General features: G+C 51.7%; 1 protein-coding gene and 1 long non-coding RNA gene across 3 annotated transcripts; both read right to left on the reverse strand.

Annotated features, from left to right (window-relative positions):
* Positions 1–27,264: 27,264 nt before the first annotated feature.
* Positions 27,265–27,827, reverse strand: LOC309545678. The gene is made up of 2 exons (XR_014224901.1): positions 27,730–27,827; positions 27,265–27,560 (listed from the first exon to the last, which is right to left on the reverse strand). It is a non-coding gene; the product is annotated as an uncharacterized lncRNA (long non-coding RNA).
* An 886-nt stretch (positions 27,828–28,713) lies between these two features.
* On the reverse strand, positions 28,714–89,803 carry PKNOX1 (PBX/knotted 1 homeobox 1). Of its 2 annotated transcripts, XM_082244952.1 has the most exons (10): positions 89,721–89,803; positions 89,330–89,448; positions 63,393–63,564; positions 63,147–63,311; positions 58,507–58,597; positions 58,319–58,416; positions 58,105–58,233; positions 45,869–45,945; positions 44,211–44,380; positions 28,714–29,183 (listed from the first exon to the last, which is right to left on the reverse strand). In XM_082244952.1, the coding sequence occupies exons 1-10, from the start codon at positions 89,772–89,774 to the stop codon at positions 28,972–28,974; spliced, it is 1,287 nt and encodes a 428-aa protein (XP_082101078.1). In that variant the 5' UTR covers positions 89,775–89,803; the 3' UTR covers positions 28,714–28,971. The 2 variants fall into 2 exon arrangements, with proteins under 2 accessions (XP_082101078.1, XP_082101077.1); XM_082244951.1 differs by having other exon boundaries at positions 58,319–58,597.
* Between the last annotated feature and the right edge of the window lie 13,327 nt (positions 89,804–103,130).

A 103,130-nucleotide genomic window follows, 5' to 3' on the forward strand; every position in this document is an offset into this window, starting at 1 on the left:
CAGGAAACACAAAAGGAGACCAGACTTTGGGAGTTGTGCCAGATTTATTAATTGCTGGTAATTCTACAGCGCCGTCAATTTACGCAACACTTTACGTGTGTGTGTGTGTGTATATACAGTGGGTACGGAAAGTATTCAGACCCCCTTACATTTTTCACTCTTTGTTATATTGCAGCCATTTGCTAAAATCATTTAAGTTCATTCTTCTTCCTCATGAATGTACACATAGCACCCAATACTGACAGAAAAACACAGAATTGTTGACATTGTTGCAGATTTATTAAAGAAAAACTGAAATATCACATGGTCCTAAGTATTCAGACCCTTTGCTGTGACACTCATATATTTAACTCAGGTGCTTTCCATTTCTTCTGATCATCCTTGAGATGGTTCTACACCTTCATTTGAGTCCAGCTGTGTTTGATTATACTGATTGGACTTGATTAGGAAAGCCACACACCTGTCTATATAAGACCTTCCAGATCACAATGCATGTCAGAGCAAATGAGAATCATGAGGTCAAAGGAACTGCCTGAAGAGCTCAGAGACAGAATTGTGGCAAGGCACAGATCCACCAAGTGATTTGGGCCAGTGTAGGGGAGTGAGAACAGCACTAACTAACCCCCCCCCCCCTTCGGGTGCCTGCACTTCCGTTTATGCGCTTCGAGTTTGTGGCCATCTTGGAAGAGTGCGAGGTGGTCACTGGCGCTGACATCACTTCAGGGCAGCCTGGGAAGCCACGGCGCGGTTCTCAAACAGGAAAATTGCACTTGGGAACTGGTGGAATGTATGGGGTCCCCTTTCTTCATATGGGAAAGCTGACCGTAGGCATCAGGATGGGTCAATACAGGTATGTCCACCAACCTGTATGGGGGTGGGGCCTGAGCTGGGCAGGAAGCAGTTAAAGGACTCTATGTTGTGGTTTCCTTTCTGATGCCCCGTACACGCGTCGATAGTTGGCCGTGAATTTTCGGCCAACGTCCGATTGGCCGTTTTTCGGCTTGTTAGTATGATGCTTCCGACAACCGACTCCGACTTTTCGGCCGAAAAAAATCTGGTGTGCAGGCTATAAAATTTTTGTTGGCCCTCAACACAACGGCCGATTTTCCGTCAGTCAGTACAGATTTCAGCAGACAAAAATCTGATGAGCAAGACTGGGCATGCTCAGAGAAGAAAAAACACACGGAAAGTAAACCAACACATGAAATCACTTCTGAAGTAGTTTTTTGTTGGCCGAGAAAATTTGTGTGCAGTCTAGAGCACATTTCAACCAACACAACAACACTGGACAAAAGTCGGCCGATCGGTCGGCCAATAATCGTTGCGTGTGTGCGGGGCTTGAGGCTGACCATGTCAGACGCCTCTCCATCCTGCCCTGCAAATCCTGCTGGACAGGACAGCTCCAAGGTAAGCCAGAGCACTCTGGAGTTCCCTCTGTATTTACGTCACCAACAAACAGCTTTTTCTTTGTTGTGTATGGTAACTGCCTGGCTCACTGGGTCCTTTGTACTTACAGACAAAGACCCCAGAGGAGAAGAAGGCAAGGCATGCACCTCTTGTGGTCACAAGTTCCCTCCAGAATGGAGAAAACCCCTATGCCAGAAATGCATCGATAAAATGGTGGCCAAAGAATCACAGGGGTTCCTCGAAGATATGGTTACTTCTTTTTAAGAGGAGATTAAAAGCACAATGGGTCCCTTTTGTACAGCCATAGAAAACCTGGAGCCTCCTGCCGGGCCAGCATGCCATCTGCCAGCACGTCACCCATCCCCTCATGCAGCAGAGATGAGGTGGACCAGGTGGAGGAAGGATCGGATGCATACAGCTGGGAATCAGAATCCGATGGAGGCCTTTGCTGGGACTCAGATAATGAGGACCCAGCATCAGGGGGTAAACATGGATAATTTACTGAGAGCCATTACAGATACACGGTATCAGAGAGCAAAAGATGGTAGAGCTTTCTCCACATGATAAAATGTACAAAGGTTTACAACGGAAAAAACCGAGAACATTTCCGGTACATAAGTACCTAAAAAACTTGGTCAAAAAAGAATGGATAGAACCGGAAAAGAAGCTCTTTACCTCAGCTGCAATTAAACGCAGGTATCCGTTCACAGAGGAGGATACTAAACCCTGGGCTTAATGCCCCAAGGTAGGTGCCTTGCTCCCCAGAATCGCTAATAAACTTGACTTAGCTTCTGACAACTCCGGAACTCTCAGGGATCCGATGGATAAAAAGATGGAGGCACTTCTAAGAAGAGTCTGGGCAGCTGCAAATATTAATCCAGCCATAGCTTCCATCTGCATGGCCAGGACCTTATTAGTCTGGCTGACACAGCTGCTAGAACTGCTAGGGGGGGACACCCCAAGAGAGGAACTGGTAAAAACCATTCCCACTCTAACCAGAGTGGCAGCTTTCCTGGTGGATGCATCAGCAGAGTCCGTAAGGATATCAGCCAGAACCACTGGCCTAATTAATTCAGCTAGGAGAGGCCTGTGGCTGAAGTCGTGGGAAGGAGACATCACCTCCAAACATAGATTATGTGGCACCCCCTTCACAGGCGATTTACTGTTCGGACCTGACCTGGAAACGGTATTGGACAGACCCGCAGCCAAAAGCAAGGAATTTCCTCAAATTAAAAGAGTAAGTGGAAAACACCCTTTCACCAATCAAGAGGGTTCGTTAAGACGTTTATCCTCAAGCTGTCCGTCCCTAAGAACAAAAAACAATGAAGGTCTCCAAGCGGGGAGAGGGGGGAGCTCCTTGACTGCCAGGGGAGGAAATCAGGGAAAACGCAGTTTTTCCCTGGCCCTGTACCAGTAGGCTACTCGATGGGGCTTTCCTGTCAATCCTGACCAAGTACCTAAGTATCCTAGACACAATGGATCAGTAGGAGGTGCATCCACATGTACTGATAGGAAAAAGCTATCCCAAGATGCCGAAGGTTTGTGATGCTAAGGCCGGTTTCCCCTCCACATCTTCCATACATAGCTCTGCTGGTTGGCACCTCGTCAGTACCCAGGATCTGCTCACAGCTAAGGTTGAAAACCTGATGATGCCTAATACAGCTAGTCATAGGCCCAGGTCCAAATTAGCTGCTATTCTGTGAATCAGCAGGTGAACAAAATGCCAGTCTACAAAAAAGTGTAGCTTGCTTGGAGGGGCAGAACGTGGACAGAGTAAAGCCGCTGCTATCTCTGAGATCCCATGAAGAAGCGTGCCAGAGGGGATCTTGCTTCAGTCCCTTAGGGAACCTCCGCATACAGCCTCATCTAATACTTGATAAAAGAAAAGAAATTGGCAGCACTCCAGGTTGAGTCAAAATCCAGATTTATTGACTGGACATCCAAATATGACAATCGTGACAAGGTAGACGCGTTTCACACACTGACTGTGTGCTTAATCATCTGGTAATGGCTGGCTGAAGACACACTCATAAAAAGATTCCTGCTCTCATTAAAGATGTTGTAACTTGTATCTATAGGTGCGCCTTAAATAAGGCTTACCTATAGGTACTGTAAATATCTCCTAAACTTGCACCGTTTAGGAGATACTTACTTTTAACGCAGCCAATGATGTCATCAGCGCATGCGCTCTGAAAGAAAGGCCACTCGTGGTGTTCCTTCAGAGCCCTGTGCCATGAACGGTAGACCCCGCCTCTGGCCAATCAGATGACCAGAGGATGTGAAGCAGGACAGCCGAACAGGTCGGCCGTGTCCCTGTTGAGCTGGTGGCACTGCGGGGGCTTCGTTCTAAGGTAAGTATTTCATAATGAGCTAGTATGCGATCCATACTAGCTCATTATTCCTTTGTCTTACAGGTTTTTTTTTCATTTTTTGGGGGGGTTTACAACCTCTTTAAGGAAAGCCACACCCATGAGTTGCAGCAGAACTCCAACATGGGACCTTGCCACGGTACTCATTGGATTCCTCCTGGTACCCTTCAAACCATTGGAGGATAGTTCAGATAAATACCTTACACTAAAAACAGTACTCCTGGTGGCACTGGTATCAGCAAGAAGAGTCAGCGAAATTCAGGCTCTAGCCATGAAATTCTGGCAGATAAAATTATTCTCACACCTGACCCTTCTTTCCTGCCGAAAGTCTCTTCAACTTTCTGCAGAGCTCAGGAGGTGGTCATTCCCTCCCTTCCAAATTCTATGGATGTAGGAAAAGAGTCACTTATAACAAGCTGGATGTAAGAAAGATCCTGATAGCTTACCTTGAGAGAACTAAAGTGTGGCGTAAAACAACCACGTTATTCATCCTCCATGCAGGAGTGAACAAAGGGAAGTCGGCTTCTTAAGTATGATAGCCAGATGGATAAAGCTTGCTATTCAAAAAGCACTAAACCTCGCCCCGCCAAGCGGAGTCACAGCCCACTCAACTAGGGCTAGAGGATCATCAATTTGGGGCATCACCGGAGCAGATCGGCAGGGCAGCGACATGGTCAAGTTACAAAACCTTTACAAGACATTACCGTATTGACCACCTGTCCAGCCAAGACCAGATATTTGGTTGCAAGGTGCTCCAGTCTTTTTATCTCCCTAGTAGGTATTGCTTGAGACATCCTCTCAGGTGCTACCCTGGAAGACGATTAGAGAAAACACAGTTAGGTATCTGGTAACTCTTTTCCTAAGAAGTCTTCCAGGGCAGCATCTGTTCCCACCCTAAACAACTTTAGAAAAGGGGTTTTGAGGTTTCAAAGAGCTTACTGAGGGGTCCTTCAGTACTTTGAAATTACTAAGGCTGAAGGTATGACTGACTTTTTTATAATGGCGGACTAATGTGTTTCCTGTTTCAGGTGAGGGAAGCCTATCTCTCAGGTGCTGCCCTGGAAGACTTCTTAGAAAAAGAGTTACCAGGTACCCAACTCTGTTATTTGGTTCAGATGGTGTCAAGCATGTGTGGCGGCCTGTGTTGTGTTGTTCAGGTCATTCTGTAAGATGATGCACAAGAAAGCCTGCAGTTTGCTGAAGACAAGCAGACTAAGGACATGGATTACTGAACCATCTCCTGTGCTCTGATGAGACCAAGATAAACTTATTTGGTGTCAGATGGTGTCAAGCGTGTGTGGGGGAACCCAGGTGAGGAGTACAAAGACAAGTGTGTCTTCCTACAGTCAGGCATGGTGGCAGTGGCGGAGCCAGAGGGTTAGCTGGGGTGTCAATTGACACCCCAGAAAAAGTCCCTGCCACCCCTGTTGCCACCCCGATCCTGGCTGGCAGCAGAGGAATCACAGGCAGTGGTGGGATCAGCCGGTTCGCAGAACCGGCTGATCCCTCTAAGCTGGCGGCCAGGGTCAGGGAGCAGCAGAGCAGTGCGTCCCGAAGCCGAGCCCGCCCATTCTGTGACAATAGCGAATGAAAATTCGCTATTGTCACATGGATCCTCCTCCAGCCAATCAGGGAGCGGGTCCTCCCGCTTCCTGATTGGCCGAATGGCAAACGCCGTGCCATTGGTCGAGGAGGCGCCGGCCGGAGGACTAAGAAGATGCAGGGAGCCGCGGACCGATAAGAAGCTGCTGTGATGACCGTCCGTCCATGAGGTAAGTAAGCCGGTCTCACGGGGGGGGGGGGGGGGGGGACGCTGGCACTCTGCAATGATTGCGGGCAAATGCTGTGGCTGTGGCACTCTGCAATAATCATTGGGGGCATTACTGTCTCACTGCAATAATAATCGGGGGCAAGGCTGTCTCACTGCAATAATCATTGGGGGCAAGGCTGTCTCACTGCAATAATCATTGGGGGCATTGCTGTCTCACTCTGCAATAATCATTGGGGGCAAGGCTGTCTCACTCTGCAATAATCATTGGGGGCATTGCTGTCTCACTGCAATTATCATTGGGGGCATTGCTGTCTCACTGCAATAATCATGGGGGGCAAGGCTGTCTCACTCTGCAATAATCATTGGGGGCATTGCTGTCTCACTCTGCAATAATCATTGGGGGCATTGCTGTCTCACTGCAATAATCATGGGGGGCAAGGCTGTCTCACTCTGCAATAATCATTGGGGGCATTGCTGTCTCACTCTGCAATAATCATTGGGGGCATTGCTGTCTCACTCTGCAATAATCATTGGGGGCAAGGCTGTCTCACTGCAATAATCATTGGGGGCATTGCTGTCTCACTCTGCAATAATCATTGGGGGCATTGCTGTCGCACTCTGCAATAATCATTGGGGGCATTGCTGTCGCACTCTGCAATAATCATTGGGGGGAAGGCTGTCTCACTCTGCAATAATCATTGGGGGCATTGCTGTCGCACTCTGCAATAATCATTGGGGCATTGCTGTCTCACTCTGCAATAATCATTGGGGGCAAGGCTGTCTCACTCTGCAATAATCATTGGGGGCAAGGCTGTCACACTCTGCAATAATCATTGGGGGCAAGGCTGTCTCACTCTGCAATAATCATTGGGGGCATTGCTGTCTCACTGCAATAATCATTGTGGGCAAGGCTGTCTCACTCTGCAATAATCATTGGGGGCATTGCTGTCTCACTCTGCAATAATCATTGGGGCATTGCTGTCTCACTCTGCAATAATCATTGGGGGCATTGCTGTCGCACTCTGCAATAATCATTGGGGGCATTGCTGTCTCACTCTGCAATAATCATTGGGGGCATTGCTGTCGCACTCTGCAATAATCATTGGGGGCAAGGCTGTCTCACTCTGCAATAATCATTGGGGGCATTGCTGTCTCACTGCAATAATCATTGGGGGCATTGCTGTCTCACTGCAATAATCATTGGGGGCATTGCTGTCTCACTCTGCAATAATCATTGGGGGCATTGCTGTCTCACTCTGCAATAATCATTGGGGGCATTGCTGTCTCACTCTGCAATAATCATTGGGGCATTGCTGTCTCACTCTGCAATAATCATTGGGGGCATTGCTGTCGCACTCTGCAATAATCATTGGGGGCAAGGCTGTCTCACTCTGCAATAATCATTGGGGGCATTGCTGTCTCACTGCAATAATCATTGGGGGCATTGCTGTCTCACTGCAATAATCATTGGGGGCATTGCTGTCTCTCTGCAATATTCATTGGGGGCATTGCTGTCTCACTGCAATAATCATTGGGGGCATTGCTGTCGCACTCTGCAATAATCATTGGGGGCATTGCTGTCGCACTCTGCAATAATCATTGGGGGCATTGCTGTCGCACTCTGCAATAATCATTGGGGGCAAGGCTGTCTCACTCTGCAATAATCATTGGGGGCATTGCTGTGGCACGCTGCAATAATCATTGGGGGCAAACCTGTATCCTGTCTGTATCCTCTGATCACCACCACCTGTATCCTGTCTTTACTAGTAATGGCAGCGATCATTAGAGGGACTGCGACATTGCGGTGGACGAATCTGACACTAAATTACACTTTGTATATTGACCCCCCAAAATAATACCTAGCCACCCCTTTGCCACCCCTGTTTTAAAAGTCTAGCTCCGCCACTGCATGGTGGTGGGAGTGTCATGGTCTGGGGCTGCATGGTTGCTGCCGGCACTGGGGAGCTACAGTTCATTGAGGGAACCATGAATGCCAACATGTACTGTGACATACTGAAGCAGAGCATGATCCCCTCCCTTCAGAGACTGGGCCGCAGGGCAGTATTCCAACATAACGACCCCAAACACCTCCAAGATTACCACTGCCTTGCTAAAAGAAGCTGAGGGTAAAGGTGATGGACTGGCCAAGCATGTCTCCAGACCTAAACCCTATTGGGCATCTGTGGGGCATTCTCAAACAGAAGGTGGAGGAGCGCAAGGTCTCTAACATCCACCAGCTCTGTGATGTCATCATGGAGGAGGGGAAGAGGACTCCAGTGGCAACCTGTGAAGCTCTGGTGAACTCTATGCCCAAGAGGGTTAAGGCAGTGCTGGAAAATAATGGCGGTCACACAAAATATTGACACTTTGGGCCCAATTTGGAGATTGTCACTTAGGGGTGTACTGACTTTTGTTGCCAGCGGTTTAGACATTAATGGCTGTGTGTTGAGTTATTTTGAGGGGACAGTAAATTTACACTGTTGTACAAGCTGTACACTCACTACTTTACATTGTAGCAAAGTCTCATTTCTTCAGTGTTGTCACATGAAAAGGTAGAATGTGAGGGGTGTACTTACTTTTGTCAGATACTTTAGCAGAATGTAAAAAATATTGTTTTGTTTTTTTTTTCAGAATTCTCGCTCTTTTTTTGTTTCTAACGAAAAAATAAAAAATTCACAGGTGATGAAATGCCAGCAAAAGAAAGCTCAATTTCTGGGGAAAAAAGGACATCCATTTTATTTGGGTACAGCGTCGCAAGACCGCGCAATTGTCAGTTAAAGTAACGCAGTGCCGAATTGCAAAAAATGGCCTGGTCATTGTGGGGGTAAATATTTCCGGTCCAGAAGTGGTTAAAGGTGATTGTCAATCCGGATGTGAGGCAGCATCCCATCAGCCTATCCACAGAGTGTAGCGATTACACCCCCATTCCCCACCCCCCCAGCGACGTACACGAGAGCAGCAGCTCTCACTACTGTCATTGGGCAGATTGATATCAATCAAGTGCTGTGACGAGGGAGTGGGGGGGTGCCTAGTTGCCCGATCTGTGTCAATAGATGCAGACAGGGCAGCTCGGGAGTGAGCCCGCATGAGTGCCCCACCCCCCTGGGGGGCGTCTGAGAATAAGCCAGGTCTCCCCTGACAGAATGTCTGCCACAGACAAAGTTCCACGCCTGCGGGATGTCTATCTGTGGATTTTATTCCCACACCTACCTTACTCACAATGTCCCCGGAGATGTCTGCCCCCCCCCCCCCAACTTCCACATGACACCCTTCAGGGAGGGAGGCAAAAAGATCCTTCTCCAGATCACAACTCCCAAACCAAAGCCCTCCAGCAGATCCCTTCATCAATCTTCTCCAGACTCTCAGCCCAACACCAGCTGAGGTCCAAACTTCTCATCCTACAAGAGCTGCCAACCAGGGGCAGCAGCCCCAGGAGAGGAGGAACCCTCCTAGCTGAGGAAGAGCACTCTGTCCAGACCTCTCATTTATCACCTCCCCCAGCCACCTTCTGATTGCCTCCTCCCAGGGATTGGCTGAGGTCTGATAAATATCCCCTCCTCCCAGGGATTGGCTGAGGTCTGATATATATCCCCTCCTCCCAGGGATTAGCTTAGATATGATAAATATCACCCCCTCCCAGGGATTGGCTGAGGTCTGATAAATATTACCCCCTCCCAGGGATTGGCTGAGGTCTGATAAATATCACCCCCTCCCAGTGATTGGCTGAGGTCTGATAAATATCCCCTCCTCCCAGGGATTGGCTGAGGTCTGATAAATATCCCCTCCTCCCAGGGATTGGCTGAGCTCTGATAAATATCACCTCCTCCCAGGGATTGGCTGAGGTCTCATAAATATCACCCCCTCCCAGGGATTGGCTGAGGTCTGATAAATATTACCTCCTCCCAGGGATTGGCTGAGGTCTGAAGCCCCATTCACATTTTGTAGCCTAAAGCTGGAAGCTCCAAAATGCTGGAGGAGAAAATAGATCAATGATTCTCTATGGAGACGGGTCACATCCCACTACAAGCCGCCTGAGGCTCAGAAAAGTTCCGGAGGTTTTCTGTAGATGGAATCGGGAAGATTTCAGGCTTTTTGGCACGTTTTATTCCCATAGAAATGAATAGAAACGCGTCAATCGCTATTTTTCTCCTCCAAACCTGGTAATTGAATGAATGCCAAGGAGCCTAATTTTGGTCTCATCTGACCACAGCACGTTCTCCCAATCCTTCTCTGAATCATTTAGATGCTCATTGGGAAGCCTCAGATGTTCTGTACACGTGTCTCCCCAAGGAGGGGGACTCGCCATGTTTGGAGGTGTGCTGTTCTCCTTAGTTATTTGTACATTGCATTATTTATCTTTGTTTCTCCATGTTGTTCCTATGCATTGCTGTACTGCTGCCATCTGCTGGCCAGAATTTGCATGCCGCACGCCTTGTTCTTGTCAGTAAAGTTTATTGTATAATGGGCGTGATTTTTTCACACTGTGTGTCTCACCACACGCAGCAGCCATCTTCAGTTCATTAAGTGTGACTGGAAAACTCTTCTCATTTTTGGACTTGTGTAGGCATCAGTTTTTGACCAGCAGTTAGCCTCAGGATAGACACCAACAGGACAGTATTGATACCACTACTACAGGACAGTATTGTATCACCGTCTATTACTGTATCTGGATTGAATAAACCCCACGTTTGATTTCATCCTCATGCTTGAGTCTGGATTCATCTAACCTGAGCATCTGCCGGTCCAGTCTGCCCCACTGCTTGGATACGAAGGTAGGAAGTCACACAGCTTTTATCAGTTATACCTTCAATCGCCTTCATGTGGGGACAGAACAGTCAAAAACTGCCTTAATGTCCACACCCCGGCCACAGATTCCCTCAGAGTCCAGTACCACACTCAGGAATCTCCCTTGCAACAGGCCCACATGCAGCCAATCTGCCCGGCTACAGTGAATGTTCCACAAATCTTTGCTCGCATAGCAGAAGAATTGTTAACGCACGCGGGGTCCCTCTCCAACCAAACCCCGCAAATCACTCAAAACACCTGAGGAATCTTGCCAGAGTGCCCCAGCGCAGCCGCACTGCAATTTTCAGCCCCCAATTCAAAAGTTTATTTTCTTAAAGAGACAGCGCACCTTAAATAAAATGGCAGAAAAGGACCTCGCACAGTTCCCCAGTGATGAAACTAAGTTAATGCAGCCTGATACTGATCTTTATGAAGAACAGGAAGCAGAACCCACACTTCCAGCAGACCAAGTCGTGCAACCAAGACACTCCCTCAAACCGACACTAAAGGTCAGGGAAAACTATCAAACCACAAAAGACGAGCTATGTGATAACCTGGAAGAGCTATGGGAACGAGTTTCCTCCCTCATGTCAGGACTTAAATCCTTTGGCGATGTCACAAGCTTACAAGTCGCCATCAGCCACCTGAACACAGCTTATGAAAGATACAAGAGACTGTCCGCAAGGTATATAACCTTTCTTAAAGATGCTAATAATAATGAAGCCCTTTCAGAACTGAGCAAGGCAGAATCAACAGACAGACAAAGAGACGCCATGGTGCTGCGTGCTAAAGATAAAGCGGAACTCCGTATCTTCCATTTGCAAGAAACTAGATCACACAGATCAAATTCATCTAAACATTCCTCTGGGTCACACAGATCATCATGCTCAAGAAGTTTAGCCCTAAGTGACAGATTACTAGAGGCCCGCATAAATGCAGAGCAATCCAAAGCAAGACGTTCCTTCACTGAAAAAGAAGCTCTTGCAAGAGCAGAAGCGGAGGCCAAGAGGGCAGATGCCAAGAGGGTAGAAGCAGAGGCGGAGGCCAAGAGAGCAGAAGCCAAGAGGGTAGAAGCAGAGGCGGAGGCCAAGAGGGCAGAAGCAGAGGCTCGAATAAAGATTCTTGAATCAGAGATGGAAGAGGAAATTGCATTAGCTAAAGTAAGACTACTTGAGCAAGCATTGAGCCAAGGTCTTGATCCAGTCTGCTCGCCACCACAGGAGACAGAAAATCCAGCTGATCGCACCAGCGACTATGTACTGGAACAGTTATCTGCACCACCCCCAGTATGCAGTACCGTCCAAACAGACAACACCGAAACCTCCCAGTCAACTCCATCTACAGCGCCAGTGCCACTCACAGCGCCCAAGCAACCCGATGGCATTCACCCAGATGCGCCTTCTCAAGGACAGTTATTACAGCAAAAAGGCTATCAGGCGTTTCCTGGCCTAACCCCACAGCTCAAGCAGCAGTCATCACAATCTACAGAGGCTAGATCACAGCTCAACCCTGCAGCAACATCATTCTACCCGGAAGCATCTCACCCTTTCACGCCACGCAGCCTACATGCCCCGGCGGCATCACAAGTTGTCGTGGCAACAAACAGTGAGAAATCAGATATGTCTGAGTTTGCCAGGTTTATGGTGAGCAGGGAGCTAATTAATACAAGTCTCTCAAAATTTGATGACCGTGCAGAGAGCTATAGAGCTTGGAAGGCAACCTTCAAGGCCGCCATTGCCAACCTTAACTTAACAGCAGAGCAGGAGCTCGACCTTTTGATCAAATGGCTGGGCCCAGGCTCCACAAATCGTATCAAGAGCCTCAGAACTGTCTATGTAAGACAAGCAGATGCAGGTCTCGCTGCAGCCTGGCAGAGACTCGAAGGTACCTTCGGCAGTGCAGAAGCAATAGAGAAAGCCCTATTCAGGAGACTGCAGAACGTCCCAAAGATCAATCTTAAGGATGTCCATAAGCTTCAGGATTTGAGTGACCTACTCATGGAACTAGAGCTTGCCAAAAGAGACCCTCGTCTGACCGGGCTGTGCTACCTGGATACAGCCCATGGAGTGAACCCAATTGTCGTGAAACTACCATACAGTCTGCAAGAAAAGTGGGCAGCATCAGTCTCAAGGTACAAAAGGGTGCATGACGTCACTTTTCCCCCATTTACAGTATCCATTTCTGCAGATTCATTGATGAACAGTCCCAGATGAGGAATGACCCCAGCCTCGATTTCCTGGAGTTCAACACTACAGCTTCAGCGACACCATCATCAAGGTATGAAAGTGTCATGCATAAACACAGAGACTTTAAGAGCAGCGTGAGTGTTAGAAAGACTAACCTACCATCTTCTGCAGCACCCAAGGGTAAACAGTACAATACCTCATCAGGAGACAAGTCCTTCAATCGTGAATGTCCCATTCATAAAAAACCACACTCACTGAACAAATGCAGAGGGTTTCGATCCAAAACCATACAGGAGCGCAAGAAAGTCCTCAGCGAGCTTGGGGTTTCAGATGAAATTTCAGATGCTGCGCTTCATTGGAGCACATGGCTAAGGACTGTAAATCCATCATCAAGTGTGAGGAGTGTCATAGTGAAAGACATGCCTCAGCTATGCACCCAGTTCCTCTCCCCAGAGACTCACCAGCTGCCATCACCACCAGTCCTGCTCCAAGTCATGGCAGGGAGCCCCAGAACCACGCTAACACAGCCGCCGCTGTTTCCTGCTCATGTTTGGAAGTATGTGGTGAGGGCCGGAGTGAAAAATGTTGTGCCCGCATATGCCTAATCAAGGTCTATCCAGAGGGACTACCAGAAAAGGCAATAAAAATGTATACCATCATCGACGACCAAAGCAACCGGTCCCCAGCGGGACCTAAATTCTTTGAAGCCTTTGGGATAAAGGGACCATCAGAACCCTACATCTTAAACACCTGCTCAGGCCGCATAGAGACTAGCGGCAGGAGGGCGCAAGGATTCATTGCTTCTCCCATCAGTGGGAATACAGAAATACCCCTACCAACGCTGATTGAATGCGATCAAATACCCAACCATAGGGATGAGATTCCTACCCCAGAAGCTGCATTTCACCAACCCCACCTAAGGCACCTAGCCAATGTTATCCCACCTATGGACAACAATGCCGAGATTCTACTCCTGCTTGGCAGAGACAATCTAAGGGTGCACAAGGTGCGTCAACAATGTAATGGTCCTGCAAAAAATTTTGGGGGAGCATACCCATGTATTTCTAAAGCTGCTGCAGCTATGAACCAAAAGACATGTATATTTAAAAAAGAATAGCGTGCAAATGCAAAAGAAATTGCTACCAAATCTGAAGACAATCCATAAATAAAAATGGGGGTTTGGTCCCACCATATGGCCATCGTGCTCAAGCCCACTACTGCGTCAAAGTACCCCATTATCAGTGGGTCCTACACTATCCATGAAAAAGAGATGAATCCAGCCTTTCTAACCCTTGGAGATAATACTCCTTGCTGGGAAAGATGTGCAAATGCACTACAGGGGACTCCTCCTATATCCACTTGATGGTGGACACCCCCATTTTTATTTATGGATTGTCTCCAGATTTGGTAGCAATTTCTTTTGCATTTGCGCGCTATTCTTTTTTAAATTTACATGTCTTTTGGTTCATAGCTGCAGCAGCTTTAGAAATACATGGGTATGCTCCCCCAAAATTTTTTGCCTGTTTATTATGTATTCGGTCTGACCAGACTATCGGGGTTGAGCAACCCTCCCCACCCCCCCACACACACCTGTACTCAATCAGTGTCCACCATCAAGTGGATATAGGAGGAGTCCCCTGTAGTGCATTTGCACATCTTTCCCAGCAAGGAGTATTATCTCCAAGGGTTAGAAAGGCTGGATTCATCTCTTTTTCATGGATAGTGTAGGACCCACTGATAATGGGGTACTCTGACGCAGTAGTGGGCTTGAGCACGATATGGCCATACGGTGGGACCAAACCCCCATTTTTATTTATGGATTGTCTTCAGATTTGGTAGCAATTTCTTTTGTATTTGCGCGCTATTCTTTTTTAAATATAAATGTAATGGTCCTGACTACACGCCATATGCTCAGAGGCTGGACTTGGGATGGGTAGTCATAGGAAATGCATGCTTGGATCAACCAAGAATTGACTCCTTTAAAACGTACGTGCGTGCAGATGGACGCACAACTTGCATTAAGCCCTGTCCTCATCACTATGAAGTGAAGGAGAAGTCTCCAGACCTCATACAACCACCTGACATCATTTCTCCCCTCTTTGCTGACAACTTGGGCAGATCAGTCTTTCACACAACCAAGGATGACGATAAAGTAGCCTTATCAGTAGAGGACAGAGTGTTTATCAAGATAATGGACAGTGAATTCTTTAAAGACGAAACCGATCACTGGGTTTCTCCATTACCCTTCTGGACCACCAGGGTAAGGCTCCCAGACAATTGGGAGCAAGCACTATCCAGATTTAAATCTCTTCAGCGTACCATGAACAGCAAGCCTGAGACGAGAGAACACATTGTCGCCTTTATGGATAAAATATTCCGTAACAACCACGCAGAACCAGCTCCATCCCTAAGAGAGAACAAAGAGTGCTGGTACCTGCCTTCATTTGGAGTGTATAATCCACAGAAACCTAATCAAATTAGGGTTGTTTTCGATTCAAGCGCCAAACATCAAGGTGTATCCCTTAATGATGTCCTTCTTACAGGTCCCAATCTGACGAATAACCTAGTGGGAGTGCTGATGAGGTTCAGGAAAGAGCTTGTCACCATCACCGCTGACATCGAACAGATGTTCCACTGTTTCGTAGTCAGAGAGGACCACCGGGATTTCCTCAGGTTTCTGTGGTACAAGAACAACGACACCAACGCAGAGGTGGTGGAGTACCGAATGAGGGTACACGTATTTGGAAATAGCCCTTCACCTGCCGTAGCGACGTACGGCCTTCGGAGAACTGCATTAGAGGGAGAATCAGAGTACGGTACAGACGCCAGAGACTTTGTAGAAAAGGACTTTTACGTGGACGATGGACTCAAATCTCTACCAACTGAGGAAGCGGCTATCGATCTGCTCAAAAGAACTCAAAGCATGCTGTACCAAGCTAAACTTAGACTACACAAAATTGCTTCAAACAGCCTGGCCGTAATGAGGGCCTTCGAGTCAGGTGATCATGCACCTGGATTCAAGGACATCAACCTGGGACTAGACAGTCCACCTGTCCAAAGGAGCTTAGGCCTCAGATGGGATCTCTCAGCTGACTCCTTTGGGTTTCAAATAAGCTGTGCAGACAAGCCGTTCACGAAACGTGGCGTACTATCAGTGGTGAACAGCCTATTCAATCCGCTGGGATTTGTAGCACCCATCACTATACAGGGTAAATCCTTACTGAGACAGCTTTCCGAAACCATCAAGGATTGAGATACCCCTCTTCCTTCTGATAAAGAGCAAAAATGGGAAGCCTGGAAGCAATCTTTGTGCGCTTTAGATGAGATCCGCATCCCAAGATGCTATATTAAAACCTCACTTACCTCTAGCGTAAAGAAGGAACTCCACGTATTCTCGGACGCCTCCACGGAGGCCATAGCAGCGGTTGCCTATCTGAAGGTGACAGACGCCAACATTCAAAGTCACATTGGATTCGTTTTTGGTAAGGCTAAGTTAGCCCCCATATAAAGTGGTTAGTAGAAGTATAGTTTTAATAGGTCTATGTGCGTGCCCTTCTTGCCTATGTGTGCTAGGCTGGCTTAACCAAAAACAGCATATAAACAAAATATTCTGTATAGACCACAGAAAAAAGTATGGTTATTAGTCAGCAATAATATGGCGGGCTCAATATATAGTGAACATAGACATTTATTAATAAAAAATTCTAAGGTTATGATTACAACCATGCAAGGTGAAATGTTGGTAAACACAATCAGTGTTCACACTGAGGGCAAGTTAAGGTCTGCAGGTCTTTGGATTATAGGTATGAAGAGACGTGTAGCCCAACTACTGCATGACTGTGTGCACTGTCGTAAAGCAAGAGGAAAACAGCTTCACTAACAAATGGCCGACTTGCCTGCGGATAGACTATGTACAGAACCGCCCTTCACCTACACTGGTCTGGACGTCTTTGGACCATGGATGGTGTCCGCACGTAGAACTCGTGGCGGTCATGCAAACAGTAAACGTTGGGCTGTGCTATTTACTTGCATGAGTGTGAGAGCCGTTCACATAGAGGTGATAGAATCTATGGACACATCCAGCCTCATTAATGCCTTAAGACTGTTCTTCGCAATCAGAGGACCAGTAAAACAGTTGAGGTCAGACCAAGGAAGTAACTTCATTGGAGCCTGTAGAGAAATGAATATCGACACTAAGCCTATTCAAGACCAGTTGGCGGAGAAAGGTTGCACCTGGATTTTTAATCCTCCTCATAGTTCCCATATGGGGAGAGAATGATCGGGATCTCACGCAACATCTTAAATTCTATGTTGATGGATGTAAACTCTTCAAGACTTACACACGAGACTCTTGTCACTCTTCTTGCTGAAGTTTCCGCTATCATCAATTCAAGACCCCTTGTGCTAGTGTCTATGGATCCTGAAACACCAGCCATACTGTCTCCAGCTATTCTACTTACCCAAAAAAACAGACGATATGATAATGCCTAGTGGGGAATTTACTCATGGGAATATCTACCAAAAACACTGGAAACGTGTACAACACCTGGCAGATTACTTCTGGAACAGATGGCGAAAAGAGTATCTCAATATTCTTCAAGGAAGGAGAAAATGGCAACATCAAAAACCAAACTTGAAAGAAGGATGACCGTATTGATGAAGGAGCAACAAACCGAAAGGATTGCCTGGCCTATGGGACTAATTACAAAGGTTTTTCCTAGCAAGGATGGCAAGGTCCGAAAGGTGGCGTTGAAGATCTTCAGGAAGGGTGAGCTTAAAAGGTTTGCAAGGCCAATTAACAAACTCATTTTAGTATTACCCATCGAGAACGTTCCTGAAGGATGAAAAGGACTGAACTTGAACTTCATGATTTACTCTACTACGAGTCAGGGAACCCGACTGTTATGTTTATTTCATTTTAACAGGTTGTATCATATTTTGTGGACATTCGTCATTGTGAAATCTCCAAAGGAAATTTCAGACGGGGAGTGTGCTGTTCTCCTTAGTTATTTGTACATTGCATTATTTATCTTTGTTTCTCCATGTTGTTCCTATGCATTGTTGTACTGCTGCCATCTGCTGGCCAGAATTTGCATGCCGCACGCCTTGTTCTTGTCAGTAAAGTTTATTGTATAATGGGCTTGGTTTTTTCACACTGTGTGTCTCACCGCACGCAGCAGCCATCTTCAGTTCATTAAGTGTGACTGGAAATTCTCCTCATTTTTGGACTTGTGAAAAGGCATCAGTTTTTGACCAGCAGTTAGCCTCAGGATAGACACCAACAGGACAGTATTGATACCACTACTACAGGACAGTATTGTATCACCGTCTATTGCTGTATCTGGATTGAATAAACCCACGTTTGATTTCATCCTCATGCCTAAGTCTGGATTCATCTAACCTGAGCATCTGCCGGTCCGGTCTGCCCCACTGCTTGGATACGAAGGTAGGAAGTCACACAGCTATTATCAGTTATACCTTCAATCGCCTTCATGTGGGGACAGAACAGGAGGAAGAAAAATGCTGACTTTGACCCTAAGAACACCAGGGACATGAAGGAGGATGATGGAGGAGGAACATGGCGGAGAGTGATGGAGGAGAATCATGGCGGAGGGTGATGGAGGAGGAACATCGCGGAGGGTGATGGAGGAGAAACATGGTGGAGGGTGATGGAGGAGCAACATGGCAGAGGGTGATGGAGGAAGACATCCTCATGGCTGGAAGAGACATTTCTTCTGAGAAATATTGTAGAGCGCTGGTCTCCAAACTGTGGCCATGGTGCCAAAAGTTTACTCCCATTGTTCCTGGCGCATTTTCTACCCCCACTGGCCAAATCCTGGACCTCTCAAAGTCTAAAGGACAGTGAACTGGCCCTTTGTTACATAGTTAGTGAGGTTGAAAAAAGACATCAGTCCATCCAGTTAAACCTATGATGTGTGTGTGTGTGTGTTTGCTGTTACCGTACATTGTATACCCCTGTATGTTGTACATTGTATACCCCTGTATGTTGTACATTGTATACCCCCTGTATGTTGTACATTGTATACCCCCTGTATGTTGTACATTGTATACCCCTGTATGTTGTACATTGTATACCCCCTGTATGTTGTACATTGTATACCCCCTGTATGTTGTACATTGTATACCCCTGTATGTTGTACATTGTATACCCCCTGTATGTTGTACATTGTATACCTCTGTATGTTGTACATTGTATACCCCTGTGTGTTGTGGTCTATAACCACTTAAGCCCCGGAAGATTTTACCCCCGTCCTGACCAGGGGGTATTTTGCGATTGCGTGACTTTAACGGACAATTGCGCGGTCATGCGACGCTGTACCTAAACAAATCTTTCTTTTGGTGGTATTTGATCACCTGTGCGATTTTTTGATCATGCGCTATAAACAAAAAAAGAGCGTCAATTTTGCAAAAATAGCAATATTTTTCACATTTTTTATATGAAATTCCCCCCCAAAAAAATGTAAAAATCTAATTTTTTTAACATTTTCGACCAATTTGTTTTATGCTACATATGTTTGGTAAAAAAAAAATTTTTGTTGTTTTTTTTTTAACTCGTAATGGCGGCGATCTGCGATTTTTTTGCGGTACTGCGACATTGCGGTGGACAGATCGGACCCTTGACTGACATTTTGACACTTTTGGGGGTACCAGTGACATTACTGCAGTAATCAGTGCTATAAATATGCACTGTCACTGTAAAAATGACACTGGCAGGGAAGGGGTTAACTTTATTGGAGAAGGAGGGGTTAAATGTATCCCTAGGGGCGTGCATCTTACTGTTATGGGATGTGGCTTGTTGTGTAACTACAGAGAAATACGATCCTACATAGCAGGATCGTATGATCTCTGCACTTACACAGGGGAGAATGACAGACGCCTTTGTTTACATTAGCCGCCTGCCTTTCTCCCTCTCCACCGGGAGATCGCGAGTGACCGGGCGGACATCGGGTCCGCCGGTCACACGCGCGGGGATCACAGTGAGCGAGCGGGGGCAGGAGCGCGCCTCCGGCAGCGCGCGCTCGCTTCCTATTGGCTCGCAGGTGAGTGACGTACCCATAAGTCACTTTGCTTGCAGGGGGCTGACCGCCGCAGTATATTTACTTGCGACGGTCAGCAAGCGGTTAAGGTGCCCATCTAATAGTTTTTGAAACTATCAATGCTCCCTGCTGATACCACTGCTTGTGGAAGAGAATTCCACATCCTTACCGCTCTGACAGTGAAGAACCCCTTACGTATTTTAGTGTTAAACCGCCTTTCCTCTAGTTTTAGTGAGTGGCCACGTGTCTTATTGTATTCCCTTTCTCTGAATAGTTTGTTCCTTATGCTATGGTCGCCAGTACAGTATTTGTACATTGATATCATATCCCCCCTCAATCGTCTCTTCTCCAGAGAGAATAAGTTCAGTGCTTGTAGTCTTTCCTCATAGCTGATGTCCTCCATTCCCCTAATTATTTTTGTTGCCCTTCTCTGGACTCTCTGCAGTTCCAGCACATCCTTCCTGAGGACCGGTGCCCAGAACTGGACAGTATACTCCAGATGTGGCCGGACCAGAGTCTTGTAGAGCGGGAGAATAATCTCTTTATTTCTGGAGTGAATCCCCTTTTTTATACATCCCAGTATTCTGTTGGCTTTGCTTGCGGCGGCTTGGCATTGCATGCCACTGCCAAGCCTGTTGTCTACCAGTACCCCCAGCTCCTTTTCCATTCTAGACTCACCCAGAGGTTCCCCCCCTAGTGAGTAGCTTGCTTTCTGGTTTCTGGCCCCCAAGTGCATTACTTTACATTTTTCAACATTAAACCTCATCTGCCATGCAGTTGCCCCCCTCCCCCCACCCCATCATTTTGTACAGGTCCGCTTGTAAGGTTTCCACATCCTGCATAGAAGATATTGGCAAGCTTAGTTTAGTATCATCCGCAAATACTGAGATTGTACTAGATATCCCCTCCTCTAGATCATTTATGAATAAATTAAACAGGATTGGCCTCAGGAGGGAACCCTGGGGGACCCCACTTTCCACACCCGCCCAATCTGAGTACTACCCATTAATCACCACCCTCTGGACTCTCCCCTGGAGCCAGTTCTCTATCCAGGTACTCACCCTATGGTCCATACCTACCTTCCTTAGTTTGTACAGTAAGCATTTGTGGGGAACGGTGTCAAAGGCCTTTGCAAAGTCCAGATACACCACATCCACAGACCTTCCTTTATCCAGATACACCACATCCACAGGCCTTCCTTTATCCAGATACACCCCATCCACAGGCCTTCCTTTATCCAGATACACCACATCCACAGGCCTTCCTTTATCCAGATACACCACATCCACAGGTCTTCCTTTATCCAGATACACCACATCCACAGACCTTCCTTTATCCAGATACACCACATCCACAGACCTTCCTTTATCTAGATACACCACATCCACATGCTTAACTTTATCCAGATACACCACATCCACATGCTTACCTTTATCCAGATACACCACATCCACAGGCCTTCCTTTATCCAGATACACCACATCCACAGACCTTCCTTTATCCAGATACACCACATCCACAGATCTTCCTTTATCCAGATACACCACATCCACAGGCTTTCCTTTATCCAGATACACCACATCCACAGACCTTCCTTTATCCAGATACACCACATCCACAGATCTTCCTTTATCCAGATACACCACATCCACAGGCCTTCCTTTATCCAGATACACCCCATCCACAGGCCTTCCTTTATCCAGATACACCACATCCACAGACCTTCCTTTATCCAGATACACCACATCCACAGACCTTCCTTTATCCAGATACACCACATCCACAGACCTTCCTTTATCCAGATACACCACATCCACAGGCCTTCCTTTATCCAGATACACCACATCCACAGGCCTTCCTTTATCTAGGTGGCAGCTCACTTCATCGTAGAAGGTTAATAGATTGGTTTGGCAAGAACGATTTTTCATGAATCCATGCTGATTACTATTAATAGCGTTTTTATTACTAAAGTCTTGTATGTGGTCCCTTAACATCCCCTCCAAAATCTTGCAGACTACTGATGTTAGGCTGACCGGCCTATAGTTACCCGGGATATATCTCTGCCCATTTTTAAATATTGGTACCGCGTTGGCTTTTTTCCAATCAGCTGGCACCATACCCGTCTGTAAACTATCCTTAAAGATAAAGAATAATGGTCTGGCAATCACCTGGCTGAGCTCTTTAAGAACCCTTGGGTGCAAGCCATCCGGTCCCGGTGATTTATTTATGTTAAGTGTGTTGTTTAGTTCGGCCTTACAAGCTGGGTTCATGTAGCCCCCCCCCCCGATTCTTTTGTGAAGACTGAAGAGAAGAAATTATTTAACACTTCCGCCTTTTCTCTGTCCTCAGTGGCCATTTTCCTTTGTCATCTTTTATGGGGCCAATGTGTTCTGGCCTCGCTTTCTTACTGTTTATATACTTAAAGAACTTCTTGGGGTTCTTTTTACTCTCTTCTGCTATATGTCTCTCGTGTTCTATTTTAGCCGCCCTGATTTCATCTTTACATTTCTTATTACACTCTTTGTAATGCTTGAATGCTGCCAATGACCCCTCAGCCTTGTATTTTTTGAAGGCCTTTTCTTTAGCACTAATATACATTTTTATGTTGGAGTTTAGCCACCCAGAGTTCAGTTTTGCTCTTTTCAATGTATTTCCCTTTGGAATGCACTGGCCGATCCCCTTGTTTAGTATGCTCTTGAAGCACTCCCATTTTTCCTCCGTGTTCTTTGTTCCCAGGGTTCTATCCTATTTGATATTTTCTAGCAGCGAGCGCAGTTTTGGGAAATTGGCTCTTTTGAAATTCAGCGTCCTTATATTGCCCTTGTGTTTCCTATTACTATGATTAATACTGAAACTAATTGACCTATGGTCACTGTTTCCTAAGTTGCCCCGTATTTCTATATCCGTGAGCAGGTCTGTATTGTTGGTAATCAGTAGGTCAAGAACCGCATTGTTTCTTGTCGGTGCATTCACCATCTGACCCATGAAATTATCCTGCAAAACATTTAGGAACTGCCGAGCCTTGGCTGAGTGTGCGGTTCCTTCTGCCCAGTCTATATCTGGATAATTAAAGTCCCCCATTATAATGACATTTCCCATCCTTGCTGCCAATCCTATCTGTAAAATGAGGTCCGCCTCCCCCTCCTCCCTCTGGTTGGGGGGCCTATAGCATACGCCCAATATTACCTTCCCCACCGTGCTTTCCCTTTGAAGTTCTACCCATAGGGATTCTGCCTCGTCCATAGCTCCATTATTAATATTATTCACTCATATTTACCTGTATACTGTTCTTAATATACAGACATACCCCTCCCCCTTTTTTACCTTCTCTATCCCTGTGATAAAGGGAATACCCCTGAATGGTCGCCATCCAGTCATGAGAGCTGTCAAATCAAGTCTCTGTTATCCCCACAAAATCTAAGTCCTCCTCAAACATCAGCAGCTCCAGCTCTCCCATCTTGTTGGCCAGGCTTCTGGCATTGGTATACAAACCTTGTAATTTTGATCGGTTACATATATCCTCGTTTGATGTTTTTAGGCTGCTCTCTTGATTTTTCCCCATACCCACCCTGGGTATAGGAGCTCCGAACACCCTACCACTAATGCCCCCATTTCTGCCCTCTGAAACTTGCTTTCCACTGGCTAATTCTACATCTGTACCCTCCCCCCGTCACCTAGTTTAAAAAGTTTGGCGCCCCCTGGTGTAGAGGATCAGATGGACATTAGATGTCTACATGGCTGAAATATGATGTTGAATAGTAGACATTGAATAAAATGGTTCTTGGGTGAGGAGACCTCGAGGACCCACTACACTAGAGAAGGAGAGCAGCCAGGCCGGACAGACAAGGAAGCCCCTCTATACTCCAGACTTCTTGTAGTGTTTGGGTGGGGGGGGGGGGCAGCGGAGTTCAGGAACAGAGGTCTATGGGATGAAAGCCACAATGGCAGTCCATTCAGTAGATGCCAAACCTTGGGAACTGATAGATTACAGGAATACCATAAGAGGAAGCTCCTTAGATATCTTCTACTATGAAAGAAACGAGGCTGAACACAGAAGAACAAAAAGAACCTTTATTGCCAAAACAGAAAACCAAAAATATTCTTCTAAACTGAACAGGAGCCGCTTCCTTCATGGAATAAACATTGTTTGGTGATTGTAGAAAAGCTGAGACTAATGACTACTGGCTATACCAGCTCAAACGTCTGCCAGCAGTGCATGTTTTCCCAACACCAGGTAAGGGCACAGCTACAGGAAACAGCAGTTCATCTCCCCAGGAAGTCTGTAAATTGGAAAAAACACCACTGTTGGCACCCATGAGGAGCTGTGAGGGGGTGGGCACCACCCATGAGTAGCTGAGTGCCACCTACAGCATCTCACAAAAGTAAGTACACCCCTCCCATTTCTGTAAATAGTTTATTCTATCTTTTCATGTGACAACACTGAAGAAATTACACTTTGCTACAATGTAAAGTAGTGAGTGTACAGCTTGTATAACAGTGTAAATTTACTGTCCCCTCAAAATAACTCAACATACAGCCATTAACCACTTGCCGACCGCCGCGCGACTATTTACTGCGGCGGTCAGCCCCTTACAGGCAAACCGACATAGGGCTACGTCGCTCGCCTACGAGCCTCTAGAGGGGGGAGCACGCGCCGCCGGAGGCGCGCTCCCGCCCCCGCTCGTTCACTAACATCCCCGCGCAAGTGACCGGCGGCTCCGATGTCCGCTGGTCACTCGCGATGCCGCCGGCCACTCGCGATCTTCCGCTGGAGAGGGAGAAAGGCAGGCGGCTGATATAAACAAAGCCGTCTGTCATTCTCCCTGGTGTAACTGCAGAGATCATGCGATCCTGCTATGTAGGATCGTATGTCTCTGTGGTTACATCACAAGCCACGCCCCCCCCCACAGTTATAAGCACGCCCCTAGGGATACATTGAACCCCTGCATCACCAATAAAGTTAACCCCTTCCCTGCCAGTGTCATTTTTACAGAAACAGTGCATATGTATAGCACTGATTACTGCAGTAATGTCACTGGTACCCCCAAAAGTGTCAAAAATGTCAGTCAGGGGTCCGATCTGTCCGCCGCAATGTCGCAGTCCCGCAAATAAAATTGCAGATCGCCGCCATTACTAGTAAAAAAAATAAAAAAAAACAATAAAAATGACATAAATCTTTCCCCTAGTTAGTAAACTTAATAACTTTTGGGCAAACCAATCAAAATACGCTTATTGCGATTTTTTTACCAAACATATGTAGCAGAAAACAAATTGGCCTAAAATGTTAAAAAATTTTGATTTTTACTTTTTTTTTGGAAATTTCATATAAAAAAATGGGAAAATTTTGTTATTTTTTCAAAATTGTCGCTCTTTTTTTGTTTATAGCGCAAAAAATAAAAATCGCATCAAATACCGCCAAAAGAAATCTCTATTTGTGGGGAAGAAAGGACATCAATTTAATTTAGGTACAGCGTCGCACGACCGCGCAATTGTCTGTTAAAGTCACGCAGTGCCGAATCGCAAAATAGGTCAGGAAGGGGGTAAAATCTTCCGGGGCTGAAGTGGTTAATGTCTAAACCGCTGGCAACAAAAGTGAGTACACCCCTAAGTGACAATGTCCAAATTGGGCCCAAAGTGTCAATATTTTGTGTGGCCACCATTATTTTCCAGCACTGCCTTAAATTAACCCTCTTGGGCATGGAGTTCACCAGAGCTTCACAGGTTGTCACTGGAATCCTCTTCCCCTCCTCCATGATGACATCACAGAGCTGGTGGATGTTAGAGACCTTGCTCTCCTCCACCTTCCGTTTGAAGATAGAATAGAATATTTACAAAAATGTGAGGGGTGTATTTACTTTTGTGAGATACTGTATGAGGAGCTGAGCACTGCCTGTGAGGAAGTGAGCACCAAAAAAGAGCTGAGCTCCACCCATGAGTAGCTGAGTGCCACCCATAAGGAGATGATCAGCACCTGTGAGAAGGTGAGCACCACTGACAAATGGCTGAGGAGCTGAGCACCACCCATGAGTAGCTGGGTGCCATTCATAAGGAGCTGATCACCACCGGTTAGTAGCCGAGTGCCACCCACAAGAAGCTGATTACCACCTGTGAGAAGGTGTGCACCATACATGAGTAGCTTAGTGCCAACCATAAGGAGCTGATCACCCTCTGTGAGGAGGTGAGCACAACTTATGAATGGCTGAGTGCAACCCATAAGGAGCTGATCACCTTCTGTGAGGAAGTGAGCACTACCCATAAGGAGCTAATCACCACCTATGAGGAGGTGAGCACCACTTACGAATGGCTGAGTGCCACCCAAAAGGAGCTGAGCTTCAGCCATGAGTAGCTTAGTGCCACCCATAAGGAGCTGAGCTCCACCCATGAGTAGCTGAGTGGCACCCATAAGAAGCTGAGCACCATCCACAAGTAGTTGAGTACCACCCATGAGGAGGTGAGCATCACTACGAATGGCTGAGTGCAACTCATAAGGAGCTGGGCATCGTCCATGAGTAGCTGAGTACCACCCATGAGTAGCTGAGTACCACCCATAAGGATCTGGGCTCCGCCTATTTAGAGCTTCATATATGACCTATCACTTCAGAACCGTCCTGTGCGCCATGATGGGAGAACTTCTCCAAGCAATAAAAAATATAATCATACATGAAAGTAGTGATGAAATATTAGCATGATATTGTGGTACTTGGTGTAGTCTGGGAATATGAGGAACGGACACATTATTTATCATCACTAGGAAGAGATGCTGTGCTCACTAAGACCGCCTCGGATTGGCCATGCCAGGAGACTGTGCTTCTTCTCAGGGCTGGTGAAGAGCAGTGAAGGGAAATCTCCTCACTATACCGCTCATGCTTCCAGCTGATTATAGAGCATCAGCTCTTACTTAGTAGTCAGACCTCTGCAGAGAGACCTCTGCTTCCACACAGAGAGCAAGGCTCCTTCTCTGCAGCATGCTGGCAGGAGACAGACCTTTCTACTCAGGCTGTGGCTGCTTTCTAAAGAAAACAAACTATAAGACTTTGCACACCTTTCTCGATGCCTCTGGATTTAATTTATTTGATTTAATCCGAAGGTTCAATTGGGCTTTTGGGCAGATTTTTATATCATTTTATTTATTATCTGTATAAAACATTTTACACTATAAAAAGGGTTACAAAACATCCATAACACTGAACGTGCAGCGAGCGCTTCTGCAGATTGACTAATTCAGGCCATCACATCCCTGGGGGTTGTCCCTCTTTCAGGACCTTCAGCTAGGTGGGTGTGGTCTGATCTCTCCTGCTATTCACAGCATAGCAGTAGATCAAGCTGGAGATGTAGCCTGAAGCTGCAATAAGTGGTGGCCATGAAAGAAAGCTCACTGATTTTTATCTCAGATCATAATAAATAATGAAAAATAAAATATACAGAAGAGCTCCGCCCTCCTTTTTACTGAACTCCGCCTCACTCCAGGCCCAGAGTCAGGGAAGAGATCCCCATCTTGGAAATATGGAGGTGAAATGTGTGCTTAGACCCCGTTCTTCAATCCTGGCAAGCCTGAAGAGCGACCGGTCTCCTTTCGGAGGTAAGTCTACCTCTCGCTTCGAATGCTGCCCTACAGAATCAGAGCGCCCCCACATGGGCAGTCCTACACAGGGCCAATCAGGATGCTGAAGCATCTCACGAGATCCACATCAATATTTAGAGAGTTTTCGGTTTTATTTTCACAACTCTACAAAAATACAGTTCTATCTGAGGAGTAAAATCGACATTTTGTTTTATTTCCCGATGCAGGGAACATATGTAGGAGGAAGCCAAAGTCCATACAAACCTTACACGTGGAGTGTCCATGTTGTGCGAAATGTAAGTACCCGAGTGTTCTATGGAGAGGCCTCTTCACATTACACTCAACACACGGAGGCCTGCGCACACCGGCGCTACAAGTTCATTAACAGAGTTCAGGAGTGAGCTGTCCCCTTCCCCCAATAGACTCTTCTACTGGTCAGGTGACCATCCAGCGGACTGGATACCAGGTAGTGACTCGAATCAGAGATCAGGAGTGGGCTTTCCCCCCCCCCATGGACCATCCAGCAGGCTCAAATCCATGTAGTGACTGGAATCAGAGATCAGGAGTGAGCCGTCCCCTTCCCCCCATGGACTCTTCTACTGGTCAGGTGATCATCCAGCGGGTTGCAATCCAGGTGGTGACTGGAATCAGAGATTAGGAGTGAGCCCTCCCCTTCCCCCCAATGGACTCTTCTACTCTTCTTGTTGGGTGATCATCCAGCGGGCTGGAATCCAGGTGGTGAGAGTTCAGGAGAGAATAATCCCCATCCCTTGATGGACACTTCTACTGGGATCCAGGTGTCGGGTGGGGTCTTACTGGTCTGGTGACAATCCAGCGAGCCGGGATCCAGGTGATGAGTGGGGTCAGAGTTCAGGAGAGAACAATCCCCGATCCCTTGATCCCTTCTACTGGGATCCAGGTGTCGGGTGGGGTCTTACTGGTCTGGTGACCATCCAGCGGGCTGGGATCCAGGTGATGAGTGGGGTCAGAGTTCAGGAGAGAACAATCCCCTATCCCTCGATCACTTCTACTGGGATCCAGGTGTCGGATGGGGTCTTACTGATCAGGTGACCATCAGGCAGGCCAAGATCTAGATGGTAAGTGGGGTCAGAGTTCAGGAGAAAACAATGCTCATCCCTCTATGGTCTCTTCTACTGGGATCCAGATGGTGGGTGGGGTCAGGTGACCCTCCAGCAGGCCAGGATTCAGATGCTGGGTGGGTTCTTACTGGTCAGATGACCATCCAGCGGGCCAAGATCCAGGTGGTTAGTGGGGTCAGAGTTCAGAAGAGAACAATCCCCATGTCTTGTAGGACTCTTCGACTGGGATTCAGATGGTGGGTGGGGTCTTATTGGTTAGGTGACCCTCCAGTTGGCTGGGATCCAGATGGTGAGTGGGGTCTTATTGGTCAGATGACCCTCCAGCGGGCCAGGATCCAGGTGGTTAATGGGGTCATAGTTCAGAAGAGAACAATCCCCATGCCTAGTAGGACTATTTAACTTGGATCCAGATGGTGAGTGGGGTCTTCCTGATCAGATGACCCTCCAGCGGGCCGGGATCCAGGTGGTGAAGTGGGGTCTTACTGATCAGATGACCCTCCAGCGGGCCAGGATCCAGGTGGTGAAGTGGGGGTCTTTTGGCACTGGGGGGACGAGGCTCACTCGGCAGTGAAATTCTTGGAAGCGACAGTCAGTTTTTTTTAAGGTGCAAATATTACGTCGCTGATTAAAGTAAAACGACTGGGCGGCACGTGGCCAGTGCGTCATTGTCAACACAATGTGTGTTTGGCACTGACAATACAAAGTGTGTGAGACGAGGTGCAGGTCCGTCCCCCTCATTGCAGCCCTCCTCCACTCAGCACCAGACCCCTAAGTTCCCCCGCACTGAGTCCCGTGTCCGTATCTTCCTGGTCTGTGTCTAGAGACTCGTCATCGCTCTGACCTCCCAACATCACCTGCTGGACCGCTAACGTGGCCCCATCCGAGGTCAGCGACTGCAGACTGTCTGTGCCCAGAGCGCCGGGAGAGGACAGCGTCACCTCTGTACCTGTAAGAGAAGAAATCCCAGAATGAGAGCAGAGAACAGAAATCACAAAACTTACCCTAATCCATTCCATGGAGTTCACTGAGGGACGCTGGAATTCAGAGACGTTTGGGTTATGCTGCCACCTTCTGGACGATTTGGACACACAAAGTGGCCAGCCCAGTGTAACCACTTCAACCCCGGGCCAATCCCGACACCTCTCACATTCATGTAAAAATATACATTTTTTTGCTAGAAAATTACTTAGAACTCATAAATATTATATACAGTGCCTGGAAAAAGTATTCACACCCCCTGAAATTTCCCACATTTTGTCATGTGACAACCAAAACCGTAAATGTATTTTATTGGGATTTTCTATGATAGACCGACACAAAGTGGCCATAATTGTGAAGTGGAAGGAAAATTATAAATGATACAAATAAATCTGTGAAAAGTGTGGCTGCATTTGTGTTCACCCCCCGGAGTCAATACTTTGTAGCTCCGCCTTTCCCTGCAATTACAGCTGCAAGTCTTTTTGGGGATGTCTCTACCAGCTTTGTACATCTAGAGAGGACATTTCTGCCCATTCTTCTTTGCAGAATATCTCATCTCTGTCAGATTGGATGGAGAGCGTCTGTGAACAGCAATTTTCAAGTCTTGCCACAGATTCTCAATGTGATTTAGGTCTGGACTGTGACTGGGCCATTCTAACACATGAAACCATTCCATTGTAGCTCTGGCTGGATGTTTCGGGTCGTTGTCCTGCTGGAAGGTGAACCTCCGCCCCAGTCTCAAGTCTTTTCTTCTAAGATTGTCCTGTATTTGGCTCCATCCATCTTCCCATCAACTCTGACCAGCTTCCCTGTCCCTGCTGAAGAAAACCATCCCCACAACATGATGCTGCCACCACCATGTTTCACAGTGGGGATGGTGTGTTCAGGGTGATGTGCAGTGTTAGTTTTCCCCCACACATAGCGTTTTGGTTGAATTTTGGTCTCCTCTGAGCAGAGCTCCTCCCCCACATGTTTGCTCCTCCCCCACACATTTGCTCCTCCCCCACATGGCTTCTCCCAAACTGCAAACAGGACTTCTTATGTCTTTCTTCCACCAATGGCTTTCTTCTTCTCACTCTTCCATAAAGGGCAGATTTGTGGAGCGCACGACTAATAGTTGTCCTGTGGACAGATTCTCCCCCCTGAGCTGTGGATCTCTGCAGCTCCTCCAGAGTTCCCATGAGCCTCTTGGCTGCTTCTCTGATGAATGTTCTCCTTACCCGGCCGGTCAGTTTAGGTGGACGGCCATGTCTTGGTAGGGGCCCGGCCGGTCAGTTTAGGTGGACGGCCATGTCTTGGTAGGGTTGCCCGGCCGGTCAGTTTAGGTGGACGGCCATGTCTTGGTAGAGACCCGGCCGGTCAGTTTAGGTGGACGGCCATGTCTTGGTAGGGGCCCAGCCAGTCAGTTTAGGTGGACGGCCATGTCTTGGTAGGGTTGCCCGGCCGGTCAGTTTAGGGGGACGGCCATGTCTTGGTAGAGACCCGGCCGGTCAGTTTAGGTGGACGGACATGTCTTGGTAGGGGCCCAGCCAGTCAGTTTGGGTGGATGGCCATGTCTTGGTAGGGGCCTGGCCGGTCAGTTTAGGTGGATGGCCATGTCTTGGTAGAGACCCGGCCGGTCAGTTTAGGTGGACGGCCATGTCTTGGTAGGGGCCTGGCCAGTCAGTTTGGGTGGATGGCCATGTCTTGGTAGGGGCCCGGCCGGTCAGTTTAGGTGGACGGCCATGTCTTGGTAGGGGCCTGGCCGGTCAGTTTAGGTGGACGGCCATGTCTTGGTAGGGGCCTGGCCGGTCAGTTTAGGTGGACGGCCATGTCTTGGTAGGGGCCTTGCCGGTCAGTTTAGGTGGACGGTCATGTCTTGGTAGGGGCCCGGCAGGTCAGTTTAGGTGGACAGCCATGTCTTGGTAGGGGCCCGGCCGGTCAGTTTAGGTGGATGGCTATGTCTTGGTAGGGGTCCGGCCGGTCAGTTTAGGTGGATGGCCATGTCTTGGTAGGGGCCTTGCCGGTCAGTTTAGGTGGACAGTCATGTCTTGGTAGGGGCCCGGCAGGTCAGTTTAGGTGGACGGCCATGTCTTGGTAGGGGCCCGGCCGATCAGTTTAGGTGGATGGCCATGTCTTGGTAGGGGTCCGGCCGGTCAGTTTAGGTGGATGGCCATGTCTTGGTAGGTTTGCCTAGCCGGTCAGTTTAGGTGGACGGCCATGTCTTGGTAGGGGCCCGGCCGGTCAGTTTAGGTGGACGGCCATGTCTTGGTAGGGTTGCAGTTGGGCCATACTCTTTCCATTTTCCCATGATGGATTGATCAGCGCTCCGTGAGATGGTCAAAGCTTGGGAGATTTTTTTATAACCTAACCCTGCTTTACACTTCTCCACAGCTTTATCCCTGACCTGTCTGGGGGGTTCCTTGGCCTTCATGATGCTGTTTGTTCACTAAGATTCTCTAACAAACCTCTGAGGGCTTCACAGAACAGCTGTATTTATACTGAGATTACATTACACACAGGGGGACTCTATTTACTAATTAGGTGACTTCTGATGGCAATTGGACCCACTAGATTTTAGTTAGGGGTATCGGAGTAAAGGGGGGTGAATACAAATGCAGCCACACTTTTCACAGATTTATTTGTACCATTTATCATTTTCCTTCCTCTTCACAATTATGGCCGCTTTGTGTCGGTCTATCACATAAAATCCCAATACAATTTATTTACATTTTTGGTTGTAACATGAGAAAATGTGGGAAATTTCAGGGGGTGTGAATACTTTTTTTAGCAGAGGCCCTGGAGAATTAAATGGTGGGAGCTGCAATTTATGTCACATGATAAATGTGCAGTGGTTTTTCAGATGAAATAAAAAAAAAATATATATATATATAGTTTAATGAATTGTATTGTGCAGCCAGTATTTTGTATAATATAAAAGATGATGTCACAGCGAGTAATGAGATACCAAACATGTCACACTTCCAATGGAACTTCCACTTTATGTATTCTAACCCCCTGACATGCCACATTTGGCATGTCATTTTTTGGGGGGGGGAGTGGGTACCTAGTTTTGACAGGTACCCGCTCCCACTTCCGCTCGGATCGCCGCGGCGCCCTGAACGGAAGTTCTCCTCTCCCCCTCCCTCCCTGCAATCTTCTGGGACATGTCAGAGGTCCCAGAAGATTGCCGGCCAATCATGACGCGCAGCGCGACTCGCGCATGCGCAGTGGGTACCCGGCTGTGAAGCCGCAAACTGTCACAGCCGGGTGCCCACAGCAGTGATGCCGGCGCCGAGGGAGAGGATCGAGGCTTCGGGCGGGCCGCATCGCTGGACCATTGGACAGGTGAGTGAAATGGCTGGAACTCCGCTTTAATATTGAACACCCGTGGATTGGTGGCAAACTACGATCAGGAGGTCCGGTGATAGAATCATTGCTCCCACCGCACATATGTGGTGTGATCACAGGTAACATATGCATGCGGGACTTGGGTATGTGTTCGCATTAACACGGGGGGAGGGGAGCGTTTTACTTTTTTTTTTTTTTTTTTTTTTATTAAAACCTTTTTTTTAATCAACATTATTGCTATCACAAGGGATTAACAACATTCTTTTTAATAGCATGGGCTGTGACAGGTCCTCTTTACAGAGAGATCTGGGGTCTATTGGACCCCAGATCTCTCCTCTGAACTCCAATGCAGCTGATCAGACACAGAGCAGTCTTAGCGGCTGCTTTCCTGGTCGCGGACAGGCGGATAAACAAAGACCCGAAACCGGAAGTGACAAAATCCTCATCCCTTTCAGGTTCAGGGTCAGAGAGTTCCTCTCTATCTCTGTTCAGTGCTGCAGATGCCACCAGCTGGATCGGTCTCGGGCTCCCAGATTGTACGGGAGAGATTGGGGACCCCATTCCACCCCCTGTAGGTCCGCAGTTCAAAGCCTGGGGGACCTAACACCCAAAGCTGGCATCACCTGGTAGGACTTTGAGAACATCTGAACAGCCCAGGAAAGGGTGGAACCTGAGACCATAAACCTTGATGATGATTTGTCTGTGCAACCAAGGAATGGTGGGAAGAGAAGCAGATTCCCATCACATGAACCATTGAGAATGACCAAGAGGGAGTCACAGTCTTTCAATGGAAGCACAAGCTGTGAGGTAGACACACAACAGAAACCATATCCAACCAATGGTGGAAGATCTCCTTCTGAGGAACTGAAGCAGGACAAAGTCATGGAAGAATGTTCTTCTGGTTGAGGCACAAGGCCTAAGTCTACTTTAGAAAGTTCTGGGCCTCAACACCACCCTGTCTTAGTGTAAGGCCAAAAAACAGAATTTTTGTAAAATCTCACCGTAAAATTCCTTTCTCTGAGTCCTCCGACAGTCGCCGCCGCTTCATAATCTTCACTAATGGGGTATTGACCTTTGCTCCGTAGGAGTAGCTAGGCAGATTTGTTAATATAAAAGCTTTTAGCATATCACACCCCTAGGGGGCGGTCCCCTCAGTCAATACCTCCCTGCTTCCTGCATTCTCAACTCAGTTTCAGCATAGCAATAGAGTACATAAACAAACCCCAAAAGAGGGGCGGGGGCGGCGACTGTCGGAGGACTCAGAGAAAGGAATTTTACGGTAAGATTTTACAAAAATTCAGTTTTCTCTTACGTCCTTCGACAGTCGCCGCCGCTTCATAATCTTCACTAATGGGGACGTCCCAGAGCAGTGTAGACATGAGGGGTGGGAAAAACGCAGCCGCGCCTAAAGCAACGCAATACCCACATCAGAGAAAGGAACCTTACCAAAGTAAGAGAACCAAACTGGGCAACAGGGAAACGTGCTCAACAGGAGCAACAACCCAGGAAAGAACAAGTAACCTAGGGGTAAAAAACACCCCAACAGCCAAGGACCCAAACAAGGGACCCTAAGGCACTGCCGCACTATGAACTTTACGGCCAAAGGAAGCATCTGCCGATGCCTGAACATCCACTTTGTAAAATTTGGAGAAGGTGTGAACGGACGACCAAGTCGCCGCCTTACACACCTGGGCCACAGAAGCCTGATGACGATAGGCCCAAGACGTACTCAGAGACCTGGTAGAGTGCGCCTTCACAGGGAAAGGAGGAACCTTCCCCTTCAAAGCATAGGCTTGCACAATGGTCTGTCTGATCCATTTGGCGATGGTCGCAGCCGACCCTGCCATGCCCTTCCGAGGACCCTCTGGAAGAACAAAGAGAGAATCCGACTTGCGAAAGGATTTCGTCGATGACAGGTAAACCCTGATCGCCCGAACAACATCCAAGGAATGCAAAGCCACCTCCTTTGGATGCTTAGGCTTTGCGCAAAGCGAAGGCAAGACAATGTCCTCATTGAGGTGAAATTCCGAGATTCTCTTCGGAAGAAAAGAAGGGTTAGGTCGTAAGACCACCTTATCCAAGTGAATCACCAAGTAGGGAGAGCTGCAGGACAAGGCCGCCAGCTCCGACACCCTGCGAGCCGAAGTGATCGCTACCAGAAAAGCAACCTTCTTGGACAACAGAGACAACGAGATCTCCCTGATCTGCTCAAAGGGAGCATGTTGTAACACGGACAGAACAAGGTTCAAGTCCCCTGGAGGTAAAGGATCCCTCCGAGAAGGGGCCAAGTGTCGCACCCCTTGAACAAAGGTGCTAACCAAAGAATTAGACGCCACAGGGCGTTGAAAAAGAACGGCCAGCGCAGAAATCTGACCCTTAAATCGTGGCCAGCGCCAAACGCTGGTCCACGCCCCTTTGAAGGAAAGCCAACACTCTTGATACCGAGTATGAACGAGGGGAATACCCCCTGGACTCACACCAGGCAAAATACGCCTTCCAAGTACAGTAGTAAATCTTCCCCGAAGAAGCCTTCCTAGCCTTGATCAAAGTGGGAATGACCTCAGGGGAGAGAGCCAGCGACTGTAAAGCAGGATGGAATATCGGTCCTTGAGACAGGAGATCTTCTCGAAGAGGTAGACGCCACGGAGCGTCGACCGCCAGATTCACGAGGTCTGCGTGCCAAGACCGGCGAGGCCAGTCTGGTGCCACCAGAATCACCGTGTGCGGTTCCGAGGCCAACCTGCGAAGGAGCCTGGACAGCAGCTGAATCGGTGGAAAGGCATACATCAGACGATACTGAGGCCAGGGCGCCACCAACGCGTCTGAGGCGTCTCCTCGAAAGCCGAGACCATCAATCCCAGACACCTCATGCATGTCCGGATGGACGAGCACTGATTGTTCCTGAGGGACCTGACTTCGTCCTGAAGTGTCCGAAGCTTGTCTTCCGGCAGGAAGACCTTCGCCTGAACAGAGTCCAGGATCATCCCCAAGTAGGGAAGACGAACCGACGGACACAGTGTTGACTTTGGAAAATTTATCGTCCAACCGAACTCCTGTAGAGTCCGCATCGTAACGGACAGGTCGTTCACCAGGCCCTGACTGGTCGCAGACCGAATCAGGATATCGTCCAGATACCCCAAGACAGAGATGCCCTGGGCTCTCAACAAGGCCAGGACCGGCGCAAGCACCTTGGTGAAAACCCGCGGAGCCGAAGCGAGACCGAAGGGTAACGCCACGAATTGGTAGTGATCCTCCGCAATGGCGAATCGAAGGTACCTCTGGTGACCCTCGAAAATGGGGATGTGAAGGTACGCATCCTTCAAGTCGATGGAGGCCATGAATTCCCCCGGAACCAGGGCAGCCACCACCGAGCGCAGGGATTCCATTCGAAACTTGCAAACCCGCACAAAGCGGTTCAGAGCTTTCAAGTCCAGGATTGGACGCACCTTGCCCTCCTTTCTGGGCACAGTGAACAGATTGGAATAGAACCCCCAAAATCTGTCCCGATGAGGCACCGGAACCACCACTCCCTGGGCCCGCAGGTCCCGCACCGCCATGTCAGACAGCTGAAGATTTGAGGGAAAAAATCTGCTCGCCGGCCGAGAGAGAAACTCGATCTTGTATCCAGATCGAACGATTTCCTGAACCCACCTGTCCCGAACGCGGGCCAGCCAGGGTTGAAGAAAACTGAGCAAACGTCCCCCCACCCCAGAGCCGGGTGAGGGCGCCCCTTCAGGCCGAATTGGCATGGGAAGCGGACCCGGACTGGCCGGACTTCTGCTTACCTGCCCACGGCTTCTTCTGGGAGCCTTGGCCCATGAAGGGCTTGCCCTTGTATTGCGACCGAAAGGCACGAAAGGACCCCTGAGAGGGCCTAAACGAGGTATTCTTCTTACCGCGAACAAACTTATTCTTGTGAGATTGGGGTAAGAGAGAGCTCTTACCCCCGGAGATTCCCTTTATCAGCGTATCCAAAGACTCGCCAAAAAGGCGAGATCCCGGATAGGGCAAATTAGCTAAAGTCTTGCGAGATGATTGGTCAACCGACCAGCATTTCAGCCAGATCAGGCGACGGTTTAATACCACCACACTAGAAAGGCGTGCAGCCAAAGGGACTAAATCCAAGTCTGCATCACACAAATACATGACACCCTGATGAATTTGATCCACCATAGCCAATGTTGTCGGCGGAGCAGAGTCAGCCACCAGGGTGCGCCTGAGCACCTGCGTCCAATCCGCAATAGCCTGGGCTGCCAAAATGGAAGCAAAAATAGGCTTCAGCATAGAACCGGCAACCGTATAAGCATGACGGGCAAGAGACTCCAATCTCCTGTCCGCAGGGTCCCCGAACACCGGGGTATCCTCAGCAGGGATCGCAGTAGATTTATTCAAAATCGCCACCGCGTGATCCACCTGAGGCGGCACACACCAACGCTCATCAGTAGCCGGTGTAAATGGATAACGCAGCTTGAACCTACTCGGCACAGCAAAAGGCTTCTTTAAATTGCGCCATTGCTCATCAAAAGCGCGCTGAAATTCCGCAGGGCAGGGAAAAACCTGCGCTGCTTTGCGCTTCCTTTGTGTCCCATAAGAGGACAGCAAAGCAGGAGGACATGGTTCATCCTGCAAATGCAGTGTTTCTTTGATAGAAGTAACCAACTCATCCATGAGTGCAAGCTCTTCAGGCGAGCCAGGGGGAGAATTATCAACCCCTTCTACCTCAGCCTCCCCCTCAGACCCCCCAAGGTCCAGAGATGAACGAGACCCTGAGAAGGGCACTCCAGCCATAGCAGCCCCATCGCCCTCTGAATCAGAGGAAATAGACAATCTGGGCCGTTTTGCGGATCGATCAGCCATTAGCATCTGCACCTGAGAAGCCAAGTTCGCCACAATAGCAGCCAGATCAGCCCCCTCGGGGGATGCAGCAGCCCCTTGGCCCCCCACCAAGGTGGGAGGAAACTTGCAATCCTGAGAATCCATGCCCCAGCAAGAAATGGAAAAAGGAGTACTGTCCCTTTAAGACCGCGGCGAGCGTAGCCCACCGCACACTACTGTATGTACTGACCCCCACAGGGATAAGGACACTGAGCAGGGAAATACAGGATAAGGAGAAGTAAAAACCTGGAGAGGCCACACAGGCTGCTGCCACCGATTGCTGTCCCAGAGCAAAAGGAAGTGATGCAATGACTGACCGCCTTATAAAGCCTATGTAGGCTACACAAACATGGCCGCTCGGCTGAGGCATTTTTGGGCAATGACAAAATGGCGCCGACATGTGGCTGTACATCGATCGCCATCAAAAATGGCGGCGTTTGGCGCCAAAACACCGCGCCCTACTCACCCAGGGCCGGACACCACAAAATGGCGGACCGCAATAGCGGCCGCCGCACAGCATGTCTAACCCCAGTCTGCCCACACAGCACACATAGCAGAGCGGGAGAACCCCCCCCCCCCCCGTAGCCCACAGAAAAGGCAGCTATTCCACACAGGAATATGACAGGGAGCTCAGCACATATACAGACATGCAGGGTCACACAGTCACAGACTGACACCCAAACAGACAGGTCCCCACATAGAAATTTACTTACCCGTCCGGATGGCGTGGGGAGCCTTCTCCAGCGACCAAACTGCTGTACTGAGGACAGGGAGTGTCGCAGCCAGGACGCAGTGGAATTGCGGTGCGAAACCACAAATGGCGTCCGGTGAGGTAGCCACCTCACAGGCAGCATCCCTGCAGCGAACAGGGATGGGTCGTTCAATATGCCAGGGAAACCTGAGCTGAACGCTCGATGGCAGGCTAGGGAACCCCTGGTCCTGAGCCCTGGGATCCAGGGTGGCCAGTCCGAGACCCAGCTCCGCATGATCATCTTCATCCGAAGAAACTAAACTAATGCTGAGAAAAAGAACAGCTAAGTAAAAGAAAGAGAAAAATACTCAAAATAAGATCAAAAAAGAGGATAGAAAGCTGAGACTGAGAGCCCCAGCACAGGATCAGCCAGCTACTCCTAAGCTAGGCATTAGAAACTGAGTTGAGAATGCAGGAAGCAGGGAGGTATTGACTGAGGGGACCGCCCCCTAGGGGTGTGATATGCTAAAAGCTTTTATATTAACAAATCTTGTTGCCTAGCTACTCCTACGGAGCAAAGGTCAATACCCCAATAGTGAAGATTATGAAGCGGCGGCGACTGTCGGAGGACGTAAGAGAAAAGGGTTCCTTACAGAATAAGCCATCAGTTCAGACACTTTCCTCGCTGAGGTGATGGCAAAAAGGGAACCTCATGAATGAGAGTGGAAAGGAGAATATTCCTGATTGGTTCCAAGGGTGAAAGTGCCAAGAGAACAGAATTCAAGTCCAATCGAGTCACTGGGGATCGCACAGCAGGAGCCATATGAGACACACCAGGTACAAAGGTCTTTGGAACAAGAATGTAGGTGCCACGATCTGACCCTGGATGGTACTCTGGGCCAACTGCCGCTCCCGGCCCATCTGTTGAAAGGCTATGATTTTGGCCCATGATTTTGCCTTGTACCTGACCAGGTATGATGGTAAACTGTGTGAGAAGTAGACTTCCTAGCCTTTAGCATTATGGAAATCACTGATTCACCAATGGCCCTGTCCCTCAGGACCTGTTCAAGCCAACAACCATGAAGCAGGGATGTAAACAGTCCCTGGGCCAAATATCTGGATACTCTGGAAGAGCTCAGAGCGCCTGCCGTAAGGTGGCTGGGGTTGGTGTAATACCTCCACCTGACCCAATCAAGAGCTATAGGAATCACTGGAATGTCCCCCATCCCAATATAGTGGTGCAGATAAGACTTTCAAGGGAGGAAAGCCGGAGATCAGGCTATATTGAACCAACAGCGCCCCCAGGGCATACAATGCTTCTATAAAAGGAATCCTGTACCTGGCGATAAACCTGTCCAGATTGTTGTTGAACCTGGAGGCCAGAAGGTCCACATCCAGCAAAGGTTCTGGAACACCTTTGGGTGTAGGGACTATGCTCCCTGGATCTAAGCTCTGCCAGCTGAGGTAGTCTTCCTACCAATTGCCCATGCCTTACATAGTTACATAGTTAGTGAGGTTGAAAAAAGACATCAGTCCATCCAGTTCAACCTATGATGTGTGTGTGTGTTTGCTGTTAACCGTACATTGTATACCCCCTGTATGTTGTACATTGTATACCCCCTGTATGTTGTACATTGTATACCCCCTGTATGTTGTCCATTGTATACCCCCTGTATGTTGTACATTGTATACCCCCTGTATGTTGTACATTGTATACCCCCTGTATGTTGTACATTGTATACCCCCTGTATGTTGTACATTGTATACCCCCTGTATGTTGTACATTGTATACCCCTGTATGTTGTACATTGTATAACCCCCTGTATGTTGTACATTGTATAACCCCTGTATGTTGTACATTGTATACCCCCTGTATGTTGTACATTGTATACCCCCTGTATGTTGTACATTGTATACCCCCTGTATGTTGTACATTGTATACCCCTGTATGTTGTACATTGTATACCCCTGTATGTTGTACATTGTATACCCCTGTATGTTGTACATTGTATACCCCCTGTATGTTGTACATTGTATACCCCCTGTATGTTGTACATTGTATACCCCCTGTATGTTGTACATTGTATACCCCTGTATGTTGTACATTGTATACCCCCTGTATGTTGTACATTGTATACCCCTGTATGTTGTCCATTGTATACCCCCTGTATGTTGTACATTGTATACCCCTGTATGTTGTACATTGTATACCCCTGTATGTTGTACATTGTATACCCCTGTATGTTGTGCATTGCATACCCCTGTATGTTGTACATTGCATACCCCTGTATGTTGTACATTGCATACCCCTGTATGTTGTACATTGTATACCCCTGTATGTTGTACATTGTATACCTCTGTATGTTGTACATTGTATACCCCTGTATGTTGTACATTGTATACCCCCTGTATGTTGTACATTGTATACCCCTGTTGTGGTCTCTAAGGTGCCCATATAATAGTTTTTTGAAACTATCAATGCTCCCTGCTGATACGACTGCTTGTGGAAGAGAATTCCACATCCTTACCGCTCTTACAGTGAAGAACCCCTTACGTACTTTAAGGTTAAACCGCCTTTCCTCTAGTTTTTGTGAGTGGCCACGTGTCTTATTGTATTCCCTTTCTCTGAATAGTTTGTTCCTTATGCTAGGGTCACCAGTACAGTATTTGTACATTGATATCATATCCCCCCTCAGTCGTCTCTTCTCCAGAGAGAATAGGTTCAGTGCTTGTAGTCTTTCCTCATAGCTGATGTCCTCCATTCCCCTAAATATTTTTGTTGCCCTTCTCTGGACTCTCTCCAGTTCCAGCACATCCTTCCTGAGGACCGGTGCCCAGAACTGGACAGCATACTCCAGATGTGTCCGGACCAGAGTCTTATGCCTAAGATGTAAACATAAGACAGGGATGAAACGTGGAATATTTTCTACCTCTCTTTTCATTGCAAGACTTAATGTTACCTTCCTGAAGGTTGATGTACACCACTGCTGTGGTGTTGGCTGACTAGATCCTGACCCTCCAACCAATCCTGACCCTCCAACTAAATCACCTGAAGTTCCAGAATGTTGGAGAAAAGATTCCACTGATGTCCGACAGGGTGGCCAGGTCTCCCCCGTAGCCTGACAGGCTGGCATCCATCATTGGTTGAACTAGGTGGACTTGTGTCATTTTCCAACCTGACTAACTATGTAACTATGAGGATCTTCCTGAAATATCAGAAGGAAGCATTTCTCTGGCTCCAGTGCAAGAGTTCTAAGCCACTAGGTCAGAGACAACCTGATTCTTAGTGCCAGATTGGACCACAGGATGTTCTAGGAGTCTGAGGTGAAAGTGGACAAATGGGATCAACTGAAAAGTGGCTTCCATCAGCCCCAGAAATCTCATGCAGAAACAAAGAGTTGGGTGACTCCTGGATTAAAGTGTCCAATTCTGGGAAAAGGGAGTTTGAAGTTTCTCCTGGGGAAGAAAAATTCTGGCTTGAGTTGTGTTCTAGGATTAGATTCAGGTATTTCAAGCAATTAGTCAGTTCCAGGAGGAGTTCTGGAGGTTGAAGGCCCAGCTGAACCTTGGTAAGGTCTGGACTGTTGGAGCTGCACTGTCAGCCAACTGCTCCCTCAGGAAAGAGGTCCCCCAGATATCACACAATGGGAGCACAGCAAGAGGTCCCCCAGATATCACACAATGGGAGCACAGCAAGAGGTCACCCAGATATCACACAATGGGAGCACAGCAAGAGACCACCCAGATATCACACAATGGGAGCACAGCAAGAGATCACCCAGATATCACACAATGGGAGCACAGCAAGAGGTCCCCCAGATATCACACAATGGGAGCACAGCAAGAGGTCACCCAGATATCACACAATGGGAGCACAGCAAGAGATCACCCAGATATCACACAATGGGAGCACAGCAAGAGGTCACCCAGATATCACACAATGGGAGCACAGCAAGAGGTCACCCAGATATCACACAATGGGAGCACAGCAAGAGGTCACCCAGATATCACACAATGGGAGCACAGCAAGAGATCACCCAGATATCACACAATGGGAGCACAGCAAGAGGTCACCCAGATATCACACAATGGGAGCACAGCAAGAGATCACCCAGATATCACACAATGGGAGCACAGCAAGAGGTCACCCAGATATCACACAATGGGAGCACAGCAAGAGGTCACCCAGATATCACACAATGGGAGCACAGCAAGAGATCACCCAGATATCACACAATGGGAGCACAGCAAGAGGTCACCCAGATATCACACAATGGGAGCACAGCAAGAGGTCACCCAGATATCACACAATGGGAGCACAGCAAGAGGTCCCCCAGATATCACACAATGGGAGCACAGCAAGAGGTCACCCAGATATCACACAATGGGAGCACAGCAAGAGGTCACCCAGATATCACACAATGGGAGCACAGCAAGCCCAGTACAGCGCCCAGTGCCTTGGTGTACAGAAGATGAGCTGAATGGCAGGGAAAACTGGAAGTGCTGAGAACCCACAGCGAAGTGAAGGGATCCCTGATGTGCTGGAAAAATGGGGACATGCAGGTTGGTGTCCGTGTCCTTAAAGTCCACAGAAGCCAAAAGTTCTCTTTGATGAGGAAAAGCTGACAGACCTGCTGGGTTTAATGCAGAATTTCTAGGACTGAATGAAGAGATTTAAGGCCTTGAGATCCAAGATGGAGCCGATGTCCCCTTTTGAATTGGGGACTTTAAAGAGGTTACAGTAGAACTTTTGGATCATTCTGCCACAGGTAATGGACTGGTGACCCCGTGCTCCGGAATATCTGCATGGAAATCCAGTAATCTGTGTGGTGATGTAGGCAGGTAGAAAGACATGAACGGAGGAGGGGCTGAGAGTGCAAGGCTAAAAGAAACCCGGCCGGAAAGAAGGGGAGATTTTCCTCACTGACCAATAAAAACACTCTATTTGTAGATCAGTGTCCCTCCCGACCAATATAAACCCTCTATTTGTGGGTCAGTGTCCCTCCCGACCAATAAAAACCCTCTATTTGTAGATCAGTGTCCCTCCCGACCAATAAAAACAATCTATTTGTAGGTCAGTGTCCCTCCCGACCAATAAAAACCCTCTATTTGTGGGTCAGTGTCCCTCCCGACCAATAAAAACCCTCTATTTGTAGATCAGTGTCCCTCCCGACCAATAAAAACAATCTATTTGTAGGTCAGTGTCCCTCCCGACCAATAAAAACCCTCTATTTGTGGGTCAGTGTCCCTCCCGACCAATAAAAACCCTCTATTTGTAGATCAGTGTCCCTCCCGACCAATAAAAACAATCTATTTGTAGGTCAGTGTCCCTCCCGACCAATAAAAACCCTCTATTTGTGGGTCAGTGTCCCTCCCGACCAATAAAAACACTCTATTTGTGGGTCAGTGTCCCTCCCAACCAATAAAAACAATCTATTTGTAGGTCAGTGTCCCTCCCGACCAATAAAAACCCTCTATTTGTAGGTCAGTGTCCCTCCAGACCAATAAAAACCCTCTATTTGTGGGTCAGTGTCCCTCCCGACCAATAAAAACAATCTATTTGTGGGTCAGTGTCCCTCCCAACCAATAAAAACAATCTATTTGTAGGTCAGTGTCCCTCCCGACCAATAAAAACCCTCTATTTGTAGGTCAGTGTCCCTCCAGACCAATAAAAACCCTCTATTTGTGGGTCAGTGTCCCTCCCGACCAATAAAAACACTCTATTTGTAGGTCAGTGTCCCTCCCGACCAATAAAAACCCTCTATTTGTGGGTCAGTGTCCCTCCCGACCAATAAAAACACTCTATTTGTAGGTCAGTGTCCCTCCCAACCAATAAAAACAATCTATTTGTAGGTCAGTGTCCCTCCCGACCAATAAAAACCCTCTATTTGTAGGTCAGTGTCCCTCCAGACCAATAAAAACCCTCTATTTGTGGGTCAGTGTCCCTCCCGACCAATAAAAACACTCTATTTGTAGGTCAGTGTCCCTCCCGACCAATAAAAACCCTCTATTTGTGGGTCAGTGTCCCTCCCGACCAATAAAAACACTCTATTTGTAGGTCAGTTTCCCTCGTCCTCCATGACAGCGCTCATATCTTACCGTCGTCAGAGGCGCCCAGGTCTCCATGCTGTGACATGCCGCCTGCTATGGAGTCCGGCCAGAATCTCTGCACGGGGCGGCTCTGGGCGCTCTTCTTCTTTGTCTTCGGAGTGTCAGTGGCGCTGGAGTCCAGCATGGGTTGGAGGATTCTGCGTCTGGCATTTATAAACCTGGAATGGAGGGACATCAATGAGCAGAGGCCATACACTACCCCACCCACTGCCAGCGCTGAGCTCTACCCCCACCCCACTACCAACGCTGAGCTCTACCCCCACCCCACTACCAACGCTGAGCTCCACCCCCACCCCACTACCAACGCTGAGCTCCACCCCCACCCCACTACCAACGCTGAGCTCCACCCCCACCCCACTACCAACGCTGAGCTCTACCCCCACCCCACTACCAACATTGAGCTCGACCCTACCCCACTGCCAGCGCTGAGCTCTACCCCCACCCCACTACCAACGCTGAGCTCTACCCCCACCCCACTACCAACATTGAGCTCTACCCCCACCCCACTGCCAGCGCTGAGCTCTACCCCACCCCACTGCCAGCGCTGAGCTCTACCCCCACTCCACTACCAACATTGAGCTCGACCCCACCCCACTGCCAGCGCTGAGCTCTACCCCCACCCCACTACCAACGCTGAGCTCTACCCCCACCCCACTACCAACATTGAGCTCTACCCCCACCCCACTGCCAGCGCTGAGCTCTACCCCACCCCACTGCCAGCGCTGAGCTCTACCCCCACTCCACTACCAACGCTGAGCTCCACCCCCACCCCACTACCAACATTGAGCTCGACCCCATCCCACTGCTAGCACTGAGCTCTACCCCCACCCCACTGCCAGCGCTGAGCTCTACCCCCACCACACTACCAACGCTGAGCTCTACCCCCACCCCACTGCCAGCGCTGAGCTCTACCCCCACTCCACTACCAACGCTGAGCTCCACCCCCACCCCACTACCAACATTGAGCTCGACCCCACCCCACTGCCAGCGCTGAGCTCTACCCCCACCCCACTACCAACACTGAGCTCTACCCCCACCCCACTACCAACGCTGAGCTCTACCCCCACCACACTACCAACGCTGAGCTCTACCCCCACCCCACTGCCAGCGCTGAGCTCTACCCCCACTCCACTACCAACGCTGAGCTCCACCCCCACCCCACTACCAACATTGAGCTCGACCCCACCCCACTGCCAGCGCTGAGCTCTACCCCCACCCCACTACCAACACTGAGCTCTACCCCCACCACACTACCAACACTGAGCTCTACCCCCACCCCACTGCCAGCGCTGAGCTCTACCCCCACCACACTACCAACGCTGAGCTCTACCCCCACCACACTACCAACGCTGAGCTCTACCCCCACCCCACTACCAACGCTGAGCTCTACCCCACCCCACTACCAGCGCTGAGCTCTACCCCCACCCCACTGCCAGCGCTGAGCTCTACCCCCACCCCACTGCCAGCGCTGAGCTCTACCCCCACCCCACTACCAACACTGAGCTCTACCCTCACCCCACTGCCAGCGCTGAGCTCTACCCCCACCCCACTAAAAACACTGAGCTCTACCCTCACCCCACTGCCAGCGCTGAGTTCCGCCCCCCCCTTTAATGTTTCGGATAACAGGCAGGAAGGGAGTCGCTCACCAGTTGTTGACTTGTAGTAACGTCAGATTTGTCTGGGCCGCGATCTGCTTCTTCTCATCCTCTGTGGGGTACGGGTGCTGCAGGGAGGGAGGATGACAGGTAAGTACAAGGTACAGGCTTCCTCTAAAGGGTATATAATATGTAGGCAGCTGCAGGATTATAGGCAGAACTCTCTTGTGACAGGAGTGTCTTTGGTTGGGGGGTCTGTGGAACACAGCTTACCTTAGAGAGGTTGGGAAATTCCTCTCTCATCCCCCTAGGCCCCTCCTATGTGTAAGTCCCCCTGTGTCTATTAGGGGCACAGGGTGACCAAGGAAATGATGGACTTCATGGATACAGAATATGGTTTGGATTACTCAAATGGGACAGTAATAATTATCATCAATATATCTCAGAGAATATATGAAGACTCCGGGACTCTGGGCCTAGCTGCCTATTGCCAATAAGGCTTCACACAGTCAGACTCCTAGCAGATGTTCCCATCAGATCACCCACCGGTCTTCCACACATCGGAATTATGCTGATTTACTCTGTGTTTATACTTATAATAAATGTGTAATTTTGTATTCTGTTTTAGCCTTGTTGCCGGCAGCCTGGTCTTCCAGTCTGGTTTAAGTGCGCTGAGTTAATTAGCATGTTAATGAATACTTTTGCAAGGCACTGTAGATGAGATTAGCTATGAGTCAGCTGTACCTCGTTATCTCACCATTGTGTGATGTTTTGGGTAAATATTCGGCTCATTGTTCATGTAGTGACTGACATACTTCTCAAGTGTATAAAAGTCTGTTTTTACCCCTTCATGAAGTCTCGACCCATGTTTGGGGGAATCTGCTACAAGGGATTGCTATGCTCTTCATACTCCCTTGAATAATCACTAAGCTCTTGTAAGAGCTTGTTCTTGTTCCTGCTGCACTCGCTGGAGAAAGAGAGGATCACCCACTGGAACCTGGAGCCTTGTCATAGGTCCAGGGTGGGTAGGGGGACGGCAAGACTCCAATCAAGCTGCGGCGATTCGTGGTGTCTGAAGTGGTTATGGTGTCTGGTGGAGTGCTTGGAGCCCTCGAGAAGCGCTAGGAGCATCCATCAACGGAGGTATCCAGTCGGGGTGCCGGTTGAGTCTGGAGGAGATCCGTCTCAGCCTCCTCCAGACTCACACTGCACCGTACACGGCACATCTCACTGTACATGGCACATCTCACCGTACATGGCACATCTCACTGTACACGGCACATCTCACCCTACATGGGACATCGCAAGGCACATCTCACCGTACATGGCACATCTTACTGTGCACGGAACATCGCACAGTACACGGCACATCGTAAGGCACATCTCACCGTACACTGCACATCCAACCCTACACGGCACATCGCACTGTACACAGCACATCCAACCCTACACTGCACATCGCACTGTACACGGCACATCGCACCGTACGCGGCACATCTTACCATACATGGCACATCGCACATCACACGGTACATCTCACTGTACACGGCCATCTCATCCTACACGGCACATCGCACCTCTGCACATCTTCAATCCAGATTAATGACTTGTAATTTAGTCTGGCCAGTCCTGTGATACACACCGCTGCCAATCGGTTTATTGGTCAGCTCTCTGCTCATTGGAGAAGGAGCAGAGTCACTGTCCAATGAGGAGGCAAGGAGGTGAGACAGGAAGCAAAATTAGGGAATCAGGTAATCCATGTGTCATCCGTCTGGCTGTGTGTAAATCAGAAGACTGGACGGACAGACATACAAACACTTTGGCAGCTGACACAGTAAATATTCATATATACACATATTGTATGCTCCAATCCCGACCATGTTCTCTCGTGATGAAATGTGTTGGGTGGGGCTTAATAGGTGACGTCATCACGACTGCCAACTGTTGGAAGCATAGGGATTTGTGTTAATCTCTGTTCCGACATTGTAAGTACCTGTCTGTTGCCTAATGAAGGTGACCTATATTGCGGTTTTACACGATGTGGGCTCCTGCTCCTCTTTAATGTCTTGGAGGAACATTTGAGCTGGTGGTTCTCTGTGTGTGTGGATCGACCACCTGGTGAATATGATGGGCTGAGGTGGGCTGAGGAGGGCTGAGGTGGGCTGCCCTCCCAGTGACCTACCACACAAGCCCTCCATGATCTCTGTTACAATCATGGAGATTTGGTAAGAGGCTGAATTGTTTGTGGTGGAGAGGATGAGAACACTTACTTGTGTAACATACTGTTGGGCTACACTACCGTCTACAGGAGGTTTGGACTCCGGAGGTCATATACTGTTGGGCTTTACTGCCACCTACAGGAGGGTTGGACACTGGAGGTCATATACTGTAGGGCTATACTGCCGCCTACAAGAGGGTTAAGAGACCGTATGAGACCAAACACCCCACCAGATAGGGGAGCTGCACGAGGAGATTAAGCACCCCACCAGATAGGGGAGCTGCACAAGGAGATTAAGCACCCCACCAGATAGGGGAGCTGCACGAGGAGATTAAACACCCCACCAGATAGGGGAGCTGCATGAGACGACCAAACACCCCACCAGATAGGGGAACTTCATGAATAGGTCAAACACCCCACCAGATAGGGAAGCTGCATAAGGAGACCAAAGACTCCACCAGATAGGGGAGCTTCATGAGGAGACCAAACACCCCACCAGATAGGGGAGCTGCATAAGGAGACCAAAGACTCCACCAGATAGGGGAGCTTCATGAATAGACCAAAGACTCCACCAGATTGGGGAGCTGCATGAGAAGACCAAACACCCCACCAGATAGGGGAGTTTTATGAATAGACCAAACACCCCACAGATAGGGGAGCTGCATGAGAAGACCAAACACCCCACCAGATAGGGGAGCTGCATGAGAAGACCAAACACCCCACCAGATAGGGGAGTTTTATGAATAGACCAAACACCCCACCAGATAGGGGAGCTTCATGAGAAGACCAAACACCCCACCAGATAGGGGAGCTTCATGAGAAGACCAAACACCCCACCAGATAGGGGAGCTGCATAAGGAGACCAAAGACTCCACCAGATAGGGGAGCTTCATGAATAGACCAAAGACTCCACCAGATTGGGGAGCTGCATGAGAAGACCAAACACCCCACCAGATAGGGGAGTTTTATGAATAGACCAAACACCCCACAGATAGGGGAGCTGCATGAGAAGACCAAACACCCCACCAGATAGGGGAGCTGCATGAGAAGACCAAACACCCCACCAGATAGGGGAGTTTTATGAATAGACCAAACACCCCACCAGATAGGGGAGCTTCATGAGAAGACCAAACACCCCACCAGATAGGGGAGCTTCATGAGAAGACCAAACACCCCACCAGATAGGGGAGCTGCATAAGGAGACCAAAGACTCCACCAGATAGGGGAGCTTCATGAATAGACCAAACACCCCACCAGATAGGAGAGCTTCATGAGAAGACCAAACAGCCCACCAGATAGGGGAGCTTCATGAATAGACCAAACACCCCACCAGATAGGAGAGCTTCATGAGAAGACCAAACACCCCACCAGATAGGGGAGCTTCATGAGTAGACCAAACACCCCACCAGATAGGGGAGCTTCATGAGAAGACCAAACACCCCACCAGATAGGGGAGCTTCATGAGTAGACCAAACACCCCACCAGATAGGGGAGCTTCATGAGGAGACCAAACACCCAACAGATGGGGAAGCTATTTGAGACCATACACCCCACCATATAGGGGAGCTGCATGAGACCAAACAACCCACCATATAGGGGAGCTGCATGAGACCATACACCCCAACAGATAGGGGAGCTGCATGAGACCAAACACCCCACCAGATAGGGGAGCTGCATTAAACCAAACACCCCACCAGAGAGGGGACCTGCGTGAGACCAAAAACCCCACCAGAGAGGGGAACTGCTTGAGGAGACCAAACTGCCCCCCTCTGTGTTACCTGTGGCGATGGGACTGCCCCCCTCTGTGTTACCTGTAATGGCGGGACTGACCCCTAAGTGTTACCTGTAGCAGGGGAACTGTCCCTACGAAATACCTGTAGCAGGGGAACTGCACCCCTTTGTGTTACCTGTAGCAGGGGAACTTCCCCCCTCCGTGTTACCTGTAGCAGGGGAACTGCCCCCCTCTGTGTTACCTGTAGCAGGGGGACTGCCCCCCTCTGTATCTATGTGCAGACTTGTTGTGCCCACGTAATAATGATACAGCCAGGCCCAGAATGCAAGGCAAGGCCTCAGGTAGTCACAAACCTGGGCACTAGGTGCTGATGAGGGGGGACAGCGGGAAGTGGGGGCCAGTAACCAGAAAGCAAGCTACTCACTAGGGGGGGAACCTCTGGGTGAGTCTAGGATGGAAAGGGACCTGGGGGTACTGGTAGACAACAGGCTTGGAAGTGGCATGCAATGCCAAGCCGCTGCAAGCAAAGCCAACAGAATACTGGGTTGTATAAAAAAGGGGATTCACTCCAGAAATAAAGAGATTATTCTTCCACTCTACAAGACTCTGGTCCGGCCACATCTGGAGTATGCTGTCCAGTTCTGGGCACCGGTCCTCAGGAAGGATGTGCTGGAACTGGAGAAAGTCCAGAGAAGGGCAACAAAAATAATTAGGGGAATGGAGGACATCAGCTATGAGGAAAGACTACAAGCACTGAACCTATTCTCTCTGGAGAAGAGACGATTGAGGGGGGATATGATATCAATGTACAAATACCGTACTGGGGACCCTAGCATAAGGAACAAACTATTCAGAGAAAGGAAATACAATAAGACACGTGGCCACTCACTAAAACTAGAGGAAAGGCGGTTTAACCTTAAAGTGCGTAAGGGGTTCTTCACTGTAAGAGCGGTAAGGATGTGGAATTCTCTTCCACAAGCAGTCGTATCAGCGGGGAGCCTTGATAGTTTCAAAAAACTATTGGATGGACACCTTAAAGACCACAACATACAGGGGTATACAATGTACGGTTAAAAGCAAACACACACACACATCATAGGTTGAACTGGATGGACTTGTGTCTTTTTTCAGCCTCACTAACTATGTAACTATGTAACTATGTAACTATGTAAGTGAGGCGCTGATGAGGGGGGGAACAGCGGGAGGTGAACAGGCCACTAGGTGCTGATGAGGGAGAACAGCGGGAGGTGAACAGGCCACTAGGTGCTGATGAGGGAGAACAGCGGGAGGTGAACAGGCCACTAGGTGCTGATGAGGGGGGGGAAGTGGGAGGCGAACAGGTCACTAGGTGCTGATGAGGGGGGAAAGCGGGGGGTGAACAGGCCACTAGGTGCTGATGAGGGGGGACAGTGGGAGGTGAACAGGCCACTAGGTGCGGATGAGGGGGCGGACAGTGGGAGGTGAGGTGCTGATGAGGGGGGACAGCGGAGGGTGAACAGGCCGCTAGGTGCTGATGTGGGGAGGACAGCGGGAGGTGAACAGGCCACTAGGTGCTGATGAACGGCGGACAGCGGGAGGTGAGGTACGGTGCCGATGAGGGGGGACAGTGGGAGGTGAGGTGCTGATGAGGGGGGACAGCGGGAGGTGAGGTGCTAATGAGGGGGGACAGTGGGAGGTGAACAGACCACTAGGTGCGGATGAGTGGGGGACAGTGGGAGGGGTAAACAGGCCACTAGGTGCTGATGAGGGGGGACAGTGGGAGGTGATCAGGCCACTATGTGCAGATGAGGGGGGGGAGGACAGCGAGAGGTGAAATGCTGATGAGGGGGGACAGCGGGGGGGTGAACAGGCCACTAGGTGCTGATGAGGGGGGACAGCGGGAGGTGAACAGGCCACTAGGTGCTGATGAGGGGGGACAGCGGGAGGTGAACAGGCCACTAGGTGCGGATGAAGGGGGATGGGACAGCGGGAGGTGAGGTGCTGATGAGGGGGGACAGCGGGGGGTGAACAGGCCACTAGGTGCTGATGAGGGGGGACAGCGGGAGGTGAACAGGCCACTAGGTGCGGATGAAGGGGGATGGGACAGCGGGAGGTGAGGTGCTGATGAGGGGGGGACAGCGGGGGGTGAACAGACCACTAGGTGCTGATGAGGGGGGACAGCGGGAGGTGAAACGGCCCCTAGATGCTGATGAGGGGGGGGACAGCAGGAGGTGAACAGGCCACTAGTTGCTGATGAGGGGGGGGGGGGGACAGTGGGAGGCGTGAACAGGCCACTAGGTGCTGATGAAGGAGGGACAGCGGGAGGTGATGATGAGGGGGGACAGCGGGCGGTGAGGTGCTGATGAGAGGGGACAGCGGGAGGTGAACAGGTCACTAGGTGCTGATGAGGGGGGACAGCGGGAGGTGAAAAGGCCACTATAGGTGAAGTAGCACCCCGCTAAGCTGGCAGGTTAGGGTTAGGGGTTATTGTTAGGGGTTAGAGTTAGTGTAGCGGAACCGTGGCCCACACTGTGTTTGTGGGCTTCCGTCAGTATACGGCTTCCTTCAGTTTGGAACATAGATACAGATTCCAGCCGCCCCCCATACAAAACTAGCCTGAACTTAGCTTGTATGTATCTGAAAACAACTAACTCCTTTATTGAACAAGAAACAGACTTTTTATACACTGGAGAAGTATGTCAGTCACTTCATGAACAATTACCTGAATATTTACCCAAAACATCACACAATGGTTATATAACGAGGTACCGCTGACTCATGGCTAATCCCATCTAGACAAGGTCATCATTAACATGCTAATTAACTCAGCACACTTAAACCAGCTGGTATGACCAGACTGCCGGCAACAAGGCTAAAACAAAATACAAAATGACACATTATCCTAAGTATAAACATAGAACACATTATGGGACAATGGGAAGACACCACCAGTATCAGTCTGTCCATCAGTTACAGACTTAATGGCAACGGTCTACAACAGTCTATAGGTCTCACAGTGTAAAGTGGGATTAAATCTTCATAGTTCTTGAGATATATTGTTGATAATTATTACTGTCCCATTTGACAACCGTCTGTTGCTGGGGAGTGACCTCCACCTTCTCACCCTGGTCCTCTGGAAACTGCTGCAGGTGTGGGGCAGAGGTCTTGGACCCTCTGTCCCGTTATCAGCGCTTCAGCTGGAGACGTTTCTTGTAACTCTACAGATGCTGCTGGCAGGAAATCCCATGTTCCTGTCAGTGGTATAGGGGAGAGTGAAGCTGCTGTTGGTGTTGGGCAGAGCTCAGTGATGTTAGGCCCTGAAGCCATTTGTTCCGCAGGAAAGTAAACTGAAAAGTCAGTGGCCTTGCACACATCTTCCTGGGTCACCAATTGTTGTAGGCAGAGGTCAGCAGCGCTAGGCCTGGATGCAGCTCTTCTGCTGTAAGCTCACTGGGTTGTTCTTCCTCAGCAGAAAAGTCTATTAAATCCCCAGCCTCTGGAATTCCTGGGCTGGTGGCACTTGGGTCCAGTGCCAACACTTTGGCAGGTGATTTATCACCCATATGATCCTCCAATGAAAAGTCAGGTAAATCTGTAATCCGTTGCTGGTGCTGGGGATAGGGATTGACCGTCTCCACTCCCAGTGCTGTTGGCTGATGCTGGGATGAGGGACCTACAATCTCCTCTCCCAGTAACGCTGGCTGGTGCTGGGTAGTTGGCCCGACCGTCTCCACTCCCAGTGCTGTTGGCTGCTACTGGGATGAGGGACCTACAATCTCCTCTCCTGGTAACACTGGCTGGAGCTGGGTAGGGGGACCGACCGCCTTCACTCCCAGTGCTGTTGGCTGCTGCTGGGACGAGGGACCTACAATCTCCTCTCCTGGTAACTATGGCTGGGGCTGGGTAGTGGGACTGACCGTCTCCACTCCCAGTGCTGTTGGCTGCTGCTGGGAAGAGGGACCTACAATCTCCTCTCCCAGTAACGCTGGCTGGTGCTGGGTAGGGGGACCGACCGCCTTCACTCCCAGTGCTGTTGGCTGCTGCTGGGACGAGGGACCTACAATCTCCTCTCCCAGTAACACTGGCTGGTGCTGGGTAGGGGGACCGACCGTCTCCACTCCCAGTGCTGTTGGCTGATGCTGGGATGAGGGACCTACAATCTCCTCTCCCAGTAACACTGGCTGGTGCTGGGTAGGGGGACCGACCGCCTTCACTCCCAGTGCTGTTGGCTGCTGCTGGGACGAGGGACCTACAACCTCCTCTCCCGGTAACACTGGCTGGTGCTGGGTAGTGGGCCCGACCGTCTCCACTCCCAGTGCTGTTGGCTGATGCTGGGATGAGGGACCTACAATCTCCTCTCCCAGTAACGCTGGCTGGTGCTGGGTAGGAGGACCGACCGTCTCCACTCCCAGTGCTGTTGGCTGATGCTGGGATGAGGGACCTACAATCTCTTCTCCCAGTAACGCTGGCTGGTGCTGGGTAGGAGGACCGACCGTCTCCACTCCCAGTGCTGTTGGCTGATGCTGGGATGAGGGACCTACAATCTCCTCTCCCAGTTACACTGGGTGGTGCTGGGTAGGGGGACCGACCGTCTCCACTCCCAGTGCTGTTGGCTGATGCTGGGATGAGGGACCTACAATCTCCTCTCCCAGTAACACTGGGTGGTGCTGGGTAGGGGGACCGACCGTCTACACTCCCAGTGCTGTTGGCTGCTGCTGGGACGAGGGACCTACAATCTCCTCTCCCGGTAACACTGGCTGGAGCTGGGTAGGGGGACCGACCGCCTTCACTCCCAGTGCTGTTGGCTGCTGCTGGGACGAGGGACCTACAATCTCCTCTCCCGGTAACGATGGCTGGTGCTGGGTAGTTGGCCCGACCGTCTCCACTCCCAGTGCTGTTGCCTGCTACTGGGACGAGGGACCTACAATCTCCTCTCCTGGTAACACTGGCTGGAGCTGGGTAGGGGGACCGACCGCCTTCACTCCCAGTGCTGTTGGCTGCTGCTGGGACGAGGGACCTACAACCTCCTCTCCCCATAACTATGGCTGGTGCTGGGTAGTGGGACCGAACGTCTCCACTCCCAGTGCTGTTGGCTGCTACTGGGACGAGGGACCTACAATCTCCTCTCCCAGTAACAATGGCTGGTGCTGGGTAGGAGGACCGACCGTCTCCACTCCCAGTGCTGTTGGCTGATGCTGGGATGAGGGACCTACAATCTCCTCTCCCAGTAACACTGGCTGGTGCTGGGTAGGAGGACCGACCGTCTCCACTCCCAGTGCTGTTGGCTGATGCTGGGATGAGGGACCTACAATCTCCTCTCCCAGTAACGCTGGCTGGTGCTGGGTAGTGGGCCCGACCGTCTCCACTCCCAGTGCTGTTGGCTGCTGCTGGGATGAGGGACCTAAAATATCCTCTCCAGATAACACTGGCTGGAGCTGAGCAGTGTCTAGCAGCCGTCTGTATGCGATCTCCAGCTCCCATTCCTGATTGGCTAGAAATTCCAAATCTTCCAGTGCCCAGAGCACTTCTGAGGGGTTCGGGATCTCTTCTCTGGAATCCATAATTTCCTCTAATCGCCACTCCAAATCGCTCCCAAAGTTAGGGTCCTCTGACCACTTCTCTAATGACAGTCCCAGGCCGCCGTAACCAAAGCCTTCTGTTGAGCTGTCGTCCGCTGTCCATGGGCACACTCTGGATACATACCAGCAGAGAGCTTTGTACCTCTCGTCCAATCGTATCTCCTCTTGGACAAGCCTTCTTAACTCAGCTTTCCATTCCTTGTATCTCTCAAAACCAGCACTCACAATCCATACTGTAACCAGTACTTTTCCTGGATGGAGGGGAGGATTTTTCCCTGGTGTCGCTGCTCACGGGCTAGCGTTTCCTTCCAGAGTTCCAAGCAGAACCATCCTAGCAGGACCTTCTCTGACACTGGTCCCCTGTGCTGTATCCGCATCTCTCACAACCTCCTTCCAAATTCCTCTTCCATGGCGGCTGATATCTGTACCTCTCCTCTTCTGTTATCCGGACCTTGGATCCCGGTGGAGGTTTGGATGTCCCAGGCTGAAGGAAGCATCCCGCCACTGCCACCAATGTAACGAAGCGCCGACCCACACTGTACTTGTGGGCTTCCGTCAGTATACGGCTTCCTCCAGTCTGAACATATATAGAGATTCCAGCCACCCCCCATACTAAACTAGCCTGAACTTAGCTTGTATGGATCTGAAAACAACTAACTCTTTATTGAACAAGAAACAGACTTTTTATACACTTGAGAAGTATGTCAGTCACTACATGAACAATAAGTGGAAAAAGTTATTCAGCGCTCTGATCAAACAAAAACGGAATATAAAGCTGCTGAACACCGGAATAGGTCAAACCTATCAATACCCAATGAGAATAAAAAATACACAATATGGTGCAGCGCTAAATATGCATACATTAAATACAGTAACTGCTTGTACGGTATACATTTAGCAGTTACTGTATTTAATATTGACTGCATATTTAGCGCTGCACCATATAGCGCTGCACCATATTGACTACATGAACAATGACCCGAATATTTACCCAAAACATCACACAATGGTCAGATAACGAGGTACAGCTGACTCATGGCTAATCTCTTCTAGACAAGGTTATCATTCACATGCTAATTAACTCAGCGCACTTACACCAGACTGGAAGACCAGACTGCCGGCAACAAGGCTAAAACACAATACAAAATTACACATTATCCTAAGTATGAACACAGAACACCTTATTATACAGACAATGGGAAGAGACCCCAGTATCAGTCTGTCTGTCAGTTACAGACTTCATGGCAACGGTCTACAACAGTCTATAGGTCTTAAATCTTCATAGTTCTTGAGATATATTGTTGATAATTATTACTGTCCCATTTGAGTAATCCAAACCATATTCTGTGTCCATTAAGTCCATCATTTCCTTGGTCACCCTGTGCCCCTAATAGACACAGGCTGACTTACACATAGGAGGGGCCTAGGGGGCAGAGAGAGGGATTTCCCAACCTCTCTAAGGAAAGCTGGATTCCACAGGCCCCCCCAACCAAAGTGACTCCCGTCACAGTTGGGGTTATTACATAGTTATTGTTAGGGTTGCTCTATTGCCGGTAGAGACACAGAAGAGGGTGTGGACTTAGGACAAACATCAGGAGGTGTGTTCTCAGAGGTCAAAGGTCAGTAGGTGTGGCTGACCTCCACCATAGGCGTGGACAAAGCTGAAAAAGACGCTCGCTTTGCTCACCCTGCACCCTAGGTGGCAGTATAACCTGGCTGTTTATGACCCTAGGTGGCAGTATAACCTGGCTGTACCTGACCCTAGGCGGCAGTATAACCTGGCTGTTTCTAACCCTAGGTGGCAGTATAACCTGGCTGTTTCTGACCCTAGGCGGCAGTATAACCTGGCTGTTTCTGACCCTAGGCGGCAGTATAACCTGGCTGTTTCTGACCCTAGGCGGCAGTATAACCTGGCTGTTTCTGACCCTAGGCGGCAGTATAACCTGGCTGTTTCTGACCCTAGGTGGCAGTATAACCTGGCTGTACCTGACCCTAGGCGGCAGTATAACCTGGCTGTTTCTGACCCTAGGTGGCAGTATAACCTGGCTGTTTCTGACCCTAGGTGGCAGTATAACCTGGCTGTTTCTGACCCTAGGCGGCAGTATAACCTGGCTGTTTCTGACCCTAGGCGGCAGTATAACCTGGCTGTTTCTGACCCTAGGTGGCAGTATAACCTGGCTGTTTCTGACCCTAGGTGGCAGTATAACCTGGCTGTTTCTGACCCTAGGTGGCAGTATAACCTGGCTGTTTCTGACCCTAGGCGGCAGTATAACCTGGCTGTTTCTGACCCTAGGCGGCAGTATAACCTGGCTGTTTCTGACCCTAGGTGGCAGTATAACCTGGCTGTTTCTGACCCTAGGTGGCAGTATAACATGCCTGTTTCTCACCCTAGGTGGCCGTATAACCTGGCTGTTTCTGACCCTAAGTGGCAGTATAACCTGGCTGTTTCTGACCCTAGGTGGCAGTATAACCTGGCTGTTTCTGACCCTAGGTGGCGGTATAACCTGGCTGTTTCTGACCCTAGGTGGCAGTATAACCTGGCTGTTTCTGACCCTAGGTGGCAGTTTAACCTGGCTGTTTCTGACCCTAGGTGGCAGTATAACCTGGCTGTTTCTGACCCTAGGTGGCAGTATAACCTGGCTGTTTCTGACCCTAGGTGGCAGTATAACCTGGCTGTACCTGAATTCCTGTATCCCTCAATGGGAGAGAAACAAATCATGACAAAGACACCTCTATAAATTAGTGAACCCCGATAGGAGGGGGTGTCCCCAGGACTCACCCCGATGTGCTGGAAGAGCCAGGACCTCATGACATTGGTAGCTTGTTTAGGGAGGACTCCGCGCTTGTTCTTCCCAGATCCGTCATCTGAGTGTAAAAGGCCCAAATCTTGGCTAAGCTGTAACTGTAACTGTGAGAGAGAGGGGAGTCAGGGGGAGGGAGGGAAAACACACAATGGGGGGGTGACTGCAGGGAGGACACAATAGGAGACTCACCTGGGAGTTCTGTATGCGGATGTTGGCGGGGGACAGGGCCTGGGCCACCACTTGTCCCTGCGGGGTGACAACTGTCACTGGCTGGTATACGGCACCCCCTAGAGGAAAGAAGGTGACATGGTACCATGAGAACGAGAACCATAGGATGACAACACATGTATATGGAAGACAATCGTTTCTGTGCATACCGGCCACTGTCGCCACGGCAACATTTCCTTGCTGGATAGCGGATGCCGGGACCACAATTCCTTGGGAACTGAGAGCTCCACTGAGCCCGCTCTGTGATGAGAGAAAAGAGGCCAATTCAGAGCAATGACAGAAAATACCAGAACTGGGGGGGGGGGGGGGGGCGTTATATATAGACAAAATACCTCAGGGTACAGCTGGGCTGGGCCTCAGGAGTCCTGGAGGTGGAGGGGGGGGTAATAGTAGAGGTATACTCTTGTACAGAGGGTACGGCTGTGTGAGGAGTCCTGCGGTGTACAGTATAAACCGTATTACATGTACTGGGGAGCTGGGTACAGCATTATTGTTTTTACCCATGGGGCAGAGTATGGCCCGGCTGGGTGCAGTATTACCTGTATGGGGGAGTACGGTCCGGCTGGGTGCAGTATTAACTGTATGGGGGAGTACGGTCCGGCTGGGTGCAGTATTACCTGTATGGAGGAGTACAGCCTGGCTGGGTGCAGTATTACCTGTACGGGGGAGCACGGCCCGGCTAGGTGAAGTATTACCTGTATGGGGGAGTACGGTCCGGCTGGGTGCAGTATTACCTGTATGGGGGAGTACGGTCCGGCTGGGTGCAGTATTACCTGTATGGGGGAGCACGGCCCGGCTGGGTGCAGTATTACCTGTATGGGGGAGCGCGGCCCGGCTGGGTGCAGTATTACCTGTATGGGGGAGCACGGCCCGGCTGGGTGCAGTATTACCTGTATGGGGGAGCACGGCCCGGCTGGGTGCAGTATTACCTGCATGGGGGAGTACGGCTCGGCTGGGTGCAGTATTACCTGTATGGGGGAGTACGGCCCAGCTGGGCGCAGTATTACCTGTATGGAGGAGGGGGGGGGGTGGAGGAGTACGGCCTGGCTGGGTTCAGTATTACCTGTATGGGGGAGTACGGCCCGGCAGGGTGCAGTATTACCTGTATGGGGGAGTACAGCCCGGCTGGGTGCAGTATTACCTGTATGGAGGGGGGGGGGGGGGGGAGTACGGCCCGGCTGGGTGCAGTATTACCTGCATGGGGGAGTATGGCCCGGCTGGGTGCTGTATTACCTGTATGGGGGAGTACAGCCCGGCTGGGTGCAGTATTACCTGTATGGAGGGGGGGGGTACGGCCCGGCTAGGTGTAGTATTACCTGTATGGGGGAGCACGGCCCGGCTGGTTGCAGTATTACCTGTATGGAGGAGGGGGGGGGGGGGGGGAGTACGGCCCGGCTGGGTGCAGTATTACCTGCATGGGGGAGTATGGCCCGGCTGGGTGCTGTATTACCTGTATGGGGGAGTACAGCCCGGCTGGGTGCAGTATTACCTGTATGGAGGGGGGGGGTACGGCCCGGCTAGGTGTAGTATTACCTGTATGGGGGAGCACGGCCCGGCTGGTTGCAGTATTACCTGTATGGAGGAGGGGGGGGGGAGGAGTACGGCCCTGCTGGGTTCAGTATTACCTGTGTGGGGGAGTACGGCCCGGCTGGGTGCAGTATTACCTGTATGGAGGAGGGGGGGGGGGGAAGAGTACGGCCTGGCTGGGTGCAGTATTACCTGTATGGAGGAGGGGGGGGGGAGGAGTACGGCCCTGCTGGGTTCAGTATTACCTGTGTGGGGGGAGTACGGCCCGGCTGGGTGCAGTATTACCTGTATGGAGGAGGGGGGGGGGGGAAGAGTACGGCCTGGCTGGGTGCAGTATTACCTGTATGGAGGAGGGGGGGGGGAGGAGTACGGCCTGGCTGGGTGCAGTATTACCTGTATGGAGGAGGGGGGGGGGAGGAGTACGGCCCGGCTGGGTGCAGTATTACCTGTATGGGGGAGTACGGCCCAGCTGGGCGCAGTATTACCTGAATGGAGGAGGGGGGGGGGGTGGAGGAGTACGGCCTGGCTGGGTGCAGTATTACCTGTATGGGGGAGTACGGCCCAGCTGGGCGCAGTATTACCTGAATGGAGGAGGGGGGGGGGGTGGAGGAGTATGGCCTGGCTGGGTGCAGTATTACCTGTATGGGGGAGTACGGCCCAGCTGGGCGCAGTATTACCTGTATGGATCATAAACAGGTGGGGGGTACTGCGCTTCTGGGTTGATAATAAATAAACTGTGCTTAGTGTATGTGCCTGTCACAATAAAAGAAGGGAACTAAACCATGTGTGGGTGAAATATATAAAGTAAATCCATGCTCATAGTAAAAAATCACAATGCTAAAATATTGATGCGACTCTCTAAAAATGATATAAAATCCACTTAATGTGCTGATAATGCTCTAGTGACAGATAAAGTGCTCATCCTTTGCGCTTTCTTTACTCAACAAATGTGAGTGGTTTTAACTTTATTTTAATAAAGCACCCGTTATCCATACATACTTGCACTATCTTGAGTATTTTGCTTTGAGATCCATTGTGACCGCTGGGAATCTGGAGAGGGAGAGGGAGCCAAGTCACCCGCAGCAGCCCAGATATCTGACCCCAGTGGAGCACGTTATAGGATTGGAGGAACCCCCTGGATTATTGATAAGGCTTTTACCCTTAGTCTTTAAGGTGAGCGGCTAGAACACTTAGAGGGGATAAGGAGAAGCACCCCACTACGTTTAGCACGGTGTTTGGTGAAGGAGTAGCACCTGTGGATAATTTCACCCCCCTGAACACTTACCTCAATTATTTGGACTTTATCTCACCCAGACCGTTGTATTTTTGTGAAGCACAGAGGACACTTTGATTTATTTATTTGTATGCACTTGAGCACTTTATCTGTCACTAGAGCATTATCAGCACATTAAGTGGATTTTATATAATTTTTAGAGAGTCGCATCAATATTTTAGCATTGTGATTTTTTACTATGAGCATGGATTTACTTTATATATTTCACCCACACATGGTTTAGTTCCCTTCTTTTATTGTGACAGGCACATACACTAAGCACAGTTTATTTATTATGAACCCAGAAGCGCAGTACCCCCCACCTGTTTATGAATCTGACACTGTATGGTTACCAGTTCTGGTACTAGCAGCATCTGGGACCTTCTTCACCCCGTTTAATCGTTCTCTCTAGACAGCGCAGGACTCACCACACCACTCCCATTACCTGTATGGAGGAGGGGGGGGGAGGAGTACGGCCTGGCTGGGTTCAGTATTACCTGTATTGGGGGGGGGGGGGGGGGGAGTACTGCCCAGCTGGGCGCAGTATTACCTGTATGGAGGAGGGGGGGGGGGGAGGAGTATGGTCCGGCAGGGTGTACCTGTATGGGGGAGTACGGTCCGGCAGGGTGTAGTATTACCTGTATGGGGGAGTACGGCCCGGCTGTGTGTAGTATTGCCTGTATGGGGGAGTACGGTCCGGCAGGGTGTACCTGTATGGGGGAGTACGGCCCGGCTGGGTGTAGTATTACCTGTATGGGGGAGGAGTACGGCCCGGCTGGGTGCAGTATTACCTGTATGGGGGAGCACAGCCCGGCTGGGTGCAGGATTACCTGTATGGGGGAAGTAAGGCCCGGCTGGGTGTAGTATTACCTGTATGGGGGAGGAGTACGGCCCGGCTGGGTGTAGTATTACCTGTATGGAGGAGTACGGCCCGGCTGGGTGCAGTATTGCCTGTATGGGGGAGTACGGTCCGGCAAGGTGTACCTGTATGGGGGAGGAGTACGGCCCGGCTGGGTGTAGTATTACCTGTATGGGGGAGTACGGCCCGGCTGGGTGCAGTATTGCCTGTATGGGGGAATAGGGCCCGGCTGGGTGCAGTATTGCCTGTATGGGGGAATAGGGCCCGGCTGGGTGCAGTATTACCTGTATGGGGGAGTACGGTCCGGGAAGGTGTACCTGTATGGGGGAGGAGTATGGCCCGGCTGGGTGCAGTATTACCTGTATGGGGGAGTACGGCCCGGCTGGGTGCAGTATTGCCTGTATGGGGGAATAGGGCCCGGCTGGGTGCAGTATTACCTGTATGGGGGAGTACGGCCCGGCTGGGTGCAGTATCGCCTGTATGGGGGAATAGGGCCCGGCTGGGTGCAGTATTGCCTGTATGGGGGAATAGGGCCCGGCTGGGTGCAGTATTACCTGTATGGGGGAGTACGGTCCGGGAAGGTGTACCTGTATGGGGGAGGAGTATGGCCCGGCTGGGTGCAGTATTACCTGTATGGGGGAGTACGGCCCGGCTGGGTGCAGTATTGCCTGTATGGGGGAATAGGGCCCGGCTGGGTGCAGTATTACCTGTATGGGGGAGTACGGCCCGGCTGGGTGCAGTATTGCCTGTATGGGGGAGTACGGCCCGGCAAGGTGTACCTGTATGGGGGAGTACGGCCCGGCTGGGTTCAGTATTACCTGTATGGGGGAGTACGGCCCGGCTGGGTGCAGTATTGCCTGTATGGGGGAGTACGGCCCGGCTGGGTGCAGTATTACCTGTATGGGGGAGTACGGCCCGGCTGGGTGCAGTATTACCTGTATGGGGGAGTACGGCCCGGCTGGGTGCAGTATTACCTGTATGGGGGAGTACGGCCTGGCTGGGTGCAGTATTACCTGTATGGGGGAGTACGGCCCCGCTGGGTGCAGTATTACCTGTATGGGGGAGTACGGCCCGGCTGGGTGCAGTATTACCTGTATGGGGGAGTACGGCCCGGCTGGGTGCAGTATTACCTGTATGGGGGAGTACGGCCCCGTTGGGTCTCCGCTCAGTAGTGTCTCGCTGTTCATCTTGGTCTTCAGACAGGCGATATATCGGCTACAAAAGTCTTTACAGAGTTCATTGACTTTCTCCAGCTCCAGGAGGTGAATGCGGAGAACCTGGATAGCCTTCACCATCTACACACACAGATATTACATGTACTATAATACACCTCCATCATTGTAATATCTCCCACAATTCAGTATTCAGCTACATACCAAGCTGTCCGTCTCCGGGTCATCCGAGAAGAAGTCCTTCCCCTCCTTGTGTTGTCTCCTGACAAACGTCTCAATGTCCAGATCAAAGCTGGCTGAGGTTGTTCCCTCCGAGCCCTGAGTGCAACCCTCACACTTCTCAAAGAGCAGAGCCAGGAGCGGGAAGAGGGGGTGTCTGCAAGAGAAGGGGGGAGGGACTACTGAGAAGGAGCGGGAAGAGGGGGTGTCTGCAAGAGAAGGGGGAGTAACTACTGAGGAGGAGAGATAAGAGGGGGTGTCTGCAAGAGAAGGGGGAGTGACTACTGAGGAGAGAGATAAGAGGGGGTGTCTGCAAGAGAAGGGGGAGGGACTACTGAGGAGAGAGATAAGAGGGGGTGTCTGCAAGAGAAGGGGGAGTGACTGCTGAGGAGGAGAGATAAGAGGGGGTGTCTGCAAGAGAAGGGGGAGGGACTACTGAGGAGGAGAGATAAGAGGGGGTGTCTGCAAGAGAAGGGGGAGTGACTACTGAGGAGGAGAGATAAGAGGGGGTGTCTGCAAGAGAAGGGGGAGTGACTACTGAGGAGGAGAGATAAGAGGGGGTGTCTGCAAGAGAAGGGGGGAGGGACTACTGAGGAGGAGAGATAAGAGGGGGTGTCTGCAAGAGAAGGGGGGAGGGACTACTGAGGAGGAGAGATAAGAGGGGGTGTCTGCAAGAGAAGGGGGAGTGACTACTGAGAAGGAGCGGGAAGAGGGGGTGTCTGCAAGAGAAGGGGGGAGGGACTACTGAGAAGGAGCGGGAAGAGGGGGTGTCTGCAAGAGAAGGGGGAGGGACTACTGAGGAGGAGAGATAAGAGGGGGTGTCTGCAAGAGAAGGGGGGAGGGACTACTGAGGAGGAGAGATAAGAGGGGGTGTCTGCAAGAGAAGGGGGGAGGGACTACTGAGGAGGAGAGATAAGAGGGGGTGTCTGCAAGAGAAGGGGGAGTGACTACTGAGAAGGAGCGGGAAGAGGGGGTGTCTGCAAGAGAAGGGGGAGTGTCTACTGAGGAGGAGAGATAAGAGGGGGTGTCTGCAAGAGAAGGGGGGAGTGTCTACTGAGGAGGAGAGATAAGAGGGGGTGTCTGCAAGAGAAGGGGGAGTGTCTACTGAGAAGGAGCGGGAAGAGGGGGTGTCTGCAAGAGAAGGGGGAGTGTCTACTGAGGAGGAGAGATAAGAGGGGGTGTCTGCAAGAGAAGGGGGAGTGTCTACTGAGGAGGAGAGATAAGAGGGGGTGTCTGCAAGAGAAGGGGGGAGGGACAACTGAGGAGGAGAGATAAGAGGGGGTGTCTGCAAGAGAAGGGGGAGTGACAACTGAGGAGGAGAGATAAGAGGGGGTGTCTGCAAGAGAAGGGGGAGTGACAACTGAGGAGGAGAGATAAGAGGGGGTGTCTGCAAGAGAAGGGGGAGTGACTACTGAGGAGAGAGATAAGAGGGGGTGTCTGCAAGAGAAGGGGGGAGGGACAACTGAGGAGGAGAGATAAGAGGGGGTGTCTGCAAGAGAAGGGGGGAGGGACAACTGAGGAGGAGAGATAAGAGGGGGTGTCTGCAAGAGAATGGGAAGTGACAACTGAGGAGGAGAGATAAGAGGGGGTGTCTGCAAGAGAAGGAGGGAGGGACTACTGAGGAGGAGAGATAAGAGGGGGTGTCTGCAAGAGAAGGGGGGAGGGACTACTGAGGAGAGAGATAAGAGGGGGTGTCTGCAAGAGAAGGGGGGAGGGACTACTGAGGAGAGAGATAAGAGGGGGTGTCTGCAAGAGAAGGGGGGAGGGACAACTGAGGAGGAGAGATAAGAGGGGGTGTCTGTAAGAGAAGGGGGAGTGACTACTGAGGAGGAGAGATAAGAGGGGGTGTCTGCAAGAGAAGGGGGGAGGGACTACTGAGGAGGAGAGATAAGAGGGGTGTCTGGGGGGGGGGTATAATACTGGGGTGATGAGGAGAGATAAGAGGGGTGTCTGGGGGGGGGGGGTATAATACTGGGGTGAGGAGGAGAGATAAGAGGGGTGTCTGGGGGGGGGGTATAATACCGGGGTGAGGAGGAGAGATAAGAGGGGTGTTTGGGGGGGGAGAGGTATAATACCGGGGTGAGGAGGAGAGATAAGAGGGGTGTCTGGGGGGGGGGGGGAGTTATAATACCGGGGTGAGGAGGAGAGATAAGAGGGGTGTCTGGGGGGGGGGGAGGTATAATACTGGGGTGAGGAGAGAGATAAGAGGGGTGTCTGGGGGAGGGGGAGGTATAATACCGGGGTGAGGAGGTTAGATAAGAGGGGTGTCTGGGGGGGGGGGAGGTATAATACCGGGGTGAGGAGGAGGAGAGATAAGAGGGGTGTCTGGGGGGGGGGGGGGGGAGGTATAATACCGAGTGAGAAGGAGAGAGAAGAGGGGTGTCTGGGGGGGGGGGGGAGGTATAATACCGGGGTGAGAAGGAGAGATAAGAGGGGTGTCTGGGGGGAGGGGGGGGTATAATACTGGGGTGAGGAGGAGAGATAAGAGGGGTGTCTGGGGGGAGGGGGGGGGGTATAATACCGGGGTGAGAAGGAGAGATAAGAGGGGTGTCTGGGGGGAGGGGGGGGTATAATACTGGGGTGAGGAGGAGAGATAAGAGGGGTGTCTGGGGGGAGGGGGGGGGGGTATAATACCGGGGTGAGAAGGAGAGATAAGAGGGGTGTCTGGGGGGAAGGGTATAATACCGGGGTGAGGAGGAGAGATAAGAGGGGTGTCTGGGGGGGGGGGGGGGAGTTATAATACCGGGGTGAGGAGGAGAGATAAGAGGGGTGTCTGGGGGGGGGGGAGGTATAATACTGGGGTGAGGAGAGAGATAAGAGGGGTGTCTGGGGGAGGGGGAGGTATAATACCGGGGTGAGGAGGTTAGATAAGAGGGGTGTCTGGGGGGGGGGGGAGGTATAATACCGGGGTGAGGAGGAGGAGAGATAAGAGGGGTGTCTGGGGGGGGGGGGGGGAGGTATAATACCGAGTGAGAAGGAGAGAGAAGAGGGGTGTCTGGGGAGGGGGGGGGGAGGTATAATACCGGGGTGAGAAGGAGAGATAAGAGGGGTGTCTGGGGGGAGGGGGGGGTATAATACTGGGGTGAGGAGGAGAGATAAGAGGGGTGTCTGGGGGGAGGGGGGGGGTATAATACCGGGGTGAGAAGGAGAGATAAGAGGGGTGTCTGGGGGGAGGGGGGGGTATAATACTGGGGTGAGGAGGAGAGATAAGAGGGGTGTCTGGGGGGAGGGGGGGGGGGGTATAATACCGGGGTGAGAAGGAGAGATAAGAGGGGTGTCTGGGGGGAAGGGTATAATACCGGGGTGAGGAGGAGAGATAAGATTTTTGGACTTCCCATAAATCCAGTGAGGGACACAGGAATTCGGAAGCAGTTGGGTTATACTGCCACCTACAGGAGGTCAGGGACATTGGCAGTGTAAGCCGGCCCCTGTAAAACCCCTCCCAGCATGCCTCAGTTTTTGTAAAAATCCAGTAGCAAAGTCAAAGGAAAGACAGAGGTGGGACTCCGAACACTTGAAGAAATAGGTTTTAGTAAATCTGGTTTTCTTTCCTGTACATTGGGGGGGGGGGACACATGGTGAAACAGTCGGTGGATGTCCAAAAGTGGGCCAACTGAGGAGTGGGCAACAACCAGCGAGAGATCCATAAGAAGGGACTGGGAACCGTCCACAACTCAGAACTACCTGAAGGACCAATGGCTGCATCTGAACCAGAAGAGGTGGAACCCACCGGTATAACAGGGAAAGCTGCCAATGACCAGGAAGAGGCCATCGAGGATCAACCTGCTGCTCAAGACCAGAAGAGAGGAGATCCTCACCGAGGGGAAGGAACTTCAGGACTAACTAACAAAACAGCCAAAAACATCAAAACTACCTGATTAGGAAGAAATGGACCAACAGCATGATAAGGTCCACAGAAAAGAGTCCATGACTACAGGTCCCAAGAGGAAACCTTGGACAAACACAGGTCCACAAGAGGAGACCAGCTAATCTACAAGCCGTACGCTCTCAACTCTGAGGATTTACAGAAGGAAGGTTCTAGAATAAAGGATGAATTTTCTTGGTCAAGCAACCAATCTCTCAGATGTGATATCCAAAGATACTTCACTGCCCAATATGGTGCAGCCATCAACCAAGCAACATGCATATTTACAGAGAATAGCGCACACATGCAAAAGAAATGACTATCAAATATAAAGGCAAAAAATGGGGGTTTGGTCCCACCATATGGCCATATCGTGCTCAAGCCCACCACTACGTCAAAGTACCCCATTATCAGTGGGTCCTACACTATCCATGTAAAGAAGGATGAATCAAACCTCTCACCATTGGAGATGCTTACTCCTTACTGGGAGAGATGTGCAACTGCATTATAAGGGACTCCTCCTATATCTGCTTGCTAGTGGACACTGATAGAGTACAGGTGTGGGAGGGTGGGTTGCTCAACCCCAGAAGTCTGGTCAGGAGAACCAGTAGAAGTCTCCTCAGAGGAAAAACCAGGAGAACCAGTAAGAGTCTTCTCAGAGGAAGACCAGGAGAACCATTAAGAGTCTTCTCAGAGGAAAACCAGGAGAACCAGTAAGAGTCTCCTCAGAGGAAGACCAGGAGAACCAGTAAGAGTCTCCACAGAGGAAGACCAGGAGAACCAGTAAGAGTCTCCTCAGAGGAAGACCAGGAGAACCAGTAAGAGTCTCCTCAGAGGAAGACCAGGAGAACCAGTAAGAGTCTCCTCAGAGGAAGACCAGGAGAACCAGTAAGAGTCTCCTAAGAGGAAGTCCAGGAGAACCAGTAAGAGTCTCCTCAGAGGAAGACCAGGAGAACCAGTAAGAGTCTTATCAGAGGAAAAACCAGGAGAACGAGTAAGAGTCTTCTCAGAGGAAGACCAGGAGAACCAGTAAGAGTCTCCTCAGAGGAAGACCAGGAGAACCAGTAAGAGTCTTCTCAGAGGAAGTCCAGGAGAACCAGTAAGAGTCTTCTCAGAGGAAAAACCAGGAGAACCAGTAAGAGTCTACTCAGAGGAAGACCAGGAGAACCAGTAAGAGTCTCCTCAGAGGAAGACCAAGAGAACCAGTAAGAGTCTCCTCAGAGGAAGACCAGGAGAACCAGTAAGAGTCTTCTCAGAGGAAGTTCAGGAGAACCAGTAAGAGTCTTCTCAGAGGAAGACCAGGAGAACCAGTAAGAGTCTCCACAGAGGAAGACCAGGAGAACCAGTAAGAGTCTCCTCAGAGGAAGACCAGGAGAACCAGTAAGAGTCTCCTCAGAGGAAGACCAGGAGAACCAGTAAGAGTCTCCTCAGAGGAAGACCAGGAGAACCAGTAAGAGTCTTATCAGAGGAAAAACCAGGAGAACGAGTAAGAGTCTTCTCAGAGGAAGACCAGGAGAACCAGTAAGAGTCTCCTCAGAGGAAGACCAAGAGAACCAGTAAGAGTCTCCTCAGAGGAAGACCAAGAGAACCAGTAAGAGTCTTCTCAGAGGAAGTCCAGGAGAACCAGTAAGAGTCTTCTCAGAGGAAAAACCAGGAGAACCAGTAAGAGTCTACTCAGAGGAAGACCAGGAGAACCAGTAAGAGTCTCCTCAGAGGAAGACCAAGAGAACCAGTAAGAGTCTCCTCAGAGGAAGACCAGGAGAACCAGTAAGAGTCTTCTCAGAGGAAGTTCAGGAGAACCAGTAAGAGTCTTCTCAGAGGAAGACCAGGAGAACCAGTAAGAGTCTTCTCAGAGGAAGTCCAGGAGAACCAGTAAGAGTCTTCTCAGAGGAAAAACCAGGAGAACGAGTAAGAGTCTTCTCAGAGGAAGTCCAGGAGAACCAGTAAGAGTCTTCTCAGAGGAAAAACCAGGAGAACCAGTAAGAGTCTTCTCAGAGGAAGTCCAGGAGAACCAGTAAGAGTCTTCTCAGAGGAAAAACCAGGAGAACCAGTAAGAGTCTACTCAGAGGAAGACCAGGAGAACCAGTAAGAGTCTCCTCAGAGGAAGACCAGGAGAACCATTAAGAGTCTTCTCAGAGGAAGTCCAGGAGAACCAGTAAGAGTCTCCTCAGAGGAAGACCAGGAGAACCAGTAAGAGTCTTCTCAGAGGAAGACCAGTAGAACCAGTAAGAGTCTTCTCAGAGGATGTCCAGGAGAACCAGTAAGAGTCTTCTTAGAGGAAGTCCAGGAGAACCAGTAAGAGTCTCCTCAGAGGAAAACCAGGAGAACCAGTAAGAGTCTCCTCAGAGGAAGACCAGGAGAACCAGTAAGAGTCTCCTAAGAGGAAGACCAGGAGAACCAGTAAGAGTCTCCTCAGAGGAAGACCAGGAGAACCAGTAAGAGTCTTCTCAGAGGAAAACCAAGAGAACCAGTAAGAGTCTCCTCAGAGGAAAACCAAGAGAACCAGTAAGAGTCTTCTCAGAGGAAGTCCAGGAGAACCAGTAAGAGTCTCCTCAGAGGAAAACCAGGAGAACCAGTAAGAGTCTTCTCAGAGGAAGTCCAGGAGAACCAGTAAGAGTCTTCTCAGAGGAAGTCCAGGAGAACCAGTAAGAGTCTTCTCAGAGGAAGACCAGGAGAACCAGTAAGAGTCTTGGGTGGAGGGTGTCATTGTGTGCCCAGTGATAAGGAAAGATTGAGGGACATACAATGTAAATCTGGCCTGGGGCAGTTTGTGTCCAGGGTGGGGGTAGGGACATACATGGGCAGTTTTCACCCAGTCTGGGGGGAGGGATATACAATGGGCAGCATGTAGACAGTGTGGGGGGAGGAACGTACAATGGGCAGTTTGTGTGGGGGTGGGGACATACAATGGGCGGTATGTAGACAGTGTGGGGGTAGGGACATACAATGGGCGGTATGTAGACAGTCTGGGGGTGGGGACGTACAATGGGGAGTTTGTAAGAAGTCTGGGGGTGGGGACATACAATGGGCGTATGTAGGCAGTGTGGGGGTAGGGACGTACAATGGGCGTATGTAGGCAGTGTGGGGGTAGGGACATACAATGGGCGTATGTAGGCAGTGTGGGGGTAGGGACATACAATGGGCGGTATGTAGACAGTGTGGGGGGAGGGACGTACAATGGGCAGTTTGTGTGGGGGTGGGGACATACAATGGGCGGTATGTAGGCAGTGTGGGGGGAGGGACATACAATGGGCGGTATGTAGGCAGTGTGGGGGGAGGGACATACAATGGGCGGTATGTAGACAGTGTGGGGGGAGGGACGTACAATGGGGAGTTTGTAAGAAGTCTGGGGGTGGGGACATACAATGGGCGGTATGTAGACAGTGTGGGGGTAGGGACATACAATGGGCGGTATGTAGACAGTGTGGGGGTGGGGACATACAATGGGCGGTATGTAGACAGTGTGGGGGGAGGGACGTACAATGGGGAGTTTGTAAGAAGTGTGGGGGTGGGGACATACAATGGGCGGTATGTAGACAGTGTGGGGGTAGGGACATACAATGGGCGGTATGTAGACAGTGTGGGGGTGGGGACGTACAATGGGCGGTATGTAGACAGTGTGGGGGTGGGGACATACAATGGGCGGTATGTAGACAGTGTGGGGGTGGGGACATACAATGGGCGGTATGTAGGCAGTGTGGGGGGAGGGACGTACAATGGGCGGTATGTAGACAGTGTGGGGGTGGGGACATACAATGGGCGGTATGTAGGCAGTGTGGGGGGAGGGACATACAATGGGCGGTATGTAGACAGTGTGGGGGTAGGGACATACAATGGGCGGTATGTAGGCAGTGTGGGGGGAGGGACGTACAATGGGCGGTATGTAGACAGTGTGGGGGTGGGGACGTACAATGGGCGGTATGTAGACAGTGTGGGGGGAGGGACGTACAAAGGGCGGTATGTAGACAGTGTGGGGGGAGGGACGTACAATGGGCGGTATGTAGACAGTGTGGGGGTGGGGACATACAATGGGCGGTATGTAGACAGTGTGGGGGTGGGGACGTACAATGGGCGGTATGTAGACAGTGTGGGGGGAGGGACGTACAAAGGGCGGTATGTAGACAGTGTGGGGGGAGGGACGTACAATGGGCGGTATGTAGACAGTGTGGGGGTGGGGACATACAATGGGCGGTATGTAGGCAGTGTGGGGGGAGGGACGTACAATGGGCGTATGTAGGCAGTGTGGGGGGAGGGACGTACAATGGGCGGTATGTAGGCAGTGTGGGGGTGGGGACATACAATGGGCGGTATGTAGACAGTGTGGGGGGAGGGACATACAATGGGCGGTATGTAGGCAGTGTGGGGGGAGGGACGTACAATGGGCGGTATGTAGACAGTGTGGGGGTGGGGACGTACAATGGGCGGTATGTAGACAGTGTGGGGGTGGGGACATACAATGGGCGGTATGTAGGCAGTGTGGGGGGAGGGACGTACAATGGGCGTATGTAGGCAGTGTGGGGGGAGGGACGTACAATGGGCGGTATGTAGGCAGTGTGGGGGTGGGGACATACAATGGGCGGTATGTAGACAGTGTGGGGGGAGGGACATACAATGGGCGGTATGTAGGCAGTGTGGGGGTGGGGACGTACAATGGGCGTATGTAGGCAGTGTGGGGGTGGGGACGTACAATGAGGAGTTTGTAAGAAGTGTGGGGGGAGGGACATACAATGGGCGGTATGTAGGCAGTGTGGGGGTGGGGACATACAATGGGCGGTATGTAGGCAGTGTGGGGGAGGGACATACAATGGGCGGTATGTAGACAGTGTGGGGGGAGGGACATACAATGGGCGGTATGTAGACAGTGTGGGGGGAGGGACATACAATGGGCGGTATGTAGACAGTGTGGGGTGGGGACATACAATGGGCGGTATGTAGACAGTGTGGGGGGAGGGACATACAATGGGCGGTATGTAGACAGTGTGGGGGTAGGGACATACAATGGGCGTATGTAGACAGTGTGGGGGTGGGGACATACAATGGGCGGTATGTAGGCAGTGTGGGGGGAGGGACATACAATGGGCGGTATGTAGGCAGTGTGGGGGGAGGGACATACAATGGGCGGTATGTAGGCAGTGTGGGGGTGGGGACGTACAATGAGGAGTTTGTAAGAAGTGTGGGGGGAGGGACATACAATGGGCGGTATGTAGGCAGTGTGGGGGTGGGGACATACAATGGGCGTATGTAGGCAGTGTGGGGGGAGGGACATACAATGGGCGGTATGTAGGCAGTGTGGGGGAGGGACATACAATGGGCGGTATGTAGGCAGTGTGGGGGTGGGGACATACAATGGGCGGTATGTAGACAGTGTGGGGGTGGGGACGTACAATGGGCGGTATGTAGACAGTGTGGGGGTAGGGACGTACAATGGGCGGTATGTAGACAGTGTGGGGGAGGGACATACAATGGGCGGTATGTAGGCAGTGTGGGGGTGGGGACATACAATGGGCGGTATGTAGGCAGTGTGGGGGTAGGGACATACAATGGGCGGTATGTAGACAGTGTGGGGGTAGGGACATACAATGGGCGGTATGTAGACAGTGTGGGGGAGGGACATACAATGGGCGGTATGTAGACAGTGTGGGGGGAGGGACATACAATGGGCGGTATGTAGGCAGTGTGGGGGGAGGGACATACAATGGGCGGTATGTAGACAGTGTGGGGGTGGGGACATACAATGGGCGGTATGTAGACAGTGTGGGGGGAGGGACGTACAATGGGGAGTTTGTAAGAAGTGTGGGGGGGAGGGACATACAATGGGCGGTATGTAGACAGTGTGGGGGGAGGGACATACAATGGGCGGTATGTAGACAGTGTGGGGGGAGGGACATACAATGGGCGGTATGTAGACAGTGTGGGGTGGGGACATACAATGGGCGGTATGTAGACAGTGTGGGGGTAGGGACATACAATGGGCGGTATGTAGACAGTGTGGGGGTGGGGACATACAATGGGCGGTATGTAGGCAGTGTGGGGGTGGGGACATACAATGGGCGGTATGTAGGCAGTGTGGGGGGAGGGACATACAATGGGCGGTATGTAGGCAGTGTGGGGGGAGGGACATACAATGGGCGGTATGTAGACAGTGTGGGGGGAGGGACATACAATGGGCGGTATGTAGGCAGTGTGGGGGGAGGGACATACAATGGGCGGTATGTAGGCAGTGTGGGGGGAGGGACATACAATGGGCGGTATGTAGACAGTGTGGGGGGAGGGACATACAATGGGCGGTATGTAGGCAGTGTGGGGGGAGGGACATACAATGGGCGGTATGTAGGCAGTGTGGGGGTGGGGACATACAATGGGCGGTATGTAGGCAGTGTGGGGGGAGGGACATACAATGGGCGGTATGTAGGCAGTGTGGGGGGAGGGACATACAATGGGCGGTATGTAGGCAGTGTGGGGGGAGGGACATACAATGGGCGGTATGTAGACAGTGTGGGGGGAGGGACATACAATGGGCGGTATGTAGACAGTGTGGGGGGAGGGACATACAATGGGCGGTATGTAGGCAGTGTGGGGGGAGGGACATACAATGGGCGGTATGTAGACAGTGTGGGGGTGGGGACGTACAATGGGCGGTATGTAGGCAGTGTGGGGGAGGGACATACAATGGGCGGTATGTAGGCAGTGTGGGGGTGGGGACATACAATGGGCGGTATGTAGACAGTGTGGGGGAGGGACGTACAATGGGCGTATGTAGGCAGTGTGGGGGTGGGGACATACAATGGGCGGTATGTAGGCAGTGTGGGGGTGGGGACATACAATGGGCGGTATGTAGACAGTGTGGGGGTGGGGACATACAATGGGCGGTATGTAGGCAGTGTGGGGGGAGGGACATACAATGGGCGGTATGTAGGCAGTGTGGGGGTGGGGACATACAATGGGCGGTATGTAGGCAGTGTGGGGGTGGGGACATACAATGGGCGGTATGTAGACAGTGTGGGGGGAGGGACATACAATGGGCGGTATGTAGGCAGTGTGGGGGGAGGGACATACAATGGGCGGTATGTAGACAGTGTGGGGGTGGGGACGTACAATGGGCGGTATGTAGGCAGTGTGGGGGGAGGGACATACAATGGGCGGTATGTAGGCAGTGTGGGGGGAGGGACATACAATGGGCGGTATGTAGACAGTGTGGGGGTGGGGACATACAATGGGCGGTATGTAGACAGTGTGGGGGGAGGGACATACAATGGGCGGTATGTAGGCAGTGTGGGGGGAGGGACATACAATGGGCGGTATGTAGACAGTGTGGGGGAGGGACATACAATGGGCGGTATGTAGGCAGTGTGGGGGTAGGGACATACAATGGGCGGTATGTAGGCAGTGTGGGGGGAGGGACATACAATGGGCGGTATGTAGACAGTGTGGGGGTGGGGACATACAATGGGCGGTATGTAGACAGTGTGGGGGTGGGGACATACAATGGGCGGTATGTAGGCAGTGTGGGGGTGGGGACATACAATGGGCGGTATGTAGGCAGTGTGGGGGTGGGGACATACAATGGGCGGTATGTAGGCAGTGTGGGGGTAGGGACATACAATGGGCGGTATGTAGGCAGTGTGGGGGGAGGGACATACAATGGGCGGTATGTAGGCAGTGTGGGGGGAGGGACATACAATGGGCGGTATGTAGACAGTGTGGGGGGAGGGACATACAATGGGCGGTATGTAGACAGTGTGGGGGAGGGACATACAATGGGCGGTATGTAGACAGTGTGGGGGGAGGGACATACAATGGGCGGTATGTAGACAGTGTGGGGGTGGGGGCATACAATGGGCGGTATGTAGACAGTGTGGGGGTGGGGACATACAATGGGCGGTATGTAGGCAGTGTGGGGGTGGGGACATACAATGGGCGGTATGTAGGCAGTGTGGGGGGAGGGACATACAATGGGCGGTATGTAGGCAGTGTGGGGGGAGGGACATACAATGGGCGGTATGTAGGCAGTGTGGGGGTGGGGACATACAATGGGCGGTATGTAGACAGTGTGGGGGGAGGGACATACAATGGGCGGTATGTAGACAGTGTGGGGGGAGGGACATACAATGGGCGGTATGTAGGCAGTGTGGGGGGAGGGACATACAATGGGCGGTATGTAGACAGTGTGGGGGTGGGGACATACAATGGGCGGTATGTAGGCAGTGTGGGGGTGGGGACATACAATGGGCGGTATGTAGACAGTGTGGGGGGAGGGACATACAATGGGCGGTATGTAGGCAGTGTGGGGGGAGGGACATACAATGGGCGGTATGTAGGCAGTGTGGGGGGAGGGACATACAATGGGCGGTATGTAGGCAGTGTGGGGGTGGGGACATACAATGGGCGGTATGTAGGCAGTGTGGGGGTGGGGACATACAATGGGCGGTATGTAGACAGTGTGGGGGGAGGGACATACAATGGGCGGTATGTAGACAGTGTGGGGGGAGGGACATACAATGGGCGGTATGTAGGCAGTGTGGGGGGAGGGACATACAATGGGCGGTATGTAGGCAGTGTGGGGGTGGGGACATACAATGGGCGGTATGTAGACAGTGTGGGGGTGGGGACATACAATGGGCGGTATGTAGGCAGTGTGGGGGTAGGGACATACAATGGGCGGTATGTAGACAGTGTGGGGGGAGGGACATACAATGGGCGGTATGTAGACAGTGTGGGGGTGGGGACATACAATGGGCGGTATGTAGACAGTGTGGGGGTAGGGACATACAATGGGCGGTATGTAGACAGTGTGGGGGGAGGGACATACAATGGGCGGTATGTAGACAGTGTGGGGGGAGGGACATACAATGGGCGGTATGTAGGCAGTGTGGGGGGAGGGACGTACAATGGGCGGTATGTAGGCAGTGTGGGGGGAGGGACATACAATGGGCGGTATGTAGGCAGTGTGGGGGTGGGGACATACAATGGGCGGTATGTAGGCAGTGTGGGGGTGGGGACATACAATGGGCGGTATGTAGGCAGTGTGGGGGTGGGGACATACAATGGGCGGTATGTAGACAGTGTGGGGGGAGGGACATACAATGGGCGGTATGTAGGCAGTGTGGGGGTGGGGACATACAATGGGCGGTATGTAGACAGTGTGGGGGTGGGGACATACAATGGGCGGTATGTAGACAGTGTGGGGGTAGGGACATACAATGGGCGTATGTAGACAGTGTGGGGGGTGGGGACATACAATGGGCGGTATGTAGACAGTGTGGGGGAGGGACATACAATGGGCGGTATGTAGGCAGTGTGGGGGGAGGGACGTACAATGGGCGGTATGTAGACAGTGTGGGGGTGGGGACATACAATGGGCGGTATGTAGGCAGTGTGGGGGTGGGGACATACAATGGGCGGTATGTAGACAGTGTGGGGGTGGGGACATACAATGGGCGGTATGTAGACAGTGTGGGGGTGGGGACATACAATGGGCGGTATGTAGGCAGTGTGGGGGTAGGGACATACAATGGGCGGTATGTAGACAGTGTGGGGGAGGGACATACAATGGGCGGTATGTAGACAGTGTGGGGGAGGGACATACAATGGGCGGTATGTAGGCAGTGTGGGGGGAGGGACATACAATGGGCGGTATGTAGACAGTGTGGGGGGAGGGACATACAATGGGCAGTATGTAGGCAGTGTGGGGGTGGGGACATACAATGAGCGGTATGTAGACAGTGTGGGGGGAGGGACATACAATGGGCGGTATGTAGACAGTGTGGGGGGAGGGACATACAATGGGCGGTATGTAGACAGTGTGGGGGAGGGACGTACAATGGGCGGTATGTAGACAGTGTGGGGGTGGGGACATACAATGGGCGGTATGTAGGCAGTGTGGGGGAGGGACATACAATGGGCGGTATGTAGACAGTGTGGGGGTGGGGACATACAATGGGCGGTATGTAGACAGTGTGGGGGGAGGGACATACAATGGGCGGTATGTAGGCAGTGTGGGGGAGGGACATACAATGGGCGGTATGTAGACAGTGTGGGGGTGGGGACATACAATGGGCGGTATGTAGGCAGTGTGGGGGGAGGGACATACAATGGGCGGTATGTAGACAGTGTGGGGGTGGGGACATACAATGGGCGGTATGTAGGCAGTGTGGGGGTGGGGACATACAATGGGCGGTATGTAGACAGTGTGGGGGAGGGACATACAATGGGCGGTATGTAGGCAGTGTGGGGGAGGGACATACAATGGGCGGTATGTAGACAGTGTGGGGGTGGGGACATACAATGGGCAGTATGTAGGCAGTGTGGGGGAGGGACATACAATGGGCGTATGTAGGCAGTGTGGGGGTGGGGACATACAATGGGCGGTATGTAGACAGTGTGGGGTGGGGACATACAATGGGCGGTATGTAGGCAGTGTGGGGGGAGGGACATACAATGGGCGGTATGTAGGCAGTGTGGGGGGAGGGACATACAATGGGCGGTATGTAGACAGTGTGGGGGGAGGGACATACAATGGGCGGTATGTAGACAGTGTGGGGGGAGGGACATACAATGGGCGGTATGTAGACAGTGTGGGGGTAGGGACATACAATGGGCGGTATGTAGACAGTGTGGGGGTGGGGACGTACAATGGGCGGTATGTAGACAGTGTGGGGGTGGGGACATACAATGGGCGGTATGTAGACAGTGTGGGGGTGGGGACATACAATGGGCAGTATGTAGGCAGTGTGGGGGGAGGGACATACAATGGGCGGTATGTAGACAGTGTGGGGGTGGGGACATACAATGGGCGGTATGTAGGCAGTGTGGGGGTGGGGACATACAATGGGCGGTATGTAGGCAGTGTGGGGGTGGGGACGTACAATGGGCGGTATGTAGGCAGTGTGGGGGGAGGGACATACAATGGGCGGTATGTAGACAGTGTGGGGGTGGGGACGTACAATGGGCGGTATGTAGACAGTGTGGGGGGAGGGACATACAATGGGCGGTATGTAGACAGTGTGGGGGTGGGGACATACAATGGGCGGTATGTAGACAGTGTGGGGGTGGGGACATACAATGGGCGGTATGTAGACAGTGTGGGGGAGGGACATACAATGGGCGGTATGTAGACAGTGTGGGGGGAGGGACATACAATGGGCGGTATGTAGGCAGTGTGGGGGAGGGACATACAATGGGCGGTATGTAGACAGTGTGGGGGGAGGGACATACAATGGGCGGTATGTAGGCAGTGTGGGGGGAGGGACATACAATGGGCGGTATGTAGACAGTGTGGGGGTGGGGACATACAATGGGCGGTATGTAGACAGTGTGGGGGTGGGGACATACAATGGGCGGTATGTAGACAGTGTGGGGGGAGGGACATACAATGGGCGGTATGTAGGCAGTGTGGGGGAGGGACATACAATGGGCGGTATGTAGACAGTGTGGGGGTAGGGACATACAATGGGCGGTATGTAGACAGTGTGGGGGGAGGGACATACAATGGGCGGTATGTAGACAGTGTGGGGGTGGGGACATACAATGGGCGGTATGTAGGCAGTGTGGGGGTGGGGACATACAATGGGCGGTATGTAGACAGTGTGGGGGGAGGGACATACAATGGGCAGTATGTAGGCAGTGTGGGGGGAGGGACATACAATGGGCGGTATGTAGACAGTGTGGGGGTGGGGACATACAATGGGCGGTATGTAGACAGTGTGGGGGTGGGGACATACAATGGGCAGTATGTAGGCAGTGTGGGGGGAGGGACATACAATGGGCGGTATGTAGACAGTGTGGGGGTGGGGACATACAATGGGCGGTATGTAGGCAGTGTGGGGGTGGGGACATACAATGGGCGGTATGTAGGCAGTGTGGGGGTGGGGACGTACAATGGGCGGTATGTAGACAGTGTGGGGGGAGGGACATACAATGGGCGGTATGTAGGCAGTGTGGGGGTGGGGACGTACAATGGGCGGTATGTAGACAGTGTGGGGGGAGGGACATACAATGGGCGGTATGTAGACAGTGTGGGGGTGGGGACATACAATGGGCGGTATGTAGGCAGTGTGGGGGTGGGGACATACAATGGGCGGTATGTAGGCAGTGTGGGGGTGGGGACATACAATGGGCGGTATGTAGACAGTGTGGGGGTGGGGACATACAATGGGCGGTATGTAGGCAGTGTGGGGGTGGGGACGTACAATGGGCGGTATGTAGACAGTGTGGGGGTGGGGACATACAATGGGCGGTATGTAGGCAGTGTGGGGGTGGGGACGTACAATGGGCGGTATGTAGACAGTGTGGGGGGAGGGACATACAATGGGCGGTATGTAGACAGTGTGGGGGTGGGGAAATACAATGGGCGGTATGTAGGCAGTGTGGGGGTGGGGACATACAATGGGCGGTATGTAGACAGTGTGGGGGTGGGGACATACAATGGGCGGTATGTAGACAGTGTGGGGGGAGGGACATACAATGGGCGGTATGTAGGCAGTGTGGGGGGAGGGACATACAATGGGCGGTATGTAGGCAGTGTGGGGGAGGGACATACAATGGGCGGTATGTAGGCAGTGTGGGGGGAGGGACATACAATGGGCGGTATGTAGGCAGTGTGGGGGTAGGGACATACAATGGGCGTATGTAGGCAGTGTGGGGGGAGGGACATACAATGGGCGGTATGTAGGCAGTGTGGGGGGAGGGACATACAATGGGCGGTATGTAGACAGTGTGGGGGTGGGGACATACAATGGGCGGTATGTAGGCAGTGTGGGGGGAGGGACATACAATGGGCGGTATGTAGGCAGTGTGGGGGAGGGACATACAATGGGCGGTATGTAGGCAGTGTGGGGGAGGGACATACAATGGGCAGTATGTAGGCAGTGTGGGGGGAGGGACGTACAATGGGCGTATGTAGGCAGTGTGGGGGGAGGGACATACAATGGGCGGTATGTAGACAGTGTGGGGGTGGGGACATACAATGGGCGGTATGTAGACAGTGTGGGGGTGGGGACATACAATGGGCGGTATGTAGGCAGTGTGGGGGTGGGGACATACAATGGGCGGTATGTAGACAGTGTGGGGGGAGGGACATACAATGGGCAGTATGTAGACAGTGTGGGGGTGGGGACATACAATGGGCGGTATGTAGACAGTGTGGGGGTGGGGACATACAATGGGCGTATGTAGACAGTGTGGGGGGAGGGACATACAATGGGCGGTATGTAGACAGTGTGGGGGTGGGGACATACAATGGGCGGTATGTAGACAGTGTGGGGGAGGGACATACAATGGGCGGTATGTAGACAGTGTGGGGGTGGGGACATACAATGGGCGGTATGTAGGCAGTGTGGGGGGAGGGACATACAATGGGCGGTATGTAGACAGTGTGGGGGAGGGGACATACAATGGGCGGTATGTAGGCAGTGTGGGGGGAGGGACATACAATGGGCGGTATGTAGACAGTGTGGGGGGAGGGACATACAATGGGCGGTATGTAGACAGTGTGGGGGTAGGGACATACAATGGGCGGTATGTAGACAGTGTGGGGGGAGGGACATACAATGGGCGGTATGTAGACAGTGTGGGGGGAGGGACATACAATGGGCGGTATGTAGACAGTGTGGGGGTAGGGACATACAATGGGCGGTATGTAGACAGTGTGGGGGGAGGGACATACAATGGGCGGTATGTAGACAGTGTGGGGGTGGGGACATACAATGGGCGGTATGTAGGCAGTGTGGGGGTGGGGACATACAATGGGCGGTATGTAGACAGTGTGGGGGGAGGGACATACAATGGGCGGTATGTAGACAGTGTGGGGGGAGGGACATACAATGGGCGGTATGTAGACAGTGTGGGGGAGGGACATACAATGGGCGGTATGTAGGCAGTGTGGGGGGAGGGACATACAATGGGCGGTATGTAGGCAGTGTGGGGGTGGGGACATACAATGGGCGGTATGTAGGCAGTGTGGGGGTGGGGACATACAATGGGCGGTATGTAGACAGTGTGGGGGTGGGGACATACAATGGGCGGTATGTAGACAGTGTGGGGGTGGGGACATACAATGGGCGGTATGTAGGCAGTGTGGGGGTGGGGACATACAATGGGCGGTATGTAGGCAGTGTGGGGGTGGGGACATACAATGGGCGGTATGTAGGCAGTGTGGGGGTGGGGACATACAATGGGCGGTATGTAGACAGTGTGGGGGGAGGGACATACAATGGGCGGTATGTAGACAGTGTGGGGGTGGGGACATACAATGGGCGGTATGTAGGCAGTGTGGGGGTGGGGACATACAATGGGCGGTATGTAGGCAGTGTGGGGGTGGGGACATACAATGGGCGGTATGTAGACAGTGTGGGGGAGGGACATACAATGGGCGGTATGTAGACAGTGTGGGGGAGGGACATACAATGGGCGGTATGTAGACAGTGTGGGGGAGGGACATACAATGGGCGGTATGTAGGCAGTGTGGGGGGAGGGACATACAATGGGCGGTATGTAGACAGTGTGGGGGTGGGGACATACAATGGGCGGTATGTAGGCAGTGTGGGGGTGGGGACGTACAATGGGCGGTATGTAGACAGTGTGGGGGGAGGGACATACAATGGGCGGTATGTAGGCAGTGTGGGGGTGGGGACATACAATGGGCGGTATGTAGACAGTGTGGGGGTGGGGACATACAATGGGCGGTATGTAGACAGTGTGGGGGGTGGGGACATACAATGGGCGTATGTAGGCAGTGTGGGGGTGGGGACATACAATGGGCGGTATGTAGGCAGTGTGGGGGTGGGGACATACAATGGGCGGTATGTAGACAGTGTGGGGGGAGGGACATACAATGGGCGGTATGTAGACAGTGTGGGGGGAGGGACATACAATGGGCGGTATGTAGACAGTGTGGGGGTAGGGACATACAATGGGCGGTATGTAGACAGTGTGGGGGGAGGGACATACAATGGGCGGTATGTAGGCAGTGTGGGGGGAGGGACGTACAATGGGCGGTATGTAGACAGTGTGGGGGTGGGGGCATACAATGGGCGGTATGTAGGCAGTGTGGGGGTGGGGACATACAATGGGCGGTATGTAGACAGTGTGGGGGTGGGGACATACAATGGGCGGTATGTAGACAGTGTGGGGGTGGGGACGTACAATGGGCGGTATGTAGACAGTGTGGGGGGAGGGACATACAATGGGCGGTATGTAGACAGTGTGGGGGTGGGGACATACAATGGGCGGTATGTAGACAGTGTGGGGGGAGGGACGTACAATGGGCGGTATGTAGGCAGTGTGGGGGTGGGGACATACAATGGGCGGTATGTAGACAGTGTGGGGGTGGGGACATACAATGGGCGGTATGTAGGCAGTGTGGGGGGAGGGACATACAATGGGCGGTATGTAGACAGTGTGGGGGTGGGGACATACAATGGGCGGTATGTAGACAGTGTGGGGGGAGGGACATACAATGGGCGGTATGTAGGCAGTGTGGGGGTGGGGACATACAATGGGCGGTATGTAGGCAGTGTGGGGGGAGGGACATACAATGGGCGGTATGTAGACAGTGTGGGGGTAGGGACATACGATGGGCGGTATGTAGACAGTGTGGGGGGAGGGACATACAATGGGCGGTATGTAGACAGTGTGGGGGGAGGGATATACAATGGGCGGTATGTAGACAGTGTGGGGGGAGGGATATACAATGGGCGGTATGTAGACAGTGTGGGGGTGGGGACATACAATGGGCGTATGTAGGCAGTGTGGGGGGAGGGACATACAATGGGCGGTATGTAGACAGTGTGGGGGTGGGGACATACAATGGGCGTATGTAGGCAGTGTGGGGGGAGGGACATACAATGGGCGTATGTAGGCAGTGTGGGGGTGGGGACATACAATGGGCGGTATGTAGACAGTGTGGGGGTGGGGACGTACAATGGGCGGTATGTAGACAGTGTGGGGGGAGGGACATACAATGGGCGGTATGTAGACAGTGTGGGGGTGGGGACATACAATGGGCGGTATGTAGGCAGTGTGGGGGGAGGGACATACAATGGGCGTATGTAGACAGTGTGGGGGTGGGGACATACAATGGGCGGTATGTAGACAGTGTGGGGGTGGGGACGTACAATGGGCGGTATGTAGACAGTGTGGGGGGTGGGGACGTACAATGGGCGGTATGTAGACAGTGTGGGGGGTGGGGACGTACAATGGGCGGTATGTAGACAGTGTGGGGGGAGGGACATACAATGGGCGGTATGTAGACAGTGTGGGGGTGGGGACATACAATGGGCGGTATGTAGACAGTGTGGGGGGAGGGACATACAATGGGCGGTATGTAGACAGTGTGGGGGAGGGACATACAATGGGCGGTATGTAGACAGTGTGGGGGTGGGGACATACAATGGGCGGTATGTAGACAGTGTGGGGGTAGGGACGTACAATGGGCGGTATGTAGGCAGTGTGGGGGGTGGGGACGTACAATGGGCGGTATGTAGACAGTGTGGGGGTGGGGACATACAATGGGCGGTATGTAGACAGTGTGGGGGTGGGGACATACAATGGGCGGTATGTAGGCAGTGTGGGGGTGGGGACATACAATGGGCGGTATGTAGACAGTGTGGGGGGAGGGACATACAATGGGCGGTATGTAGGCAGTGTGGGGGTGGGGACATACAATGGGCGGTATGTAGGCAGTGTGGGGGGAGGGACATACAATGGGCGGTATGTAGGCAGTGTGGGGGAGGGACATACAATGGGCGGTATGTAGACAGTGTGGGGGAGGGACATACAATGGGCGGTATGTAGACAGTGTGGGGGGAGGGACGTACAATGGGCGGTATGTAGACAGTGTGGGGGGAGGGACATACAATGGGCGGTATGTAGGCAGTGTGGGGGTAGGGACATACAATGGGCGGTATGTAGGCAGTGTGGGGGGAGGGACATACAATGGGCGGTATGTAGGCAGTGTGGGGGAGGGACATACAATGGGCGGTATGTAGACAGTGTGGGGGGAGGGACATACAATGGGCGGTATGTAGGCAGTGTGGGGGTGGGGACATACAATGGGCGGTATGTAGACAGTGTGGGGGGAGGGACATACAATGGGCAGTATGTAGGCAGTGTGGGGGTGGGGACATACAATGGGCAGTATGTAGGCAGTGTGGGGGGAGGGACATACAATGGGCGGTATGTAGGCAGTGTGGGGGAGGGACATACAATGGGCGGTATGTAGGCAGTGTGGGGGTGGGGACATACAATGGGCGGTATGTAGGCAGTGTGGGGGGAGGGACATACAATGGGCGGTATGTAGGCAGTGTGGGGGAGGGACATACAATGGGCGGTATGTAGACAGTGTGGGGGGAGGGACATACAATGGGCGGTATGTAGGCAGTGTGGGGGTGGGGACATACAATGGGCGGTATGTAGACAGTGTGGGGGGAGGGACATACAATGGGCAGTATGTAGGCAGTGTGGGGGTGGGGACATACAATGGGCAGTATGTAGGCAGTGTGGGGGGAGGGACATACAATGGGCGGTATGTAGGCAGTGTGGGGGTGGGGACATACAATGGGCGGTATGTAGACAGTGTGGGGGTGGGGACATACAATGGGCGGTATGTAGACAGTGTGGGGGTGGGGACATACAATGGGCGGTATGTAGGCAGTGTGGGGGGAGGGACATACAATGGGCGGTATGTAGGCAGTGTGGGGGTGGGGACATACAATGGGCGGTATGTAGACAGTGTGGGGGTAGGGACATACAATGGGCGGTATGTAGGCAGTGTGGGGGTGGGGACATACAATGGGCGGTATGTAGACAGTGTGGGGGTGGGGACATACAATGGGCGGTATGTAGACAGTGTGGGGGGAGGGACATACAATGGGCGGTATGTAGGCAGTGTGGGGGTGGGGACATACAATGGGCGGTATGTAGGCAGTGTGGGGGTGGGGACATACAATGGGCGGTATGTAGACAGTGTGGGGGGAGGGACATACAATGGGCGGTATGTAGACAGTGTGGGGGGAGGGACATACAATGGGCGGTATGTAGACAGTGTGGGGGGAGGGACGTACAATGGGCGGTATGTAGACAGTGTGGGGGTAGGGACATACAATGGGCGGTATGTAGACAGTGTGGGGGTGGGGACATACAATGGGCGGTATGTAGACAGTGTGGGGGGAGGGACATACAATGGGCGGTATGTAGACAGTGTGGGGGGAGGGACATACAATGGGCGGTATGTAGACAGTGTGGGGGGAGGGACGTACAATGGGCGGTATGTAGGCAGTGTGGGGGTGGGGACATACAATGGGCGGTATGTAGACAGTGTGGGGGTGGGGACGTACAATGGGCGGTATGTAGACAGTGTGGGGGAGGGACATACAATGGGCGGTATGTAGACAGTGTGGGGGTGGGGACATACAATGGGCGGTATGTAGACAGTGTGGGGGGAGGGACATACAATGGGCGGTATGTAGGCAGTGTGGGGGAGGGACATACAATGGGCGGTATGTAGACAGTGTGGGGGTGGGGACATACAATGGGCGGTATGTAGACAGTGTGGGGGAGGGACATACAATGGGCGGTATGTAGGCAGTGTGGGGGAGGGACATACAATGGGCGGTATGTAGACAGTGTGGGGGTGGGGACATACAATGGGCAGTATGTAGGCAGTGTGGGGGTGGGGACATACAATGGGCGTATGTAGGCAGTGTGGGGGTGGGGACATACAATGGGCGGTATGTAGACAGTGTGGGGTGGGGACATACAATGGGCGGTATGTAGGCAGTGTGGGGGGAGGGACATACAATGGGCGTATGTAGGCAGTGTGGGGGTGGGGACATACAATGGGCGGTATGTAGACAGTGTGGGGGAGGGACATACAATGGGCGGTATGTAGGCAGTGTGGGGGTGGGGACATACAATGGGCGGTATGTAGGCAGTGTGGGGGTGGGGACATACAATGGGCGGTATGTAGGCAGTGTGGGGGTGGGGACATACAATGGGCGGTATGTAGGCAGTGTGGGGGTGGGGACATACAATGGGCGGTATGTAGACAGTGTGGGGGAGGGACATACAATGGGCGGTATGTAGACAGTGTGGGGGAGGGACATACAATGGGCGGTATGTAGGCAGTGTGGGGGAGGGACATACAATGGGCGGTATGTAGACAGTGTGGGGGTGGGGACATACAATGGGCGGTATGTAGACAGTGTGGGGGTGGGGACATACAATGGGCGGTATGTAGACAGTGTGGGGGTGGGGACATACAATGGGCGGTATGTAGACAGTGTGGGGGTGGGGACATACAATGGGCGGTATGTAGACAGTGTGGGGGTGGGGACATACAATGGGCGGTATGTAGGCAGTGTGGGGGTGGGGACATACAATGGGCGGTATGTAGACAGTGTGGGGGAGGGACATACAATGGGCGGTATGTAGACAGTGTGGGGGAGGGACATACAATGGGCGGTATGTAGGCAGTGTGGGGGAGGGACATACAATGGGCGGTATGTAGACAGTGTGGGGGTGGGGACATACAATGGGCGGTATGTAGACAGTGTGGGGTGGGGACATACAATGGGCGGTATGTAGACAGTGTGGGGGGAGGGACATACAATGGGCGGTATGTAGGCAGTGTGGGGGAGGGACATACAATGGGCGGTATGTAGACAGTGTGGGGGTGGGGACATACAATGGGCGGTATGTAGACAGTGTGGGGGAGGGACATACAATGGGCGGTATGTAGGCAGTGTGGGGGAGGGACATACAATGGGCGGTATGTAGACAGTGTGGGGGTGGGGACATACAATGGGCGGTATGTAGGCAGTGTGGGGGTGGGGACATACAATGGGCGGTATGTAGACAGTGTGGGGGAGGGACATACAATGGGCGGTATGTAGACAGTGTGGGGGAGGGACATACAATGGGCGGTATGTAGGCAGTGTGGGGGAGGGACATACAATGGGCGGTATGTAGACAGTGTGGGGGTGGGGACATACAATGGGCGGTATGTAGACAGTGTGGGGGTGGGGACATACAATGGGCGGTATGTAGACAGTGTGGGGGTGGGGACATACAATGGGCGGTATGTAGACAGTGTGGGGGAGGGACATACAATGGGCGGTATGTAGACAGTGTGGGGGAGGGACATACAATGGGCGGTATGTAGGCAGTGTGGGGGAGGGACATACAATGGGCGGTATGTAGGCAGTGTGGGGGTGGGGACATACAATGGGCGGTATGTAGACAGTGTGGGGGAGGGACATACAATGGGCGGTATGTAGGCAGTGTGGGGGAGGGACATACAATGGGCGGTATGTAGGCAGTGTGGGGGTGGGGACATACAATGGGCGGTATGTAGACAGTGTGGGGGAGGGACATACAATGGGCGGTATGTAGACAGTGTGGGGGAGGGACATACAATGGGCGGTATGTAGGCAGTGTGGGGGAGGGACATACAATGGGCGGTATGTAGACAGTGTGGGGGTGGGGACATACAATGGGCGGTATGTAGACAGTGTGGGGGTGGGGACATACAATGGGCGGTATGTAGACAGTGTGGGGGTGGGGACATACAATGGGCGGTATGTAGACAGTGTGGGGGTGGGGACATACAATGGGCGGTATGTAGGCAGTGTGGGGGTGGGGACATACAATGGGCGGTATGTAGACAGTGTGGGGGAGGGACATACAATGGGCGGTATGTAGACAGTGTGGGGGAGGGACATACAATGGGCGGTATGTAGACAGTGTGGGGGTGGGGACATACAATGGGCGGTATGTAGACAGTGTGGGGGGAGGGACATACAATGGGCGGTATGTAGACAGTGTGGGGGGAGGGACATACAATGGGCGGTATGTAGACAGTGTGGGGGTGGGGACATACAATGGGCGGTATGTAGGCAGTGTGGGGGTGGGGACATACAATGGGCGGTATGTAGACAGTGTGGGGGTGGGGACATACAATGGGCGGTATGTAGGCAGTGTGGGGGAGGGACATACAATGGGCGGTATGTAGACAGTGTGGGGGAGGGACATACAATGGGCGGTATGTAGGCAGTGTGGGGGAGGGACATACAATGGGCGGTATGTAGACAGTGTGGGGGTGGGGACATACAATGGGCGGTATGTAGACAGTGTGGGGGTGGGGACATACAATGGGCGGTATGTAGGCAGTGTGGGGGTGGGGACGTACAATGGGCGGTATGTAGACAGTGTGGGGTGGGGACATACAATGGGCGGTATGTAGACAGTGTGGGGGGAGGGACATACAATGGGCGGTATGTAGGCAGTGTGGGGGAGGGACATACAATGGGCGGTATGTAGACAGTGTGGGGGTGGGGACATACAATGGGCGGTATGTAGACAGTGTGGGGGAGGGACATACAATGGGCGGTATGTAGGCAGTGTGGGGGAGGGACATACAATGGGCGGTATGTAGACAGTGTGGGGGAGGGACATACAATGGGCGGTATGTAGACAGTGTGGGGGTGGGGACATACAATGGGCGGTATGTAGACAGTGTGGGGGTGGGGACATACAATGGGCGGTATGTAGACAGTGTGGGGGTGGGGACATACAATGGGCGGTATGTAGACAGTGTGGGGGTGGGGACATACAATGGGCGGTATGTAGGCAGTGTGGGGGTGGGGACATACAATGGGCGGTATGTAGACAGTGTGGGGGAGGGACATACAATGGGCGGTATGTAGACAGTGTGGGGGAGGGACATACAATGGGCGGTATGTAGGCAGTGTGGGGGAGGGACATACAATGGGCGGTATGTAGACAGTGTGGGGGTGGGGACATACAATGGGCGGTATGTAGACAGTGTGGGGGTGGGGACATACAATGGGCGGTATGTAGACAGTGTGGGGGTGGGGACATACAATGGGCGGTATGTAGACAGTGTGGGGGTAGGGACATACAATGGGGAGTTTGTAAGAAGTGTGGGGGGAGGGACATACAATGGGCAAGTTGCACGCAGTGTGGGGGGAGGGACATACAATGGGCAGTTTGTGTGGGGGTGGGGACATACAATGGGCAGTTTGTAGGGGGCGGGGCTGACCTGTATATGGCCTGTTTATCGGCCTCCATAGGACTCTCAGCAGTCACCGGACTCGGTTGCGTCGTGGCCTCCACACACACGCCTTCCTGCTCTGTCTTGAAATGCGTCACCACCTGTAACTAGAGACACCAGAGGAAAATCAGCACATGGGCCCCGCCCCCAAGGGCATATGAATAAAAAGCCCCACCCACGAGGCACTACAAATTCAATTCCCCAACTCTGCAGCTCCCCATGTGGCTCCCCCCCAGAAACAGTGAGCCCCATCCAGCCGGCACCATATCACAGCTACAGACCGGTATCTGCCATTCAACCCACCAATAGGAGCCTTCCTGAGCACTAAGGAAGGGCTGTGATTGGTCAGGAAGTTCAGGAAGGGGGGGCGGGGTATTACCTGCTGCTCCTCGGAATAATCCTCCATGCCCAGTCTCTCTGTGGACATCATCATACACGGTGAGATCCCCTCATTTCACAGCGAATGGGAGGGAGGTGAACGTCAGCGCCGCCCTGCAGGGAGATGACAGTCATAGAGATCAGCTTACCGCCCCATTCCTGCCAGTGACACCCTTCCTGGGTCTGAGGGCGGAGTTTGCATATTCATGGTCTGAGGTCATGGTCTAAGGGCTGAATCTGCATATGAATGGTCTGAGGGCGTAGAGGTCAGGAGTATATCATGTACTCAGAGTGTAGAGGTCAGGAGTATATCATGTAGTCAGAGTGTAGAGGTCAGGAGTATATCATGTAGTCAGAGTGTAGAGGTCAGGAGTATATCATGTAGTCAGAGTGTAGAGGTCAGGAGTATATCATGTAGTCAGAGTGCAGAGGTCAGGAGTATATCATGTAGTCAGAGTGCAGAGGTCAGGAGTATATCATGTAGTCAGAGTGTAGAGGTCAGTAGTATATCATGTAGTCAGAGTGCAGAGGTCAGGAGTATATCATGTAGTCAGAGTGTAGAGGTCAGGAGTATATCATGTAGTAGAGTGTAGAGGTCAGGAGTATATCATGTAGTCAGAGTGCAGAGGTCAGGAGTATATCATGTAGTCAGAGTGCAGAGGTCAGGAGTATATCATGTAGTCAGAGTGCAGAGGTCAGGAGTATATCATGTAGTCAGAGTGTAGAGGTCAGGAGTATGTCATGTAGTAGAGTGTAGAGGTCAGGAGTATATCATGTAGTCAGAGTGTAGAGGTCAGGAGTATATCATGTAGTAGAGTGTAGAGGTCAGGAGTATATCATGTAGTCAGAGTGCAGAGGTCAGGAGTATATCATGTAGTCAGAGTGTAGAGGTCAAGAGTATGTCATGTAGTAGAGTGTAGAGGTCAGGAGTATATCATGTAGTCAGAGTGTAGAGGTCAGGAGTATATCATGTAGTCAGAGTGTAGAGGTCAGGAGTATATCATGTAGTCAGAGTGTAGAGGTCAGGAGTATATCATGTAGTCAGAGTGTAGAGGTCAGTAGTATATCATGTAGTCAGAGTGCAGAGGTCAGGAGTATATCATGTAGTCAGAGTGTAGAGGTCAGGAGTATATCATGTAGTAGAGTGTAGAGGTCAGGAGTATATCATGTAGTCAGAGTGCAGAGGTCAGGAGTATATCATGTAGTCAGAGTGCAGAGGTCAGGAGTATATCATGTAGTCAGAGTGTAGAGGTCAGGAGTATGTCATGTAGTAGAGTGTAGAGGTCAGGAGTATATCATGTAGTCAGAGTGTAGAGGTCAGGAGTATATCATGTAGTAGAGTGTAGAGGTCAGGAGTATATCATGTAGTCAGAGTGCAGAGGTCAGGAGTATATCATGTAGTCAGAGTGTAGAGGTCAGGAGTATGTCATGTAGTAGAGTGTAGAGGTCAGGAGTATATCATGTAGTCAGAGTGTAGAGGTCAGGAGTATATCATGTAGTCAGAGTGTAGAGGTCAGTAGTATATCATGTAGTCAGAGTGTAGAGGTCAGTAGTATATCATGTAGTCAGAGTGCAGAGGTCAGGAGTATATCATGTAGTCAGAGTGCAGAGGTCAGGAGTATATCATGTAGTCAGAGTGTAGAGGTCAGGAGTATGTCATGTAGTAGAGTGTAGAGGTCAGGAGTATATCATGTAGTCAGAGTGTAGAGGTCAGGAGTATATCATGTAGTCAGAGTGCAGAGGTCAGGAGTATATCATGAAGTCAGAGTGTAGAGGTCAGGAGTATATCATGTAGTCAGAGTGTAGAGGTCAGGAGTATATCATGTAGTCAGAGTGCAGAGGTCAGGAGTATATCATGTAGTAGAGTGTAGAGGTCAGGAGTATATCATGTAGTCAGAGTGCAGAGGTCAGGAGTATATCATGTAGTCAGAGTGCAGAGGTCAGGAGTATATCATGTAGTAGAGTGTAGAGGTCAGGAGTATATCATGTAGTCAGAGTGCAGAGGTCAGGAGTATATCATGTAGTCAGAGTGTAGAGGTCAGGAGTATATCATGTAGTAGAGTGCAGAGGTCAGGAGTATATCATGTAGTCAGAGTGTAGAGGTCAGGAGTATATCATGTAGTAGAGTGCAGAGGTCAGGAGTATATCATGTAGTCAGAGTGTAGAGGTCAGGAGTATATCATGTAGTCAGAGTGTAGAGGTCAGGAGTATATCATGTAGTCAGAGTGTAGAGGTCAGGAGTATATCATGTAGTCAGAGTGCAGAGGTCAGGAGTATATCATGTAGTCAGAGTGTAGAGGTCAGGAGTATATCATGTAGTAGAGTGTAGAGGTCAGGAGTATATCATGTAGTAGAGTGCAGAGGTCAGGAGTATATCATGTAGTCAGAGTGTAGAGGTCAGGAGTATATCATGTAGTCAGAGTGTAGAGGTCAGGAGTATATCATGTAGTCAGAGTGTAGAGGTCAGGAGTATATCATGTAGTCAGAGTGTAGAGGTCAGGAGTATATCATGTAGTCAGAGTGTAGAGGTCAGTAGTATATCATGTAGTCAGAGTGTAGAGGTCAGTAGTATATCATGTAGTAGAGTGCAGAGGTCAGGAGTATATCATGTAGTCAGAGTGTAGAGGTCAGGAGTATATCATGTAGTAGAGTGCAGAGGTCAGGAGTATATCATGTAGTCAGAGTGTAGAGGTCAGGAGTATATCATGTAGTCAGAGTGTAGAGGTCAGGAGTATATCATGTAGTCAGAGTGTAGAGGTCAGGAGTATATCATGTACTCAGAGTGTAGAGGTCAGGAGTATATCATGTACTCAGAGTGTAGAGGTCAGGAGTATATCATGTACTCAGAGTGTAGAGGTCAGTAGTATATAATATACTCCTGACTTGCTGGTATACTTTCTGCCACACCAATAAAGCCAAGCCCACTTTGCACTGGCCACACCCCCTTTTTGCAGCAGTGTGGTGGGTGGACCACATTCCACTCCCTTAAAAATTGTCCTACTTTATCAAGTTCATGTATTCATTGTACAGTGATGGGGGGGGGGGGTTGCAGGGTGCACACAGTACACTGTATGATTCTGGGGGAAATATTTGCAGGGTGCACACCCAGTGTAGCAGAGGGGGAAGTGGTTGCAGGGTAAACCCTCAGGATAGCAGTGGGGTGAGTAGTTGCAAGGTGCACACTTTGTACAGTGATGGGGAAGTATTAGTGAGTTGCACACAATGTACAGTGATGAGGGAAGCATTTGAAGGTTGCACACATTGTACAGTAATAGGGGAAGGATTTGTCGGTTGCACACACTGTACAGTGATGGGGGAAGGATTTGTCGGTTGCACACAATGTACAGTTCTGGGGGGGAAGGATTTGTCGGTGAACACAGTGTACAGTGATGGGGGATAGATTTGTCGGTTGCACACAGTGATGGGGGAAGGATTTGTCAGTTGCACACAATGTACAGTGATGGGGGAAGGATTTGTCGGTTGCTCACAATGTACAGTGATAGGGGAAGGATTTGTCGGTTACGCACAGTAATAGGGGAAGGATTTCTCGGTTGCACACAATGTACAGTGATGAGGGAAGCATTTGAAGGTTGCACACATTGTACAGTAATGGGGGAAAGATTTGTCGGTTGCACACAATGTACAGTTCTGGGGGGGAAGGATTTGTCGGTGAACACAGTGTACAGTGATGGGGGATAGATTTGTCGGTTGCACACAGTGATGGGGGAAGGATTTGTCGGTTGCACACAATGTACAGTGATAGGGGAAGGATTTGTCACTTGCACACACTATACAGTGATGGGGGAAGGATTTGTCGGTTGCTCACAATGTACAGTGATAGGGGAAGGATTTGTCGGTTGCGCACAGTAATAGGGGAAGGATTTGTCGGTTGCACACAATGTACAGTGATAGGGGAAGGATTTGTCAGTTGCACACACTGTACAGTGATGGGGGAAGGATTTGTCGGTTGCTCACAATGTACAGTGATAGGGGAAGGATTTGTCGGTTGCGCACAGTAATAGGGGAAGGATTTGTCGGTTGCACACAATGTACAGTTCTGGGGGGGGAAGGATTTGTCGGTGAACACAGTGTACAGTGAAGGGGGAAGGATTTGTCAGTTGGACACAATGATGGGGGAATGATTTGTCGGTTGCACACAATGTACAGTGAAGGGGGAAGGATTTGTCGGTTGCACACGATGTACAGTGAAGGGGGAAGGATTTGTCGGTTGCACACAATGATGGGGGAAGGATTTGTCGGTTGCACACAGTGTACTGTAATGGGGGAAGGATTTGTCGAATGCACACAATGTACAGTGATGGGGGAAGGATTTGTCGGTTGGACACAATGATGGGGGAAGGATTTGTCGGTTGCACACAGTGTACAGTAATGGGGGAAGGATTTGTCGTTGCACACAGTGTACAGTGAAGGGGGAAGGATTTGTCGGTTGCACACAATGATGGGGGAAGGATTTGTCGGTTGCACACAGTGATGGGGGGAAGGATTTTTAGGTTGCACACAGTGTACAGTAATGGGTGAAGGATTTGTCGGTTGCACACAGTGATGGGGGGGAAGGATTTGTTGGTTGAACAGTGATGGGGGGGAAGGATTTGTCGATTGCAAACAGTGTACAGTGATAGGGGAAGGATTTGTCAGTTGCACACAGTGAGGGGAGAGGGATTTGTCGGTTGCACACAGTGATGGGGAAGGATTTATTGGTTGCGCACACAGTAATGGAGGAAGGATTTGTCGGTTGCACACAGTGATGTGGGGAGGGATTTGTCGGTTGCACACAGTGTACAGTTATAGGGGAAGGATTTGTCAGTTGCACACAATGTAAAGTAATAGGGGAAGGATTTGTCGGCTGCACACAATGATGGGGGAAGGATTTGTCGGTTGCACACAGTAATGGGGGAAGGATTTGTCGGTTGCACACAATGTACAGTGATAGGGGAAGGATTTGTCGGTTGCACACAGTAATGGGGGGGAAGGATTTGTTGGTTGCACACAATGATGGGGAAGGATTTTTCGGTGCACACAATGTAAAGTAATAGGGGAAGGATTTGTCAGTTGCACACAGCGATGGGGGAAGGATTTGTCGGTTGCACACAGTAATAGGGGAAGGATTTGTCGGTTGCACACAGTGATAGGGGGTAGGATTTCTCGGTTGCACACACTGTACAGTAATAGGGGAAGGATTTGTCGGTTGCACACAGTGTACAGTGATGGGGGAAGGATTTGTCGGTTGCACACAGTGATGGGGGAAGGATTTGTCGGTTGCACACAATGTACAGTAATAGGGGAAGGATTTTTCGGTTGCACACAGCCCGGGTCATCACACTGTACACAACATTCCAGCCCTCCTCCCTCCCTTTCTCCTGTAACCCCGCCCCGCTAGGCTGGCCACTCCCTCCCCGAGCTCCCCCCGGTAACAGGCGGCCGTGCGCTGTGATTGGTTGCTGGCTGAGGCAGAGGCTTCCTATTGGCGGGCGGGGTGAGGCGCGGGCCGGAGGGGAGGGCGGGTCTAGGGCGCGCGCACAGGGAGGGGGAGGTGCCGGGGACGCGCAGTGAAGGCTCTATGGGAGCCCGGGGGCGCGCGGTGGAGTCGGTGGGTACGGCGGAGGGGTGTTGGGTGTCGGAGGGACCGGCTGTGGGGTGTGGGGGATGTGCGGGGGGCCGGGGAGAGGCGCGGGCCGGCGGGCGGGCCGGGTGACTGACAGCTTACCCGGTGCCAATCTTCGTCACACTGACAAGCGGCTGCAGCAATCGGGACCCGCAGGGGCGCCTACGTCATCACGCAGCACGCCGCATATTACCATAACCCTGGCCGGCGTGTGACGTCACTACGTCCGAGTCTTCCCCATAGGAGAGGCCGCTGTCCTCCTCATTAGTATGCAGAGAAGGGCACGCCCACCACCCGGGACTGCCTGCGCATGCGCGCCCGGAGTGATTCTCTGAGGAAAGCAGCTGTGCGCGGCGACCAATCAGATTACAGATACAGTACAAGCTTAAGACAGAAGCTGATTGGTGGCCGTGTACAGCCCCTCCCAACTTCCCGATGTGTACACTGTACAATATCCACACCCCCTTATATATCACACCCCCTTATATATCACACCTCATCATTGTCACAGGTTTATGGTGGGGTCCCAACTCCGCCCATTGTCAGAGTTTCCTAACTCCGCCCACTAGAAAGGGTTCACAACTCTGCCCATTATCAGGGGTTCCCAGCTCCTCCCATCCTCCATTATCAGGGGTTCCCAGCTCCTCCCATCCTCCGTTATCAGGGGTTCCCAGCTCCTCCCATCCTCTGTTATCAGGGGTTCCCAGCTCCTCCCATCCTCCATTATCAGGGGTTCCCAGCTCCTCCTATACTCCATATCAGGGGTTCCCAGCTCCTCCCATCCTCCATTATCAGGGGTTCCCAGCTCCTCCTATCCTCCATTATCAGGGGTTCCTAGCTCCTCCCATCCTCCATTATCAGGGGTTCTCAGCTCCTCCCATCCTCCATTATCAGGGGTTCCCAGCTCCTCCCATCCTCCATTATCAGGGGTTCCCAGCTCCTCCCATCCTCCATTATCAGGGGTTCCCAGCTCCTCCTATCCTCCATTATCAGGGGTTCCTAGCTCCTCCCATCCTCCATTATCAGGGGTTCCCAGCTCCTCCCATCCTCCATTATCAGAGGTTCCCAGCTCCTCCCATCCTCCATTATCAGGGGTTCCCAGCTCCTCCCATCCTCCGTTATCAGGGGTTCCCAGCTCCTCCCATCCTCCGTTATCAGGGGTTCCCAGCTCCTCCCATCCTCTGTTATCAGGGGTTCCCAGCTCCTCCCATCCTCCATTATCAGGGGTTCTCAGCTCCTCCCATCCTCCATTATCAGGGGTTCCCAGCTCCTCCTATACTCCATATCAGGGGTTCCCAGCTCCTCCCATCCCCCATTATCAGGGGTTCCCAGCTCCTCCCATCCTCCATTATCAGGGGTTCCCAGCTCCTCCCATCCTCCATTATCAGGGGTTCCCAGCTCCTCCCATCCTCCATTATCAGGGGTTCTCAGCTCCTCCCATCCTCCATTATCAGGGGTTCCCAGCTCCTCCCATCCTCCATTATCAGGGGTTCCCAGCTCCTCCCATCCTCCATTATCAGGGGTTCCCAGCTCCTCCCATCCTCCATTATCAGGGGTTCCCAGCTCCTCCCATCCTCCATTATCAGGGGTTCCCAGCTCCTCACATCCTCCATTATCAGGGGTTCCCAGCTCCTCCCATCCTCCATTGTCAGGGGTTCCCAACTCCCCCCATCCTCCATTATCAGGGGTTCCCAGCTTCTTCCATCCTCCATTATCAGGGGTTCCCAGCTCCTCCCATTCTCCATTATCAGGGGTTCCCAGCTCCTCCCATCCCCCATTATCAGGGGTTCCTAGCTCCTCCCATCCTCCATTATCAGGGGTTCCCAACTCCTCCCATACTTCATTATCAGGGGTTCCCAGCTCCTCCTATACTCCATATCAGGGGTTCCCAGCTCCTCCCATCCTTCATTATCAGGGGTTCCCAGCTCCTCCCATCCTCCATTATCAGGGGTTCCCCGCTCCTCCCATCCTCCATTATCAGAGGTTCCCAGCTCCTCCCATCCTCCATTATCAGGGGTTCCCAGCTCCTCCCATCCTCCATTATCAGGGGTGCCCAGCTCCTCCCATCCTCCATTATCAGGGATTCCCAGCTCCTCCCATCCTCCATTATCAGGGGTTCCCAGCTCCTCCCATCCCCCATTATCAGGGGTTCCTAGCTCCTCCCATCCTCCATTATCAGGGGTTCCCAACTCCTCCCATACTTCATTATCAGGGGTTCCCAGCTCCTCCTATACTCCATATCAGGGGTTCCCAGCTCCTCCCATCCTCCATTATCAGGGGTTCCCAGCTCCTCCCATCCTCCATTATCAGGGGTTCCAAGCTCCTCCCACCCTCCATTATCAGGGGTTCCCAGCTCCTCCCATACTCCATATCAGGGGTTCCCAGCTCCTCCCATCCTCCATTATCAGGGGTTATCAGCTCCTCCCATCCTCCATTATCAGAGGTTCCCAGCTCCTCCCATCCTCCATTATCAGGGGTTCCCAGCTCCTCCCATCCTCCATTATCAGGGGTTCCCAGCTCCTCCAATCCTCCATTATCAGGGGTTCCCAGCTCCTCCCATCCTCCATTATCAGGGGTTCCTAGCTCCTCCCATCCTCCATTATCAGGGGTTCCCAGCTCCTCCCATCCTCCATTATCAGGGGTTCCCAGCTCCTCCCATCCTCCATTATCAGGGGTTCCCAGCTCCTCACATCCTCCATTATCAGGGGTTCCCAGCTCCTCCCATCCTCCTTTGTCAGGGGTTCCCAAATCCTCCCATCCTCCATTATCAGGGGTTCCCAGCTACTCCCATACCCCGTTATCAGGGGTTCCCAGCTTCTTCCATCCTCCATTATCAGGGGTTCCCAGCTCCTCCCATCCTCCATTATCAGGGGTTCCCAGCTCCTCCCATCCCCCATTATCAGGGGTTCCTAGCTCCTCCCATCCTCCATTATCAGGGGTTCCCAACTCCTCCCATACTTCATTATCAGGGGATCCCAGCTTCTCCCATCCTCCATTATCAGGGGTTCCCAGCTCCTCCCATCCTCCATTATCAGGGGTTCCCAGCTCCTCCCATCCTCCATTATCAGGGGTTCCCAGCTCCTCACATCCTCCATTATCAGGGGTTCCCAGCTCCTCCCATCCTCCTTTGTCAGGGGTTCCCAACTCCTCCCATCCTCCATTATCTGGGGTTCCCAGCTACTCCCATACCCCGTTATCAGGGGTTCCCAGCTTCTTTCATTATCAGGGGTTCCCAGCTCCTCCCATCCTCCATTATCAGGGGTTCCCAGCTCCTCCCATCCCCCATTATCAGGGGTTCCTAGCTCCTCCCATCCTCCATTATCAGGGGTTCCCAACTCCTCCCATACTTCATTATCAGGGGTTCCCAGCTCCTCCTATACTCCATATCAGGGGTTCCCAGCTCCTCCCATCCTTCATTATCAGGGGTTCCCAGCTCCTCCCATCCTCCATTATCAGGGGTTCCCCGCTCCTCCCATCCTCCATTATCAGAGGTTCCCAGCTCCTCCCATCCTCCATTATCAGGGGTTCCCAGCTCCTCCCATCCTCCATTATCAGGGGTGCCCAGCTCCTCCCATCCTCCATTATCAGGGATTCCCAGCTCCTCCCATCCTCCATTATCAGGGGTTCCCAGCTCCTCCCATCCCCCATTATCAGGGGTTCCTAGCTCCTCCCATCCTCCATTATCAGGGGTTCCCAACTCCTCCCATACTTCATTATCAGGGGTTCCCAGCTCCTCCTATACTCCATATCAGGGGTTCCCAGCTCCTCCCATCCTCCATTATCAGGGGTTCCCAGCTCCTCCCATCCTCCATTATCAGGGGTTCCAAGCTCCTCCCACCCTCCATTATCAGGGGTTCCCAGCTCCTCCCATACTCCATATCAGGGGTTCCCAGCTCCTCCCATCCTCCATTATCAGGGGTTATCAGCTCTTCCCATCCTCCATTATCACCATTATCAGGGGTTCCCAGCTCCTCCAATCCTCCATTATCAGGGGTTCCCAGCTCCTCACATCCTCCATTATCAGGGGTTCCCAGCTCCTCCCATCCTCCATTATCAGGGGTTCCCAGCTCCTCCCATCCTCCATTATCAGGGGTTCCCAGCTTCTCCCATCCTCCATTATCAGGGGTTCCCAGCTCCTCCCATCCTCCATTATCAGGGGTTCCCAGCTCCTCCCATCCTCCATTATCAGGGGTTCCCAGTTCCTCCCATCCTCCATTATCAGGGGTTCCCAGCTCCTCACATCCTCCATTATCAGGGGTTCCCAGCTACTCCCATCCTCCATTATCAGGGGTTCCCAGCTACTCCCATACCCCGTTATCAGGGGTTCCCAGCTTCTTCCATCCTCCATTATCAGGGGTTCCCAGCTCCTCCCATCCTCCATTATCAGGGGTTCCCAGCTCCTCCCATCCCCCATTATCAGGGGTTCCTAGCTCCTCCCATCCTCCATTATCAGGGGTTCCCAACTCCTCCCTTACTTCATTATCAGGGGTTCCCAGCTCCTCCTATACTCCATATCAGGGATTCCCAGCTCCTCCCATCCTCCATTATCAGGGGTTCCCAGCTCCTCCCATCCTCCATTATCAGGCGTTCCTTGCTCCTCCCATCCTCCATTATCAGAGGTTCCCAGCTCCTCCCATCCTCCATTATCAGGGGTTCCCAGCTCCTCCCATCCTCCATTATCAGGGGTGCCCAGCTCCTCCCATCCTCCATTATCAGGGATTCCCAGCTCCTCCCATCCTCCATTATCAGGGGTTCCCAGCTCCTCCCATCCCCCATTATCAGGGGTTCCTAGCTCCTCCCATCCTCCATTATCAGGGGTTCCCAACTCCTCCCATCCTCCATTATCAGGGATTCCCAGCTCCTCCCATCCTCCATTATCAGGGGTTCCCAGCTACTCCCATACCCCGTTATCAGGGGTTCCCAGCTTCTTCCATCCTCCATTATCAGGGGTTCCCAGCTCCTCCCATCCTCCATTATCAGGGGTTCCCAGCTCCTCCCATCCTCCATTATCAGGGGTTCCCAGCTCCTCCCATCCCCCATTATCAGGGGTTCCCAGCTCCTCCCATCCTCCATTATCAGGGGTTCCTAGCTCCTCCCATCCTCCATTATCAGGGGTTCCCAACTCCTCCCATACTTCATTATCAGGGGTTCCCAGCTCCTCCTATACTCCATATCAGGGGTTCCCAGCTCCTCCCATCCTCCATTATCAGGGGTTTCCAGCTCCTCCCATCCTCCATTATCAGGGGTTCCCAGCTCCTCCCATCCTCCATTATCAGAGGTTCCCAGCTCCTCCCATCCTCCATTATCAGGGGTGCCCAGCTCCTCCCATCCTCCATTATCAGGGATTCCCAGCTCTTCCCATCCTCCATTATCAGGGGTTCCCAGCTCCTCCCATCCCCCATTATCAGGGGTTCCTAGCTCCTCCCATCCTCCATTATCAGGGGTTCCCAACTCCTCCCATACTTCATTATCAGGGGTTCCCAGCTCCTCCTATACTCCATATCAGGGGTTCCCAGCTCCTCCCATCCTCCATTATCAGGGGTTCCCAGCTCCTCCCATCCTCCATTATCAGGGGTTCCAAGCTCCTCCCACCCTCCATTATCAGGGGTTCCCAGCTCCTCCCATACTCCATATCAGGGGTTCCCAGCTCCTCCCGTCCTCCATTATCAGGGGTTATCAGCTCCTTCCATCCTCTATTATCACCATTATCAGGGGTTCCCAGCTCCTCCAATCCTCCATTATCAGGGGTTCCCAGCTCCTCCCATCCTCCATTATCAGGGGTTCCCAGCTCCTCCCATCCTCCATTATCAGGGGTTCCCAGCTCCTCCCATCCTCCATTATCAGGGGTTCCCAGCTTCTCCCATCCTCCATTATCATCGGTTCCCAGCTCCTCCCATCCTCCATTATCAGGGGTTCCCAGCTCCTCCCATCCTCCATTATCAGTGGTTCCCAGTTCCTCCCCTCCTCCATTATCAGGGGTTCCCAGCTCCTCCCATCCTCCATTATCAGGGGTTTGAACCAACTCCTCCCATCCTCCATTATCAGGGATTCCCAGCTTCCTCCATTCTCCATTATCAGGGGTTCCCAGCTCCTCCCATCCTCCATTGTCAGGGGTTCCCAGCTCCTCCCATCCTCCATTATCAGGGGTTCCCAGCTCCTCCCATCCTCCATTATCAGGGGTTCCCAGCTCCTCCCATCCTCCATTATCAGGGGTTCCCAGCTTCTCCCATCCTCCATTATCAGGGGTTCCCAGCTCCTCCCATCCTCCATTATCAGGGGTTCCCAGCTCCTCCCATCCTCCATTATCAGGGGTTCCCAGTTCCTCCCATCCTCCATTATCAGGGGTTCCCAGCTCCTCCCATCCTCCATTATCAGGGATTCCCAGCTTCTTCCATTCTCCATTATCAGGTGTTCTCAGCTCCTCCCATCCTCCTTTATCAGGTGTTCTCAGCTCCTCCCATCCTCCATTATCAGGGGTTCCCAGTTCCTCCCATCCTCCATTATCAGGGGTTCCCAGCTCCTCCCATACCCTATATCAGGGGTTCCCAGCTCCTCCCATCCTCCATTATCAGGGGTTCCCAGCTCCTCCCATACTCCATATCAGGGGTTCCCAGCTCCTCCCATCCTCCATTATCTGGGGTTCCCAGCTCCTCCCATCCTCCATTATCTGGGGTTCTCAGTGGGGATGAACTTCAAAGTCAACTCGAACATTGGCTGTTCACTCGTTCATCGAATGGCGAACAAATGTGCTTCTTCTCGGGAAATTCAAGCGCCTGCATCCATAATGCACTGCACGCTTCCTGTGCATTATGTGATTGGCCAAAGCATGCTCCCTGACCTGCATGTTTTGGCCAATCAAATAATCTCTGCCATGATTGGACAAAGGCAGGTTGAATTTGGCCAATCACGGCTCAGGGGCCAAGTACACGCCCCACTCTATAAAAAGGCTGCGCACACAGCAGCGGTGTGTAGTGTGACTGTGCGGGCGAGATAGAAAGTGGTTGAGGCAGGGAGAGGAGAGTGATTGAGGCAGCAGAGAGAGGAGAGTGATTGAGGGAGGGAGAGGAGAGTGATTGAGGAAGGGAGAGGAGAGTGAGTGAGGCAGGGAGAGGATCATGATTGAGGCAGGGAGAGGAGAATGATTGAGGCAGGGAGAGGACTGTGATTGAGGCAGGGAGAGGACCATGATTGAGGCAGGGAGAGGATCGTGATTTAGGCAGGGAGAGGATCGTGATTGAGGCAGGGACAGGAACGTGATTGAGGCAGGGAGAGGAGAGTGATTGAGGCAGGGAGAGGAAAGTGATTGAGGCAGGGAGAGGAACGTGATTGAGGCAGGGAGAGAGGAGAGTGATTGAGGCAGGGAGAGGATCGTGTTTGAGGCAGGGAGAGGAACGTGATTTAGGCAGGGTGAGGAACGTGATTGAGGCAGGCACAGGAACGTGATTGAGGCAGGGAGAGGAAAGTGATTGAGGCAGGGAGAGGAGAGTGATTTAGGCAGGGAGATGAACGTGATTGAGGCAGGGAGAGGAAAGTGATTGAGGCAGGGAGAGGAGAGTGATTGAGACAGGGAGAGGAAAGTGATTGAGGCAGGGAGAGGATCGTGGTTGAGGCAGGGAGAGGAGAGTGATTGAGGCAGGGAGAGGAGAGTGAGTGAGGCAGGGAGAGGAACGTGATTGAGGCAGGGAGAGCAGAGTGATTGAGACAGGGAGAGGAGAGTGAGTGAGGCAGGGAAAGGATCGTGATTGAGGCAGGGAGAGGAGAGTGATTGAGGCAGGGAAAGGACCGTGA

Source organism: Pelophylax lessonae (assembly GCF_965119305.1).
Source record: "Pelophylax lessonae genome assembly, chromosome: 2".
Lineage (NCBI taxonomy): Eukaryota > Metazoa > Chordata > Amphibia > Anura > Ranidae > Pelophylax > Pelophylax lessonae.

What these genes read in the sequence shown, in the direction of transcription:
- PKNOX1 (XM_082244951.1), bottom strand. Translation starts at nt 89,774, where the DNA reads ATGATGATGTCCACAGAGAGACTGGGCATGGAGGATTATTCCGAGGAG. An exon ending in GATAAACAGGCCATATACAG is followed by an intron (nt 63,565 to 89,329) that starts GTCAGCCCCGCC and finishes CTTCTCTTGCAG; the next exon opens with ACACCCCCTCTTCCCGCTCC. An exon ending in TTACTACAAGTCAACAACTG is followed by an intron (nt 44,381 to 45,868) that starts GTGAGCGACTCC and finishes CCTCCATTCCAG; the next exon opens with GTTTATAAATGCCAGACGCA.